The sequence below is a fragment of the Ursus arctos genome, unplaced genomic scaffold, assembly GCF_023065955.2.
Source record: "Ursus arctos isolate Adak ecotype North America unplaced genomic scaffold, UrsArc2.0 scaffold_1, whole genome shotgun sequence".
NCBI classification, from domain to species: domain Eukaryota; kingdom Metazoa; phylum Chordata; class Mammalia; order Carnivora; family Ursidae; genus Ursus; species Ursus arctos.
The window spans coordinates 89,281,496-89,423,412 of record NW_026622763.1 but is presented as its reverse complement, the minus strand read 5'-3'; the positions used below and the strand labels follow the sequence as shown (position 1 = coordinate 89,423,412).

The 141,917-nt window shown below is 51.2% G+C and overlaps 2 protein-coding genes, 2 long non-coding RNA genes and 1 pseudogene across 5 annotated transcripts; 3 read left to right on the top strand and 2 right to left on the bottom strand.

Moving 5' to 3' along the window:
• Window positions 1-22,159: 22,159 nt before the first annotated feature.
• On the top strand, window positions 22,160-22,525 carry LOC113248018 (40S ribosomal protein S26-like; annotated as a pseudogene).
• Window positions 22,526-46,519: 23,994 nt separating this feature from the next.
• Window positions 46,520-66,927, top strand: IGFBP5 (insulin like growth factor binding protein 5). Its single transcript, XM_026491988.4, has 4 exons — window positions 46,520-47,639; window positions 60,601-60,830; window positions 61,037-61,156; window positions 62,266-66,927. Exons 1-4 carry the CDS (start codon window positions 47,306-47,308, stop codon window positions 62,395-62,397), a joined length of 816 nt encoding a protein of 271 aa, XP_026347773.1. The 5' UTR covers window positions 46,520-47,305; the 3' UTR covers window positions 62,398-66,927.
• Window positions 66,928-73,080: 6,153 nt separating this feature from the next.
• IGFBP2 (insulin like growth factor binding protein 2) lies at window positions 73,081-96,479 on the bottom strand. The gene is made up of 4 exons (XM_026491989.3): window positions 95,940-96,479; window positions 75,869-76,098; window positions 74,981-75,121; window positions 73,081-73,584 (listed from the first exon to the last, which is right to left on the bottom strand). The coding sequence occupies exons 1-4, from the start codon at window positions 96,382-96,384 to the stop codon at window positions 73,420-73,422; spliced, it is 981 nt and encodes a 326-aa protein (XP_026347774.1). The 5' UTR covers window positions 96,385-96,479; the 3' UTR covers window positions 73,081-73,419.
• A 1,852-nt stretch (window positions 96,480-98,331) lies between these two features.
• Window positions 98,332-102,440, bottom strand: LOC123000676 (uncharacterized). Of its 2 annotated transcripts, XR_006408820.3 has the most exons (3): window positions 102,222-102,432; window positions 101,401-101,525; window positions 98,332-101,117 (listed from the first exon to the last, which is right to left on the bottom strand). It is a non-coding gene; the product is annotated as an uncharacterized LOC123000676 (long non-coding RNA). The 2 variants fall into 2 exon arrangements; XR_008956508.1 differs by lacking the exon at window positions 101,401-101,525 and having other exon boundaries at window positions 102,222-102,440.
• A 31,559-nt stretch (window positions 102,441-133,999) lies between these two features.
• Window positions 134,000-141,621, top strand: LOC130544532 (uncharacterized). Its single transcript, XR_008960884.1, has 2 exons — window positions 134,000-134,219; window positions 138,438-141,621. It is a non-coding gene; the product is annotated as an uncharacterized LOC130544532 (long non-coding RNA).
• The last annotated feature ends 296 nt before the right edge of the window (window positions 141,622-141,917 follow it).

Sequence of the window (141,917 nt, the reverse complement as noted above, 5' to 3'; positions counted from 1 at the left end):
TGATTCTTTCAACTCATTTTTCAGAAATCATAAAATATCAATAGCTGTAAAAAGGACCTCAAAGTTCATCTCGAAAGTTTCTCCTTTCGCAGATGAAGGCATGCAAGCTCAGTCGGCCAAAGTCATGGCAAGTTAGGGCCAGAGCCAGGGCTCGCAGCCACGGTGTTTTGAATCCAGCCCTAGGTTTTTCTGCATTGCTCCGGGTTCACATTCACACCGCCAGCATGTAAGCCCTCCCAGCCTCCCCAGGACATTCCCCTCCCCACATAGCCCCCAGAGGCATCCCGCTTTGGAGTGAGGATTAGTTCCCCTCGGGGCTGTCCTGCCTGTGATTGTACAGTCTGATGCCACGTGGCAGGTGGAGAAGCATGTGTGGGGAAGGACACCAAGCACAGAGGTCTCTAGGGTAAATCTTAGGAAAGGGCAAATGGGTGGGAAATAGGGAAAGAGGAAAGATCTGAAAGCATCTGGCATGGGTAGGGTTAAAAACCTATAGCGATACTGGAGGGGAGTTAGGAACTTCCGCTCTGCTCTATGCAGAGCCACAAAATGCAAGGCTTTGCACTCTCAACCTTCCTTTTCTCTGCCTCTGCCTCTCTCAGACAAGACCCTTCTTCATAACATTTTCTTTCCGGAAAGAAGTTAACGAGCACATCCACATGGAAGCAGAACTGACTGCAAATTCTCTCCAGCACATTCCATAAGATGTCAGAGCTGGAAGGGGCCAAGACATCATGTTGCCAACCTAGCCTGCAAAAAATGTTTTTCAATCTAGAAGCTAAATAATAAGTATCCTCATTCTCTGCACTGTGGGCCAACAATGTAAATCGGGGCACTTCGCAGCCTGCCTGGCATGTAGCAAGCCCTCAGCAGAAGATGATACCTCAGGAGCTGCCCTCACAGGGCATCCCTTCTTAAGACCCCAGTATTTGCAGGATCCAGCATTACTTCTGACATATGTCCTTTCGAGATAATCCGCCACGGGCTTCACCTGGGGCCACCCTCTGATCACTCCAAGTATTTGAGACCAGATCCCCTCCAAGAGGTCATTAGAACTTTTCTACTAGAACGCAGGATGAGTCAGGATGGGACAATACTCCCCTTCCCTTTTCCTTGGCCACCGCAAGACCGCACACCAAACTGCAGGTACATGCAAATTTCTTTGTTGAAGAAATAAAGAAAACTCAAAAGGGAGTGATCCCTTAGGCTGAACAAACCTCAGGTGACCAGTGAGCACGGACGCTCGTTCAGCTCCCAAGGGAAGTCATCTAACGTTTAGGCTTTCACAAGGAAGAGGTCATCTATGCAGGGCCACCATATTGCACGATGTCTGAGAGCACCATTCACATGAGCGTCTACGTAATGGCTCCCCTGGAGTTGTGCGGGGCCTGGCCTGCTCATCTATAAAAGCAGCCTTGACTCACCCTGAGCTTGACCCACCTGCATTCAGATTATTCACGTGGCTTCAAGCACCCGCTTTTAGGACACCCAAGTCTCTGTGTCCTTAATGTTACTCTCCTTCAAGAACCTTCTCTCCTTTCCATACAAGGAAGTCTCAGCTCCCTAAATCATCTGTCTTTTACTGCCCCATGTAGAGCTCTAGATATAGCCATTTGGTCAACGTTGGCCTGCTGGCCATCACTGAGTCCCAAAGATACCAGTGGAAGAACGGGCTCTGGTCCCATGAGCAAGAGTGAATATGGATCGTCTAGTCCTCCCACCAGGGAGAGCTCTCCCAAGACAAACATGAAATGGGGGAGAGGAGAAAAAAGATACAATTTAAACTGCAATGAGTTTAAACCCTGGCACCATCCTTGTGGCCAATGGGTGCCCAATACTGTATGACAAGCATTTGGTTTCTTCAGGGCTCTCTTTTGTGGACAGTCACCCCTCATGGAAAAGCTACAATAGGGTCTACTCACTTCTCCATCAAATCAAAAGACTTTAATAAAAACCCTCATGATGCCCCAGATAGCAGAGCCCATCTCTGATACACGCATCCTCAAGCTAAGTGATATTGTTGTGAAAATTTGTTTGGGGGGCAGGGGGGATAAAAAAAAATCTCAGATATTACAATGATTTGGACCACCAAAAGTCACAGTTTGAACAGACATCGAGGATATAAAGGAGGAGGGAAATGATAAGGAAATCATAACACATAAATGTCTAAAAAAGCTCCTTAGCAGTGGAGATGCGCTGCTCTAATACCGGAGGGGGACAGGGACGGGGAAAGTGGCCAATTTTCACTGCTGCTGTAGTTGTTGTCCTTAGTAATAGCAGCAGAAGTAGTATCATCGTATTTAAAAACATGTTGTATGCATACTCTAACTAATCCTCCTAACAATGCTAAGGGGTAAGTACTGGGGTGCCGGGTGGCTCGGTCAGTTAAGCATCCAACTCCAGATTTCAACTCAGGTCATGATCTCAGGGTGGTGAGATCAAGCCCCCCGTCAGGCTCCACACTTAGTGTGGAGTCTGCTTAAGATTCTCCCTCTCCCTCTGCCCCTTCCCCATTCACTCTTTCCCTCTCCCTCTCTCTCTCAAAAATAAATAAGTAAATCTTTTTAAAAGGGGAGAGGGGTAAGTACTATTATACTCATTTAAGAGGATGAAAGTGAGCTTTAGGGGTCTTGTCCAAGGCCACACAGCTAGTAACTGGAAAAGGCACGATTCCAACCCCCTTCCGCCTGACTCTGAAGTCTATGGGCTCAACCATCTTAGAACACCGACTGCATCCTCAGTCCAGTAGAAGGAGGGCTGGCCACAGAGAAGCCCATCTCCAAATTCTACCATCTCCTCCACCATCCCAAGACCACCCCTAAGACGATGGAAGATAGTTAAGTTCTAAGAACAGAGAAATCCTGAGAAAACCCAGGTTTAGGTGGAGGATGAAGAGGGAGGAAGACGGCCCCAGGGTCCCCTGAGTCTGCCTCCTCCTCCCCTTCTGGGAGGCACCGAGAAGGGTGCCTCTGGGAGGGACCGAGCCTTTGGGATCAGGATCTTGGAACCTGGGGCAGAGAGAGAGGTGAGAAGAGGGAGGGCAGCCCCCACTGTGGCTCAGCTAACTGCAGCCAAGCCGCAGAGATGGGGTGACCTCTATGCAAACAGATCTTCCCCAGGCGGTGATTCTGCAAATATAAACATGGACTCACCACGTGACGGGTTCAACCAGTTCATGTAAACACTGAAGAGAGAAAAAAATTCAAGGGAAAAAATATGCTCTGAGGGACAGAGCAGAGTCTGTAGCTTTGTGACTCAAAGGGAGGAAGTTCAAGAGCTAAAGGGGCTCAGGCGCCACGGGGTCTGCAGTAGGGTCCCAGGGGCTGCTCTCTACCTGGGCACAGGGAGCCTCGATGCCCTCACAGGGTGGGAAATCCTTTGTCAGGGACAATGATCCGTGCGTGGTTGGCTCTTGCCCTGTATCTGAGGTATATCGGGTTAGATGTCACGGAAAATGGAGAGGGCAGTCCTGAAGCAGGAGGACCCCCCGCTAGAGATCGGAGGGCCTTCCCCACTGGCTAGTGCCTTCGCGGAAGAAAGGCACCTCAAGAGAACGTCTAAGCTTGGGAACAGCCGACCGGTGTGGAAGCCGGGGGATGGACGGATTGATTCTGAGCGGCACACCCTTCCTCCGCGGCCCCCCCAGCCACGCCCCTGCTGTTTGTGCTGGCAAAAAGGACGCTTTCCCCCCCGCAGCCCTGCGTTATCTGCCAGAGTGCCAGCAGACTCTCTGTTGTTTTTGCAAATGCACCCATGCTGCCCCTGTGAAAAAAGGCCGCTCTCCAGAGCATTCGCAAATAGCACGCTGTCCTGCGGGAGACTTCTGACAGCGCTCCATCTCCATCTGGCCCAGGCACCCATTACCCTAAAATAAACCAGCCAAGGAGTAGGTCGGCAGCCGGCCCTGGCGGCCGGTGGGAGACAGGATGCTCTGTGTCGCCCTGGTGGTCTCCCCAGCATGTCCCAGAGAAACCACGGCACTAGAACACCCCACAGCCGGGCAGTCAGGGTCTCTGACTTTGGATGGCATGAAGAGGACCATGGGTGCCACCCCAGGCCCCACCAGTGTGTCGGGGTTTTTCCAGGGAGGTATGGCCTCCTGGCGGCTCAGCAGGCACCCAAGGGGCTCCCCTGGTCCCGCTGGGAACTAAAATTGCACCAAAACCCAGTCCAGCAGAGGGATGGGAGAGGGACAAAGAGAAGGAGCCATGAGCAGGCCTGGCCTGGAGGGGCCCGGAAGAGACTAGAAGGGCGTATAAAGAGAGAGAAGGACCAGTAGGTTCCAGTATATTAACCACCACAAACCCTACATACTTTATTACACACATTGACTTTCACACTATCCGGTGCGCACGGAGGACCGCCTATCTGGGACAAATCAGTAACAGCCAAGTCCTATAAGCAACAGGAGAGTCCAGGGGCCCCCTAGCCTCCCCTCTGCCCACTTCCTACCCGTGCGCCCTTGGGCGAGTAACAGAGCTTCTCTGTAGCTGGGTGTATAATGGGATTGACAATAGTACATATCTCATAGAGTAATTATGAGAATTAAGTGAGTTAATATTTGGAGAGCCTAGCACATATGGAACATTACTAGCATTCGTTAAACCCTCATAGGCTCTGAGGATTTTGCCCCCTATTTCATGCCAAAGGGCTCCTCACCCTATCCTTTCTCTCATTCGCTTGTTTATTCGATAAATATTTATTGGGTGCCTACTCCATGTGAAGCCCCGTGTTGATATTGCAGCTGTAAAAATGAGCAAAGACAACCACGGCCTGCCCACTCCCGGGGCTTAGAGGCTCAACGTCAGCTCTTTTGATGAGCTTTTCCTCTGAGCACCTCCAAATCCCTGTCAGGTTAAACCGGCCCAACCTAGATCAAATCTTGCCTAGGGGCACACGCCCCTGAATGCAGGATCTGAAAAGGAAAATTGCTTGTGGTTTTTACAGCCGTCCCAGCCTTGGTATTCCGGAGAGTGGACTGCGGCGGTCCCTGAGCCCCGGCGTCAGAAGGCAGATGGCAGAGGCCCAGGCTTGGCTGCGGTGGGAGGGTCGGTCGATTGCCTTGCTCAGCACCCATTCCAGCTACCAGCAGGCTTTTCTCCAACCGCAGAAGCTAGAACCCCAAAACCTACGTTCCTCCGATGCCCACGCAGTTAAGGTTTTGAGTGTGACTTGGGACCTATAATTTGATTTGAGGTCAAGGTATTAGGGAAAAGAGAACTGGTATGGGATGTCCGTTTAACTGGCGCAGACTGGAGTCGGGGCAGGCGGTGGCAGAGCCAGCTGTGGCTGTGGCCTCCTGATTCAGCAGGGCCGCTTTCCAGCACGGCCAAGGCAGCAGCTCCCACTGGCGCCCAGTTCTGCTGCGTGGTTTTGGGAGACATTCCTGGAAACTCAGCCTGGAACCTTTTTTTCCTCCGCCCTCCCCGTTGGTCCATGATATATCTACACCTCTTAATAAACCCCTTTCAGCCTACACTAGCTGGAGCGGGTTCCGTTAGCAGTAACTCAAAGCAGGACAACTCGTCCCGAGCCTAGCACCTGTAACAATACAATTATGATCGAAGCAAGGCCGAAACCTAATGAGAAAACTCTATTTCCTAAGGTGCCAGGAGGGAGAAGACACCAGTTTCCTTGTCACTTGGCCAGCAACAACAGCAGAACGAGCGTGAGATTCCACGAATCCCTCCTGGGCATTCTGGCTTTATAGTAAGCGTTCCAGGATCACCAGGCAGAGAAAAAGGTTAGAAGATTTGGGCTGTAAGGTCACAATGGAGTAAAGGAGAGGAGATGGTACAGCCCTACATCCTTCCCTCCCATAGCCCTCAGTCACATAGGACTTCTCTCTCTCCCTGGAACACACCAAGTGTGTCCCTGCCCCAGGGCCTTTGCCCTTACTGTTCTAGCTGCTGGGAAGTGACTTTCTTTCTTTAAAAAAAAAAAAAAAAAAAAGATTGTATTTATTTATTAGAGAGAAAGAGAGCACGAGCAGGGGAAGGGCCAGAGGGAGAGGGACAAGCAGACTCCCCTCTGAGCGGGGAGCCCAATGCAGGGGCCCCAGGACCCCGGGATCATGACCTGAGCTGAGTCGGATGCTTAACCGACTGAGCCACCCAGGCACTCCGGGAAGTGATGTTCTATCCCATTTCCCTGGTCTATCTTCTTTGCAGCATTTATCAATTATTTTATTGACTTTGTTTATGTGTAGATTATCTGTTTTCTGCCATTAGAGCCTAGGCCTTTAGAGCCCGGGAGATATGACTTGCTCACACTGACCTCCCAGACCACAGAACATGCCTGGCCCATAGCAGGGGCTACAAGCAAATCCGGCCACTGACGACTTCGCTGACTCTCATTCCTCAAAACCTGCTTCCGAAGGTCAGAGGCTTCTGAGGCAACCAAAGAGGCCCAGCCTTTTGAGTATGAATTAAATCCCAAGTACACTTTGAGAACAGAAGGGGCTCATGGGTTAAAACCTGGAGGTCAACGACAGGGAAATCCTTCTCCCCTGAGAAATTAATAAGTTAAATCAGATGGAAATAAATTTAATCTTCTCCTTCTTCCCCTTATTACCCTAATTGGTTTAATTTTGTGGCAAACTTTTCAGCATTCTCACAATAGAAAGCAACTCATGTTGCATTGGTAGCCCAGAAAGTAATTATCCAGTGGTTTTATTCTAATTCACTAACAGACATTCTCTGGCTTTGAGGACCCCTCAGAGTGAAGAAGTAAATAAAGAAGATCAGAAAATGCTTTTTCCATGTCTTAGGCTTTTTTTAAAATTAAAAACTACGATAAAATGATTAGGCGTGACGGTTCTCTCTTTTTTTTTTTTTTTTTTTGAAATTAAAAAAGAAGGTGCATGATTCAGAGCCCAATGTAAGACACAAATAAATGGAAGCAAAAATCTAATCAGACGCACTGTGCGTCTCATTCACTAACCTTTAACTGGTTTCAAATATTGCTGAATGCAGCCTGGTTTTATTCCAGAACTGAGTAAATTAAACTCTTTTTGATTATCCTAACTTGGACATAAACTTTCCCCGGGGCTTATCCCAAGTCTAGTATGCTTTGTGTCTTTGTAGCAGTGTTTTGTTTAAAAAAAAAAAAAAAAATGCAAGGAGCTTCTATCCAGCTTTGATCTTTTTCTAATAAGAAAGACCTTTAATGTCTTACTTGCAATTTATTAGCGAAAAGTCCAGTTTGTCCTTTTATGTCCCCAAGCTCTTTTCACCCGCTTCCTCTCCCACTTTGCTGCCCACCAAAAACAAAGTAAAAATCAAAGGTTTTCAGCCTTTATACAACCTCACTGTGAGATTTCCAACACAAGAGGTATCTGCAAATTTGCATAGAATCATGCCAGCACTCCCGGGAAATGTCTGCCAAGGAGACAGACTATCCCGTTAAGAAAGGAATCAATTATTGCCCCTTGACACCAGACTTATTTTAAACAGGCGAAAATGCTATTTTCAGAAGGTATGGAAGTGATTTCTCTACTGTGTTTGTAACCCACACATTACACCCAAATTTATGTGCAAAATCTTCTGAAAGTCCTGAACAAAGTGACAAAATAGAAACGAACATGATTGTCAACAGAAGAACAAGGTACTGGGGACAGTCATCCCGGGGACACAGGTGCCTATGGCCCATCCCCAACCCCTTTGTTCTCGACTTGGTGGCACAGATCTGAAGTAAAAGCTTCTCTGTCCCCGGGCTCTGAGGTTTAATCCACCACTTGTCAGGCAGTGGAGCAAACTTTCCCAGCTGTCACCATGAGTCAGCTCACCCGACCAGATGTTGGCAGTTTGGTTTACAAAGAGAGCCCTGGAGAAAGATGGGGGGGGGGGGGGGGGACAGGAACGGGACAGTGAGGTTGCTCAGGGAGCTAGCTTTCAAGGACACACGGTCTCCAAATTCCCCAGGCATCCCTGTTTCTGCTCTTTCTCTTTCTCCCTGCACTAGAATATCTGTAGGTGGCAAACCTTTGTCACATCGCCTCGACTCTCTGCCCTTCCTCCTTCTTGGATCCTTGGAGAAACCTCGCAGGATCATCTTATGTGGCGGTTACTACAGAACAGTAAAATGTCCTCCAAAGTGTGGGGCCAGCGTGAGAACGACAACGCCTCATTTTCCAAGAGTGTTATTGTGATTTATGAGAAATATTGATATTTGATCTTTGTGGGGGTTTTTGTTTTTCTGTTTTTTGTAGTGTTGTCGTTTAGATACTTGATCTTTGTCGCCATTTCTGGCACAGAGCTTGTAAACCTTCGGAATTTCCTAAGTAATGAGAGCGCTAAAGGTGGCCTGTGTCATGTTAACGAAGTAAATTTCAGAAAGCACCTAAGGTTGAGAGTTGGTTGCCAGGAGAACCAACCTTGTGTGTAGTGGGTTGGAACTTGTAGTCCCACCCCTTGACCTCTGGTGAGGGGAAAAGGGTGAAGGGCTAGAGACTGAGTTTAAACACCAATGGCCAGTGACTTAATCAACCATGCCTACTTCACGAAGCTTCCAGAACACCCTGAAAGGATGATGTTCAGAGAACTCTGAGGTCAGTGAACGTGTGTTGAAGCAGGGAGAGCCGCAGGCCTGGAGAGGCCGTGGAAGCTCTGAGCCCGTTTCGCCTAACCTTGCCCTATGCATTTCTCCCACCTGGCTGTTGCTGTCTTACGTCCTTTCATCACACACAAGTAATCTAATGAGTAAAATGTTGTTCTGAGTTCTGTGAGCAGCTCTAGCTAATTAATTGAACCCAAGGTTGGGGGGGGGGGTGTTGGAACCTACAAGCTTAGGTAGGTCAGAAGCACGGGTGATGACTTGGGCTTACAAGTGGCATTTGGAGTGTCGGGGAGGACAGACTTGTGGCCCTGAGCTCTGATCTGCGGGATCGGAAACTACCGTCAGTTAGTGTTGGGTGAGTCAGTTGCTTGGTAGTGCTGGAAAACCCACGTGCTCCTGGAGTTGGGCGTACAAGTCTACCAAGGAAGTGTTAACATCAGCGAAGGGAGCTTTCAGAGACAAGCAACAGAGAACCCAACCAAAGAGTAAGGAGACTTAAGGGCTGAGAGTGGCTTCGGATAGGGTCACCTCAGCAGCCTAACGGCATCCTCCATGCCCTGAGGTCCTTCCCTCTCCCCAACTACTATCCACAGCATCCATATTTTCCCACATGGTTACAAGAGGCTACCAGTGGCAATGGAGCCTACAAGTTTTCACATCCAATGAGAGAAAGCAGAGAAATCTCTGCCCCAGACTTGGAATACAAATCTTTCCATGATCTAATCTGATTGGGTTCATTTGGGTCACTGACGTAACCAATAGCTGTCACCAGATTAAACCGGTGGTTCTCAAACTTTTCCAACTTGGGATCCTTTTAAATTTCCAGAAATTACTGGGGGCCCCAGAGAGCTTTTGCTTAGGTGGGTTATCCACTGATGTGTACTTTATAATAAATTAGTAATGGGAAATTTTAAAAATATGTATTTATCGATTCATTTTACAATAACAATAAACTCATTACATGTTAACATAAATAACATGTAATGAAAAATGACTATTTTTTTAGTTTAGTGAGAAGTATGGCATTGTTCCACATTTTTGCAACTCTCTTTAATTTCTAGTTTAATAGAAGACAGCTGGGTTCTCATATCTGCTTCTGCATTCAATCTGTTGCAAGATCACATGACAGCCTCTGGAAAAATCCAGTGTATACTCATAAAAGAAGTGAAAAAAGCAAATAATGGCTTAGTCTAAAAATAGTTTTGACCTCCCAGATGCCCTGGAAGGGTCTCACGGCCACACTTTGAGAACTGCTGTGCTTAGACTAATCAGAATTGCCTTCTGAAGAAGGCCATGGCGTGGACCTCTGAACAAAACTGGATCTCGATGGAAAAGGGGTCTGGGTTTCAGTGGCAATCAACCGTATCACCTTCATTGATACTAAAAGCAGACAAACAGACAAAAACAACTGCTATCCACCATCGCCTACATGTCGTTATTTTATGAGCATTCTGATATGAAAGACGTCGGATGAACACAATGTCAAGATAAGGGTAGTTTTGATTGAATACATAAAATTTTATGAAAAACTTACTGTGCTGATTGGACATGGAAGGAGGGAGTAAAGAAATGGATGGTCTGCAGCTTGAGAAGCAGGAAGAAGAGGATGGCATTTACTGAATCAAACAGAGAACCAGATTGGAAGGCAGGTTTGGGGCAAAAATGATGAATTCCACTCTGGACACGTTGAACGTGACGGGCCCTGGGAGACAACAAGTGGACAGGTCAAGACCGAGCGCAGAGATCTGGAGCCAAGGGAAGGGTCAAGGTTAGAAGAAAAGCTTTGGGAAGCCTATGTATGTGAGTGACAGCTGAAGGCCCTGCAGGAGAGGAGGTGGCCCTAGGGGACGGGACAGACAGGAGGGGAGAGACAGCATAGGGGGAGCCCTGAGTGGAACCCAGCTTTAAAAAGAGCGGGTAGGAAAGGAAAGACAGGTAGAGGATAATGAAGAGGAGTTGCCAGAGAGCTAGGAAGTCATGTTCCAATCGACGATCTCGAGAGTGTTCCAGAAGAGAATAGGATGGTGTAGTGAACGTGTGTGAGCTGGGTTCTGGAAGGCTGTGTGTGGGCATGGATCTGACTTGCTGGCAGCCTTCATGGCTAGCCTCTCGCCTCCAGTGCCTGCAGCCTCAAGCTTCCTCCTTATTTAAAAACAAAAACAAAAAACAAGAAAACTGCATTCAGAAAAGAATCTCTAGGGGCACCTGGGTGGCTCAGTTAAGCATCGGACTCCATTTCTGCTCAGGCCATGACCTCAGGGATATGAGATCCAACCGTGTGACCGGCTCCGTGCCGAGTGTGGAGCCTGCTTGGGGTTCTCTCTCTCCCTCTCCCTCTGCCCCCACCCCCTCCTCATGCTCACATGCTCCCTCTCTCTCAAAAAGAAAAAAAGGAATCTCTAAAAAAATATTTTTAAGATGTTATTTATTTATTTGACAGAGAGAGAGCATAAGTAGGCAGAGCAGTAGACAGAGGGAGAAGGAGAAGCAGGCTCCCCCCGCTGAGCAGAGAGCCTGATGTGGGGCTCGATCCGAAGACCCTGGGATCATGACCTGAGCTGAAGGCAGATGCTCAACTGACTGAGCCACCCAGGCACCCCTCTAAAAATTATTATTATTATTTTTAAATATTTTGTTTATTTATTTGACGGAGAGAGCAAGAGAGGGAATACAAGCAGGGGAAGTGTGAGAGGGAGAAGCAGGCTTCCCGCTGAGCAGGGAGCCCAATGCCGGGCTCGATCCCAGGACCCTGGGATCATGACCTGAGCCGAAGGCAGACGCTTAACGGCTGAGCCACCCAGGTGCCCCTAAAAATTATTTTTAATAAATGTATGGTATTCTGCCATTTGGATATGTCATGCATAAGTCTAAGTACTCATAGTAGGTATACTGGCAAAAAAAAAAAAAAAAAAAAGCAAGACACCAAAGAGTATATGAAGCATGATGCCAGTTTGGGGGGTCCACCTAGATCCATCAGTATGAGTTTGTACATGTGTGTAAATCGACCCACACATGGTTAAGTAAGATGAGGTGCCTGGGGTATGCTTGCTCTGGATTTGGCTTTCAGTTCTACGTGCAGCTGCTAGCTCCATAAGCTGATGAGACTTCGAGGAGGTGGGAGGGTTTCAGTGCCAGGTGGCTGGAGAGGCCGAGGAAGAGTTTCTTGGGAAAGAGAGAAGAGACAATGAGACAATTTCCACCAGGATTAAAGTTTTGGAGAAAACACACAGATGTTTAAAGTGTATGGGAGAAAGGCACAATTTGCTGCATAGTGTGATATAAACATCTCCATCATCTCCCAAGAAATTCTAGAACAATCTACATTACCCGGCAATGATTTAGAAACTGGAAGGGGTAAGATTAGGGGGCCCGGGGAGACTTGGTTACTCGTGAGTTACAGCACAACACCAACAGCAATAATAACACGGACAGCTCTCAGTTCTTGAACTGGGCAGTGCCCACTAAATCTTCAAAACAGCCTTAGAGCATAAGCACTGAGATTATCCCCATTTCATAGATGAAGATGCTGAGGCACAGAGGAGCCCATCACCTGTAGAAGGTCACAGAGTTAGTAACTGGCTTTGCACCTGTTTAGAGATCCTGCTTTTAGCCTCCGCGCACCGCTGTGCCTCCAGTAAACTAAGCAATACGCCTGCAGAACTGGAACGAAAGCTCTGCAGTTGTCTCTGAGTTATATGGACGAATTGGGTTTCCTTGTTTATGCATTTTCCATATATTTCGTTTTTTTCTACAGTGATCAGGTGTTACTTTTACGATCGTATGAAAATACAAAAAGATCTTATTATATCATCAATTACAAAAACATCAGTTACAACTGATCAGAGCATAAATGCGACCTTTCTTAGAAGAATTTTGTTTTAAGAAGAAGCAAACTCCTAACCAGAAGGAAGGAGATTTCTCATCAACAAGCAGGCTGGGAAATGTTAGAAGGGAGGGGAAATCTCTCAGACTCTGAAGTCACCCCACTGTTCACCACCAATGCCTGGCCGCAACGGTGCTCCCTAGGGCAGCCCCTTGGAAAGAACAGAATTGGAGGGCTAGTGACCCCTCCCCAACAGAAGTCAGAGCTTAAGAATGTGTGAGCCCCTGACTTGTTCTTTGAGGTGCCCCGTTAAGTTAGCATATTATACAGTAAGTACTCAGTAAATGCTTATTAATTCATGTGATTTCCATGTTCACAGATGACCTATAAAGAAGGAAAGAAGGCATACTTTCCCCAAGGAGGAAGTTTAAGAGGGCTTCTAAAACCAAGGCACGGGGCCCCAGAGAGACCAAATCCGGTACCCTGAAGATATTTCCCAACATGACCGACCTCGGCCAGCCTAGGAGCAGTGAAGAGGCAGAGAGATGGCCACCGGGACTTTTGAGGACTCTAAAGACCCAAGCACAGGCAGCGGGCCCCAACTGAAAAACAGACAAACAACCAAAAATAACAAAATACCTGCAGGCCTGGGTTCAAGTCCCAGCTCACAGAGGTTTGTAGAATTCGGGGTTTGATGGGACCTCATGGATCTTCCCATCCCTATTCCCAGTCCACGTGCAAACCCCTCCCACCATCTTGCCACCTGGTGACCCTCCAACCTCCCTCTGACCACTGCTCCCTGGGTCCCCAAAGAGCCCATTCTATGAGCAATCCTCAGAAAGATGCAAAGGTCTCTAGAAGTGTCGATCACGAGAGGCAGGTGCTCTGAATTCCCTGGGACGTGAAGCCTGGTCGACAGGCAAGCCACAACGTTCATGAGACTCACCTCTACCCTCTCCCACACCCTCTAGGCCACAGTCTGTCATCAGAGCAACCCAACCCCACCCCCACCATCCCCCCTGCCCCGCCAATGCCCTCTAGAACCCCGAATTTGTTTCTTCAAGCCTTATTTCCAGATAAGACAAGTCACCTGTGAACCTGATCAAATCTCCAACCGTTCTTAGACCTTCATTTGCTCATCTGGAGAATGAGAAAGTTAGATTAGACAATCTGTTGCTGAAATCTAAGGCTAACACTGTGATCCAGTGATTACCCTTGAGGGGAGGGTAACGTGGCGGGTGGGGAGAGAGGAAGGACTCGGGATTCATGTGGGAGTCACACCTGAGCTCCATGTGGAAACGGCCTTGGTACTTAGCAAAGGCTCAATCATGGAAAGTGGGTGTATCAGCACTTGAGAGCTGAATGGCTCCCAAGGTCCAGGTACACACAGCAAGGCCAGGATCTCAGGTCAGCTGAGGGGGGGCCGCACCTGCCCAGCATCTGTCAGGTTGCAGGGGAGGGTACTTAAGGCTCCCACTTACACCAGACCTCCAAGAGCACACCCACCCAGTATGGCTCTGGGCCCACAAGGGCATGGGGAGATGGGGTCTTTTCCAGGGGAAGCTCCCAAAACTTGCTTACGGGGCTGAGGAAACCACTGAGGTAAGGGATAAGGGGTAAGCCAGCAGGGAAAGCAGGCAAAAATAAGAATCTGGATATCCAGGGGCACCTGGGTGACTCAGTCGTTAAGCGTCTGCCTTCAGCTCGGGGCATGATCCCAGAGTCCTGGGATCAAGCCCCGCATCGGGCTCCTCCACTGGGAGCCTGCTTCTTCCTCTCCCACTCCCCCTGCTTGTGTTCCCTCTCTTGCTGGCTGTCTCTATCTATCACTGTCAAATAAATAAATAAAATCTTTAAAAAAAAAAAAAAAAGAATGTGGATATCCAGAGGCGCTGCTCAGAAAGGCTCGCCCGTTGCACAGACAGGATGGGGTGGCACCAAGATGCTCCCACCGTGTTCCTTGGCCCCATCCTGGCACAGAGCCGGGCTGGCGGGCTGGCAGGGGGAAGGCACGAGCTCCAGCTGAGATTGCCTGGCTCTCAGCCCCACTCCATCCCCTGCTTCCCAGCTGGACTACTTGGATCCAGCAATTAACCTTTCAAAACTCGGTTTCCTCATCTGTATAATGGGGATGCCATTAACCTACTCATAAGGTTCTGATGGGGCTGAAGCTGGATGATTTTAGCAAGCACTTAATGAAGTGTCCAGAACCTAAGACACAATAGGGTTACTCAGCAGCAGTGGTCATGTCTGTCCATCCTCAGACCTACCCTCATCCAGCCCCATCCCAACAGCCGAGCTACTGCCCGTTCCCGAAGCTCCTGGGTATGGGGGAGCTGATGAAAGGAAGGGGGCAGGAGGGAAACCCATCCCCAGGGATCAACCAGAGGAAAGAGTCTTTTCCTTCCCTGCGCTCCACACCAGTGTGCCCCCGTAGCTCCTGGTGGTGGGGGATGGGCGGGAGGGCTGCAGAGATGGCAGCTGTACTCAGAGCTGACTCGAATTCCGGCCCAGTTCTGCTGGGTGGCCTAGAAGCACGGGTGGCAGAGAGGGGTTAAGGGTGAGCAAGTGGGTCATGGCACGTGGTGGAGAGAAGGGAGAAGAAATGTTTTGGAGTGATGGGAACGGGGAGAAAAAAGAAAATCAGTGGCCAGAACCCAAGCAGAAAGTGGAACAAGGAATAATTTTATACGATAAGTAGGTGCAAATACCGCAGGGGGCACACGTACACTAAAAAAAAATTGTTGTTTATTTGAAATTCAGATTTAGCCAGACATCCTATATTTTTATTTGCTAGATCTGGCAGTGTTGGCAGGAAGCACGAGGACAGCAGGCCAGAGAGGGTCCTGTGGACGGGAAGAGGGGAGCTAGGCTCAGCCTAGGAGGGAAGGAGGGGGAACAAGGGCCAGCAAGGCGGGCGGGAATCGAGGGAGACCCCCCAGCGCTTAGGCTATGAAAGGTGACAAGCCGGTTGGGCAGAAGAGAGAAGAGAGAGCACTCAGGCCTCATGTGCAAAGGCCCAGAGTTGGAAACAGTACGTGCTCGAAGAACAGCTGGCGTCCAGGGTGGCCGGAGCAGCTGGAGCACAGGGCACGAGGCAGGGAGAGCAGGGTGCGGGGACACCACGGAAGGCGATGCTCATTCGGTACACGTTCACGCAAAACTCTGTGAGCGACGACAGTGTGCCAGGTTCTCTTCCCGGGACAGGGAGTGAGCAGACAAGCTCCCGGCTGCCATGGTGTGGTTTACATCCTCGCAGGAAGCAAGGGCACCTCCGACAATAAATAAGCCAAGGGGGCGATGAGAGCCAGCGACAGCCAGGACGAACCCCTCTCCCATATTCACCTTGGCTAACTCCAAGTCATCTTTAGGTTTTACCAAGAGATTAGTGCCTGGAGAAAGCCTCTCCCAAAGCCTGTGACGGGGGCTGGGAGCCCCCCGAGTTTTCCCTGGGCGCCGCACTTAGCACCCGGGATTGAAGGGAGTGCTCCCTTCTCTGTGCCCCACGCTAGCCCGGAGCTCCCTAAGGAAGGGGAATTCTCCAGTACCCAGCACGGCGACTGGCTCCTAGCACACGCTGAAGCATCATCTGTTGAAGAAATGTATGGGTTTCGGATCTAAGAGCTGGCTAAGTACATCCTGGTGGAGAAGCCAAGTCCAGTTGGAATTAGGGATCTGGAAATAGGGAAAGGATCAATTCTAGTATAGGGATGGTATGTTGGGAGTCACGGGAATACTCTTGTGTAGGGAAAGTACAAAGCATCGTAAAGTTAAATAAGGTTCCTTGGTTGGCCACAAATAGGACTAACCCTGGCCAACTTGAAGAAAAAAACAAGCCATACCACACAAACAGTAACAAAACCCACTTGGAGGTAGGGATTATGTGGGGGGCTCACACAGGTGCTCACAGGAGCAACAACAGCAACAAAGCTAGGAGTCGAGTTTAGAAAGGCCAGATCCAGAGTGGGTCGGGGCATCTGGACGGAGCAGGAAACAAACCCTGTGCGCTCAGGACCGTGGGGCACACCAGCGTGGCTCTACGTCCCAGGAGAGAGGATCCGGCTGGCAGAGCTCGGGGCATGGACCCACCTCGGGGTAGAACCAGGACAGGACACCTCTTGGTTAACCAAGGACAGGACTTTATGGAGACCAGAAAGCACCCAGGAATAATTTTACCACAGGAAATGAGGGTGGTGTCATCAGAGGCAAGAGAAAATGGACGCCCAACAGCCAATACACAAGCGTCCTTATAATTAAGAAACTGCCAAACCGTCAGAATGCAAAGTACTTGCATGAGTGAGCCAAGAACAGCACGAAGCCTCCTTCTATGGTCATTTCTAAGGAAAATCATATACAAATCGCTTCCTGAGATTATTTGAATGGAACTTGACTGGAAATAGGAGAATAAATGAGGTAATATCTTCAGCTGTTTCTAGAGCTACAAGAACCAATGTTTCAGGATGGCCAAGGGAGCCTGGAAGGTTTGATACCCTCTATTATGTGTCTTTTCTAAGTGAGACAGTATGAAGCCATGCGGTTTCGTTTTTGGTGTGGTGGTGATGGGGGTGACGGGGGCACGATGGAGGGAGCTGTTGGAATAACCAAGTTCAGGGGGACAGGTGATGTCTCATGTATGCAGTTGTGCCTACAGTGGCGGGGGTGCAGGTGCCAAGATAGACATCCGGATGTTTTGCTCCGCTGCGGACAGACTGCCCTCCGTGTCGGAGCACCTGGGATTTACAGATCTGGAGGAGCCTCCCCGTGCAAGCAACTGTCAGGAAGGACGGATGCCGAGATCTCAGGGAGGAGGAGGGCGCACACCAGAAGCCTGAGCTCTGGGAACCTACTGGAACCGAGTTCCATTCTCCTCGTCCTTGACTATCAAGGACTGATGATTGGCGATTCTGTCCAGGTTGCCCAGAGGACATGGGAGCCGAGGCACCAGAGGAGCGATTGGAGAGGTAGTGGGAACAGCGTGAGAGTTATCTGAGCAGAGTGGAGAGAGAGAAGGAGGGAGAGGGGAGCAGAGTGGTAATGAGGGGAGGCGGATAATGGGGCAGAGAGCCAATGGGGGAGACCAAGAGGTGATTTCCCATGTCAGTAAGAAACTGGGATGATTTTCCTCTGAACCTATTATTTTGGACAAAGAATCCTACTCTCCAGCTGTAATACCAATCCCCTTTCTCCTCATTTTTAAAGCTCAAGGGTCTTTCCTGCCCCTCCTACATTGCCCTACTTAGTTTGGGTGCCCCTACACCTCCCATTTCCCTGCTTCCTACTCACAATCTCAAAAAGACCTCATATAACAAGCAGTCGCGATGGTAAAACCCACAGACGCTCTTCCCCAGTTTTAAAATAAACAACAGCAGTCCTGTTCATGGATCTCGTCCTGCCCCGACTGAAAAGCACGCTCACTTACACAATCCCATCGGGGGTCACGTCAGCCCTGTGACACGGGTAGAGTTGGCATTATTTTTCTTCAAAGCTAAGAAAACAGTACTGAAGAAGTAAAGCTACGTGTTCGAGATAATGTAGCTGGTAAGGAGCAAAGTGGAGAGCTTAATCCGGACTGCTTTTTTTCTTACTCTCAGAAACATCTTTTCTACGTGTGTTTTTAACGCTGTTGACAGGCTCCACAGTGCGGCAGTCACATCCATTCCCTAAAATGACACTCATCTGAAATCTGTACACAAGCAGTTCGCGTCAAATCAACTTTTCCCCCCCAGCCTGATTGAGGAATGGGTGACAAATAAAAATTGTATATATTCGAGGTGTACAATGTGCTGGTCTGACACAGGTATACATCGTGTAATGACCACAATCAAGCCACTTCACGTATCCATCCCTTCTTAATCATTGCCGAACAAGACGTTCACATTTTCCCTCACATTGGGCCCCACACATTCTGTTGCTGGCCCTGCACAGGACTTGAGTTTGTTGGTTGAGGGTGGACGAGAACAAGGAAGCACACAGCCATGGTTGCCATAGGCTGTTCTCTTGCAGCCATGAGAAAAACCAGCCTGAGGACCAAGCCAACACGTAGAGGAGGGCTGACCTGAGAGAATCACAGAGAGCCGGGGCCCTGATGGAGCCATGCCTGAAGTCCATCACTCAGTGGGACTTCTGGATCATATAGGGAAAACATCCCCTTCTTGGTATAAGCAGATTTCAGGGAAATGTTCTATTACTTGCAACAAGCAGACCCTAACTGATACAGTAATACAGTAGCTAACGACAGCTGTCAATGCATTCACTCAGACACTTAGAGCCACATCTACGGGACAGGAATGGTGACCTCAGCTACCTCCCCTACATATTCTGCACTCCGGTCCCATCTTCCCCATGCAGTCTGTCCTGTCCACTCACTCCAAGCCCTGGGGTCACTCGCTCGTCGGAACTCTCCCTCCCGGTATTGCTCACGGTTATCTTGTATTGACATTTAACTCTTAAGCTGATGGTTAGTTTTTTGTGGACACATGCCTTACCACCTTCCAAAAGCTCCTTCAGGGCAGGGACCATGTCATAACTGGGTAACATCTGCCACAACACCTCGGGCAGGGCTCTGCACTCCATGAGTACTCAACAAAGAACTGTTGACTCACTGGCCCACCCCCTCTGGATGGTGCCATGCAAGAATTTCCCCTTTGTCAAGCTTTGGAGAAGCCTAGCTTTCTGGTTTGCAAGAGGGAGGATCCAACCAAATAATGTTAAAAATTGGCCAGTTAAGGGAAGGTTCCAGGGACTTCTTGAAGTGGCGGGGACAAGATACCTGTTCTTTGTGCCAACTATAGACAAGAGCCAAAAGAATGGGGCTCTACCACAGCTGGAGATATTTTAGTGAGGTACTGAGAAGTTCCTCTCCCTTCTGGGGCTCTGATACACTTTCAAAGGTCATGGTATTTTCTAGACACATCTAGAAAAGGGGGACACTGATTTCTAGTATGGTTGGCATGAGGTGTTCACTGTGGATGAGTGGACAGATGCCTGCTGTTCTTTTGCAGGCCTGGGGTGGAACGAGAGCAAAGACAACAGAGCCTTGGGACCCGAGTGCCAGGGGTCAAGCCTAAACATCCAGCAGTCCCACCGCTGTGCCATGCAAGCCCCAGAAGCTGTCCCCAGGGCCCCACCTTTCTCTCCAGGGTGCGCCGGGAGGGAGTGGTCTGGTGGCAAACCAGTGTGAGGCAGGGATGCGGCTGTGAGGAATGAGGGGCATAATTCCCCTCCAGCAATCTGAGCTCTTGGGAGAAAGGTATAGACGTAAATACCAGGCCTTATTATTATGAATCAGAATTTTTTCTTTTTAAATCCCTTCTTAATACTCTTCATGATGAACCATTTCTACGAAAAGGGAATCGGAGACAGGAGAGGTGGTTTTCCAACCGAGCAGAGGGTTTTGGATGCTTTAAACCAGGTTTTCCAGATGGGTTTTTTTTTTTTCCTCTTGGGATCAGATGTCACCAACTGACCAGAATCATCCTATCTAAACAGAGAATTCCGTATCCCCGACCCCTCCCTGACCCCAGCCTGCTCCCCCCACTTCTCCCTCTCTTTTATTTACCCTTTGACCTGAACATAATATAAATATTTAATCTCCTTTATTACCTGAAAATTATCTGTATTTATTCTGTTTATTTAGTGACGGTTACTTAAAAACAAAACGAAAACTATAGGATCGGGTCAAACAACCAGTTTGTCTGATTTTTCCACTGAGGTAATCCCTGCCGGTATTTAATTTCAATAATTGACTGGTTGCTCCCCAAACACAGCTCAGGTTTTCCCAATCCCCCTGCTTTCGGCCTCCCCCTCCACGGCGCCACACCCCTTCTCTGCCTGGCAAAATCCCCCTCACCTCTCAAAAACCTATTTCCAGTACCCCCTCGTCTGTGAAGATGCCCCTGACCGTCTGGCCGCCTCTGCAGCTGGACCACGCTGCCCTCTCTGCGTTCCCAGTGCCTTGGCTGTCATCACAGCCAGCCGCTCCCTGGGACCCACTGGGAGGCAACAAAATGGAGTTGTCTCAATGGGACCCCAGAGCACACTTCCTGACTTCAGATACAAACCCTACAACTTTCTAGTTCTGAGACCCAACGCAAGTGTCCTCATTTTCTATGGACCAGGGAGCCCATCTTAACTAGGTTTTGCTTGATACGCTCCAGGATTCTAAGAGATGGGCGTGGTCCTGGGGTGGGGGGGGTGGATAGATAGGGAAGAAAAGGGAACTAACCAGAGGAATAAAGATGGGGACAGGGAAAGTTAGAAGGAAGAGGTGGGAAAAGAGGAGGGTTTTTCTAGAAAGGAAAGAGCAGATCATTTGGAAGTGGCTGAGACACGCAACATCTAAGCCTCAGTGTCCACACCTCAACCTGGCGGCCGCTGCGGCGCACGGCTTGGGAGGCGTGGGTTAATTTGTCAGCTCGCTCTCTGTTGCCGCACACCCGTAAGGTCTGGGGCTGAGGCTCAGGTGCAGCGACAGGATGAGACCTGAGCAGGCAGGTCCCAGCAGCCTGTCCTGGCACCGCTCACAAAGTCTGCCCCCGGGCATGACCTAGCTTCGGGACGATCCCAGCCTGCCCCTGCCAAGCCGGATCTGCTTAGCCTAGGGCTAGGAGAAGCCCTTGGATGTAAAACTCAGGAATCGATGTACCCTTTTAACATGCAAGTCAGCCCACGCCAGTCTCTTGCTCTCAGTGCCCTGCTGGCTTCCCCAATCACTCGGGCTATCGTCCCGGGACGTACCGTGGTCTGGCCCCCCGGCTACTTCTCCCCACTTGGTCCCCACTTGGCCTCCTTGCGGTTTCTTAAATACACCAAACCGGTTCCTTTCTAAAGACCTTCGCACTCGCTGTTCCTTTTCTGCGGATCCGCTCCTCCAGGCACATGCATGGGTTGCCCCCGCCTTCTGTCCGGGTCTCTGCTCAGATGGCAGCTCTTGGGGGATGGCTGCCACACTGACCTTATCTAAGGGAGTCCCCATCATTCGCTCCCCACTTACCTGCTGGCCTCACCTGCATCACGCTCCCCTCCCCCACATTACATCTGCTGCCTGCGGGCTTGCTGCTTTACTCGGTTTGGGTGAGCCCCTCTCCCTGCATATGCTCCGTGATGGCAGGGACTGTATTTTGTCCACTGCTGTATCCCTGACGTGCCTGGCACATCACAGATGGTCAAGAACAGTGGTGAAGTGGATAACAGAATCCAGGACTCCAGCCCTCTCGTTCACGGGGAGGAACCCAGGGCCCAGAGCAGGAAGATGCTGTCGGAGGTCACACTCACCGGCTGGCATGTCACAGATCCTGAATTCAGTGCCTGTCTCCTGGATCCCAGATGGAGGCTTTGGCGCCACTCCACGCTGTGACCTGAGGACTGGTCCTCGCACCCTCACTGTTCATAAACACACGTGGCAGGCTGGACTCTGACAGGCGGGCTGAGCGTGCAAGACATCAGGTTGCTTGCTCTGCTCTGCTTGAGTCTCTTTGCATCTCTTACTCCAACGAAGTTCTGAACCTGAACGAAAAGGTGTTTCAAAAATCCAGGTCAATGGGGTGCCTGGGTGGCACAGCGGTTAAGCTTCTGCCTTCGGCTCAGGGCGTGATCCCGGCGTTATGGGATCGAGCCCCACATCAGGCTCCTCCGCTATGAGCCTGCTTCTTCCTCTCCCACTCCCCCTGCTTGTGTTCCCTCTCTCGCTGGCTGTCTCTATCTCTGTCGAATAAATAAATTAAAAAAATCTTAAAAAAAAAAAAAATCCAGGTCAAGCTCTCTTGGGTCCTCCCGTCCAAGATGACCAAGAAAAGAAGGAGTAACAGTCATGCCACAGAGGGACGAGCCACGGGCGGCTTCTTCGCTATACCTGCTGGGCCCATCGCACACCCAAAGACAAGGCCATGAAGAAGTTCATCATTCAGAACATAGGAGAGGCCATCACAGTCAGGGACATTTCCGAGGTGAGTGTCTTTGACCCCTGTGCCCTTCCCAAGCTGTATGTGAAACTCCATTTCTGTGTACGCCGTGCCATTCGCAGCAATGTACTCTCGTGAGGCACAGAACGACCAAACACCCCCACCCCAATTTAGACCAGCGGGTGCTGAAGAAAAACTGTTCTCTGGGGGAAAAAAAAGAAAAAAGAAAAAAGAACCCAGGGGTTGAGATGAGCATAAGGCTCGGGGAGCCAGTCACGAACTATGTCCATGGGGGGCAGGACAAGAGTCTACTGGATTTGGTTGGGTTGGAGTTTGGTTGGGTTTGGTTCCCAACAAGGTCAGGTGGAGCTGGAGCGGGCCTCCAAGACAGAGTGAAATGGAGTCGGAGCCCTGCAGAGACAGGAGAAAGTCACAGCTACCCTTTCAGTCAGTTAGCAAATATTTTTTGAGCACTTACTAGAGTATTTTGGCATATCTAAGGACAGGGGCATGGACGGGATGGCCTGGGAGGCCTCATAGCCCCCGGAACCTGATCCTGTATGACTTTGTCTTCAAAGGACCTCTTTGTAGACAGCTTCTTCACTAACTGAAGCCCTGAGTACCGGGGACAAGAAGTATCCGACGACGAAGGAGACACAAGCTTCTTTCTCCTCTCTGCTCTGCTTCAGCAACTTGGACACCAATGACACCCATTTCATGGAGGCGCGGATGCTGGGCTACCCGGACCCTCCGTGGCTCATTTTGTCCATCCACCTGTCCCTAAGAATGAACTGCACTTTCTTGGACCCAGGCAAGGGTGGGTCACTTTTAGAGATTCCCATCACAGTTAATTCCATAGCGTCCCTTGGTCCACTTTCCTTGACTATTGGCCTTTCCCACCATGAAGTTCCTTCTGAAGTCCACCCTCATAGTCTCTGCTATGTCTGTTTAAGTTCTTTTGTAAAGTTAGTCTCAGTTATCATAGGTAATTCCATAGACACCAGACGCCCTTTTGTACCACTTACCAAAGACTATATTAAAATTTTAATCAATCAGCAGCCAGCAAATAAGCCCTAGGCATCAATTATACACAAAAAATCTGTGGTAGGTTTAGGCAGAGGCATAAAAAGAAGGCAGAAGAAAGAGCGGTGGATCTGGAGACAGATATTAAGTTGGAATCCCAGCTCTACCCCTTGTCCCCATGAGGACAAATCCTCTTCCTCAAGTCAGGTTTATCATCTGTGAAATGGGGTGACCAGTTCTTACTCCATCTAACACACTGGGTTGTTGTGAAGCTTAATAAAAAAAAAAAAAAAAACAATAAGCAGGGGCTTTATAAACTGTAGAATTCCATGGAAATATGAGTCAGATCTAAGATGGTGCAGTGGAAAAACACTGAACTTCCAGTCGCAGGGCTGAGTGGGCCTGACTGTGTCACTTACTTCCCTGGGGACTTTGGGCAGGTCCTATCCTCTGTAAAAAATGGCTTGTTGTGCAGATTGAGACACTGAACATAGACGCACCCATCATTAGCCCCTGGTACCTAGCGGATTCCCATCTGTATTTGCCCATTCATTTGCAGGTGACAAGGGGCGAGAAATACATGCATACTGACTGAGAAGAGACTGCAATAGTGGTGAACACCTCGGTCCCACCAGGCTTGAAGGGTCTGCCCAGCAGGAATGGGAAACGAGACCATAAAGGCCATGAAGGGGAGAGGGAGGGTGAATGCCAACCTAAGGAGTCTGGGGTGGAGAGAGCCATTTATAGGCATTAAGGAGCCGCTGATGGTTTTAGGACAGCAGGGTGATAGATGAAAGGTATTTCTGTTCTTTGTGGAAAGTGGCTTAGAAAGGGGGAATATTCTGGAACTGTTGGGTTCTCCTCTCCAGGGCTGGGTTGCTAACCTGCTGGAATAGAACATGGGCTTCAGAGGGGCAAAGCTTGACCAGCACCTCTTCTGACATGGCTAGAGCTCAGAGCAAAACTGCCCAGATTGCTAGAACTTGGGCCTCGTATTCATCACACACAGCTGTGTAACAAATTACTTCAAGGAGTAGTGGTTAAAACCAGTAAGAAATGTTTAGGGGCGCCTGGGTGACTCAGCCATTAAGCGTCTGCCTTCGGCTCAGGTCATGATCCCAGGGTCCTGGGATCGAGCCCCGCATCGGGCTCCCTGCTCGGCGGAAAGCCTGCTTCTCCCTCTCACACTCCCCTTGCTTGTGTTCCCTCTCTTGCTGTCTCTCTCTGTCAAATAAATAAATAAAATCTTAAAAAGAGAGGAAGGAAGGAAGGAAGGAAGGAAGGAAGGAAGGAAGGAAGGAAAAGAAAGAAAGGAAAGAAAGAAAGAAGGAAGGAAGGAAGGAAGGAAGGAAGGAAGGAAGGAAGGAAGGAAGGAAAAAGAAAGAAAGAAAGAAAGAAAGAAAGAAAGAAAGAAAGAAAGAAGGAAAGAAAGAAAGAAATGCTTATCATCTCACAGTTTCTGTGGGTTAGAAATTTGAGAGTGTGCCAGTTGAGTGGTATAGACTCTGGGTTTCACATGAAGCTGTAGTCAAGATGTCAGCCCAGCCCGCCGCCATCTGAGGGCCTGACTGGGACTGGGCCATCCACTTCCAAGATGGCACACTCGCATGGCTGACAAGCTGGTGCTGGTCGTTGGCAGGAGTCTCCGTTACTCAATCCATGAACCTCTTTACAGGGCTGCTTGAAAGGGGTCATGACGGGGTGACTAGCTCCCCAGAGCAAGTGTCCAAGACAGAGCAAGGCAATGGCTACCATGTCTTTGATGCATTAGCCTCAGAAGACACACGCACTCACTTTCACGGTACTCTGTTGGTCACACTGGCTAATTCTGGTACAGTGTGGGAGGGGGCCTACATTGGGAGTGATCAAGGATCACTGGGGCCTTGTCAGCGGCTGGCTACAATGGCAGGGAGAGTGGGATGTCAGAGACAACGGTCTTAGAATCGAATAGAGCTGGGTTCAAATTTCAGGTCCTTGACTTACTCCCTGTGTAACTTCAAGCAAGTTGCTTAAACCTCAGGCTTGAGTTGCTTCTCTGTAAAATGAGAATAAAATTAAGAGTCGCAGCATCATAAAGGATCACGAGGAGTCAGCAAGGTCAAGTGCACAGGGCGCTTGGTCTGGCTCCAAGCCCAGAGTCCGCATTTGGTAAATGGTAGTTTAATTTACTCGCATAACGTGCAGGCAGGTAGGTAGAGAGCTGTTCTAAAAGCATAAACCGTCCCTGTGGTAGGCTGAATAATGCCCTCTCAGGGTGTCCATGTCCTAAGCCCCAGAATCTAGGAATATGTTACCATAGATGGCAAAAGGAATTTTACAGATGGAAGCCAGCAATCTCGGGATGGGGAGATGGTCCCAGGTTAGCTGAGTGGAGACGATGATGCCATCACGTGGGTCCTGAGAGAGGCAGGTAGTGACAGAAGTGAGAGGGGGAAGGCATGACAGAAGCAGAAAGTGGAGTGAGGCGGCCACAGGCCAGGAGGCCAAAGTATGCTGGCAGCTGGAAACTGCCCCCTGGAGCTCCCAGAAGGAACCAGCCCGGTTGTCACCCTAATCTGAGCCCCCTTAAGGTCCATTTCTGCCTTCTGACCACCAGAACTAGAAGAGAAGAAATGTGTGTGGTTTGAATCCACTCATTTTCAGTCTCTTGTTACAGCAGCAACGGTGAGCTCTTAGGGGCCTTCGAGGGCCTGGGGAGGAGGACAGACCGGGGGGGTGGAGAAAGGGAGACGGAAGGAAGGGTGCATCTTAGGAAACCATCGCTCCCTCACGAGACCCGGTGACGGCCCTGATCCTGGGGGCTCTGCAGCTGTGTGAGCAAAGGCATGGAGTCAGGACCCGAACAGGGGCGGTGGCAACAGGGAGCAAGCAAGAGTAATAGAGCAGTTCTGAAGATGACTGGCCTGGCGACTGAAAGTGCCTTTTGCTTAATGGCATATCTGAGAAAGGGTTAGTATCCATGATATATAAAGAACTGACACAACTCAACACCCCCCCCCCAAATAATCCAATTTAAAAATGGGCAGAGGACACGAACAGACATTTCTCCAAAGAGGACATCCAGACGGCCAACAGACACGTGAAAAGGTGCTCACTCACAGACCATCAGGGAAATGCACATCAAACCGCAATGAGATCGTACCTCACACCCGTCAGAGTGGCTCAAATCAAAAACACAAGGAACAAGTGTTGGCGAAGATGTGGAGACAAAGGAACCCTCGTGCACTGTGGGTGGGAATGCCAACTGGTGCAGCCCCTGTGGAAAACAGTACGGAAGTTCCTCAAAGAGTTAAAAATAGAAGTACCCTATGACCCAGTAATCGCACTACTGGGTATTTACCCGAAGAATACAAGAACACTAATTCAAAGGGAACAGGCACCCGATGTTCCCTGCAGCGTTATTCACGATGGCCAAGATACAGACGCAGCCCAGGCGGCCATGGACAGATGAACAGATAAAGAACAGGAGGCACATAGGGACTATCACTGAGCCGTTGAAAGAATGAAATCTTGGCCATTTGCAGCGACATGGATGGTGCTAGAGGGTATCATGCTAAGTGAAAGAATTCAGTCAGAGAAAGACAACTGTACAACCTCACTCATACGTGGAATTTAAGAAACAAAACAAATGAACAAAGGGAAAAAAGAAAGAGGGGGCAAACCGAGAAACAGACGTAACTCTAGAGAGCAAACTGCCGGTCGCCAGAGGGGAGGCGCGCGGGGGGATGGGGGACACGGCGTGGGGAGTAAGGATACACTTGTCACAGTGAACTCGGAGCCACGCATGGAAGTGTTGAATCACACCTGACACTAACATAACCCCGTATGTTTACTGGCATTAAAATCAAAAACTTAATCCTAAAAATAAGTAAACAAATACAGCGCCTTTCGCTTGACAAGAAGTAAAATTGTGTGGGCCAGATGGTTCCTGATGCCCTCCGAGGGCCTGCTCCGAGATGGGCATTCCACAAACTTCTGTCTCCCCTGAGAAAGCAGACAGAGAAAGGGACTAGGAAAAACCATCTCCTGAAACCTTGGGGAGCTGAGAGGAAGGGGAAAAGAAGGAACACTACATCAAAAACTAATGAGGCACTGTATGGTGACTAACATCACATAATAAAAAATATTTTTTTAATTAAAAAAGAAGGAGCCCTAATGAGGGGCTTGCCACGGGCAGCTCACCAGGAAAAGCAAGCACAGGCCCTGGAGCCCCAAGCTCTTCCACTACTGCTTAGTGACACCGCGAACGTCAGTGTCACTTCCCCGAGCCTCACTCGCGTCATCCGTCCTATGAGATTGTTATGACGATCGCACCGTTTTAGTCTACACAACAGGCACACAGTAAGTGATGAATACACGCCGGCTAGTATTAGAGGCCCATCCCATTTAGAAAGGATTTATTAAGTTTTACTATGTATCAGGCGGACAAGGAGCAGCTGGGGCTCTTAATGAGCTTGCGGTCTGCTGGGGGTCCCCAGGCCCGAGCTGTGGGGCATGTGGGGCAGGCCAGAGAGTCGTGGGCCTCCCTGGGCTCCCGGAGCGATAAACAAAGAGTTTCTGGGGAGCAGGCTTGTCCGGCAGGCCACTTGGAAGGGGCTAGTCAGTGCTAAGGAAGGCGATCAAAAAAGTCTGCTCTGACCTCCCCAGCCACAAGGACGCCATCTAGAAGGGACACACTGCCCCGTGGCTGGTGTAAAACCATCAGTAAAATAACCCATATAGCAGCGGCCCCACTAACATCAGTTACTCTTACTATTATTAAGAGCCCAAGCTTTGGAATCCTACAATCCACTCCAGCCCTTACCGGGCACGCCCAAGCAGTCTGACTTTGGGTGTGTAGCTTAAATTCACTCAGGATCGGCTGCTCACCCTGCCATAGGAATGACTATCCCTCTTTGCAGCAGGGTAGCTGTGACGACAAGGGACATCCATCGATGGCAGTGCCCGGGGCGCGGTGCAGACTCTCACTCAAGGGCAGCCAAGGCTCTGCTCATTGGCCAGGCCTCTCACATCCAGTGCAAATCAGATGACACCGAAGAATCTTCCTGCTTCCCCGTGACCCCTGCCGCTCACCTGGCTGCCCTGCTCAGGAGCGACGGTGAAGGCGCTGAGCTCTTGCTGGCATCAGACATGGCCAACGGGGTAAGCAGGAGAGCAGCAATTACCCCGGCAGGAGCCCCGCCTGCCCCAATACCCGCAGGGCCCTCTGCTTCCCGTGCAGCCGCCTCCAGGCAGCCTCGTGAGCTTTGCCTCCACCTCCGGGGGCCACACCGTGGGTTCCAGCTGCAAGTTCTCACTGGCACGGAGCCTCAGTCCTTGCTCTGGGTGGGGCCGGAAGGCAGGTGTGCCCTGTCCATCAGCAAAACCCATGTGGTCTCCTGCAGGAACAGTAATAATAGAAGCTTCTATCCCTGCTCCTCATACGCCAGGGGCTGTCCTGGGCAACCTCCTGAGGCAGTGTATTACCTTATACCCATCTGCCAGAGGAGGAAACGGAGACACAGACTAATGAAGTGACAGGCTGCAAGTTACTCAAGGGGGAAGCAGACCATCAGGATTGACACCCAGCCGTCTGACGGCGGAGGCCCTGCTCTCCCCGTCAGGCCACTCGTGCACACTACCCTGTGGACCCAGAGTCCCAGAAGTCACCCTCCTTGATGGCCAGGGACCCTGCAACGTGGCGAGGAGGCAGAGGCTGGCACGGCGCTCCCTGAGACCACGAGAGGATCCCTGCCTGGGAAGAACCAACACGACTGCACTTGCCCTACTGGGGTCCGGCCCCCACCCTCCTCCCTCAGGACCCTCTGCACCGGTCCCCCAAGACCTCTGCCAAATTGGCTCCCAGATCACTGGCGGAGGGAATCCTGCTTCAACCAGGTCCTCCCAGGCACCTCCAGGCCAGCCCGAGGCAGAAGGCTTCTCGGCCAGCACACCAGCAAGTTTCCAACCCTTCACAAATGCCCTCTGGGTGGGGAGTTGAAATACAAAGACAGACAGAGGGGGGAGGAGGAGCCACCTGAGCAATGAGCTTTCCCCAAACACTGAGCCAGCCCTACACATCCTGAGGACTGGATTCCAACAAGTTGCAACTCACCAAAACGTCTTCCCCTCCAGCTGCACCGGCTAATTACAAGAGAAAGGTTGAAAGGGAAGGTTCAAGCTTTCCATGACAGTGTGGTTCCCTCTCTTGCTCTCCTTTCTCCCCCTGCTCCCTTCCTCCTTCCCTGCTCTCTCTCCTCTTCTTCCCCTGGCTCAGGCTCCTGGCCACATGTTCCTGCAGAGAGGTATGACTGGGCTGGGTGCACTGAGCACAGACTCTTCCGCTGGAAGGGCCTTCCAGAGGTCATCGAATCGAATCCCTGCCTCCTTACCAAAAAATCTGCTCACCTGTCAGCATCGTTCAGAAAAGGGGTAACAAAGGGGAGCCTGTACTGCTCCCTCTCAAGACAGCCTTCAAAAGTAACGTTTATTTCTCTCTGTACAAGTCAATAAATCCTCATGCAAAAGATACAAACACTTAAGATCATCCATTATCCCAGCAACTAGAGATAACACTTCATCCATACTTTGCTGTGCAGTAAACCCTTGCCATTCCCAAGAATTGTATCTCAAGGTCTTCATGAATCTCAAGATTTAAGAAAATGGATATGTGAAGGGCAATCCCAGGAGCCTTTGCAAATAGACTCTTACTCTACATCTCAACTCCATCATCGTAGGCTTCAAGAAGGGAGGCCCTAGTTTGAGACTAGGGAATGGATGAGGTCCCACCCACTTTACAGATGACGAAACTGAGGCCAAAGGGATGTCTCAGTTTTTCTCTGGTCCTCGGTTAAATGGGAGTCAAAGATGTGATGAAGAGAAGGGAACTTCTTGGCAGGGTCTGCAGAAAACTGACTGGTGCCTGCTTTGGCCGGGAACTCGGAGGCGCAGGGAAGCCCTCAGGGATCCTGTCCTCCACCTGCACTAACAGGTTGAGTCTCCAGCTTGACCAAACCCAAGTTTTCCAGGATCTGCAACCAGGTGTGTTGGTCTGGGTCTGGGAAGTGAGACGCCGGTGGGGCCGAACAGCCACCCAGTGGCCTCGGTGGCCCTATGCTGAGACAGGGTGTGTGCTCCCAGGTAGTAGAGCTGGGACCAGCGTATCCCCAGAGAAGGTCACCAAGGAGAGGGCCAGATGCCCCCATTGGCTGTCACAGGAGCAACTGGTTCCAGAGAGCATGTCCTACCCAGGCATTGAGGGAGAGCTTGTCAGGACTAGAAACCTGGGACCAGCCCGCCCCCGCACCCCTGTCCCGCACTTAACACTACTTAACTCTGGCCAAGTCCTCTGACAACCAGCATCAAACACTGGCAAATCTCTCTTGAACAGAAAGATCCAGACACCCCAGCCTGGTGATTGGGCTTACCCCTCCATTCCAGGGCAACCAAAAAGCTCTGGGCAATGCTTTGGAGTTGGTTGCAACCTGTAATGCTGCCCGTTCCTCCCCTTCCTCCTCCAGGATCGAGCCTGGAGCTAAAAGCCCTCACTTGCCACTCCCTGTGCACAGCCCAGAGCCAGCTGTGTATAGTCTTCCGTTCCTAGACCTGCCGCAGACTGACTCATCCCCTGCCAGCTTTCCCTGAGTCCTAGCCCAGAGTCTGTTCTCACCGCACCCACAAAGCCCTTGCTGGATGCCCCTCTTCCTTGTGCTGGAACCTCTAAGAAGAGTCCATTTATTTTTCCCCAACTGTGCCTGAGCTCCTACAGCTTCTGTCTTCATACTTCATCTCCCCAGTGGCTCATCAAGGAGAAGAAAGAGGAGTTTAATGAGAACAATTCTAAATAATGATAAAATGAGGAAGGAAAGATCCACACACAACTCTAAGAATCCCAGCTAGCTCGTTCTTCCAAATGACCTAGTGTGGAAATTCAGTGTAGGAGACCAATTTCCCAAGTTTCACGAGGACCTTCGGAACGCTCCAAGGATCTCCAAGTTCTTGGGAAATGTTTGGAAATAGAAAATTAATAATTTTGGACTCATTCAAAAGCTAAAAACTAAAACCACTGAGATGACTCCTGCCCTAGATATCGTTTCCTCCTGAGATACAGACACACTCTTCTATTTGCTTTGATACCCATGCTTCTACATGCAAACATGTATGTGTACCACCTCCACTCAAACCTGGAGATGCCATGGGTTTGCCCCCCCCCCCAGGCAGAGTGATCAGGTAAAAATAAAAACATAGGTCATCCAATTAAATTTGAATTTCAGAGAAACAACAAATTTTAGTACAAAGATGTCTCAAATATTGCGTGGGACATACTTATACTAAAATCTTTTCATTGTTTATCTGAAACTCTAATTGAACTGGCCATCCTATATTTTAGCTAACACCCCTAACCCTAAGGCACCTACCTTAGGTCCCCCACAGAAACCCTCTCACCTAGCCCCACACAGACCCTCTACCATAAACATCAAATTTGATCTCTTGTGACTTCTCCTTATTTTCATATAATCACCTGAAAATTACCAAGATTGAGGATCCAGGGAGGAGCAGGTTATCTGAAGACCTTTTACCATCTACTTTCCCCCTGATCTCACTCAGGAATACGGTCAGTGACTCAAAGATTAGAGATGTAGGGGTGCTCAAGCTCGTCAAATGTGAGTTTGGTATCCCAAAAGGTTAGGATCTCTCTCATTCTAAACTTTCCCTCCATGACAATACTGGTTTGGATTAAGAAAAGGCTGACAGTCTTGGTTCATGTGAAGAGTTTAATTCCTAAGTGCTAGAGAAAATCAAAGAAGTGGCTTAGCTGCTTTCTAAGGTCACATCACAGAGATGTCCAGGACGGCAGTGGAGCTGTCCTAACAGATCTATTGTTAAAGGACTAGATGAGTTCTGTGCCTATTTTGAAGGGCCCCTAACCCTGTACTCCATAAACGTGACCATGGCAATGGAGATAGTCCATCTCTAAGTCCTTCCCTTGTTCATCACCTGGAAAGCTATGCCCTGTCCAATTTGATGAGCTCTCTCTCTTTGTGGAGAAGAGTAAAGATCTCCCAAATCCCTGATAGGGCTCCTTGAAACTTCTCTGTTGGGGGCCTTTCTCTTGCTGGGCACGTGTGGACAAGACTCCCTCATGTTTTTGACTCACCCTGCAATGAGCTCTGCCCGAGGCTCAGGTCTCTAGCTGGCAGCTTGGCAGTGAGCCTGTGATCGTTGGGGAAGGAGGTATTCTACTCGGGTTTCTAATGATGACTTGCCTCAGAGGTCCATACTGCCAACCAGTCTTCCTCTGAGCTTCTACCTCCAGTAGAATGGGTTTACTTAGCTAGCTAGATATTGTCAGAAGGACCAAAGAGATGATGTCTGTGAATATATGGTGAATTCCCAGAAGGATAGGGTCAAGTTCTAAAACATAATTCATCTTCCAAGGATAAGATATGGTTTAAAGCTTTCAAACAGATTTTCTATCTCCAGGACATATCCCCTGAGAAAGTCAGAGTCTTTAGGATGCAGACAGAAGATCTCAGATCTCCAAGAACCCACACAATTTGTAGGAAAAAGAAAGAGCTACAATGCCGCCAGAGGGAATAAAAAGAATGATGGAAGAGGGGTTCCACCTTCAGGAAGAGGACCCATGTTGGACTCTTCAGGAGCTTGCTAAGAGTGGAAGATTTCTGCTCATGAGAACTGACGAAATAATGAACCCTTATCATGGAGCATCTTGCGGAATCAACATGCCATAAAAATACACAATCCCAACACTGTCCAAGGTGGCAGAAGAGCACTTCTGTGACAGCACAGCACCCCCAGAGTCAGAAAATCGATGGAGATGTTTCAGTGAAAGCTCTTTTGATTGCAAAGAATGGAAACCTTCTCTGACTCGTTCAAGGGGAGAGAGGGACTATTGACAGGGTATTAGGATTGTCACGGATTCATGGGGAAGACATCATAGCATCCTGGAACAAGAAAGCCAAAAGGCTTTGTGACCGGGGCCGTTCTCGTGTGTCTCCTTGCCTATTGGTCGCAGAGCCTCCTCACTGGTGCTGAGTATTTCTTCATCTCGTTGCCCCAATATCCTAGTCTCCTAAGATTTCTCGGCTCCCATGACCACGACCAACTGGTTCTTCCTTCTGTGCCTTTCACGCACATTAATGAGAGAGGATCTAATGGGCCCGTCAGGTGAATGAGTCCTGACGGGGTCGGGCGTCCCTCCCTGCGTCAGTCTCTGTGATGGGGCAGGGAGGGTTCAAGGCAGTGAGCCTCACTACCCATGAGCAGAGGCAGAACAGTCATCAGGATACCTGGTAAGAAGGGAAAGAAGAATACATTGACAGGGGGAGCTAAGCCTATCTTTAAAAGAGGACATACTCTCCCTTATCCACAATGAGTATGATAAACTGGGACTTCAGATCAGTAAGCCATCAATTTAGTGGGCAGTATGCTAAGAATTTTGCGTATGTTACCCTGGTTAGTATTCCCATCAACTCTGCACAGCGGACTAATACTAATTATTCCCATTTTACAGGCAAGGAAAACTGAAGCTCAGAGAGGTCACTCACCAGGCCCCTCAGCTAATGGGTGGAGATGCTGTGGTCCGACCCAGGCCTGCAGGACTCCTGACTAGTGCATTCGTAGACACCATGAACCACAGAACAAGGTTCTTCCTCTGTAAGTGGACTCAAATTAAATGTAGACAATGCAAGGGATTCTCCACCCAAATCACCCCAAGTGAGGAAGAATGGGAAGGGACAGAAAGACCAAGAGAAAAAATGGATGTGTTTTTCCTGAGTAAATAAGGACAAAAGAGTGGAAGAAGGCTGGCCTATCTGAGGATCTTAGGACTGAGGCAAAGGGCAGCAGAGAAAAATGAAATCCAAGGCCATAGAAAAGTACTTACTTTAAAGGAGTGATTTTTTGTTGTTGTTGTTCTTTGTTCCTCTACCAGAAGTGCTTATTAAAAAAAAAAACAAAAAAAACCCTGCCGTTGCTCCAGCAACCGACAGAACCAGAGCCCTGCAAGGCCTTTGCCAGGTCGAGAGCTTTGTCTATTCCCCCGACCCCCAACATTTCCATTGTCAAGATGAGGGGCAGAGGCTTGCCGAGACACAGCACTCAGAAGGTGCGCCAGAAACCCAGACCTCACTTGAACTGGAAAGGAAGCTAAAGAGGCCGGGGGGAGGGGGCAGGGGGCCACACAATGGGCTCTGCCCAATCCTACCTGAAGACAGTAACAGAGTTTGAGGCCAAAATCAAGTCCTGAAGCTGATCCACACAGAAAGTAAGAGGAAGGGGAACAAAGAGAAATGACCGAAGCTGAAGCACATACCTCTTTAGAGAAACAAACACAGAGACATTCTTACAGAAACAGGGAAACAGAGACAAGAGAGAGAGAAGAGGACTGCCCTGTTTATCCTCCTGAAAGGCATCTGGATTTCTCAGTGAGATCCCGATTTGGGTCTTTTCCTCATTTTCCATCTGGACTGAATGGTGAAATGCCTGGCACGAGAGGTGCCATGAGTCAGCTGCAGATTCAGGCTTGGTCCCTCTGCCCCTCTGCTCTGCTCTTTGCCAGACCACACAGCCTCCCTCCCCTCCTGCCAAGCATGGCTTAGCTCACCATCCAGGTAGCACACTTCAAAGACTTGGGGGTGAGGTGGGCTGGGCTGGGCCAGCCTCGGGATGGGAGCAGATTCCACTCCCAGCCAAAACACTTCTCGTCAGTTCTCTTGAACGCCTTCCGCTCCTCTCACACCCTTGACACTTTGAATAACCCCTGGAAGTTAAGAGCTGGAAAACCCAACTGTTCACTGGAGCGGTCTGTCTCTCCTGCATTGCAGGTCTGTGCAGCTTTGACTGTGGGGTTGACCAGATGTCAGCCAATGCCCAAGCACAGCCTGGCATTAATGGAGTTTTTGTGGGTTCTTCCCTGGAGTTGGGCATACTCCCCAGGGCAATCAGAGAGACAGGCGGTGCTTACGTGACCAGAAACCACAGGACCTCTATCGGGGTGTGTGGGTTATGGTCACCATTATCAAGGTGTGGTCTGCTTCCTACATCTCCTAAGATATGGCCTTTAGGCCACTTTGTATCAATTACATGTGTCTGATCTCCCATAGAAAACTATAAAGATCTCTGCAATCAAGAAACACACTCATCTTTGTGTCCCTTGCAACACAGTGAAGGACAGCGCCTCGTGCTAGAGTGTTCTCATTAAATGTTTGCTGACTTGAGTTCCCTGGCCGGTAGCCTCCTTTGACTTTTTTTTTTTTTTTTTTTTGAAACAATACAGAACTTGAGAAGCAGGAAAACATCGTGTCTCTTCCTTTCTCAAATCTTTTCTCTCCTGACAATTGGGTTTATGCAAGAGATTGAGCACTGGTACAAGGACTCAGAGTCCTATTACTTTACTGGTGGACAACCTGAGGACAAAAATGTCATTGACCTAAAAAATAAAATAAAGTGAAAGTTTTTAAAACTGTCATGGACCTGTCAAGCATCATGGTGGGAAGAATTCTAAAATGACCCCCAATGACTCATGTTCTTGTATAAAATCCACCCCCCAACCCCAAGTGTTGGTGGGATATGTAATTTGCTTTTAACCACTAGAATATGGCCAAGGTGATGGGATATCACTTCTGTGATTGTGGTACCTTATATGGCGAAGCTGAAGTGACTTCCCAGATGTAATTAATTTGCAGTCGACTGAGTCAATTCAAAGACAGATTATTCCAGGGCGAGCCTGAAGTAATCAGGTGAGCTTTCTTTAAGAAAGGGTTTAGGTAATCCCTAGAGTTAGAAATTCAAACCTGCAGAGATGCTTCCCCATACATACCCTGTCTCTCTCTCTCTCTCTCTCTCTCTCTCTCTCAGAGCTGGAATAGATACTTTTCCATGTGGGTAGAGCGACTTGGTTTCTGGGTAGGCAAGCAGCCATGCGCCCACCCTGCCCCGTCTGTCTCCCAGCAGTCCTCTCTCCCCTCCAGCCCATCCCAGCTGTCTCAAATGTTCATTTCTCGCCACACATCCCAACCTCTTCCTACTTTGACATAATGACCAGCTCTTGACCTCCTTCAGCAAGATCAAATCAAACAGGTGTCCTCCGCCCGCCCTCCCTCCCCCCAGCACCACAGCAGCAGAGGCTTTCCTGCAAAACGGAGTCGACTGCAGATAGATCTTGACTTCTCCCCCTAAGCCCAGACCGTAGTGCTCTTTTCTGCACAGAGCCTTCCTTCTGGGAGTTCATACCTTTATTATCACATTTGTGTGGATGGTCCCCAGATCTCTCCCAGCAGCCCCGCTCTTCCCAGCCCTGCTGTATTGTCCGTGCTCAGGCTAGATCCCCCTGGACGTACCCTATCCATCTTCTTCTCCCTACTTTTCTTCAGTGCTTCCTCTGCTCAGATCATCTGCCTCCCACCCCATCCTCTCAAATGTCCAGACTCTAGAACCTCAAAGTCATGTATCTTCTACACGCCCACTTTCCTCAAATATTCCCTTATCGGTCACCAAATTCTTGCTCCATAATATAGAAAAAAATCATCTATCTTCCTACTCAATCACTTGAGAATGTTTGGGTGAATTTTCAGGGTGTGAGAAAGCAGCTCCATCAATACGATAGTCTACCCGAAACCGAAGAGTTACATTTTGCTGTAGGTTAAAATTCAGTCAGAAATGGAGGCAGTGCGTAGAGCCACGTATCTGGGGCAGGATGGCTGTGGAATAATGGTTGTGTGGGCTGAGGAATGGGCTCAGGGGATTATTACATTCCTCTGTCTGCTTTTGTGTATGGTTGAGATTCTCCACAATAAAAGTGCTTTTAAATAAAGTTAAATAACTAGTTAAATCTTTAATAGGAAAAAAAAAAGTCCGGGAGGGTGAGCCCACACTGCTTTAGTTGGCCCCAAATGCTACCCATAGGCTGAAACTGAATTGCTACTTTTGCTATTGCCCCTCTTGAACCCATGATTCTCTCCAGCCCCCAGGCGGCCTGGATCCTTCCTGCTTCTGGCCAAGGGCTGTGTGCATTTGCGACACAGGTCCTACAGCCGTGAGGAAACAGCTGAGTAGACAGACAGATACATAGGGACCTCCATGATGCCAGTACTTTATTAGTGTGTTTTCACTCATTTCTCCCCCTTCAGGCAGGGGGAGTGGGGGATTGAGTCTGGACACCACCTCAGAGCTCCTTAGCCTATGACAGTTCGTCTCTGGGTCTCTAGAATATAGCATTTTCTGTCTACGTTTCACACTCCAGTTCCTGCCTGAGCTCAGGACTCAACACAACTCCTGACATGTTTTCAGAAGAGGAGCCAGCTGATACAGGGGCCACACCTTTGGGGCCTGCACTGGTGGTCTGTGGACACAGAGTCATTGCATCAGGTGAAGGGGGCATCCTTCACACCTTTCTGAGGACCTGATAAAGCCCCTGTACCTTTCCAGGCCTGTGGCTCCTCATTTTGACTTTGACCCAACAGAGCCAATACTGACCTCATTGGCTTCTTCCCAGACACTCAGTGTTGGGTCTTATGAATCCCAAACCCCCAGCCCTGGCCAAAGCCAAGCCCCAGAAAGGGTCCAGAGTGGGCTCTGGCTGTCTCCAACACAGGCACCTCCAACCCCTACCCCCACCAACACCCCCACTGCCCTCTGCCATCTGGCTGGGTTTCTCACTGGCTGCATGGAGCAAGTGATTATGGAGGATTTAATAATTATCAACAAAGGAAACTAAAATGTGTTTGGTTTCACGTCTTTTGCCTTTAATACCTCGGCAGTCTAGAAAAGGTAACTGAGGAGAGAGGCTGGCTACTAAGAAATTAAAAAAATCAATAAATAGAAAGGAAGAGAGAAACAGACCTCATTCATTTACCCACAAGCCCCTGGGTCTGCTAGGTGCCTACTGCAGCCCTAGACCCTGGACAGCACAGTACTGAGCCCCACAGACAAATCACCCGCTCTCGGGGCACGTTCTTTCTAGACATAATCAAGGCCTGGAAAGACAACGAGAACAGAGATGCAGCCCTGGCTTTAAGAAATACCCCATGAAAAGGTGTTCGGAGAAGGTATTGTGACTAATAACTACCACTTGAGTGTTTCTATGTGGTAAAGGTCGAATAATGCCCCCCCCAATTCGTATGTTGAAGGGCTAACCCCAAGTCCCTCACAACGTGAATGTGTTTGCAGAGAGGGCCATCCATCGCAGGTGTAATCAGTTAAGACGAGGTCATCCTGGAGTAGAGCGGCCCCGAATCCAGTATGACTGGGGTCCTTTTAAAAAGGGAAATTTGGACACAGACACACACACGGGGGTATGTCGTGTGCAGACTGCAGTCAGGCTGCCACAAGCCGAGGAACTACCAGCAGCTGCCAGAGAGGCCTGGAACAGATCCTTCCCTGGCACCTTCCGAGGGGGTCGGGCCCTGCTAACACCTTGATCTTGAGCTCCGGGCCTCCTGAACGGTGAGACCATCAACGTCTGTCATTTTGGGACTTTGTCACAGCAGCCCTAGCAAATTAATACACCACAGAATAGTGCTGTGCTAAGTGATTTAGAGATGACCTCATTTAACCGTCGTGCCAACCCACTGGTAGGTCCCTGGCCCATTTTACAGAGGAATAAATTGAGCCCGGAGAGGGTTAAGTAACTTGCTCGAGGTTGAGCTGCTTTAATCTGAAGGGACAGTGGTATTCAAGGCTTGGGGCTCAGGCTGCATGATGTATGGAAGTGTTGAATCATTATATCGTACACCTGAAACTAATACAACGCTGCATGTTAACTATACTGGAATTTTTAAAAAATTTAAAAATTTGTAAAAATAAAGTCATCATCAAAACAAAAATGAGAACAAAGCATGGGGCTCAGGGAAACCTGTCCTCCATACTCAGTGTCCCCTAACTGGGTAAACTCCACATCTCTCCCCTTAGCCTCTTAATCCTTGTTCCAAATAGATGTCGTCTCTTTGGTTGGCGTATGGTGAAGATGCTTCCCTGCCCTGCTTGGCGGCCGCATTGGTGCCTTCACCTGCTCTAAGTGTATACAAATGGAAAAGTCTAGTGAGTCGTGATATTCATGCTGTATGGGTTTACCAGCACCTGCGTTTACCAGCAAAACGGTAACCCCCTCTCTTGGCCTCATGTCATCTCTGCATGCGACTCCCACACACACCTCCCCACCATCATATCACAGCCTGTTCACCTATTCTTTTTTTTTTTTTTTGAGAAAGAGAGAGAGTGAGCGAGCATGAGGGGGAGGGAGGGAGGAGGGAGGGGAAGAGGGAGAGGTAGAGAGAATCCCAACCAGACTCCCTGCAAATGCGGGGCTGGATCCCAGGCCCCTGAGATCATGACTTGAGCCAAAACCAAGAGCCAATGCTTACCTAACTGAGCCACCCAGGCGCCCCTATTCCTGTTCTTTATATTTGCTTGATACGTGTTTTTGTCCAAGGCTGGTCATTCAGCTATGCGCAGACTCCTCACCTCGGCCAGCCATGCACGCGCAGCTCTAGAACGCATGCCCCATCTTCAAAGGCATGAGAGCCAAGTGGCACCATGTCACTGTCACTGGGCTCAAGAGTGGATGTGGGCCTGACCCTGAGACAACCCCCTGGAGCCAAGTCGGGGGACCCGATGTCGTGTCATGAAAGTCAAGACGTCACGGGGCCATTTTGTTTTGCAAGTGATTGAAGGGGTTCTCACAGGGAATTTTGATTATACTCGATTTTTGTATTTCAAGCTGACTTTAACCACTACATAAGCCATGACTCCATTGTAGTTTTTAAAAAAATAGTGAGAGAGGGGCGCCTGGGTGGCACAGTGGTTAAGCGCCTGCCTTCGGCTCAGGGCGTGATCCCCGCGTTATGGGATTGAGCCCCACATCAGGCTCCTCCACTATGAGCCTGCTTCTTCCTCTCCCACTCCCCCTGCTTGTGTTCCCTCTCTCGCTGGCTATCTCTGTTAAAAAAATAAATAAAATCTTTAAAAAAATAAAATAAAATAAAAAATAAAAAAATAGAGAATTAAATCGTCAAACAGGACATCAAATGTGTACATGCCAAGCTCAAAAAACTTGCACTGTAATAGTTAAACCATAATCATGACATGAGTGATTTCTTCTCAGCAAAACATCAACTAAACATCCACACACTAAATTCATGGTATCATTTTGTGTTTTGCCGGGTTTGCAGTTTTGATTGTGTTCGTTTACGTATCTGTCGGATTTTACAGAAAGAAAAGCTTATGGAGTTTATGCCTTAATATGTACATATTTGGCTTACACTATAATTAACATATTTTAAGTCCAACAAAAGGAGTATATTGGAATTTACTGTTATTTTAGAAGATTTTAAAATACTGTTATTTAAATGATTCATATTTGAGACACAAAGTGTTGACCAGCTTCGTATATAAAGGGACAAAATAGAAACACATCAACATGGACGTTACCAACAGTCAGAATGATGCAGAAATAGAACTAGAAATAGAACTAGGTGATTAGAAAAATGTTGGAATAATTAGAGGTCAGTAAATGTTTTTCATTCAAGAGTAAGTTAGTAAGGGCCTTCTGTGCTAGGAGCTGTCTTGGGGGCTCCTGGCCAAGCCGGAGGGAAAGAAGGGAAAGTGGAAATAAGATAAAGATGACTACGACCTTAGGTCCTTCAAAGCATTCTGTCTAAAGGGAAAGATTCGGTCTCATAGGCCATACTGAGTAAGCACTAACGAGGCTCTCAGAGACGGCCTCGTTCAAGGCTCAAAACAACCCTACAGGGTAGGAAACAAGTCTCCCCACCCCCCCTCCCCATTTTACTGGTGAGGACACAGAGGACCACATATGATAAATGCTGCTACGAAGCTAGCTAGGTGTCTTTAGGAAATCATACATGTGAGTCGCAGAGATCTGTCAAAGTGGATGTGATTTAATTTGGATCTTTAGGAATGACTAGTTCACTAGTCAGAACAGAGGGCAAAAGCATTCTCGTCAGCACAAACAGTTTGTGCAAAGACATGGGAGCACGGAAAGGCATGGTGTCTCTAAGGAATGGCACAAAGGTGTAGATCGGCCCAGCTGAGAACAGTCAGCCAGAGTTTGCTGCTTTGAAGGGGCTCAAGCCCATTCCTCAACTCTGGCAATGGATCAAACCATGTTACTGGACCAATCCTTTCCACACTAGTAGAAAAACAGTCTTTCCTAATGGTTTGGAAACCAGGCTCAACTCTTCCAACCAGTGCCACCCCATATAGTTGCTCAGGTTGTGTACTGCACAATAAGAGTCCCATCTAAGTGGCACTAGTTACAGCAGACATCATAGATAGGCACATTTATTATGACAATTTCCTGGAAGGGGGAGTAAAAGTGTCTTGCTCTAACAAAGTCTGTATTTCATAACAATTTTCTGACAAATAAAGGCAAAGTGCCTTGAGGAGGGGTATCTTTTTCTAAATCACACAAATCTGCCCTATGGGCTAGTGGTGGTAAGCTAGCTCTTATGGTTTCTTTTCCTTGAATTGTAATGGAACCTAGATTCCAGCCATGCACTGTGGTTTCATTTGGCCTTTTCACGGCTCAACTGCATCTGCTTCAAGCAGTTAACATACTCCCTCTCTCCCCCATCCCATGTGATTCCATCTTTCCCTGCGTAGCCCAACCCCCTCCCTCCCAGATCTGAATCTACCAACACTGTTTCTTTTTAAATCACAACAGATCACTTTTTCTGGTTAATCTCATTTTTCCAAAATTCAAACACAGCTCTAGGGCTGTCCATTGTACAAACATGTCAGATCCCGTGATCCAAGAAGGCCTCCAACCAGAAACTGTATTTATGGAGCCGTCCCTATTCTGCCATATCTCTCTGGAATGGTTCCAGAAGCCTTCTCAACATCAATTCTTAAAACTATTAACTTGTATATTGCTCACATAGAAATATAAGTCACTCTGAGTCACACTTGGCACCAGCTCCATCAGAAGTCAGCCCCGGGGTCAGTGGGGACTGTAGTTAAACTGCCACCATAACAAGCACCACTACAAAATTACGTCCAAGTAGCTCGTGGTTTCACCCTCAAAATCGTTCTAATTCTGTTCTGTAAGAAACCTCGTGCAAAACCTAGAAAAACACTGTGCAAAAAGGATACAAAGCTCCTTCAAAAGAGTGGTTACCCCTGCAGAGAAAAGAGGCAGGGGCTGAAGGGGCGGGGGCGCAGGGGCGGAGGGGGTGGGGGTGGGGGAGGGGGAGCTGTTCTCTGCAGCACTGTAAATCTGTATACCAAAATCTCAAGCAAGCATGGCAGCATGGTAACCGTTAAACGTGCCGGTGAGTAGAGGCTATCTGTTATACTACCTTCTGCTCTTTGAAGGGTTGAAATATACCATAATTAACATTTAAAAATTTTTAGAGGACGTTTTTTATGCACTTTGGCTGAAGGTCATATTTTAATTATTCTTCAGAGAAGCTTTCGGGCATTCTTTGATGAACCCAAAGTAATCGAGTTCTGACCTGGCCATACCTGTCTCCAAGGTACAGTGATCACGAATATAGCTGCTGGTGGGTCTTGGAAGGTGTCCCACCTGCACTGGATCAGTGCTGTCATGGCAAAGGGAGTGCCAAGGCTGGGGTGATGTACAGGGGACCCACAGGGCATTGATGTGGCCCTCCATCAGTGCCTTTGCTCCCCCGCAGCCCCCACCCCCGTTGCTAAAGACTTCACCAGCTCAGCTTCTTTCCCTTGGAGAGAGGAGGCGTGTTTGAAACGATGTATCTATTCTGCCACCTAGCCTTCAGCCCCGTCACTACAACAGAGCTGCCTTGAGCCATTCTGCAGAGACCTCAGTCTTGCTGAACTTCCCTGATCTGGGGAGGGACTGGAGTGACCAGGTGCTTCATTTCTTAAAGGTGACCATACCTTAGTTTCAGACTAAGATGAAGTGGCAGCATCAGTATGCGTGACGTCTGCTGGGAAAGGGACTGATGTCAATCTCATAAGATATTTAACACACAGTAATTACTCACTGTAAAGAATGGTTTCAGCAAGTCTGTCTAAGGCAGTGAGGACAGTAATGCAAAGGAAAAGAATGAAGACAAGACCCTTAACTGACATTGTTCCCTTCCAACCAGAGGAACCCATGATACTTTATGTCCTATTAAAAGTGCAGCTTTCCCAAACCATGTTATCAGGAGTCACCCTCACCTTGAAAATCACTTAGAAACTCAACAGAAAATGATCAAGCTTTATAAAACAAAGACGTTAGTCACCCTTGGAAAAGCTGTCCACATAAAAGCATAAATCTTTTACCCAGTTGCATTTCTTGAAACTTGGTCTTGATATGCAGTTAGTTTTTTAAAGGAATGGGGAGGAGCGCTCTCAACGGGATGAGACACAAGTGGATGATAGTTAACTTCTTACTTCTCCAAGAAAAATGTGGTTGAAAGGCATCAAAACTCGGACATGCCAGGGTGGGAAGCAGAGTTGGGAAGCTCAGGGCAGGGAAAGCAAGTCAGTAATAAAGGAGGGAAGGGAACCTGGCCTCTGACATTTGCATCTGGCAGGAATAAATGAGCCCCTCCTAACTAAATTCATTGATGCAAACTATTTTTTTTTTTCCCCAGAAGCAATCTTCTAAAGGTGGCTGTGAACAGATCTCGGTCTACAGAGTGGAGGAGAGGAGGGAAACAGAATCAAGAGAGGCCCATAGGCACACCCCATAATCCTACTTCTCGTACCAGAACTTCTCCACTATCTTATGTTACCTATGGACTCTTGCAAGCAAGCCCATCTGGCCAGCCCTATCTTTGGACCAAACCACTGTAGACAGCCCCAGGCTACTGAGAATTCTTTCTCTTGTGTTTTCAGAAGCCTACCTGAGGTCCCTGGAAGAGCAGCTCTGTCCTACCAGCCCTCACTCCCTCCTGACTTAAGCTCATTTCTAAGCAGACACGCAGGAATGTTCACTTAACATTTACAGAGCTGCAGAGTATGGGCTCTCCACAGCCCCCTACACCCTACCCCAAGGCCCGGCCCCGGCCACCACCTCCTCCTCCTTCTCTCCACAGGCTTTTCGTCTTCTCCATGAATCATCCCCTCTTCCTTCTACCTGTCCTCACACATTTTATTTTCCAGCCACTGGAAGTCGGCTAGACAAAAAGACGTGTCACTGGAGGCCGTCTCTCTCAGAATAGAGGGTGGCTGGAACTAGCAACTCATGTTTCTCTGGAAGGAGCACCACAATTTCCCCATTCATCTGAAATGCTACCATGTGCTTGGAGTCAGCTTTGCTGCTGGGCTGGTGCCGGAATACGAGCAGGGGTAAGAACACACACCGCACACTGTTGGGCCGCTCTTCTAGTCTCAACTTGACACAAAAGGGAAAATAACATGATCTCCCTGGTTCCTGAAATATTTCAGCTGAATTTTTGAACGTTAATTCTCCCCCTACCTTTCTAAGCCCCCAGATGGAGGGGAGAGGCGATGCAAACAGGTCCTGCAGTTTGGGTGGGGGGAATTGTTCGGGGTTGGTTTGCTTTTATCACTACACACAACCCCTCCCCCCTCTCCCAGCCAACGCCTAAAAACCCCTCCGGCAATCCAAACACAAGCACAACTTTCAGCTTTAGCCTTCTTTTAAAATGTGCCTTTCAGCAAATAGATAAGCAAGTCGAAAGATCAGGATCTGGGAATGTTAACAGCCTACAGTGAGGAGCTCCGGAGCCAAACCCGCAGGAGAAATCGTTTCTCAAAAGCAGTCCTATGGAAAGAATTCTTATCATAGATAAGGGTGCAGTCTAGTGGCAAACTTCATGAAATGCAGCCCCTTTTTCCAAAGGAAAGTGAGAGCACTTCTAAAGAGAGGAAGGAAATGTAAAAGGGCTGAATCCCACCCCGGGTCTTCCCAAACTGGGCAGCAAGGACGACTCATTTCTCTCTGATCCCGCTGTGAAGTCCTCAGCCCAGCCGTGTGCATTTCAGAAACAAAGGGAAATCGCCACCTTCCCTCCTTCAAGACTTTAGCTTTCTTTCATTTTACTAAGGGAAGAAGGGATCCAACAGTGTTTGAAGAGGTTGCCTGAGGTTTCAAATGAAATAAGAACGTCCCTGGTCGGGATCTCTTCAGAGCAAGTCCTATGGCCCCGTCAGCTCTCAGTCCTGAGCTACCTGTGCCTGCCAGTGAACCCCGTAACAAGGTGCTCCTCTGGTCTGGCACCCACTCCCTCCGGAGATGTGGCCCTATCCAACAGAACTGCTCCAGGAAAAGAATGTGAGGGGAGAGTATCACTCCAATCTGCCTGCCTTGCATCCAAACACCACACCAGGCCACGTTTGGTCAGCAGGCAAGATTTTCAGACTTAGCATCTCCTGGAAAGTGCTAGTCTCCATAACTCACTGGCCCTACGATGCTGTTGAAAGGCTACCACTTCCCACAAGTACACACAACACAGATACCCACAAGCTTGAGCAAGCACTCAGGCGTGTATGCATACACACACACACACACACACACACACACACACACAGAGCTTCCCTGGGCCAACAATGGAGCTGAAGGAAAGTGGCCACCTCTTGATCATATGACCAAAGACAGTCACTCCACACTCCACAGGCAAGAGAAATGCTCTTAATTAAATTCCCTTCCCTGGACTTTTAAGGGGGAAAATCCAGTTTTGCTTTTTTTTTTTTCTCTTTCTTTCTTTTTAATTTAGTTCACTACCCTCAGCTAGCCATCCCACACTAACACTCCCCTTCAAACAACACACACACACACACACACACACACACACCCCTCACATAGTCACTTAGACACTAGCAGACAGCCGTTTCCCAAAGCTCTGGAAGAATTTCTTGGGCACTGTATATATCCACTTAGCTAATAAGAAAATGCTTCTCCCTGCAGCCTGGGCCTTGGCTAGTGAAGGGGTGGGAGGGAGGGGGAGACCGAGTTACTCTTCATTGTGTCCATCAGCTCCTCGATTCTCCCTTCCACTCGCCCCCCTACCCCCCCCCCCGTTGTGGGCAGCCCAGCCCTGTCCCCCAAGCCCCTTTCTTACATTCCGGGGGGAGGGGGGCACTGTTCCGGGAGCGCAGGGGAGCCCCCGTGTGTCTAGAAGGCCTCTCCCCACCCCCACCCCGTGTGAGTTTGTACTGCAAAGCTCCTTGGCATCCTCGCCTGGGCTGGGTGTTGGGGAGCTCAAATAGCAGCTACAAACTGGCTGGCGGCCAGGGGCCGTCTATTTAAAAGCGCCTGCTCCACCGGAGCCCGTAGTCTCTTTGGAAACTTCTGCCGGGGAAAAGAGCTAGGAAAGAGGGGCAAATCGGTGTGGGTTTTTTCTCTTTTTTTGCTCCTTTTAATTACCCCCTCTTCCGTTTGCACCCTCTTCGAGCTTCACGCAGAACCTGCGAATTTCGAAGAGGTGGTGGCAGAGTGGGAGCAAAGAGGTGTTAGGGTTTGGGATTTGGGGCTTTTTTTTTTTTTTTTAATTTCTTGATTTCAACATTTTCCCCCACTCTCGCGGCCACAACTGCCGCCTCTTACCTGTTCCTGGGCAGCCGCGCGCTGCAGGCAGCTGAAGGTTAGAAAGGAACAGGGTGCATTTTAGATTTTAAACAAAAATTTTTGAAGACAGACCCATTTTTCTCCCCCCACCCCCACCCCCTTCTCCTCCACAGCCTCCGAGCTCATTATTCCGGTGGTTGCTTTGGGGTGAACAATTTTTTGGCTTTTTCCTCCCTGTAATTCTGAGCAGGTCTGCCCGGGGGGGGGTTGTTCCTCAGGCTTCCACTCCCTCCGCGTGCACCTGGCGCTGCTCTTTTCCCCCCAACCTGTTGCAAGTCCCTTAATCCTTGCAGTTGGGACTTGCTTGCACGCACCTCAGCCCTCCATCTCTCCCTACGTTTTGCAATTGTCTGGGGGAGGGCACCTGCTCTACCTGCCAGAAAAAAAATTTTTTTAATTTCTCCGGGCGCCCTCTTGGCCCCTTTCTCCCTACACTCTCGCTCTCGTGCCCCGCCCCAAGGTAAAGGGGAAGACTCGGAGAAGATGGTGCTCACCGCGGTCCTCCTGCTGCTGGCCGCCTGTGCGGGGCCGGCCCAGGGCCTGGGCTCCTTCGTGCACTGCGAGCCCTGCGACGAGAAAGCCCTCTCCATGTGCCCCCCCAGCCCCCTGGGCTGCGAGCTGGTCAAAGAGCCGGGCTGCGGTTGCTGCATGACTTGCGCCCTGGCCGAGGGGCAGTCATGCGGCGTCTACACTGAGCGCTGCGCCCAGGGGCTGCGCTGCCTCCCCCGACAGGACGAGGAGAAGCCGCTGCACGCCCTGCTGCACGGCCGCGGGGTTTGCCTCAACGAAAAGAGCTACCGCGAGCAAGCCAAAATCGGTGAGCGCGCTCTGTGTGCCAGTCAGTTACACGGCGCACGGCCGGGGGACACGGGACGGTCTAGCCCTGTGCGCCTGGCCCAGCAAGTGGCTTGGAGCCGGGGTGTAGCCCGGGAGGAGGGCGGGGAGGGTCCTTGCACCTCGGAATTGGAGGCTGGCGGATCCAGCTACCCCGGGCTGCTTTCTTAGCCGAGCCTCTCGCGGCTTTCGCTCCTTCTCCTCGCCCCTACACCCACCCTTCCTCACCCTCCCCATCCCCCTCCGTCTGAACACGGACTCTGAGCTGTTCTTCGGTCTCCAGATCCAAACCCCAGGTACTCAATTTCCAGTCTGAGAAGGTGCATGTTACATTATCAACTCCCTCCTCCACCCCCCCACCACCCACCCAATACGGTTTTTTCTGAACTTGAAAAAAAAATCTCTTTGTTAAAATACTGCTTTAACTGGGGACCTGGAGGGAGAGGCGTTACCGGTTTTCTGCGGCAATTCCACCTTTGTCCCTCCCAGCCCCTGCCCCGACCCCCCTACGAGCCTGTCCTGGCGTTTTTTCCCCGCTACCCCTACACGCACTCGCGAGCGCACACACACGCACCAACGCTTGAAAGGTAACGCCTTTAGGCTGGGGGCTTAGATGCCCCTCCCACGTGCACACCCATCGCTCTTGACTCGGTGTGATTGTTTGTGGCACATGGTAAAACATACTAAAATGCAAAATACCTTTTTTCTTTCCGGGAAGGGAAAAACTACTTTAGCACGCTCGGCGGCGGCGGGCAGGTGGGGGCGGTGGGGGCGGGGAGGAATGGGAAAGCAGGGTTTCTGTTCCCAGGTTGAGTGTTCGTCCCTGAATCTAATTCCTTTTTCTCCGCCCCAGTTCGGATTTTACCTAGGAAGAAAGGTGGATACGGGGGCAAGAAGGGATGTAGAACTCAGACATCACAACTTCCCCGCCAGTGCTAATCTCCCCACCAGCACCACCACCACCACCTCAGTCTTTCAAACAGGATCACAAGTGGGTGTGGTGTAAATGAAAGAGGGGCCCTGGAAACACAGAATGCAAAATCAACTGGGCGGAGACGGAAAAGGAGTGCTCCAGGAGCCTCCCCTCCGCCTCCAAGTAGCCCCGCCCCCTGGTGGCCCCGCCCCCAAACCCTCTGCGTCTTGAGTCTAAGGTTTAAAAGGTTGACAGAGCTCGTTGTTCAACCAGAACAGTTCTGCCCCCCCTTTAGAATGTGTTTCCTTTTGGACTTACCTGGTCTTACTTTTTTTTTTTTTAAGTCTAATGAGCTGTACACAAAAATCTGGATTCTGAAACGTCAACCTGGTTATTAATTCTCTCCGAAAAGCGTTAAGACTTAGCTAAATCATGTTTTGTGGGGTTTTTTTTTTTTTTTTTTTCTGTGTGGTTTCTTGCTGGGGCAATGCCCTTCTTCCTCCCATCCTGTCCATTAGGGCACCCCAGTGTGAGTTTTCGAACTACAAACTACACACTATCACCTAAGATAAGAGTGCGTCAGTGCTTGAGAAGCGGCAGGAGAACTTTCCTGGGTTTGATCTGGATCCCAGCAAACCTTACAGGGTTTGCCTGTCGCCCGCGGCCGCCCCCCACTTTGCGAGAGGCAGTGGTCTTCCGGATCGCAGCCTGCAAAAAAGGAACAGAGTGCAACGCGCAGGCCCCAGAGGCCCTAGAGGCCGGTTTGTGGAGTTACTTTTATTAAGAGCCACTTTTCAAAGGCGGTCCTGGCCGCCCTCATCTTCGGGGATGTGGATTTGGAAAAGCTTAGCACAGGCGGAGGGATGGGGGGCGGTGGGGAGGAAGGCGGGGGGAGGAGTGGAGAAAAGGTATGAATCGGTTTCCTGGTTTGGAAGTGAGCGCTCTGGGTAATAATCCGGTCACATCGAAAGTATGCAAGGTATCACTCAGCCGCATTCTGGCCCCGCTTTTATTTGCCCAACCGTGTGGTTGGTGTGATGTGGTTGGTGTGGAGGGTGTGCGCGCACGGTGCGCGCGCAATTGCTTGGAAGAGTAAATTGGCTCATCATCCAACTTTTCAGTTCAACGTAATACACACACACACACACACACACACACACACACACACACACACACACACACCGGCTTTTGTCCCAAGCAAGATGCCCTTTAGACTTCCCTGCAGCCCATTCCTCAACCCCCACCTTCAAGGTGCCTCCTGGCGAACACGTAGCTGCCTCCCCGCCACACCCCTCGCTTCTTTGGCGACTCCACCCGGCCTTTGGCAGGTGCCTGACCGACCACGGTTGCAGGATGGCTGCGGGGGCTGACCCCTTCCTCCCGGAAGATAGTACAGTAGTGGGCGCTCCTGGCCCACTCGAAAACCGTTGAGTGGGTCCCCAAAAAGTTGGAGATGGCGCAGAGACGGTTCATAAAGACAGGGACATGAACAGAGAGAGGGAGGAGCGTGTCTGCTCCCTTGACCAAAAATCCTGCTCCCCAACGCCCGTCCACCATGTCCCCCTACCAAAGCCAGCGGTGAGAAGTTGCATTTGCCTCTCCCTCCTGCGGTTGCCATACAGATACAGATACAGATACAGGTAGAGATGATACATGCATGTATATATACGCACACATAAGTCAAAAGATATATGCGTATATAAAGAAAGATATAGACACGTATCTTTTTTTAACCAAAAGAAAAAGTGCACTTCCAGAATCCGAAACGGGGAGCGAGGTGGCAGGCAGCCAAAGCTGCTGGGAGGCAGAGCGGAGGGCGGGCGGGCGGAGACTGGTGTTTTGCTGGGCGCGTTGCTGAGCAACCGGAGAGCGAGTCCGCCCGCGCACTGGGTGCTGGGAGCGCGCCGGGCCCCGCATTTTATTTTGGCCCGTTCCGGGGCAAAGATAGATACAGAAACAGAGGGCAGTGTGTGTGAGGCTGGAGGGAAGCGGGCGACAGGAGTTATTTATTGAACCAAGCTCAATAAATACGGGTGAGCTGGGTCCAGTAAAGGAAGCCCTGGGCTCTGCCTGGGCATTGTTTGGAGAAGGACCTGGTGGCTTTCTGGGCAGGAGGGCGAAGTACATACTTGCCTGGTTCTGGGAGATCTCTCCTGAGCCGGTGAGACATTAAGCTCGGAATACAGGGAGAAATGGGCTTCTGAGTTTCAGTTCTGTCATTGAGACATAAGAGAGAGAGGACAGAAAGTATGCTCTGGGAACGAAAAAATATTACCTAAATAAAAATGAATTCGGCCTTTGCTTCTTTGAGGGGTTGGCATCCATCACCCTAGTGTCCACTCCAAGCCTGGTCCAAATGCCATGTTGAAGTCAAGTGCCAGAGTTAGGTTTATTGGCCAAATTTGTGTCTGGGTTGAACAAGATCATGGAAAACCAAAGGAGCCAGATTCCTTTCCCACCCGCACCCCCTCCCTTTGAAATAAGTCTTTGAGAGCCTGGCTGTGCCCTGAGCCAACCAAAGTGGGAGCCAGGAAGACGAGAGACGGTGCTTTTAACTTGACTTTTCTTGCCTCCTGCCCCTCTTTCTGCTGTGTCAGCTCAGACTGGAAGGGAAAGGACAGTTGGCCACAGTGAGAGCTCATTTTCTTTCCATATTTCTCTTCTTCTCCCTCCCCCTCCCCCCCTTCTCCATCCCCTAGTTCCCCGGAATTCCCTGAGGGCTTGAGCTTTAAGTCAGTGCAGCTGCCAGTGAGTGCTGGGGCTTGGGTTGGATTTGAGCAGGCAGGTGGGTTTGCAGCTGCAGAGGGAGGACCGGGCTGACCTAGGAGGCAGAGGTCACCGTGAGGGTTACAGCAAAGGGCATGGGAGCAGGAGTCCCAACAGAAGCCTTGGGTGGGGGTGGGGGTGGGGGGAGTGGCTAGCAGGAAAAGAAGGTGATTTTTGTCTGGTTTTTACTTTGTACCTGAGCAATGCCTTTGAAACTTTGGGTTCTTTAATGCATAGAACATAGAACTTCGGAGAAGGGATTCACACACCCCAAGCCCACTGCACGCGGAAACTGGGAGAACTCCATAAACAGACCAGACACCAGTGAGGGACCAAAAGGGAGCAGAAGTGAAGAGGGTGGGAGAATGGATGTGGTGAGAGACGAGGAGGGGTTTTCCTTGAGTTTTTGTTTTGCATTTTTACTGTAGTTGGTCCAAAATTTGCAATCCCCAGAGAGCACCCTTAAATGACAATCTGGATATGCATTCCGAAACAATAATATTTATTACATATTTGCAAAAATAAATAAGCAAACAAACAAGGAAGCTAGTTCTAAGCTTCTACTCCCCACTGCCCATGTCCAGAGGATCTCCCACTTTTTTTCCAGTTCCATTTCTTTCCATGATTTCTGTTATGATGCCTTTTTTAAAATATAAATACAGAGGAGCGACTGTGAACCTGTATGAGAGACAAAGTGGCTTTTCCTGCCTGGCCACTTGGCTCAGCTCAGTCCTACTGTCTCCCCAGAAATGGTCTAGGTATTGACCGAAGAGTGTTAATGCTGGAAAGAACCCACAGATCACAGCACTCAGAGCAATGGTTTTACAGATGAGAACACTGAGGCAGAGAGCGCAGAGTCACTTGTCCGGCATCAGGTGAAGGATTAACAGCAGAGTCAGGGCTAGAACTCAGTCCTACGGTCCTATTGATTCTGTACCCATGCCGCTGTCCGGGGCTTTCTTCACTAGTCACTAGGGCTCTCGCCGGCGCCTGGCCTAACTTGCCACAAGGACTTCAGCAAATACGGCCCAATGCTGTCTTCCCTTAGTGGGGGTTGTGAAGATGAACTGGGGGCTCAGAACTTGGGAGGGCTGTCTTTTAAGGGAAGAAGTGACATCGCCCCAAAGTGGAGAATGCAACACCCTTTTTATTTTCAATCACACTCTCTTGCATCCCTTTTCTACACAGTCTTGGAAGCAAGACTGGCTTAGGCCAGTGGTTTAGTAAGGGATGGGGGCAAGGAGGGTGGAAAGGGATGGTGCTGAGCCCAGGCTTCGGGTCCATGTACTAAACCTTCTTTCCTGAACTGTAGGGAGCTCTGCTGATGTGGGAAGGCAGGCAGGCCCTCACTGGCCCACAGATTGGAAGGAGAACATGGCCCGGAAGCAGCCAGCTTCCCATGGCAACCAGCCTCCACCAGCACAGGCCTTTCATGGAGTCAGGCAAGAAGGATGAGGAGACCCGAGCTCTGGTGGGGCAGGGTAGGAGAGGGAGAGAAAACCACAGGCTCCAAGAGTCGACAATGAAGAGAGCAAGAAAGTCACCAGGTTTGGAACCATAGACAGGTATGTCAGCCATCTTGCCAAAGGAGAAGGGAGACAGCCTCCTGATGACAGCTGGGGGCCTCAGATGGACCTGAGGAGTTGCAAGGAGCCATATGCTAATATATCCTGCAGCTGGGGCTGCTCCTGGCTTGGGGGATTCTTAAGGAGGAGGCAGATAAGTTAAGGCCCTCTACCCAGTAGATTAGACCTGCCAGGTTGCACCCTGGGGGAGTTTTAATATAAATAGGTTAGTTACCTCATTTTTCATCCCTCAACTTTAACCATCAGACATGGGCCTTCCCTTGCCAAAACCCAGACTGAATTTGCACTCAGAACCTGGTGTCCTTTGACCTTTGCTCATTCACACAGATGATTAAGTGGGCTCTAGTTCTCCTGAACCATTCCCGTTGTACCGTCCAGCTGAATTGCGTACCCTGTGCCATCTCTTTATCACCCACTGGAGACAACGTTCGTCCCAGACCCTTTAGAACAGCACTGGCCAGTTGAAATCCAATACAAGCCACACATGTAATTTCAAATTTTCTAGTCGCCACATTTTTTAAAAAGGCAAAAAGAAACAAGTGAAATTCATTTTAACCATATTATTTGAATTCAATATATCCAAGACATTATCTTTTCTACATACACTCCAGCAGTTTTAATGAGATGTTTAACGTTCTTTCTTCCATAGGAAGCCTTTGAAATCTGAGGTATAGTTTGCATTTACAGCACATCTCAATTTGGACACTACATTTTCATTAAAAAATATTTGTTCTGTATATTTAGGCTTCATATAATTTACAGTTCAAAAACTAGATTCATATACCCGAATTGTTACAAACACACCCAGAAAGTTTCCGATAACCACATTGAGTATTAGTTTTTAAATTTAAATTAATTTCAGTGAGATAATTTTTTTTAGAGTGGGGGACACAGGGAGAAGGAAAGAGAGAATCTTAAGCAGGATCCACACCCAGCATGAGCCCGACACGGGGCTTGGTCCCAGGACCCCGAGATCATGACCTGAGCCAAAATCAAGAGTTGGACACTTAACGAACTGAGCCACCCAGGCGCCCCTAAATGAAATAAATTTTTAAATTCAGCCCCACTAGCCACGTTTCAAGCTTTAATGGCCACATGTGGCTAGTAGCAACCCAACTGGAAAGTGTAGACACCACCAGCAAGCCCCCCAAATCTGAGATGGGAAGTAATGTCTCTGTTCTCTCCTCCTGCCCCCAAGAGTCCAAAACAAAGAGTCTTAGTCTGGATTGCCAGACACCACAGGACTCTTGTTTGACCCCCCAGCAACTCTCTTTTCTTAGGGGGACTAGGGAGAGTTCTGGCTGCCTGTTCCCTTTCACCCCCTTCTGGTCATCTAGGACCGTTCTCAGGGAGGGTGGCTGCCTAATTCTAATATTCTGAATGGACTGTGATGAGTCATGAGTGGAAGTGTAGCCAGGTCAGAGAAATGGCCAAGTGCTTCTCCCTCTCCCCCTTCTCCTTTCAGAGGCTGCTTTCCACCTAGCCCCTCCATTCCCTTCTGGTTTGGGGTGTATATGAGGATCAGTTAGAGACCAAGCATGTTCTGTCCTTCCCAATTCTAGAGACACCCAGCCAGAGACATTCATCTTGGGAGTTGTACGTAAGTGTGTATGTCTCATGTGTAAATGTATCACCAGCTGTCCCTCAGAGATCAAGAAATGTATACTGGAGTCGCAGCCCTCAATCCTACTTTGGCTCTAGGGGAGATAAATGAAGGGGATCCTTCCTTTACCCCTGTTCCCAGGACAGTGGGAGATGTGTGAGCGAGACCCCAGCCTTTTGTTCTGGGGGAGTGTCACCAACTTGACAGCAGCCATATCTATGGCATCAAGGGCAGTTGGTCACCTTTTGTCTCTCCGTCTTTTGGAAGGAAACCTAGTGTCTTAATGCAGCAGGAAGGAATGCCATCCGATGGGGGATACTTCCAGAGGGAGTTCTCTAGGTGGAGACTGCTTCCTCTCACCTGGGGTTGGCAATCAGACCTTCTGATAGTCTGACTCTTATTCTGACTGTTTGCCCTCCATGGTGTCTCTATTTCTCTGCTTAGGATAGAGATGTAATGTACCACCTTGGCCAACCTGGCTGTTGGTTTAGAGCACCTAAACACATTAGTTTTCTTGGCCTGAAATGGCATGGGGGCCGTAAAGGAGGTCAGCAGGGTAAGCCTGTTGTCATCATCGTCCGGTCACTGAGGCTCCGAACCTGCCCCCCGCCTCTGCCGTTCGCCCCCAAGTCAGACTTCCCCTCCAGTGTCTTCTCGCAACTGTGCCTTAGGATGACGGTGGTTTGTTTTGCTCTTGAAAAGACAGCGCTCCTTTCCTTCCCGGCCCATAATTCTTGTCAAAAAGAGCCCAGAACATGCACGTCTGTTACCACAGAGAAAAAGAAAACAGTGTCTTCCAAGAGAGACTGGGGCAAGGCAGACACTGGCCAGGGATGGAATGGCTAGGACGAGGCGCACTGCAGTCCCCACGGAAGGCTCAGCAGGCCCTCCCTACCACCCTGTGCCCGCTGTCTTTATGCAGAGGCATGCACACACAGTGTCATTGATTCATCTGGCATCCACCTCTGGGACATGGTCAGACTTCAGGAGACTGAAACAGGCCTCACGGTTTTTTCAACAGTGAGCAGCCGCTCCATCATTTCCCCATAAGCTGCATGTCCGAGCAAAAAGCAGGAGGATGCAGGTTGTTGGGGAAACAGGGCAAAGTGGGGAGGGGCTGCAAAGCATCCAGCCGCAGCCCTGCGCGGCGCGGACCAGAGCCCTCAGACCAGCTGTCCAGCAGGACTTTCTGCCGTGATGAAAATGCTCTCTATCTGCGCTGTCCAACGCGGCAGCCGCTCACCACTGTGCTATGGGGCCTTGAAAAGTGGATAGAGCAACTGAGAAGCTGCATTTGTAATTTGATTTCATATTTATTCATTTAAGTGGCCACATGTGGCTAGTGAGTACTGTAATGGATAGCACGGCCTTAGATCAAAGAAGCCCAGTAAACCCAGGGGAGCCCTACTGGTTCCTGTCCCCCTGAGACTCGTATCTCTGCTTCCCGGCTCCCTCTGCAGCAGCTACAGGCTTACAGGCAGGGGCACGAGCGAGGTGCCTCTCAAGGCATCTATGGAACTGCGACCTGCCCAAGTTTATGTTACAAACAGGCTTCTAGACCCACTTCTCTTTATCTCTCGAGGAAATCGGTGCCTTTCTCCATGTAAAGATTATATACTGAATACCATACAATGGAGAGAAAAAGATAATGACAAAGCTCCTCCCTTAAGACTTAAAACTGTTTAAATTCCACTGAATTTAAACCCAGCTCCCCTTTTCATTCCTTGTAGAGAGATTCTGGGCAAACCCATCTTGTCTCCTGGCTAGAAAAAGAGACTTTCCTCTCCCCAGGTCCAGGTGGCCTGCCAAAGGCCTACATTCTTCTTGAGCTGTGAATTCCGAGTACGCCTCGGTTTCTTCAATTTCCCTAAGCAACGTCGCAACATCTGGGCCACCCCATGTTCTCTGAAGTTTGAGGATGAGGTTAAGATAGAGTGGGAAACTACCACCAGCCCGGGACCAGGGTGTTAATGGTACCAGGGCATGACTAAGAGCCCCAGGACAGAGGGTTAGATGGCAGGGGGCAGCAGGTCCCCGACACCTCCATCACTGGTCTGGGGAACAGGGTGGGATCAGAAGGCTTCTTGAGAGGATGTGCCTGGGTCTGCTGGTGCACATTGGAGCCCCTGCAAGAGAGCAGCGACAGCCAGAGGGTGGGCGTGGACAGCATGGTGGCGTGGACAACAGGGTGGGAGGCGTGCATTGTAGGCTCTGCTGGGAGTGGTGCTGCCCACCTTAGGATGCCTCCGGGTCCACAGCAGCTGGGCCTACAGCCAGACGCCCTCTGTGTTTGCGGGGACAGGAAAGTGCGTGATCCTCAAGCAGGTGTTCATGTTGCCCGAGGAAGGACCGTGTACCTGTGTGAGCTTCCGTGGAGGCTGGCGCGGCAGTGTGACCCGGGAGCGCCTTGTGAGAGAAGGAGGAACTGAGTTGGCCACCCCAATGTGGCAGGGGCCACCAGAGAGCTGGTTGGAAGGCAGACCAGACTCAGAACCCACCTTAAAGGCAATCATCGGGACACTATGGTAGCCCTCGCTTCCTTGGTCTTTGGATGAGATCGCGGAATTCATGGGTCCTGCCTCCACCGCCCCTTGGAGGGAACAATACTGAGCGTTCCGCGTTGTCCATCTACTGCAGACTCCTTTCAAAATGACACCTAGAGATGGGAAGGGAGGCCTGGACAGGTCTCTCTTCTACCCCAGATCACTTTTCAGCTGCAGATTAGAGAAGCAGCAGGGGCCTATGCACAGGTCTGCCTTGTCCCCCCATGAGCCTCCAGCTCTCACACCTGCTTTCACCCTCCCTGTATATGGGTTTTTTCCAGTCCTCACCCATCCATCCCCATTACTCCTGAAATGCATGCTGCAGACACCGAGAAGGAGAGGATTTGGGTAGCTGTCAGAGAAGCTGGGGAGGGCAGCACCTAAGTCCCCGATCTTAAAATTGCCTACTGTCCCTAGAAATAAGCACTGGGGACATGTTGCGTGGCCATCGGTCTACTCCGCCATCTACCGGCCATGGGAGGTATTGACCTGTTTGTGGACCCGCTTCCAGAACCTCCTGCACTTTGAAGTTCCTTTGCTGTTCACGTGCAGGGCAACTTCACCAGGAAGTCCTCCCTTTCATCCCACCTATATTCCCTCTGCAACCTTGGCCCATTTCCTCTCGATGAAAGAGTACAGGAGCCGCCTGTCTACACGGGCCTGGTTGTCTTATCCAAAACGCAAACCCTGCCCAAACTGAAAGCGGATTTATGACTTGTCCAGGAAGCGGCCAAGCAGGGCTAGCTGGCTCTGGCATACCAGCTCTGGTCTTCTCTCCAGCCTTTTCATCTTTGTAGCTCTGCACTGGCTTTTGCTACCTTTCCACTGTCTCTGGAGCCTGCAGGTGACCACAGGACCCTGGTGAGTGTCTTGGATACTCCACAGTCCTGCTGCCTACGTAACAGGTCCCATGGGGCCAAGTGGCAGCAAAAAACAGGAGGTACATCAAAACTTCAAGCCCTTCAGAAGCAGCCAAAAGCCTATGAACTGGGGGAGGGTATGCGGGAACCCCACCTCGGTGAGGCTGGGGAAGGAGAGAGGGTTTGCAGAAGTGCTTTGAGTTCCTTATGGAACGTGCTGGAATCTACATCTTTTTCCAGTATGAACATGTACTTAGCCCCAAAGCCATACTTGAACACTTGCAGAGAAAAGACTGAGGTCAAAGAAAATTTGCTCCCAAGTTTACTGAACCACTGTTAACAGCCCCATCCTCCTCCCAGGAAGAGTGAGTCAAGGTTAAGGGCAGCCCACCGCATTCCTTAGAAAAGGTCCTAAAAGATGGAGGGTCTTGAGAAGAGCTGTCGGTATGTGGAGTGCTGTGAGCCAGCCTGCCTCCCTCCGTGTCCACCGAGGCCAGAGCCTGGAGCCCCATGAGAGGTGATGCCACATCTGATGGTGGAGGGGATGACATCTCTGGCTAGAGGAGGAAGGGTGGCACTCCCCATGCCAGATGTCCTTAAGAACTAGAAAGAGCACCTGAGATACATTCATGTCCTTGTTCCTGCTTGGACACAGGGACATGGGCCCGACGGTCTGTTGGAAGGATTTCAGGAGCAGGTGCAGCGGAAGAGGCAGTGCCTGGAGACCAGCCGCGCAGGTGCCCCCAAGGACAGTTTGCTGGCCCTGCAGCCCTGGCTGGAGCAGCCTCTAGAGGAGGCTCGCTGGTCCCACAACCAAGAAAAGTGGCTTTACCCCAAACGTCACGCCTTAGGCTAAGCCTAGAAGGCTCTCCTCCACCTATCAGGCACATCACCGTGCAGATCAGCGATCACAGCAGGTTTCAAAGAGTCAGAGCCCTGAGTCAAGGCAAGGTGGGAAGAGGGAGGGAAAGGCCGAAAGTGGGGGATGGGGACCTGGCACTGAATTTTGCTCAGAGAAAGCCTGCCCGTTGCTTTGCCATTTGCTCTCTCCCTGTCATTTCCCTCTCCGGTGACTACTTCCCTTCCTCTCTGTGGATAAATATCCAAGTCAGCTAACCCACCCAAAACACCGCGGACCTGCAGAGGCTTCTTCAGGGTGGGGAACTCCCCTGCCAGGGCCTTAAAGACCGGATACCCATTCGATTAAGTTTGACAAATCCGAAGCCAAGAGACAAACAGGTGCTCGGGTGCTTCCTGCCACCTGCCGTCCTGACCGGGTTAGCCAGGTCCCCAAACGCCTCTCTTAACCCACACCTGGAACTTCCCTTGGAGAGAGGGTTCCTGCCCCTGGGGACAATCTTCTCACCAAGATTCCCCTTCCCTGTGCCTCCCCTCATCCCCACTCCTTGGGTCCCTCTCCTTCCATTCCCTGTCCCAGGGTCTTGTCATCGTGGCTCCTGGAGAGCCCAGTGACTGTGGAATGGGTGGAGAACAGGATTTTCCTTCAGCTCATTTGAGTTACTTGGGGTCAATCCAGAGCCCTATTCTTCTCTTTCTAAAACTTGAAAAGAGGCAATGAAGACAGGCTGCCCCGCCCCTGCCCACCCCACCGTGCACCTGGTCTCACTGTGGGCATCCTGGTCACGTCCTGCCCACCTGGGAGGAGCGGTGGAGCCCTCCCCACTCTGGGTCTGCCAAGGCCGGCGGGGTCCAGGAGCTGAGAGGAGAGAGGGGGGCCCGGGAGATAAGAATGTACTGGAAGTCTGTGGATGGAGAAAAGGCCAGGCTGTGGAATTATCAGATCAACAAATAAATGAACAAAGTCCTACTTCTTTAAAGGTCATAAGTCAGCTAAGTATAGACTGTCACCAAGTCTCCTATATATAACTGCTCCAGCCCCAGCCAGCTGTCGGCCTCTCTTGGCCTACAGCTGAGTTATGTTCCAGCCTCCCAGGGCCCAGAGCACAGAGCCAGCCCTGAGCCAGAGCAGGGCTTTGGGGTTCCAAGTCCACCCACCCACCCACACGGTGCCCCTCCAGGCCCCACGTGTCTGGCTTTCTCAGGTCCCCTCCTCTCCATGATACTCCCCGCCACCCTGCTAGTCTAGATCCCCAGGACCCTCCTGCCCCTGGTTTCCAGAGGCAGAATCTATGTCCGCTCCAGCAGTCCTGGAAGCACGAAGACCCCACTTGGGGATAGACTTGGCCTCTCCTGTCCATGCTGGGCTGTTGCCTATCTTCATCAGCCTGCATCTCCAGCTCGTGCTCTTCTTGGCAGCCCCACCCTAGCCGCTGCTCCAGCTACCTAGCCAGCCCCATGGCAAGCAAGCCCCTCACCAGCGCCTGAGCGCCCCCAGAGGCCACTTCCCTCCCACTCTCCCCTTCCTGCCCCCAGAACGTCCTCTCCCTCCTCTCACACTGGCCCTCATTTATCAGCCTGAACTTTTCAACCCCGTGCCACTCTGCAAAGTCTTCCTAGACTTGTTCCATTGGACTCCAGTCATGCCAGCAACTTCCCAGCACCTGTACGAGTACTGACTCCTACGTCCTCCTCCTTCTTTCCGTGCCTTCCCCAGGCTGGGAAGCTCCAAGGAGGACAGCGACCCTCCGAGCCTGGGACCCCGCTTTTGTGGCTCGGCCCCAGAGGCTGACCCTCTGTCTCCTTCTCCTGCAGAGAGAGACTCCCGTGAGCACGAGGAGCCAACCACCTCCGAGATGACAGAGGAGACGTACCCGCCCAAGATCTTCCGGCCCAAGCACACCCGCATCTCCGAGCTGAAGGCCGAGGCCGTGAAGAAGGACCGCAGAAAGAAGCTGACCCAGTCCAAGTTTGTGGGGGGCGCTGAGAACACTGCCCATCCCCGGGTCATCTCTGCCCCTGAGGTCAGACAGGAGTCTGAGCAGGTGAGTCTCACGGACTTGCAGGCTTTGCACACTTATACCAAGTGCATGACAGGTACAAAGGGGGAGAGATCTTTGGGAGCGACTAGTTGGAACGAAATTCTCCGTCGACCCTCTGGCCCCCAGCGCCCTGGGCCACACATTCTGCACGTGGAGGTGCTTTCCCCTCGGGTCCTGCCACGTGTCTCACCCCTGCCGTCCTCACACAGGGCCCCTGCCGCAGACACATGGAGGCTTCCCTTCAGGAGCTCAAAGCCAGCCCACGCATGGTGCCTCGTGCCGTGTACCTTCCCAACTGTGACCGCAAAGGGTTCTACAAGAGAAAGCAGGTAGGCCCACCCCGCGCCCAAGTTCACAGGGCTCCTGAGAGTGGCACTTGCCAGAAAACCTTCACCTGTAAATGCTTCCGGTTTCTGTCATCAACAGTAGTGTTTCCTGAAGCTCCGGTGTCCACACCAGTGCCCCAATCAGGATTTTCCCCGTCCCCTCCTGTACTATAATCCGCTTCCGTTTTAACGGCCCACCGTACTTCGGGGATTCATCTAAATTTGCATCACCGTGTCCTATCACGTGTTGCATATACTATTTGCTGATAAACACACACATGCATATACACACAGAGAGAATGACTTCCAAACAAATTTTTAGCAGATACCATCCGAAATCATTTCTCTCCCATTCGCAGCCAGGCCGCCCTTCGGGCAACACACTGTTGGTTAAACTAGTAATACTTAGCCTATTCAAGTGGTACCCGTTACCGTAGGCCAGTGGTTCTGCCAGTTCCGGGGCATCAGAATCACCTGGAAGACTTGTTAAAACGCTGATTGCCGAGGCCCACCCCAGAGTCTCAGGGATGTCCTCCGAGAACTTTGCATTTCTAACAAGTTCCCTCCCAGGTGGCCCTGATGCTCCATCAGGGTACCCCTCGTCTAAGTTAGGGGTCAAGAGCCAGATGGCCTTGAGTCAGTTGTTGGCTCTCCTTACGAGCTGCGTCCTCCTTACCTAGTTATTTACTGTCTCTGCCTCCAGTCTCTCATGCAAAATGATAATTGTACCTATTGTCCTTATGCAATTGTGAGGGATTATGGAATAGTGTCTGTAAAGCACTTAGAACAGCACCTGCTCTGTAGGAAGTACTAAGCCGCGGCTGGTACCTGATAAGGCTGTAGAAATGATGCAGCAGCAGGAGATCACGTAGCTGTATGGAGAATACCAAGTTGGAGGACCGTGAATGGGTGACGTAAAAGAGAGGTTGTAAGAGTGAGCCGTGGGCAGACTGTCTAAATGAGCGTTTCCCACCGGGGCCATCCCCCATGCAGGGGGCATACCAGAACCCCATGGTTGGGGCAGGGTAGACAAGGAGCAGGGCCAGAACAAGGCAGGAGCAGAGCTCCTGGGGAACTGCCATCCTCACGGCCTGTCGCTCTCCCCACCCCAGTGCAAGCCTTCCCGTGGCCGCAAACGTGGCATCTGCTGGTGCGTGGACAAGTACGGCATGAAGCTGCCAGGCATGGAGTATGTCGATGGGGACTTTCAATGCCACACCTTCGACAGCAGCAACGTTGAGTGACGCGTCCCCTCCCCGTCCTTCCCTTGCCCCTTCCCATCCCCAGCCCCGACTCCAGCCAGCACCTCCCTCCACCCCAGGACGCCACTCATTTCATCTCATTTAAGGGAAAAAACATACATATATCTATCTATTTGAGGAAACTGAGGACCTCGGAATCTCTAGCAAGGTCTCAACTTTCAAACCGGCAACAGCGGAGATGCAAACAGCTAAGGAGACCCCCCCCCCTTGAAAATGGTTTTCTTTTTGAGGCAAGTTGAATGGACAGGGAGGGGAAGGGAGGAGGAACACGGAGAGAGAGAAGGGAAGAAAGTGCACGTGTAGAGGAGAGGGGGAGACAAACCGAGTTTTGAAGAAGGAAAAGAATGTGGGCAGGAAGGAAAGACCCCCCCGGGACCATGGCTGGACCCACCTGTCGTGTCCAGCCCTGGCCTGAGTTGGGAGACGTTTGGGCACTGGAAGGTATGGCCCAAGGCGTGGCATTCGATGACACCCTTGGGGTTTCCCGTCTGGATCGGTCGTAGGGGGAGAAAGGAAAGGACAGAAGGGGTCAGTGCCTCTCCTGGACCTGACTCCACCTCCAGCCAGCAAGCTGCAGGGCTTGACCCCGCCCCTCCTCCCCTCTCACCGGCCAAGGGTTCTCCCTCCCCAAAACTTGCGAAAACTAAAATGCATTCCATTCCTCTCAGAACAGAGCAAATGAGTCACCGAGTGCTATTAGATAGATAGGTTTTCCAAAGCAGATACACAGAAATGACATATGTGTGTGTACTAAAGTCCCCGCACGGACTTTAGACGGCAGTACACGCCCCCCGAGCGGAGAGACTTGCTCTTCCAAGGTGACGAGATCACGCGGACATGGGTGGTTTCAGCCCCCCCGTGGCCCTCCGTTAGCTACTAGCTGGGCCTCTCTGGGGGAGGATAGGCTGAAATCATCGCGGCCTCATACGGACTTCTCCACGAGGCTCCATATAATCTTCTATAAGGCATATACATCTATGGTCTTTCTTTTTTGCTTTCTTTCTTCCTTTCTTTCGAAGGTTTGCATTAACTTTTCAGAGTAGTTCCCCTGGGGGCAATGAGGCGCTTCCTCATTCTGGGAAAACCAAGAAAACCCGTATTCTTCTAACACACCCCGTAACTGCCTTCCGCCAGCCTCCCAGGAGTGGCAGACGCAAGCCCCCAGCGGCCGCGGTGTTGGACTCTTGCAGGTGCGTCCGCAGGAACCCCCCAGCCAGGTAGATGAGGGCTCTCCGTGGGGCGCCCCCCACGGCCCCAGCACCTCTCATGTTAGCCTTTAGACCCTCGAGAAGTCACTGGCTCGGGGCCCTGCACCAAAGGAGCACAACAGGTCCAAGTGTGACCCACAGGTCCTGCCTAGCCTTTTCCTTTCAACCCGGCAGAACCCGCATTTTGAAAGTCTGTCTCGGCCTTCAGGCTGGCAGAGCAGGGGAGAGACTGAAAGGAGAGAAGGCAGCGAGCGAGCGGGATAGAGGTGAACAGGTTTCAATACAGGGAAATGGTAAAAAGCGATTGCGCAGGCCGGAGGAGAGGGAGTGGAGGGGACGGGGCTGGAGGGACACGGAAGGGACTGCCCCATTGTAGCTTTGGAGAAAAGCAACAGAAAGGGGGACAAAGCCAAGAGCAACTTCCTGGCTCCCCACCCTCTATGCCCTTTGGGATTCAGGGGGACAGAAAGAGGAGAATAGGGGTGCCATTTCTCAGAAATGAGCTGACTCCAGGCCTGGCAGCCAGGGAAGGTGGGTAATGTAAGGTGGGTTCTAGAACCTTGCCGCTGGCCAGGGGCAAGGATCAGCAAAGTCTGGCTGTGCCTTTGGAGGGACAAGACCATGCGAGCAGGTGACCGTCTTCACCGTGCGGTGAGACGGAGGCTAGAGCCTCTCAAGCTCTTCGGTCCCCTGGGGCCAGTGCAGGCTTTCTCCCTGGGGTGGAGGATAGAAGAAAGGCCCAGGACAAACGGATCCCTCGAGGGTGCTGTCATTTGGCAGCCAGATTCTGAAGCAAGAAACTTCCCATCCCCGCTGACTTCCTCAACAAATCGGCAGCCGCAGGGCTGTCCTCAGAGGCCGGAGATAGCCTGCCAGGGAAGGGGGTTTGGACACTGGCAAAGAAGACCCCTCCTCGCTGTGCACACAGCTCTCTCCGCTCTTTCCTGATGGCGTGACACCATGGAGACCACTCCAACACCGAACTTGGGGCCATGAGGAGGGACCATGGAGAAGCAAATAGATTTCAGCTGGTGGGAAGCTTGCAGCTACGGAACTTGGGGGGGTCTCCTGCCCCCCGACAGGACAGTTGGCTGGGTCAGGAGAGATGGCCGATTGTCATAGGACAAAGGGCCCGATGGGGATGGCAACTGTGAGGACTTACTCGACCTGCTGCAGCCGTGTGCCCCATCTCTCCGCACGACTGTCCCCAAACCCCCGACTCACATTTCTGTGTCTTAGGCCAGTATTGTAAACCTTTCCCACTTCACTCTTCTGTTTGCCCATTCTCTCTGTGGAACCTGAGCACTCATCTAACTGGGCTCTGCCAAATGGATACTGGGGTGCCATTCCCCCTAAGAAAAGACTGAGCCAGGAATTGCATACCCCACCCCACACCCCTCCCAAGACCTGGACCTGTTCCTGAGAGGGGCTCTCTTTTTTTCCCCTGCTGTTTACTGGACTCTGGGTGGGTGTCTGCCCCTCCCTTCGGCTCTTTGCGATCAGCCCAGAGGTGGGGAAGAGCATGGCCTGGTTTAACTCCACCAGTGTCTTCGGGTTTCCAGAGTTCACGCTGACTTCCCCCAACCTGGGTCCAGTACTTGAGTGACTCTGCTCACCTGGCCACTCCCTAGAGGATGCTGGACCTTCATGACGGATGAGCCTAACCTCCCAAAAGGGAGGCCTGGCCCGGGGAGGGAGCCATGGAGGAAGGTGGAGCATCCCCGGGGCAGGGCAGGGGGGAAGGCTGGTGGGAAGCACTGCCAGCTGGGATCCTGAGCAAGGATCTTCTTGACTCCAGGCCTTAGGCTCTGGAGTTTTCTGTGGCCTCAAGACTACATGTTGCCCCCCACCCACCCAACACTAGGCCTCTTCCCATCCCCCTTTGACTCATGCCTCACTCTAGCAGGGAGACGATTCCTTGTCATTCCCACTGCTGCCAGGTGATCGAGGGAGGCCTCGCCAGGACTGACCCTCCTTCCCCCAGAGCTTCTCTACCCACCGGGGCAAAGCAGAGCATCTGGGACGGAAGAGACTCTAAAGTTTCTCGGACAGCCAGGCCTGGTCAGACAGGCCCGGAGACATTCAAACCTCCCCCCCCCCGCCCCCGGGGGGAGGACGGGAGGCCCAGGAGGCCCCGTGTGGTCTACCTCCTGTCTCCTCACCCATTTTCCCATCACCGTCTCAGTGGTCTCCACGGTAATCCTGCAGGGTCAGCCTCCCCTGGGGAGGTGGGCCTGACCGGGACTCTCCCACCACCTAGCTTGCTGGCAGCCATGCGGCTACCAGGCCCCTCTCTGGGGGGCCGGGGCTGCCCCCCTCCATCTGTTCAGCCCCACCCCCGCCCCCAGAGGGCTGCAGTGCAGGTGGGAACTTCAGAGGGTCATGGGCCAAGGAGAAGCAAGCTTTGGGCTCAAAGAGGACGTTTTTTGGAGAAAGGAGGCTGAGTTTTGAGAAGTGGTGGCAAAGGGGATGGGGACTTGCCAGCCAGGCACCTGGGCGTTGTACTGTCTTTATTTTTAAAACCACTAAAGTGCAAGACTGACTTTTGCACTTTTCTCCACTTTTTTTTTCTCCTAGGTTTTTGTTTCTTTTTATAAACATACTTTCTTGGTTTTCTAATGGAATATATCCTTTAGGCTTTTTCACAGACTCTGGCTCCTCTCTAACTCCTCTCTCTGGATGGGGAAGGGGAAGGTGGGGAGCGTCAGTCAGCCGCCTGCACTTCCCCCCCCAGCTTCTCTGGTCCCCCCACCACCACCAGCCTGAGTCCTGAATCTCCCACCACCACTGCCACCACCACACAGTAGCCCACACGGATAGACAGTTGTCAGACAAGATTCCTTCAGATTCCGAGTTGCCTACCGGTTTTTTTTTTTTCTTTTTTGAAGACAGCAATAACCACAGCACATATTACCGTAGCTCTCCGCAGTCTTACGTACATACGTATCATAGCTCTATTCTCTCTCCCTTTGTTTTGTTTGTGACTTTTTTTTTAAATAAATGCTCATAATCTTTACTGGTGAAAAGGATGAAAAAATAAATCGACAAATAAAACCAGTTTGTGGGGAAAAAAAAAAGCGGAAAAAAAAATCACCTGAATACAGAGGGGCTCGCCTCTTGTCTAGCATTTTGTACCTGAGGAAATAAAAAAAAAAAACAAAAAAAAGCCAGAGGATCTCACGTTTTATTAAAAAAAGTGAAGATTGCTGTATACTATTTATTCAACTTATAATTTATGTTACTCCTTGATCTTTGTCTTTTGTCATGACAAAGCATTTATTTAATAAAGTTATGCATTCAGTTAGCCTGCGTCAGCGTCCTCCGAGGGCCCAGGGAAGGCAGGTGAAGGGTGAGAGGCACACGGGGGTCCACTCAGGCCACGCTCCCGTGGGCAAGGAGAACGGACCAGGCAGAGGCAAAGCCGAGGGGAGCCCCAGACCCAGCCTCCCATCCAACCCTAGGTGCCCCCTTCTCCATCCGCTCAAAATACTCGAATGAGTTAATATACACACGTGCTTAGAGCGGTAAGTGGTCAGTGCTCGCTGGGCGACTGCTTTCACTATCATCATCATCCCTGAATCCCAGCCCCTGCTCTCAAGTAAGGTGGCCTTATTCAACCCTTCAGCCCATGATGGGTCTCTTTTCCTTGGAAAGGAATTTCAGGAGGGCATTTCTAGAATGTTCCTCAGTTGCTTATTCTAGTGCCTCATAAGCTCTTAACTCCTGGGAACCTCTGGCCCGTGTGAATCCTACCTCCTGCTCCTACCCAGCCCCCAGCTGTCTGTCTCTGCCCAGTGAGGAAGGAAACTATAAAACAGCTAGTGACTCTGTCTTTAACCTTCCAGCCATCGTCCTACTTTCTGCCTTTCCTTCCTCCTGGGCGCCTTCTTCCCAATATCCACGTGCCCCCTTCATGGTGGAGTGCACGGCAGCACACTGCCGTTCATGCAGCCCTCTGACAGCACCCTACAGGGCCTCCCGGTCCTCGGGCACGTAGACAGAGTTGATGGCAGCCCCACTCTGCCCAGCCCAAACCCCAGTACCCCACCCCATCCAAGGCACGTGGCTGGTGGAGTAATCGGGAGCTTCCCAGCCTGGCAAGGGATTGGCCTGTTACTGGGCATGTATCCTCCTGAAGGGTCACTGAAACTCTCTTCCCTGAGACCCTTCAGCTGTGCATTCAGCCAGCGCCCAGCGGCAAAGGCAAAGATGGTGCGGACCCCTTGGCCTTGCCTCTGCCTCGCTGCACTAGGAGGTACAGAGAAGGATCCGGAGTCTTCCCATTTCCCTTTGCACGGGGGGTCATGGAGGGGGCTCAGGAGGAGTAACATTTGGGAAGGCTATGTCGGTCCAGCCCCCTGGCATCACCTGCCCCAGGACTGTCTCCTGGCCCCTCCATTGGCAGCTGCTCGCCCTACCGTCACCCACATGCTACTGGGGGGAGGGGTGTAGGTGGGGGTGACCCAGGTGTCTTCTCCCCACGGCTCCTCCCTAAGGGCCCACCTCAGCCAGGCCCACTGTACCATGCTCCTCTGGCTTGGGCCTTCTCTCTGCCCCGACAGCCCTCATCTGCAAACTCCCTGCTCACACATGAGGTTGTCTAGGATTCCAGCTCCTGGCTGCTCCGCCCCTTGCCCCACCCTACCCCACACAACTTAGGGGTCATCAGAGCAACCCACCCAGCACCCCAGTGATCAGACACTCACGGGGTCTTTGTGACCCAGTAGGACTGGGCTGGCACCTACAGCCTGCTCAGTGCCACGCCCCCGCCCCGCCCCCGGTATGCCAAGCTGGTCCAAGGCCAAATTCCAGAGACGCTGCTCATTACGCTCTTGACTTCACCAGTCTCGCCTCCATCCACCCAAAGCTCAGAAGCCACACAAGGAGCCTCAGCGCTCCACATGGGGAGTCCGAACACGGCACTCTCCCGCTCTGGTCGTAGTCCATATTACGGCGAGAAACCCGATGGGGGCCGCAACGTCAGCATTGTACCGATGGGAGATTGTCCCCATTCTATTTTCCAACCCACCAAGCCTCTCTGGCTTTGCCTCCTTCCCTAAGGAGATGAGACCCATGGCCCCACTGTTACCTCCCCCTGTCTGGGTCTCTCCTACCCTGCAGCCCCTCAACCCTGGAGAAGCCTCAACAGCCAACGTTGGCACGCCCGCGCATCCCTGCCGAGCCCTGATGGAGAAAGTCCCACCGCCGCGTGGGCTGACATCATCACAGAATCCTCAAGCTCCAAAGCCTGCCTGGGGAACCTGCTAGAGTGGTCTCACTCCCACATCCCCTCGTGTCTACAACACCCTTTCATGCTTCTCCCCATACTGCCTTCTCCCCATCAGAGAAAAGCAAGACCTGCCTGTGAGAATGTCCTTCCTTCCCATCCAAACCCTGTGGAGTTAGCCAGAAAACCACGACCCTGTTGCCCTCTGCTGAACCCATCTTCCTGTTTCCAAAGGACAGCCCTTCCCACCCGCTGCTCCTGCCCTTCTCCAACAACTCCCCTCTCCTGCTGTGTGGGTAGAGAAGGAGTGAAGGGGGCACATAGGAACAGCATCTTTTGGCTAGAACCAATGAATCTTGTTCATGAACCTGAATGTCAGCATGAGGGGGACGGGAAAGTCAAGTGTGTCTTTACCCAGTGTCCCCCGGGCAACTCCAACTCAGCGTACCCAAAACGGAACTCATCCTGTATTCCCACGTACCTTGCCTATCTTATCTTACACCTTACAAATCACAAGTTCAAAAACAAGAGCAACATTTGAGCTCTTCCCTCCTAAACTCTCCCCTCCTTCTCCCCACATCCCTCCTCCCCTTCTAGTTGCAATCCCAGACAATGGTACCGCATCCTCCCAGCTGCTAGCCAGACCCCTAGTGTCATTGCTGACCCCTCCTTTACCTCCTACGTCCAGCAAGGCCCCAGGTCCCAGGAATCAGCTACCTCGTCGAAAACTCTCCAATCTGACCTTGCTCCCCACTTCCCCTGCCTAGTCCAAATCACACTCCCTTCTCACCTGGATCACTGCCATTCCTTCCTGCCAGGACCTCCCGCCCACTGCCAGGTCCTCCTTGCCAGATATCACAGTAGGGGGTTCACTTTCTAGAACACAGATCCAGTCTTGCCCATCCTCTGCTTAAATGCTTTCTTTTCAGTCCAAAGCCGAACTCCCTCAGCAAGACCCCCTTCCTGGTGAGCCCTCCTCTGGCTTCCTCTCCAGTTGCTCTTCTACCTACACCCTCCCTCTGTCACAGGGAGACGCAAGCCCACGTGTGGCTCATGCTCTCTCTGCCTGAACCCCACCTCCCCCCAACACACACCCAAATCTTCCTCTGCATTCCTGCTTCCTCCCTACAATTGTCTTTACGCCCCCTGTGGCACAATATCTATGCAGATATTCCTCCCGAGGGCCCCTGGGCACACCTCTGTGCCCTGGTCAGGGAGGACTTCCGTCCACCACAGTGTCAGCCCTTCAGGATGGGGACCACACTCTATTTGATCTTCACACCCTAAAACCCGAACATGGACCCTAGGATTCAGCACTAACTGAATGGAGGCCGCACTTACTATATCACAGAAGTGATTTTATATTCTCCCAGCAATTATTTGAAATAGAAATTATCCCAATACTTAAAGACGAAGTAAACAGGGCTCAGAGGCCAGGAATGTGTCCAAAGTCGCGGAAGTCATAAGTAGCAGAGTCCAAGTTCTGTTCAAAGACTGCCCCACCTCCACGCGCATGCTCTCGCCTAGCCCTGGAGCCAGTACTCAGGACACTTCTAGCACCCATGGTCCCTGCAAGTGGTGGCCCCCCACGGGCAGAGGGCTTAAGAACACGTCGGGCTTCCCAAGCACGCAGCCCATGTGGTCACACAGGGCCTGTGCTTGGCTTAATGCTCTGCTGTCCCTGTCTTGAAATTGTTAATAATTTCTGAACAAGGGGCTCTGAAGGTGCCCTGAATTCTACAAATTGGGTCACCGAGAAATTGGGTGATTCTACGCATTAGAATTGCCCAGAGGACATGCTTCAATGCAGATTCCCAGATGCCTTCCCAAGCTTCTAGCTCAGGCATTCTGCGACAATGGGGCCCCTGCTTCTGCAAGTTTAACAAGCACCCACCATGGACTCCTGGGACCAGCGCTTGAGCAAAAGGACCCTCCGAGGTCCAGCGTAAACCCAGATGCAGTTTCCCATGCTGCCCCACGGTGGCAGTATAGCCCCAGTGTTTGTCAACAGCCCGGCCCTTGCAGAAGGCCCCCAACTGGCTTGACATCTTCATGACCCTGCCCAGCCATCTTCCCACTTGGATGCAATATTTTCCCTCAGCAAAGGTTTCTAGGGCATAGTATCCATCAGTCGGGAGGGGGGTTCCTGTAGCTAGAGCCACAGCGGAGCTACTGCTCGCCCACTCCTAAACTCCTTTACAGAGGGTTTAGAGGACAGGGAGGCTGTGGGCAAGTGACATGGAAACGGGCAGGGAGATTGTGCCGTGCTCAGAAGCTCTCTGCAAAAACATCACAGCGATGACCCGAGTCAGCAACCTTGGGGCACGGGGGTTGGCTTGGTGCTTACTCCGGCAACGGCCCCAGGTAGTCCCTCCCGTTTTATAAGGTCCTCTAGTTTTCAAAGCACATCCACATCCACGGTCTCCCACTGATATCACCTGTTATTTGAGGCTGACATCATCCCCATTAGACAGATAAGGAAAACTGAGTCTCAGATAAGGCGAGTCATGTAGCTCCAGGGCAATAAAACAGCAAGTGGTGGGGCAGGACTCAAAGCCAGGTATCCTGACTCCGGCATTTCTTCTTGCCCAGCTTTGCGTGAGACTCACCTGGAAACCTTAAACCAAACAAACCAAAAACCTACCTGGGCTCCACTCCAAGCCAATCCGCCCAGGCTCTCCAATGGTGGGGCACTGACATGAGTATTTTAAGTGCTCCCGTCCACTCCAATGTTAGCCAACGTTGAGAACGCTGCCCCGTCCAGGGACAGCAGCCACCAGCTCCTGGCTACAGCTGAGGGGCACGGAGAGGGGTGGCAGGAGCACCCTCACCCACGGATGAAAGAGAATCTGACCCCGGGGAAGGACGGCTAACCCACAGGGTGCGGATCCAACCCATGTCCAGAGTGCCCTAGGCTCTGTCCAGGCAGCCCACCCTGCTTCGGCCCAGAGAGGGCAGCATCACTCAGGGTTGTGCAGCACCCACACTCTGGAGTTAGGGGCCCCAGCCTGGGCCATGGAGGTTGGGTATCTCTGTGGATTTTCTTCTTCATCTGTGAAGTAGGGCTAATAGTGCCTCTTTATGGATTCATGAGGATTAACTGAATTAACTCGCTTCCAGAGCAACAGACCAAATGGCCTAGCTAAATGACCAAATGGCCTGCTCGCCTTGGCCTTGGCCTTGGCCTGCTGCAACCTAGAGCACTCTGGCTGGACTAGGTCTGCTTTGGGGGACCTTGTCTTCTTCTAAGGGGAGAAGCTCATTGCCCCCCCCACCACCACCACCCGTGAGGGCCCCAAGTGTCCCTCTGCCTCTCCTGAGTTGCTAGAAGGAAGGTCAGGAGGGATATGGGATATGAGCAGAACCACCGTCCTTCACCCCCCCCCCCCCGCAGGAAAGGATCAGACTCCAGACACAGAAGAGGGGCTACCGTGAAAGGTGGGGCTCAGTGCCCTGTGCTAGGGAGGGGAGGGAGCAGAGCACTCCCTTCCCTGTGGCCCACTGCAAAGTTGGGGAGTCCCTTGCAACTCGCCAGGGGTTAGGGGCCCCCAGAACACAGTGGGTAGAGCTCACATAGAATTTTGCTTCAGAAATAGGGTCCATATCTGCGTGTGTGTCGTCCCTGTCTTTGTTAACATTGCTATTCCAGAAGCCGAACGGTTACTTGGGCCCCTTGGAGAACAGCACCTGAATCCTCAGAGGCAACACTTTCGTGACCACGCTGGTGCTCACCAGCCCCGCTCCCTTTCCTTGACGACCTGGGGGCTCTCCCCCCGCCCCAGCACAGAAGGGAGAGCTCCTTATTTTAGGAACCAGAGGACCACAGTTCCAGTGTCTCCCTGTTCTGTCTCCCTTTGTGATGCATCTGAAAGTGGGAGAGAGAAAGGCACTGGCTCCACCTCTCCTTCCTCACTGCCCACCCAGGGGCAGCCGAGGGGCCCAAGCTTCATTCAGCTGGGAGTCCAGAGGGAGACAGCCGGTTTTACTGGAGGATTCCACCTGGACTACGGGCTTTAAGTTTCCCTAGGCCAAGGCCACTTGAGAGAGGACATTCCCCTTCCTCCTGACCCATCCTTCTCATTCCCAACCCAACCAAAGCCGTGCCTGTCCCCTTCCCAGGCCCTGTTCCCAGGAGTCAGGAGTCAGGGACAGAGCTGCACAGACGAAACGGGCAGGCCCCGGGAGCTCTTTCCCAGGGAAGGCCCAAGCACTCAGGCAAAAGACACACACTGTTATTTTTCCTTCCTTTAATCTTAAGCAAAAGAAACATGGGGGTTCAAAAATAAAAATTTCTTTTTCCCCCCTCCCAAACCTTTCCCCCAGCTCGGCCACTGCAAGCACTCTTCCTTCCCAGCAGGGACAGGAGAAGGCGAGGGCGCAGGCAGCTCCCGCTGGGGAGGGGGAAGGCGGGGGTGTGCCGAGCTCGGTGCTGGTCTCTTTCCAAATATAAATACACGTGTCAACACTCCTGGAAAACCCTCCCCACCCACCACACAAGACTCTCCTCTCTCTGCCAGTGTTTGGAGAGGGGGTGGGGGCAGGGGGTGCCCGGCACCGGCTGGCTGGGGGTTACTGCATCCGCTGGCTGTGTACCCCACGGGCCTCCTGCTGCTCATTGTAGAAGAGATGACACTCAGGGTCACCCCGGATGGTGGGGGCTCCCTGGATCAGCTTCCCAGTGTTGGGGTTCACACACCAGCACTCCCCACGCTGCCCATTCAGAGACATCTTGCACTGAGGAGAGAGAAGAGAAGGATGTGGAGGAGGGCCCTGAAGCCAGCAGCTCTCCTCCCCTTCTCTCAGCCTGAGGTCTGCTGAGCAGCTCCAGGGCTAGCGAGCTAGCACTGCACGGTGGCGTTTTGCAACCTTGAACGTGCACCAGGGAGCTTACTAAAATGCAGATTCCCCTTCAGCAGGGCTGCAGCAGGGCTGAAACTCTGCTTGGCTAACAAGCCCCCATGTGACGCTCCCCGCTGCTGGCCCACGGACCACGCTCCAGTTAGCAAGATGTTGGGGGACGCCCCAAGTTGAAAAGACTCAGTCCCCACCCGCAGGGAGGTCCCATCCAGTGAGGGACCCAGCAGACCGGGGTTTAGTTATAGTGTGAAGTGAAAAACAGGTGTGATGGTAGAAGTCAACACTAGCCCAGGCCCTAGGGTGGGCCGTGCCCTGCGAGAGCCATCTACACGCTGCTCATTTACAGTTTCTAGCTTTATTTATTTATGTATTGCTCTATGCCCAAGGTGGGGCTCGAACTCACAACCCTGAGATCAAGAGTCACAGGCTCTTCTGACTGAGCCAGCCGGGGCCCCCTACTGTTTTTATCTAGCATACACGTTCCTTTAATCCAGACCACCACCCTGGGAATCAGGTACCATTATTTCACCACTTTACAGTGGATCCGAAGGAAGCACAGACAGGTTAAGTAACTTGCCCAACGTCACACAGCTAGTAAGAGGCATAGCTGAGATACAACCCAGCCATTCCTGTCCCAGGGTCCCTGCTCTTACCCACAAACTAGTTAATTACCATGGAAAATCCCTTTAGTTACCGGTAAGGGACAGAACACAGCCTGTTTTTCATTAGAAAAGACCACTATTTCTTCTTTCGGGCTCCAAATGCAGCAGTCGGCTTACAGTAGAGGGCACGTGTACACACAGCTTTGAACACTAGACTGGTATTTCCAGGGGCAAGATGCCTGCCTGGGCTGAGGGAGGTAGGGAAGTGAGATGCCCCCCAGCTTGTCGATGGTTTAAATCCATGATTCTGGAAGCGTGGTCCACGGATCATCAGCGATCCCTGGGAGTTTGTTAGAAATGCGAACTCTTGGTTGCCACCCAACCTTCTGGAATGCTAAGTCCCAGCAATCACTGCCAGGCTATTCTAATGCTCAATAAAATGTTGAGAAGCATTAGAGGAACCCCACATCGCTTCTCCCAGGGGCTCCCGCCCACCCTGGACACCAAGGGCTGATGGCAGGTAGCCAGGTAAGTAGAGTCAGCCTCTGACAGGCCTGGCAGCTGGCATCCCCACACCCCCTCAGCTCTCAGACCCCAGGGGATGACAGGTGGGGGAGGGGGGCAGGAGCAAGGCACCGCCAGGGCTCAGGGCCAAGGACATCCTCTCTCACCTGTTTGAGGTTATACAGGCCGTGCTTGTCACAGTTGGGGATGTGTAAGGAGTACAGGTGCTCCAGAGGGCCCCGCTCATCTGGAAGGTGCATGGTGGAGATCCGCTCCAGGACCTGGTCCAATTCCTGCTGGCAGGGGGTCTGTGGGCACAGATGGGCAAAGAGGAGGCTCAGAGGGAGACTGAGCTCACGGAACACTGGCCCTGGGAACAACCTCAGAAGGCAGCTCACGCACAGGGAAGGGATGTTCCCACGGCCACAGAGCTAGTTGGTGGAACCAGGGACTTCTGACAGTGATCTCACGAATATGTCATCATGCCCCACCCCAGCCTCTAAAGACAGTCAGCATGGATAGGCGTTTTCACCCGTCTTTCATTCCATGTCAATGGCTTTCGGGGGTCAAAATGGGATCTACTGGCAAAAGGGAATTCAAGTGGCTTTCTCTAGAGGATCTCTACCCCGACCCAGTGGGCCAACCTCCAACCCTTTCCATCAACCCAACCAGGACCAAGACCCAAGACAACGGAGCTGAGCTGGAGAGAGGAGAGGGGGCAGCTGACTGAGAGGAACACATCCCAGCAAGCTTGAATAAGGTCGGGCAGATCCACCTCCAACGACAGCATCCGTGTCGGTGCCTATGTCCTGAAGCCAAGAAGAAATGTGGAGCTTTCAGAAGGATGGGACTGCCAGAAACCATATACCCGGTCTCTTACACGGCCGCAGATACTGAGGTCCCCAAAAGAGACACTGATCGGCCTGAAGGTCCCTGAATATGCCAGTGGCAGAACCAGAAAGGAAAGTGCTTTGCCTTCAGGACACGGATGTTGTTGGGGGCCCTCCCCCACCGAGAGCCCTCCCACCCCTCCAGGCGGACTCAGCCTCTCTGACCCTGGCAGGTGGCGGCCGCAGCTTCTTGGGCTCGTCCAGACCAAGGTGATGCTTGCCACCCTTGCCCATCTGCCGGTGCTGCTCGGTGACCTTCTCCCGGAACACAGCCAGCTCCTTCATGCCTGACTTGAGGGGCTTCCGACCAGCACTGCCTCCACCGCCCAACAGGTTCATGGTCCCGTCCACGTGGTTCTCAACCAGACCTCCTTCAGAGTGCTCATCGCCATTGTCTGCAGAGAGGAGAAGGGAAGGAGAACTCCAGGTGCTGTTTCCAGAGCGATGGGCCCCCCAGGGACAGTCCGAACCCCTGAAGATGGAGAGGACTGATATCCACACGATTGTGCTAAGCAATTTACATAGACTATCAATTTCAGTTTTGCGGCCACCCATAGGGAGGCGCTACCCCAACTTCGACAGATGCACGAGTCAAGGCACACAGAGACGGAGACCACGAATCTGGCATTGGAACACAGGCCCTCTGACTCCCGCAAAACACCTGGGAGGCTTAGTCGGTTCTGCCTCCATCCAGAGCGGAGCAGAGTATGGAAGGAGGAACATGTCTGCAAGGCTCTCACCATGGAATGGGATAAAGTCCTTCCGGAGCCATCATCCTCCCCTAGAAAGACCTCCCACCAGAACCTCCAGGTTAAGGTCTTCATCCTCTGTGGCCTAAAAGGGCACAGATTGGGTCTGTTTTTAAAACTAATGCCAGAGATCACTGGGCCAGACCATGTCTGGTGAGGGAGTGAGAAGGGGGGAGAGCCGCCACCAGAACCCGCAGTTTTTGACACCCCTGCGATGACTCTTCATTTGCCCACCTGCCCCCTTCTCGTGTGCGCTAACGACTCAGGCCCAAGGCCACTCCAGCACCGCCCCCCCCCCCCCAGCGGCCCTGACTCATCCCCGTGTCTGGTGTCTGTACACGCACACCACCGCCAGCCACGGTCCAGAGAGCCCAGAGAACAGGACTGGGTTGACTCTGTCCTTTCCACTTACTGCAAAGCTCAGAGCTTCACCCGGATGCTTGTCCCAGGAGCACCTGCTAAGTCTCTTTCAACTTTCTTAAACCACCAGTCCCTCAACAACTGGGAGGACTCCTGCTGAGTGCACAGCTCAGGTGGAGGGGGCCTGAGAGCAGCCCCCCGCTACCATGGGCTCACGCGGGCTCCAGTCGGTCCAGCCAGGGGCAGGCCCGAGGGACACAACAGCGTGGAAGAGTTGTAACCAGGGAGACAGGTCCCCACGGGCTCTAGGAGGGCCAGGGCTCAAACAGACCCTGCGGACGCAGCAGAGCCAACAGGGCCTCAGCCCATGGCACCTGGAGCCCTCCCCTGCAGGTACCAACGAGACCTAGAGGGGTGTGTGTGGGGGGGGGGGGAGTTCTAAACAAATTTTGCACATTTTCTCTTCCCTTTTTTGTGCCTTCAAAAACATATGGCCCCGATAACATAACTGAACGGCTCTTACGATACTTCTACACAAGGGTTTCAGGTGAGGCACTTAGAGACCTGGTGATCCCCTCCAAATTCCGGCACAGTGTGGTGGGCTCAGAGGGCCACCGTCTAGGGCAGTGTTTCATGGTACAAAGAGCTGACCTGTCAAAGGGGGGCCATGATGCCCACTCTGGGTTGTTGCAAGCTGTGGCATTCACTCACCATCTCGCCGACTAGGGGATGGGGACACTCTTGCGCGCCCTGGGGACCTGACACCTGCTTTCACGTTGTCCCAGAAGACCCAGGAGGAGTCTGGCCACCTGACCTCTGGGGCCAGTCCTCACCAGCTACAGCCTCATTCCTTTAGAAACTGCTCGTGATCTCCAGACTAGTGAGCCCCAGTTGGGAGGACATTCTCAGGTTAAATCCCAGCTACCAGCTGTAGTAGCACCGACCTCACAGGACTGCTGAGAGCACGTTACAGGTAAAGCCGTTAAGATAAGGCCTGGAACACAGAAACTCTGTGTCCTGTTAGTGATAGTCCTTTGACGATGGCGAGATAGCAACTGCCTCAGTTATCCGTTATCTGCTCCCTCGGCAATGCGGGACCCAACCAAGAACCAGGAAGCAGAGGAAGAGAAACCTCTGACCATCAGAACAGCTGTCTATCTATGCGTCGTCGAGTTCAAGTGCTCGGCTCATGAGGCGCGGGGACCCTCAGCACAGGAAGAACACGGCCCGTTCACACGAGCATGGCTCCAGAAAGCCAGGGCCCTGGATGTCCGGTTTCCAAGGCCACCGCAGAAGAAAATGAACAAAATTAAAAGGAGAGAGAAGGAAAGCCTGTGGACAGTGGTGAGAAGTATCAAATGGCAGGGAGAAAAGAGGACACTAAAAAACCAAACAGAAGAACTGGGGGGATATTTAGTGCATCACAGACAACTCCACACCCATGCATGATCCCTGAGGACTTCCGTATCGTGTAGCCCAAAACAAGAGCTGTGTGGATAATGACGACGACCTTGGGACATCCAGAAAGGGGAGGGGGTTAACATGACAAGCATTCAGCATTAAAAAAAAGAGAGACTTCTACCCAAAATTATTTAACTTTAGAAAAATAAAATTGAAATATTTAAACGAGTAAGCCCTCTGAAACCTGGAAAATTCTCTCTAGAATGGCTATTTCCCTAGGGGGGCTCTGGGTAGCCTGGGTTTTACCATAAATAACCAACCACAGATTAAATCCCATTCCAGAAGGCCCAGCACCACCCGCAGGGGATGGCCCATTTGAAGCATCTGCCACCAAGCTGGATGGGAGTTCTGTCCCCCCATGTTCGAAGAGACCCATCCACCCACCCCAAACTTTCTCCCAACCCCAGCACTATGGACACTGGGACCAGAGGATTCTTCACTGGGGAACGGTCCTTTGCACTGCGGGATGCCAAGCAGAATCCTGGCCCTCAACCCGCCAGATGCCAGTAGCCCCCCTGAAGTTGTGACAAGCAAAGATATGGCCGCTGGGAGGTGAATGTGTCCCCCACTGAAAACCACCCTTCAGAAGTCAGGCTTTATCCGGAGGCCTGGAAGTTCCCCAGCCCCGTGCTGAAGACCCCAGACCCTGCATAAGGCAGATCCGAGCTCTATTATACTTGCCTCCCTCAGCTAAGACCCTCCCCACCACTGTTCCATCCCAGCACACTCATGGAACTCACGAGTTCACCTTCCGGCTGGGGGGAAGAGGCGGGTCTTCCTGAGACACCCAGAGGATTCCCTATTTTAAAATCGAAAGGAAAAATATGCTTTTAGGTGAATTTTTTTTTAAAGCCTTCATCTATGATACTGATACATACACAATTATAAGACGCAGTTATCAAATATGATTTAACATCTTTTCAGAGAGGAAGGACCACAAACGCCCAGGCGTCCAGGGTCCTCAGTCCCCACAAGATGGGGGCCAACGGGGCAGCGGGCTCCCAGGAGGACAGAGTGGGCTTCCTATCCTGAGTTACCCCCAATCTCTCTGAAGTAAAGGTCAGTCTGTCCGCCCTCACAGAGGCCACCTGGATTCCAGGCTCGGTTTCGTCCATTCCGTTATTGATCCCAACGCTGCCAACGAACATGCCAGTAAGATGAAGAAATCCATGGGTCCGGTGTGCTGACGCACATGTTGACGCCCCGCACCTTGACATCAAAGCCCAGGGAAGGGAATGAGAGGTGGGCTGGGTAGAGATCGGACAAGCTTGCAGACTGAGGAAAGCCCCACTTCCTGGACTGTTCTATTCGCAGCCAGAGGGGCTCAAGAATTCAGGCTCCAAAGTCTAATCGCCTGACTGGATCCCAGGTCTCCACTTAGCTGTGCAACGGCCCGAGACACGTTGCTTAAGCCGTGTCTCCACCGCTCATCTAGAAATCACGGACAAAGAGCACCCACTTCCAGTGGGCAGCCAGATTCCCAGAGATGCTGCACGCAGACACAGGGCCAGGCGCACGGTAGGAGCACACGGAGCTGGTCCTCAATGGCTCCCATCTCCCCCTACACTCGGGGAAGTACCCACACGGCACCCCGACACTCAGGGGCACAAGGGCATTCTCACGTTATTACCCAGTGCTTCCCATACATTCTCTCATAGGTGACAGGAGCGGTCCGCAGGAAAACATTCCAAATGTAGAACTCCAACTAGAGATGGAATTTGCCCTCGGAACAAAAATACCAAGTTGCATTTTTTTTTTCCTGCCCAAGAGTGAGGTTCAGAATAATATTTATTATGCAATCGCTTATGTATGCAGCTCCGTGGGCTGCAGTGCAAAGGTCAGTCTAAGAAATGGTTCTTAGCAGCCCAGATCACACAACTGGAAAAGGCTTCAGGCTTCGAGATGACCAATAGGGACCTCCCAGGCCTCCAGAGATCTTCCCCTAAGGATTAGCTGTTCTCTACATAGCGCCCCAGGAAATGGTTCAACACGGAACCAGGGAGTTTGCCGACTATATATGGAAGGTGAAGCTTTTCCAAAGACAAGTGGGGGAGACCCCAGAGGGCCTGGAGCATGAGAACTCCCGTCCTACATCCTGCGTGTACCGCCACACCTCTCACCCTCACGCACCTGCAGGGGAGCTCCGCGGAGAAAGGCAAGGAGAAGGAGGCAAGGGACGAGTTGCCCCATTTTACAGACAGCAACCCCGAGGCCCAGAAGGGCTACTGCCTGGTCTAGCGGAGCACCTCCGCCACCTCTGTGCCGTCAGCAGAGGTCCTTCACGATGGGCATGGGGTCCCCACGTTGTCCCCTGACCCAGCCTTACAAGATAGCCCAGGAGGGCAGCTGCAAGCTGCCGCGCCGGAAGGAGCTTTGCACCTCCATTCTGCATTCCGGACTACGCATTAATACCCTGGCTTTAACATTTAATTTTGGCATAGCCTTTTTCCCCTGACGTAATCTTGCCAGACTGGAGCACTGACGACCTGACTCAATGCAAGAAAACCCTTGTGTTCGACGGACTCTTACTGTTGTGAAACCACATTTTCTTCTAGCGCGATGCTCTGAGCTCCGTGCTCCTACGGACAGTTGGCGTTTCCTGATCTCCGGAAGACCTTAAAGCCCTCTTAGGAAAATAGGCCCCCCGAATCTAAAAGCAACCCCCTGCCCCTTCTTGATTAGAGTGTGAGACTCTGTCCTTACACAGGCCTGGCGAGTAAAGGGAACTTTCGCCCAGAACATGCCACGTCTTCCCAACAGATAACTGCCTTCCCTGCTTTCTTCTTGTCTTTATTCTGAGGAAAACCTCGCCATTTCCCACCTTCTCCTTAGTCTACCTCCTGACTCTCTAGAAATCTAAGAGCGGGGGCCCCCACAGAGAGGATCTACTCCGACCCCAAATCTATCACTCCCTCCTGTGGATTCACCTCCTTCCCAGGCCCTGTGAGAATGGATTCCGAGTAATGGGCCAGGGGAAGGCTGGATGCGTTCCCAGCTGCACTCTCGCTGGGCACAGAACTCACGTGGCTCCTGCTTTGTTGGTTTCTCCCCAAATGCACTTAATCTTGACATATGTTGGGCAAAAGAATTAATACTAACGCCCACCTTCCTCTTCCCTCTCGGACAACTTCCCCATTAACATCCACGGCAGTGGACAATTCATTAACAAAGTCGAATGGGCAAAGAACTCCAGGAGTCAAGAGGCCTCCTGGCTTTGCCGCTTCTGCTTCACGGAACCATGACGTCGGCCAAACCCCCTCTAACCTTTCTGAGCTCTCACATCTCCAGTGTGAAAAATGTGAATAATAATCCCACTCAAGCAAAGGTTGTGACTTACCATTACCATTTTCCAGTGCGGGCAAAACCAAGCTCCAGAAGAAATGTGCAGACAGGTCATCTATTTTTTACATGAGTAAATGGAAGATACACGTACCACGCAGAGGGGAAGGGTGGGTGAGATCCAATCTGCAGGATGGCCATACGCATGCGGGAAAAAACGAGTTACGAGAAAAGTTCTGCAATACTGTCTATGTGCGTGTTCCTTCCAAAGCCTGATTTCGTGGATCGTATGACTTCTGTATGTCGCTAAACATCGTAGTTCTCTGCCACCTGATGGAAGTCCCTGGGCAAGCGTGGATTTGCCTCCATTACTTTAACTTCACAGGATTTATGGGAAGCAAGGAGAGGAAGGGAGGGAGGGAAAGAGAGAGGGAGGAAGGAGGACCATGGGGAGGAGCGGAGGGAAGGAAGGGGCTCACAAGGACCACGCAAGCACAGGGGAGACACGGCTCATCGGTAAACTCACCAATATGCAGGGGAACCAGCTCTCGTTGAAGAGAATTTGAAGCCAGCGCCTTTGGATGGCTGACTGTGGCCCCCGTGTGCAGTAACACGGGCCCCCGGGGCCGGAGTGGATAATTCAGGCCATGCTGGGAGGTGGGGGGAGGGAGGCAGGCAGAAGTGAACAGTGGGTGGAGAAGAAAGGGGAGCTTCTTTGCTATTTTTCAGCCGAGGCCCTTTGTCTCTCTGGGTAAGTGGCCTTGTTTATGTGGTTCCCTCCGCCCTTTCTTCTAAAGGTCAGAGGCAGCTGGCCTCCGTGGCCTCTCTCGGGGGAGTTCTGAAGACTGCGTAAACGGCCGTCTGCTGCGGTGGAAGCTGGCACCCGGGGCACATTCCAGCTTCGTGAATGACGTTCTCCTGGTCAGCCCATCGACCCCCTGCTGACACCCAGCTTCCTTCCAAACTCCCTTCCCATTCTCTTCCACCCTCGGTGCCATCAGAGCAAACGTGATGTCTCTCAGATGCCACCACATTCTGCGGAAAACCCTTCTGGCAACAGAAACCCTTCTCAGCATGGCTTTCGCACAAAAGGAATCCCCGCGTGGTAGGAAATAGCTGCGAGCAGCCTCTTCAGATGTTCCCGATCCACGGGTCATCCAGGTTGTAACCCACAAGGGCAGGCACTGGTCACTCTCACCGGGGGACTGTCATCCTGCACTCAGAGGTGCCGCGGGGCTAGCGCCCAGCGAGGTATGGCTGAGCCCTGAAACCCCGGGGACGGGAACGGCCAGTCCCCGCACTCGTGCAGGGAAAGGACGGATTCTACTAGAGATGATGGACGAAAGCAGGGCATTGAGCCCACTGCTGGCCAAGCCACCCTAAACTCTTTCTGGGTTCCCTTCGGAACGCCAGCTCTTGGGTTCAAAGCTTTGGCCAACGGTTCTGGCACAGCAGGAAGAGAAGCGCGGGTCTGATCTGAAAGCGAGTCCAAGGTTCTGATCCCGAAGCTAGCGCCAGGCCCCGGACTCTGAGTGATGCCCGACAGGGGTTTAAGACATGTAGGCGTCAATATATGAGGGCGCCTGTCTGGCTCAGTTGGTAGAGCACATGACTCTTGATCTCTGGGGCATGAGTTCGAGCCCCACGCTGGAGGTAGAGATTACTTATTTAAAAAAACAAAACAAAAAGAGCTTACATGGTCAAGATGTGTAGGGTCCAACATGCTCATCTATAAATTCAGGGAGTTCAATTAGGGAAACGGTGCCCCGTCAGGATTGTTCATTAGAAATCATCTGAAGAGCTTGCTACAAATGGTCCTGGACCCCAGCCCCCTGGGGTTCACAGCAAGCCTGGGCAAAGGTCAAGGGCACTGTATTTTTAACAACCCCCTTCAAGCTCTGGCATTTCTGAGGCCCCATTCCTCTGCGTTTCTTGCTTTCCTGCCTCAGTTTGCTGAAGAACTTCTTGGTGATGGGAGAAAGATGCCTCTTCTTTTCAAGAGCTAGGAATTCACATACACACTCTGGGAAGACACAGCCTCGCAAGCTTTTTCCATCCGTAGACTCGTGGGTTCATAAGCAGAAACGTATGTGTGCTTGGATGCACACAGGGGGCCCTTCTTGGCCAGGCATCATGGAGATTTCTAGAACATGCCCTCACGACCCCGTCTCCTCTTGGGCTCCCCCCCCCCCCCCCCAGTGAGCAGAAACAGCACAGCCTCTACACAGCCTCCTTGCCTATGCGCTCTCTAATGGGCTGCTTTACAAACACCAGGGTCATTCCTGGAATCCCAAAGACCTGGGGAGGGTCAGCGCTGAGGCACACCGTTTGAGAAAACAAAAACATGCTCAAATTCAGCCAAGGTCCCCTGGGACTCCGTGAGCCAGGTTGTCCTTGAAGAGCCAGAGAAATTGAAAGCAAGATGACAAACAACACTATCAGCTTTCTCCCCTTTCCACGGGTCCCAAACATGTCTCCTCGGGCTCAACTAAAGCCATGCAAGAGCCTGACAAGGTGACCTAGATGCCGAAAGCCCAAGGGAGCAGCGTGTGCGCTCCAGGGCAAAGTTGGAGCAGGGCTACCAGGAAGAATGTGCCTGACCCAGCAAGTCTACACCAGCCCCCCCCCCCCCCCGAACATGGCACAGGAATGTGCATCACAGCATTACCTGTAGTGGCAAAACACGACCGGCAACATGACCCAAAAGCCTTTCAGCAGGTGAACGGAGAAGGGAACTCAGTAGAGTAAATACAATGGAATAATACACAGCCGTTGACAAGAATCGCTCGGACCTGAGATCACTCCTGGGATCTACCCAACATGAACAGATCTCAGCACCTAACGCGGACAGAGGGGAAAAGCTGCAGAATGAAACCTTTTGGCTCATGTCACTTATTTTCAGAGAACAACTCTAGATGTTGGCCATCTATTAGCAGGTCTGTTTAGCCAGGGAACAGAAACACGAAGGAATGCCTGCTGGTGGCTGCCTCTGGGGACAAGGGACAGCAACAAGAGGCTGGTGGGGAAGGCCATCGGGAAACGTTTTTTTAAGAGGCGTGAAGCCAACAGGACTAAATGTCTACCACTCCCAGTTCCCGGTGGCAGACCGGTGTTATTGCAGGATTCCTATTACTTGTCTGCATTTTTACTATTTTTTTTAAGATTTTATTTTTAAGTAATCCATAATCTCTATAGCCAATGTGGGGCTCAAACCCACAACCCTGAGATCAAGAGCTTCACACTCCACTGAGCCAGCAGGTACCCTGCAACCATTTTTTTTTAAAAGTCACTTCCCTCATCACATTCATTCCTCCCTCTCCTTTGCCAAGCGGGGTATCAGTAAACTTGGGGTGCCTCTGAAAGCCACTGGGTGCCAGAGGGCCGAACATGAGTGACATGGCCAACTTCACTACCACTAAGGCCAGCACAGTGTCACCAGGGTCACCTGCCTGCCAGAGACTGACCATGGGCTCCTGGCCAGGTGTCTGTTGCATGAAGAACTGGGAAATGAGTCAGAGGAAAGACCCAAAGAGAGTGGAGGACAGTCACAAGGTCAAGGAGAGGACGACAAAGGAATCAAGATGGTACAGGCTTGAGAATGGAAAGCCAAGGGGACGAGCTCATCCCAGTGCAGCCCACAGGGCACCAGGGGTACCCACAAGTGTGGAGTGGTGGAGATGCCCAATGGCCAGTCATGCCCAGGGGAAGGGAGGCACCTGTTCCAGCTCCCTGAGGCCCAGAGAGGTAAGAGCCTTAAACTGAGAGAGGAAAGATCCAGGACAAAAGCCACTGAAGAGCTCCACGGGAGGTACGAAAACAGGTAACCCATTGCAGAGGGGACAAAAATTGCAGACTTGCTCTGGTAGTTTAGGAGGAATCTTTCAAGGAGGAAGGACAATATGGCTTCTATATTGTGTCCAAAGGCCACTGGACTGAGACTATGAAGGGCATCCCTGGGCAAAGCACTCTTTTATTTGACTCGGCTTCCCTCGCAGCTCCCTAAACGGAGTGCACTGGCAAAAAGCCTGGGTCCCTGCTTTCCCTTCCTCCTCCAAAGGATGGAGCTTCTTGAAGATGCAAATTTGGACTTCACTTCCATGGTGCTTTAAAGAAAAGTATGAAAAAAGGAAAGGAGGGCAGGAAGGACATTTGGTGTGCTCGATTTACTTTGGAAGAATGAGATGGTGCCTTCTTCTTCTAAGACGGAAGGTGATACCTGTCAAACTTGATTTTTCCTGGTGTGACTCTATTCCAGAAAGGGCTCTCATTATTTCGAGAACTTCCCAAAAGCCTTGGGCAAAAGGCTAAAAGAGCTGCCTGTTTATGTGCATTCAATTTATATACACCTCTACTGACTTAGTCTCTTCATGGTTCATATTCAACTTTTCAAAATACTTCTCTCGGGGCACCTGGCTGGCTCAGTTGGTGGAGTGCGTGACGCATAGTCTTGGAGTCGAAAGTTCGAGCTCCATGCTGGATACAGAGATTACTTAAAAGCATAAAATAAAATCTTAAAAAAAATGGTTTTACATAAAATGAAATGCCTCCCTGGCTCCCCTCCAGGATATAAAAGCATGGTTACAAAGAGCGTGACGACTGCATTTTTACATTCTCGCAACCTGCACAGGGTATGTGCCCAATCACCGTGTAAACATCAGGAGAGCTGACTTCTGGAAGCCCATCCCACCCTCTCTGGCCTGGAGTATCGTGTTGTATTTCATTCTCACTTCTCTGGCCTCACCATCCAGGCCCCATAGCAGCAAGAGTGGTCAGGAGTTGGAAAAAGAAAGGGGGGGCTTGGAGGGGGGTGGTCAGCAAAGGAGGTAAGGAGGTGGGAGAGAAAAGACGCTTCCCTCTCCCAGGACCCACATTCAAACAACTGTCCCTACACTCGGTTCTGAGGATATGACCCCACGGACCGGCTCCCAGAGTGATAAAGACTGCGTCCTACCCACCTGTCTCGTCCCACCCTCCCCTTCCACCCGCCTCTTCTCCATCCCCGTCAGGACTGTTCCCAAAGACTGTGGGCCTGACAAACGGAACCCGGAGGGCGCAAAAAGAAACCAAAAACCTGTAAAGATGTCCAGGATTGCCTGCCACACTCTCAAAACCAGCACAAGAAGTGTCCTGAATATAAATGAGTGTCTTTAAATAGGTCACCATGCTTTTCTTTTTCTTCAACGAAAAGTTCACTAATTGTGTCTGATAGAAAACGGCATCACATCTGGGCTCTTCCTCGGTTGGGCTCTCTTGGCGCAGAGGCAGCGAACGGAACCAGAGACGACCAGCAGAGCTTCAAGGGAGAAGCCTCACCTCTGGGGACAAACCGGCCATGCTCTCAACCACTGGCACAACCATAATGAGTGACCATGGCCTCAAAGGCCATGACCGCCCACTGGAAAACCCTCCACCGCTAACCCCATTCTGGACTTTCCAAAGCCAAGGGCAGCCCTCCAGGGAAGCCACACCCCACGGAAGAAGCTATGCCTCTGAACTGGGTTCTTCAGTCCCCGTTCTTCACACACTTGGCAAATGAGAAGACATGGAAACACAGGCCTTCTCCTTCTGTTCTGTGTGCTGAGATGAGAGGAAGAAGGAACGAGAACCCGTCTGACATCATCCAATTATCTGAGTGTCTGTGCTAAGCGCTTTGTGTACACAACTTCGTTTTATCGTCAAGCAATCACATGAGGTTGATAATTTCTTATCCCCTCTCACCTTGACCAAAAACAAAACAAAAGAAAAAGCCACAGTGTTTGAGGCCAATTGCACAGTCATGTCATCAATGGCAAAGCCAACACCAAACCCGGGTTGTTAGGCTTCATAGCTCTTAATCAGCCAGGAAGGGGACCTGGGAGGGAAGTCGTCAGTCCCATGCCGGCCCGCCCCACCCCACCTGGGAAGCCTTTCGGATCTGGCACACCACCCCGTCCCAACTGGGCTCCCCCTTCATCTGCCTGACACACCGCCTGCCGCTGTTGCCATAGAAACCAGTAGCCTTATCAGGCAGCTGCAGAGACAGGGCCCGAGGGCACTGCCATTTTCATCTTATCTTGGCCTCAGGCACTTCGGAAAGCACCTGCTCCGTCCAGAGGCAACTTGGCACCCCCACCCCGAAGTCAAGACAATAGACCTGAAAGAAACTTCCTGGGGAGTCACATAAAGGAACATTTTTGAGAAGTTCTGCCTTAATTACCACCTCCCAGGGAGAAGGAGCCTTTCCAAGCAGCAATATATAATTCACTGCTTCTTTGCCTGCGTGTGAGTCTCAGGGACTGCGGCCCGGGATGCGCGCATGCGCATCTGGAGACCCAGACTCCAGTCTGGTCTGCACTTGCCTCGGCACTGGAACCTGAAGGCAGCCTCGATTTCTTCATCTGTCAAGTGGGGAGAATCCTGAGGCTAAAACAGAGCTGGAAAAAAACAAAACAAAAAAACCCTACGGGCACTTTGGTCAAAGTGGACAATGTCTAGAAGAAAGCAATTTCAATGACCATTATGTTGTCCTTTACCCTTTGGGGTAGACCCTTTGCTCACTGCACCCCACAGTCCAGCTCAGATCCCTCCACCTAGAAGGCCCTACCTCCCTGACTCCTTTCAGGGGTTCGACACGCTAGGCCTCCCCCAGTCCCATCTCCCCAGCTTGCTGAGGCCTTCCTGGGCTCTGAGCCCCTCCTTCCGTGTGACTTCCTGCCTCCCAGGACTCAGCTCCTTCAATGAAACTCAGGCTGACACACCTATACCCATCCACGAATTAGAAACCCCAGGCTCTGTTCCGCTCAGGCCAACTGAACGGGGGCCCATGAGCCAATTCTGCCCCACAGCTGGCAGCCTGCCAGCCCCTGCCCCTTCTCCCCAATCTCCACTCCTGCCCTGCCTCCCAACAGCCAGGAAGAGATGTGGGGCTGGCAGCCAGAAGGGGCCCCACGGGTTGCCAAGTGTCCCCTCCCCCCACTAAAAAAAAAGGGGGGAAAGAAACAATTCCCGACTACAGTCGACTCCTCTGTATTTCTTTCCGGGGGGAGCCGGCTTTCTGAGCAAGGTCTCCCTCTGCGCCCTGATTGACACCCAGGAGCTGAGCCAGAGCACATCTTCCCTGGCTTTGTTAAAGGACAGGAGTGGCCGAGGAGGGGGAGGGGCACAGGGGGATGATCCCTTTTCCAGGAGGAAAAGAAAACCCATAGGCCAGACACTCTACTCATGGTGGAGGTGGGGGTGGGGGTGGGGGGCAGTTACCCTGGAACCTGAAAACCAACAAGTTTCTCTGAACAGACCACCCCATCTGTAAAGGGGGCTTCTCCTCTCCATGCCCCCCTCCCCAAGGCCCTCAGAGTCTAATTCCCAGCGGCAAATGCTGTGCTTTGTCCCAATCGTCCTGGGTTTCACCACAAGCCTCTGCTGACCCCTGAAGACTCAAGCATCCCCCTTCTCTGCTTCCTGGGGCCTCCCCTCCACCAGAGGCTCCAAACACAGTCGTCGTTATCATTATGCCCAGACAGGCAGTCACTCGGAGGGCTTTCTGGAACCACAGACGGAATCAGACATTAGGAAGAAACTCAATGCCCAGAGAACACTCTCCCCAATGCCCCCCCCCACCAGCACTCTGGTGGAGAACCCATCAACTCCCTTGAAATGAGATGGTGCTCCCCAACTCAGGAGTGAGGTCCACTCTGCAGACGGCGTAGTGAGGGCACGTCACTTTTTGGATAGAACGTCCAATGTCTTTGCCAGGATCACGTTCAACTTTCTGGCACCCTAGGCTCAGACAGGATAGATGTGAAAGCCCATTTTCCTGGAGCAGGAAACGGTGCCAGAGGGCCTTCTCTGGCTTGGACAGCACCACTGCGTATCCTCGCCCATGCTCTAGATACTAGGTGTGCTAAGACCAGGCCGGCCCCTACCTGACCCTATTGTTCTGAAGCCTGGGTCCCAGCAGGGCTCCTGTTAGAGGGCTGTCCCTAGAGGAAGGAGCTTCCCACCCCTGAACTGTGGCCTCAGGGATCCTCTGGTCCTCTGAATACCTGAGGGCTGGGTCCTAAAGGTTGGCTGGCCAGGCGACGGCAGAACTCAGCCCTGTTGCCAGCTCCTGAGCAGCAAGCCCGCACAAGTACCCAGGGTCCCAACTCTGGGGCCACTTCTGTCCCTGCAGTCCTTCCACCCCCAACTGAGGTGTTACAGAGTGAAGCTCCCAGACCAAGAATGGTCAGCCCCAGACATCAGGACATGGGCCCCAAAGAGCACTGCCTAACTCACTCCTAAGAAATGGAAGCCTGCTAACCTCAAACCACTTGTTTGACATAAATCCATTGATACTGTATTAAAAGTACAGTTTCTTTACCCTTTCTGGAAACAGCTCAACGACGGTCCATGAAAGTAGGCCACAGGTATGGATATGTCCATTTTATAAATGAAGAGATGAAAAGCAAGTGATTCATTTAAAAAAAAAAAAAAAAAAAAGCAAAGTGCTAAACTTTGTATTATCTAGCTTTCCACACACATGCACACGCACACACACACACACACACACACACAAGCACACACGTGTGCAGGTGCCGCCCCACGGAGTGGGCGCTGTCACAGATACAGAGACGGAGGCTCGTGGAGAGCACATCTGTGGCCGCGGGTGGCTCACACGTGCTTGGAAACTGGGCAACTTCACACCACGATGAGGCCGTGAAGCATCCCACTAAAACCCCCGGGCGACGAGCGGCCTGCCCAGCCCGGCCCAGCGTGGCCTCCGCTTGGAAGGCCGGCTCGCCAGGCGTCAGACAAGAGATGCGGCCTGCTGAGATGAAGGCGGCTACCGTGGGCGAGCACCTAGTCCGTGCCAGATGCTGGCCAGCACCACCGCTGTCCTCACACGCGCCCCAAGGAAGAGATACAATCATCCCCATTCCACCCACAGGTCAACTGGTATTTGAGGAAGGCCCATGCGCCTCAGCACTCAGGTTCTCAAAGTCAGGTCTGCAACAGAACCCGGTCCCTAGGACGGCACAGGCCAGGCTGCTGTCCCCCGGCTCTGCTCACCCCACCCTGGGACCATTTTGTCTCCCCCCTACTGCTGCACACTGGTCACCTCCCTCTCGGAAGTCCCCAGGCCTTGGGCCTCCCGTCGGAGTTAAGGGAATGCAAATGGCCAAACCTGGCCCGTCCATGGCAGGTGTCCAGGAACAAACTTTCTGGCTGACAGGGTCAAAGGCTTTTGCTGCCAACAGCACCCGTCCCTTGCTTGACCATGGGGGCAGAGGGGAACAGAAGAAAAGTCAGCCCCTCGACTCCTGACTTACCTGCTAAGGCGTCCCCTGACTGGGCCTCAGAGCCCACACCTGCGAAATGGAGGTAAAAAGCCTCCCTCTCTCCCTCACAGGGGTCTTGGAAGACAGGAGACAAAGCAAGGCTAGGAAGCCAGTTCATGATAGGACGAAGACAGATGGGAAGGCGACCAAACCCCTGGCAGCTGCCTGCCACCTCAGCAAAATGCTGGCCAGAGACAGCAAGGAGTAGAGAGGCCCAGAACATCTGCCAAGCAGAACACCAGCTCCCCTGGTGACTTAAAAGCATAACCTTGCTCCTCCCTGCCTCGGTTGCAGGGGGAGCAGCCCTAGCACAAACCCCCTTGGGAAAATGGCCACTTCCCCCCCACCTCCCCCACCCCCACAAAGCCCAGCCCCCGTACTGCTGCCAAGCACCCTCCTCATTTCAGGATTAGATTTGTCCCCATCACCTATGGGGGCTCCACCTACCTGGCTTCCTGGGGAAGGCTGGGGTAGATCTACCTTCTGTGCCCTTTCTCAAGGCTTACCCACCTACTTAGCGTCCAGCCAGGTGTTCAAGACCCAGCCACAGTGGGAGAGGCATGGGGGAGCCAAGGGGGCCAGGGGAGGGGGCTGAGGAAAGCAGCATGGAGAAAGCAGGGGAGGAAAGAGGGGCTGGGAACACTAAGCAGTGACAGACTGAAATGAAATGCAGTCCCTGGTGATGGAGGCTTTTAAAAAATAATAATAATAATAATAACCAAGCCCTTTGTTGTTGTTGTTGGTACCATGATGTAACATGTGAAGAGGGTCAACAACAAAACCAAATGTGGGGAGAGCCTGCGTATTTTCTGCTTCTCCTTCGTTCCCTTCAGCAGCCCCTGCTGTACCCCCCACCCCCCCAAACCAGATACTGTTGTCCTATTTTGCATTTCACTGGAACCAAGAATTTTTGGAACTTCCTCATATCAAAATTTAGCAACTGTGCATCCAGTTTTCTACGGCAGAGAATAGCTAATGTGAGACCCAACTAGAAGCTAACCTGATAAATGGGCTACAGTACAAGGATTCTCTCCAAGTAAGCCCTCGAATGCTGGGCAATGGGGACCAAGTATGTTTCTGCTCCCAAGGAACCTGCAGGCATCTTTCTAGGATTGACTTCCATATAGTCCCCTAACCCAAAGGAATGATTTGCCTAAAAATTTCAGTTTAAAGCTCAGTGCTAAGGTAAGCTAAATCTTAGAACCATCTAAGCTTCCCTCTTCCCTCTGCCTGCCAGGAAACTCAACAGTCCAACTTGGCCAGGAACCACTGCTTGGATAGATGCTCACGGTGGTCTTGAACACATAGACTCTCCTTCCCCCTAGACACCACCACCTATGCTAATTCAGAGATTCCTTAGCCCTGTTTTTGTTTCTATAAGATCCTTTGACCTTGTTATATAGGATTTTTCTTTCCCTCAAAGCGTCTTCAAATACCTTGCTCAAAGGAATGGATGGGCTCCTTATTACCACACAAAGGGAACCCTCATGGTGAACAGTGTGGTCGCGGTGGAAGGTGAGGAAGGAGGAGACTGCAGACAAAAAACCCTGATTCTGGGACTTGCTCAAATTCCAGCCCTCCGAGCACAATGGCAGACGGAGGAGGCAGCCGGCCTCGCTGGGAACCTGGCGAGCCACACCCTCCAGCCCAGACCTGCCTCCAAGACCAGAGTGCACACAGCCACACCCTGCTCGGTCTCGAGGCCCGGGAACTCCGCGTCTGTCTCCCTCCCGGAGACCGAGGAGCCGCAGCCCTCAGCTCCCCCCATCTCCTCCTTCCAGCGCACGGCGGTGACTCAGGCGGAGCAGCTTAGCGGCGAGAGTTCTGGGTGTTCTGTCCAGAAGGGGGGAGGGTGGCGGAAGGTAGTGGTGTTAGCAATCAGTGACAGTGGGTCCCACTCATTCCCCAAGTCTATTTTACGACTTTGAACTCAGTATGCAAATTTATGCAAGACAAGATGCAAAGCAGCGCTTTGAGCCAGAAGTCCCATTGCTTTTCTCCCCTTTTTTGAAGCCGCACTGAACCACTGTAAATCAGCGCTCGCCTCTGCCCCCCTTTCGCCCCCCTTTCTGCTCCCCCAGCAACTGCAGATGCGAAGCCTCCTCGGACCCGCCCGCCTGCCCGCCTGCCGCCCTGGGACTTTGAATGACTGCACATTTCTATAGCACCTTTATATGTGCAGCCAGACGGCCACTCAGGCGGCTCCGCCCCTCGGCATAATCCCAGGCATTGTACACGGCAGGGAAGGAGGCAGGGGAGATCGGAGGGAGCCAGTCCGCCCAGCCGGCCCTGAATTCTGAAAGGGAGCCCACTTCCTCGTCTTACCCTGACATTTCTAGGCACTTCTGCCCACTCCGCCAGCAAACACGCCCACACACTGTTAAGATCCAGACCTCAGCACCCCCCACTCCCATTTTTCGTCCAGGCTCGCTCACCTACTCCAACCTGTAGTCTGACTTCTGAGTTTCTCTGAACCAACCAGTCCTGACCCATCATCCCCAAGGGATGGAGGCTCAGCACCCGCAGATGTGCCCACCCCCACCCCCTGCATCCCAGCCGTCCCCAGGAAGTCAGCGACACAGCCCCTGAGTCCTGGGAACAAAGACAAAAGAGCTAACAGCAAAGCCGGAACTGCTGGGGTTTGCAGCCTCAAAATAAGAGGGTATGTTTAAAATTCTCAAAAGCAACCTGCTCAAAGAGGAATGCAGTCTGGGATGGGAGCGAGCGCCTTCTTCAGAGAGGGGAGAAAAGGGGATGGGAGATGGAGGGGGGAGGCTGCAGCTTTCAGGGCTATGGTCTCCTCTGGGCCAGTCTGTGCATCCCCCCACCCAACCCAGACCCCAGGGCTCTCCAGGCAGCGCCACATCCCTGCCTCAGCCCAAGACCCTCTCTCCTGCACAGAAGCCTCAAAACTTGCCCCTCTCTTCCCTGCACCCCTGCCAGCCCATGCTTCTCCCTGCAGTGCCCCCTTTCGCCCAGCCCTCCTCACACCTCAGCACCCTGCTCTGGGGTCACTTCTTTCCAGGGTGCCCACCTGGCTTCCACATCTAGCTCCCACCCCCCACCCCCAGTGTCCCCTCTTCCCAGTCTGGAGCACAAGAGAAAAATGCGGAAGGCGTCTGTCTGGGCACTGGGAGGAGAAGGCTGAGGACGCAGCTGGGGCTAGCTGGCGGAAAGGAGTCCCATAACCAGGCAGAAAATCCAGAGTGACATTCTTCCCATGAACTCACCCCATTGTCCCTGGGCTCCCCTGACAACTCCCCACTTGGGGCTCTAGGGAGGAGTGAATGGGGAGAATCTCCCGCATCTGTTCTAGGGCTTGGGAGCAGGAGAGCTTGTTTTCAGACTGCCAGTGAGAAGGATGAAGGGTGAAATAAGCACAACGTTTAGGGAGGACCTGTACCACGCACTTTATTAAGACGCTCAAAATCCAAACGAGTCTATGAACTTGGAGGCCTTTGGAAAAGTTCACCCTGCTGAGAAAGATGTTTAGTTTGTCAGAGTTCAGCTCAAAAACCACAGTACCTCCCTGGGGGGGGGGCGGGGGGGGCAGGCATGAGGGGGCCACGGAAGAGGAAGGTAGAGCCAAGTCTTTTCCTTTTATTATTACTTTTTAAGAGAAGCAGGAGGAAAGGGTTAACTTGGAGGCCAGGCGGGCGGGGAGGGAAGCAAGCGGAGGGAGAAGAAAGGGACTCCGGGTTTCTGCTAGCTCCCTCCGAGGAAGCCCTAACTTGCTCTGCACTCAAGGTCAAAATGTGCCAAAGAAACAGAAGAAAGATTTCAACTCTGACCCCCAATTCCATTCCCAAGGAGAACATGGGAAAAACAATAGCTGGGTAGAGGAAGGGTGGGGAGGGCCGGAGGGTCTTGGGGGCGGGGGAGCATGGCTATGACCACAGAAGCTTACTAGCAAACAAGAATGCTTTCACATATCCCTTTTCTTCCTTTCTTTTTATTTTTTAAAGCTTGGGGAACTTGGTCAGACTCGCTTGCTTTTTAAAACAGCAGTAGGCAGTGGACACATTTCCCAACTGTCTCCAAGAAGAAAGAAAATAATTACAGTTTCCCTCAGATCACTGGAACAGGAGGCTTTTGTAATTTTAAAAACAAAATCCAAAACAAAAGTGAGATTCTGACTGTCTGGTCGTGTCCCTCAAAAACCTTACAAAGACTTCCAGGGCCCCCATTCCACCGGACAGGAAGAATCCCCCCGGATTAGGACGGGGGTAACACCTCCCCCGCGGTCCGAGCAGCCAGGTCTGGCACCCCGGCATCGTCCTGCCTTCCGCCCTGGGGCCCAGATGCTCAAGCGAGCGGCACGGCTGCCCCCGCCCCGGGACTGCAGCCGGCGACCCGGCTTAAGTTACACTGACTCAACTGCTGCGCTGAGGCTCCCAAATGCCCCTCTTTTATTGTCCCACCCAACGGAGAAGCACGAGCCTTCTTCGCTCTCCACGTAACAGAGCAGCGCTCGTTTGCATTTCTCCCCTAAGCAACCCACCCTACGAAGTACCAAGTCCTTTCTTTCCACCTCACCATCCCAGACGGAAGGGTCCCTCGATGAGCTGCCGCCTTCCCCTAGCGCCCCGCTCTCACCAGACGTCCCCGAAGTCACCGGCACCCGCCAGCCTCCGCCCCCCAGCAGCGTCCTCCACCGGGACCTTTCCAGGAACCTTCGGTCGGCGGTCACCGACTCCAGCTGTGCCCCACATAAGCCTCAAATTCCTATTCCCCCGGGTCTAGCCAACACCCTCCTCCCCAGTAAATCCCCCCTCCAAAATAGAAGTCGAGGTACGTTCCACCCGGGGAAGACTACGGTAACCGGGATGCCTTTCCTCTGCCCATTTATCCCGACCAAATCAGTAAGCAGCCAGGGCTGCTCGCACGCTCCAACTCCAGCTCCCCTCCCCGGGCCTGATTTTCGGCTGCCCCTCCCAAGCAGTCGCCCACAACCGGTCGAGGACTCCGCTGTCCCTCCGCTAAAGCGGTCGCGGAGCTCCCGTCGCACGCCTCTCCCCTACGCAACGGCCCCCCGCCCGCGCTCCACTACCCTCCAAGTTTCTCCGAACTAGTTGTCCCAGTCGGCGTTACCTGCAACCTGCTCGGGGCTGGCGCCGTACTCGGCGTCGCGGCGCTTTTCGCAAGTGCCCTCGCCCAGGACCAGCGCCTGCAGGGGCAGCTCGGAGCCCGGGTGGGGATAGCAGCGCAGCCCCTGGGCGCAGCGCGGGGTGTAGACGCCGCACGCCTCGCCCTCCAGTCGCGCGCACACGGAGCAGCAGCCGCAACCCGGCTCGCGGACCAGCTCGGCGCAGGGCGCGCGGGCGTCGCCGGCCACCCCGGACGCGGCGGCGGAGGCGGGCGGCGCGGCAGGCGGGGGCCCGCAGGCGGCCAGGCGCTCGGGCGTGCAGGGCGGGCAGCGGAACAGCACCTCGGCGTGCACGCCGCGGCCGCCGCCGGCGCCCAGCAGCAGCGGCAGCAGCAGCAGCGAGGACGGCAGGAGCAGCGGCAGCGCGGGGCCGCCCAGTCTCGGCAGCATGTTGGCGGTGGTGAGCGCGACGGCGACGAGCGAGCGGGCAGGTGGCACGGCCCTGCGAGCGCGGGAGCCGCCTCCTCCGCTTCTTCCTCCTCCCCCGCAGCCGCAGCCGGGTCCTAAAGGGCCCTGCTTCTCCCCGCCCCCTGCCTTCTCCCCTCCCCCTTTTGGAGACCACCCCCTTCCCCCGGCACTCCCGCGCGCCGGCCTGTGAGTGCGCGCACGCCCACTCGCCCACCCCCGCCCCCCCGCGCTTCCCCGCTCTGTGGGTCCCCTGCACAACCACCCCCCTTCCGTCCCTCCACACCCTTCTACCCCAGGCTCCCTGACTCCCGGGGAATGCGAATGACTTGGGGGTTTGGATAGGATCCGCGCGGGAGTGGAGAAAAGTGGGTGCTTTTGTCTCCTGTTTTCAGTTCCGTTCGGAAGGACTTAGTTTGCGTGCTTCCGATGTGGCTGGCACTGGGCTAACGGAGCGCAAGGCAAAAGACATAAGACGTAGTCTTGACCCTCAAGTAGATTTCAGTCCACTGCCACCATCTCCCTCTACCCTCGGGGTTCCACGCAGTGTTGACACGTTGCTTGGGGCAATGGCTCTGGTGGTGTTCAGTGAGTTCGTCCGAAGAAGAAGCAGGTTCCCATTCACCAGACCAGCCTCGCCTGAACAGCCCCTCTTAGTGACCACTGCAGTTTCCCAACCTGCATCCGGTAACATATCATTAGCAGAAATGCAATTTCTGGGCACTGAGAAACCTGCTCCCTTCCTCTCTGCTTGACCTCCCCCAAAGTAATCCCTTAGTTGCCCCCTCTCCCCGATCTAGAGGCATTTGCTGAAGGAGAGATCCCCAAACACCCTGCTTCAGGGGTCTTGGAGAGGTCAGATCAGACCTCCAGGTGTGACAGGAGGCCCGGGGGAAGGGCATTTATAGCTGTCTCGGCTAATGCAGATGCGCAAGGATGGCCTCCCTTCGTGGTTCTGTTTGATTTGAACTGAGTCATCTCTCCTTGCTGCCCCTAACTCCCAGCATTCCAAGCTGGACCAGGCCTTAATTATCACCCATGTCCCTGGGTTGTGACCCTAACAAAGACCCTTGTCAGAGAGATTCTCTTGACCAGGGATGCACCCTTAAGCTGACTCCAGCCCAGGTTTAATTTCCCAGCGCCTTTGCCACCCTTCCCCCTGCCGGAGCCCTCCATGCCAGCTCTAACGTTAGGACCCAGAGCCATGTGACGGAACTGAACAGCTGCTGCCCAAGCGGCCACCTGGTGCGGGAGGTGAGTGAGACGCCCCAGGGAAGGCAAGTTCTGGCTTAAGGAATTAACAGTGTTCGGGGTGAAGATTTTGGTAGGATGAACAAACAATGAGTTAGTCAGAAGCTTGGAGGGGGAGAAATATTTAGATGGAGAGAGGGGGGATGAAGGTTGGGAGGTGGGGGTCATGGGTGAATCAGAATTGAAATTGAAACTTAGAAATGCAGAGATAGCAAGAACACTGGGAACAGAGGAACCAGCCAAAGCAAGGACAGTGAAGTGGGAAAGGATGGTTGGAGAAAGGAAGTCCACTTTGGCCTGCAGAGTGCTTGGGGGTGGGGGGCACTGACTTGTGAGGAGATGTGGCTCCATTCAGCGGGCAGGGGCTGCAGCGACCATGCTTGAGCAGAGGAGTGAAATAGACGGAGCTCAACTTCTGGAAGTCCGCAGAGCTGTGTCTAGTACAGATCTGACACAAGGAAAAAGAGACAGTCATCTCTCCTCCTGGGTGTGCTCTGGCTCCTTGTGCCTGCCTGGTAACATTTGTTCCTATCGTCCTCACTCACTAGGGTCTGAGTGCCTTCAAGCATAGGGACAGTGCCTAGCGTGGAAATCTAACGCAAAGCACCAATGTGAGCCACCCGTGCAATTTTCAAATTTCTAGTAGCCACATGAAAATATAGTAAAAAGAGATAGGTGAAACCCATTTTAATACTTTATTTAACTCAATATATTCAAAATATCGTTTTAATAGGTAATCAATATTAAAAATTATTAATGAAGGATTTAGCATTCTTTTTCTCATACGAAATCCTCAAGCTCTGGGGTGTATTTTATGCTTAGAACACATTTCAATTTGAACTCCCCAAAAATTTAACTAATAGTGGCTAGCTGTTACCATGTGGGCAGGGCGCCGATCTAAAATACAGTGCCTGGCACCTAGTAGGCACGCAGCAAATACGTTGAATGAATAAATGAGCAAATGGATGAAAAGTACTGTCTCTAAAAATACTCTGCACAGTACTTCCCACTCTGGACTGCGATGTCCAGCAGAGGGGATAGGAGAGACCTTCATTCACTCATTCATTCAGCTACTCAGGGACCCTTGAGAATCATTCTCTTTCCAGCTCTGTTTAACGTTCTTGATCTCTCAGCCAAGAACCGTGGAGATGAACAGTGAGGCTAACTTGACAAATGCAAAATACTCGAAGAGATTTCTCCTGAATGAGTCTGATGGCCAGACCCCAATTCTTTTCTCCTAGTTCCCTAGGGAGGGAAGAGTCCGTTTTACCGCCGCTCCCCCCTGTACACAGGGCCACCACCACTAACCCCATCTTTTTTTTAAGTCCTAACCCCTGTGAAGTTCAGAGTTCTATTCCAGAAAGGCTGGCTGCTGCTACCAGATGGCTGTCTGCCATCGGAAGCCTGGAGAGGTGGAGGGACTTGACCCACCGTTTTGTTCCCTAAGGGCAGGCGCAGGGCTTCGCACAGTGCCTGGCACTCACAGGCTTGATAAATATTTGTTGAGTGAACCCAGGCTCTCTGTCCTCCTTGTCCCTGCTGTGCCCACTGTTTCTGGAGCATACCTTCCTTTAAATTGCTCATGAGTCCTCTGTCAAGGGTATGTGCTTAGGCCTGAGAGAAGATGCCAGGCGGTGGGGACTTGTTGAGAGATGGGGACAGGCTGAAACTGGTTTTCTCCCCTCCCCCTAATCCCTGCCTTTTTCCATTTGAAGTGTTTCACGAACCCCACCCTCACAGAAGTTTACCTTAACCAAGTACCCCCTGTACTATTATTTACATAATATTTTTTTAATGTTAAGTCGGTTCCCTTTTTTCTTTCTTGGCAACGGAAAGCTATTTTTAAAATAAACGTTATATCACTACCGTAAATGGAAACCCAGGATTGATGGCCATATATAGATGGCAACCGTAAAAATACACACGACGAAAACAAAACAATGCCATTCCATTCAAGCTGGATACTGTTGCCCACTGAAGTGTCTGCGTCTGGCACACTCCCCTGGTTCACAAACGATGAGCCAGTCTAAAGAGAAGTATTAACGGCAAGCCAGGCCCGAGGTGAGATTTATCTCCATTAAGTCATCAGATGGAGAAGTGTATTTTTTTAAACTGTATTGAAATGTACTATTCATGCAAAAAAGTACACATACCATGAACTTGATAAATGTTCACAAATTCCATAAAACCAGTACCCAAGTGAAGAAAGCGGACAGAAATAGCACCCAGAAGCCCCTTCATGCCTCTTTCCAGATATTACCCCCAGCACCCCATTATCCTGACTCCTACTACCAAGGATGAGTTGTGCTTCTTTTTGCGTCTCACAGAAACGAAAACATACAACGGGCCGTCTTTTTGTCTCTGGCTGACTTTCTCCCCATCACGCTGGTGAAATTCATCCACATTCTTGTATGTAGTTAGTTACTGGTTCCTTTTGTTGTGGGCGTCGTGCTCCACGCTGACTGTTCCACCATGGATTTATCCAGGGTGCCGTGGATGGCCGTCTGGATCCTTTGCAGCGTTTGACTCTTGTGAACACAGGGGCTGCGAACCTCCCAGAACATGCTGTTTGTTGAGCATGTGCACACAGTTCCGTTGCCGCTCTACTAGAGATGGCATTTCTGGCTCGTGGTGTGGGCATGGGTTCAGCTTAGGTAGGCAGAGGACAGGCAGAAAGTCTTGCAGAGTCCGTGTGCGCGTCCGTACTGCTGTCCGCGGTATATTGCTCCCTACCCTGGCCAGCGCTTGACCTATCCCATCTTTTCTCAGCCTACCCGTTCTGGTGGATACATAGTTGCACGGCATTGCCGTTTTATTTTGCAGTTCCTGGGTGACTGAGGAAGTTGAGCCCTTTTTAAATGATAGGATGGGATGAATTTTAAAAGAGGATCCTGTCGTGCGGTGTTATATAATGTCACGCACATGTGTCATGATTAAACACCGTGAGTAACACCTAAAATCATCTTGGCCACACCGGGTGCAGACATTTTTATTATGAAAGTCTTGTTTGAGTTTTATTTGTTTCAGGAGGAAGAAAAGCAGCAAAAAAAAAAGGGGGGGAGGTGAGAGTATCGCTTGAGCAGGGGAAGAGTCCTTTCCTCTCTGTCCACGCCCCTGGGATTTGCCACAGACCAGTGGACCTCTTGCTTGGCGAGTCCTGAAGGAAAATGAACAAGCCTGAGGACCTCTGGCTTCTCTGATCCGATGCCTTGCTTGGAAACTCCATAAGGAAAATCTGAGGAGCATCGCTGTGGAGAAGATGAAAAATGAAAAATGTCCTCGGAGGTAAGTAGGAGGCCAGGGCTGCATGCTTCATGGCGACTTCCTGAACCGGCCTACGCGCCAGGCCAGCAACTGGATCCCGTCACCATCATCACCTTTGTCCTCAGAGCATCTTAACCACATGCCTCTTCCCAGACGCTGGCTTAGGCTCCTGCCCTCTAGAAGGTATGGACTGGGCTGAGTGACTTTGAAGTAACCAAATGGAGAGAACACAAAAGAAAATCAGAATGGGAATGTGAGCACCAGTTAAGAGAAAGGGCTTGGCGCCAGACTGGATGCGTGTCCAACCTCTTCCCTCACTGGCTGTGTGGTTTGGGGCAAGTTACTTCACCTCTCTGAGCCTCGCTTTTCCCATCTCTACTAAGGAGAGGATAATAATAGCACCCATTTCAGAGGGGTGCTGCAAAGAGTAAATGAAACCCGGTGAGTGCAGCCCTCAGAGGTAGATAGTGGCCTTATTATGATTACCTTCTGCTCATGAGGAGGGGCCCATCTCCTTTGGCCCCGCATGGGAATGGAGCATGACGCTGACAGTTCCTCAGTGCGAGCCCAGGAAAGTGCTCCCTCTAATATAGCCGGGAAGATGGCGGCACCTGGGAGGCCCAATGGGTAAGCGTGAACTCTTGGTCTCGGCTCAGGTTGTGATCGCAGGGTCATGAGATCATGTCCCACGTCAGGCTCCATGCTCAGCATGGAGTCTGCTGAAGATTCTCTCTCTCCCTCTCCCTCTGCCCCTCCCCCCATGCATGCACATGCTCTCAATCTCTCTCTCTTTCTCTCAAATAAGTAAATCGTTAAAAAAATAATAACGCTAGGAAGATGTTTGCAGGAGGAGGAATTCACCCCAAGCTTGGGGGGAAGGGTGGGAGTAGATCCCTGGCCCTCAGTGAGGCAGGAAGGGGGTAACTAGATACACACAGCTTCCAGGAAATGCAATAAAGAGTAACAAGAAAGACCAAAAAGAAAAAAAAAAAAGAGGAACAAGAAAGAAATGGAAGTAGACATCAGAGCACAGCGGCCCCTCAGAAGCCTGGAAGAAGGCTTGGAATGGCCAGGGAATCCAGATCCTTCTCCCTACCATAAGCAGGAGATCCAGCTGACCTGCATAGCCACAGCCACGGGCAACAAAGGTCAGTGATCAGAGGAAGAAAGGAACAAAACTCAGAGCACTCTCACAGGTGTTATTACATTAAATTCTCTTAAGTGTCAGATGAGACCCAGAGAGGTTAAGTGACCTGTCCGTGGTCACCAATAGCACACAGTTCCTGACTCGTGATGGTTCAACTTACAATTTGTCGAATTGGTAACGGTGCCAAAGCCATATGCCTTCGGCAGAAACCGTACTTCGAATTTTGAATGTGGATCTTTTCCTGGGCTAGCAAAGAGTGGCATGGTCCTCAAACCTGGCGCTGGGCAATGGCAGGGAGCCGCGGCTTGGAGTCAGCCCTCGATCACAAGGGTAAACAGCCAATACGCTTACAACCAGTCCGAATCCGTACGGCCATCCTGGTTTTCGCTTTCAGTACAGTATTCAATAAATTATGGGAGATATTCCAACATTTTATTACAAAACAGGCTTTGCGCGAGATGGTTTTGCGCAACTGTAGGCTAACATGGTGTTCTGAGCACATCGAAGGTGGGCTAGGCTAAGCTGCGGTGTTCACTAGGTTAGGCGGATTACGGGCATTTTCAGTTTACAGTGTTTTCAATTTACAATGGGTTTATCAGGACATGACCCCATTGTAAATCAAGGCAGATCTATAGCGTATAAGAGAACCGGATGTCAGACCCTTACCTTTCCACTGCCCTGAGGGACCAACCCTCCAACTCCAGATTTGCTAACATCAAGGTGTGCGGCTGCAGCTGTCCCCTGTGCCGTCATGGCCCACACTGCCATTGCCCCGTTACCTCTCCCTGTGTAACAAACCGTCTGTATCATCTCTCACGGCGCCGTGGATTAACAGGGCTCCGCTGGGTAATTTGCACACAGGCCCTTTCACGTGGCTCTAAGAGAAGGTGTCTGGGACGTGGGTCATCTGGAGGCCTGACTGGGCTGGACATCCGAGAGTATAGCTCACTCACTTGGCCAGCACTTGACGCTGGCTCCTGGCTGGTAGCTGAGCTGGGAGGTCAGCCACGGCGCCCCCCACCCCCTTCTCCATGTGGTTTGGGATCCTCAGGGTGAGGAGGCTGGGTTCCAAGAGGGAGTGTCCCAAGAGGGAGTGTTCCAAGAAACCAGGTAGAAGTTGCAAGGTGTCTTGGCATCCAGAAGTCCTGCCACATCACGTCCCCCTCATTTGGCTGGTTGGACAGCCCCCGGCCGGCTCATTTGCAAGAGGCTGGAGAATGGGCAGGGGGACAGAAGAGGCTGTTCCGCCATCTCTGGGGAGCATCCCGAGCACGGCCCCCACCCACCCCTCTTTATTGACGAGGATGTCTGCATGTCGGTAAGCTGTCACTCCGGCCCACTGCGCTTCTCCCCGGAGAACGAGGGGCCCTGCGGCTCTCCAGAGGCGTGCCCACAGGAATAAAACAAATCAACACTTTCACCTCCATCACCGCCCCTACTCCTCCCCCGTGTGAAGCTCACAGTTTCACACAGAATACTGCAGAACTCCAGGCTTCAGGTTGGGGCCTACGGTTAAACAAATCAGATTTCCCCCCCTCTCCTTTTGTAAGGTGGTTGAGGTCAAAATGTTGTGGACATTCTGGATGGGTTCAACACCTTGGGATCCATTGCATTCGAAGGGTGCATTGCATCCAGACGTTGTTGAGCAAAACATCCCTCAGCCTGAATTCTCTAGATCAGGGGCCAGAAAAAGTAAAAGACCCTTCAGTGAATATTTTCGGCATTGCGGGCTTCATATGGTCTCTGTCACAACTACTCAACTCTACCATTACGGGCCCAACGCAGCCGACGGTGATACTCAAACAGAGAAGCATGGCTGTGTTCCAGTAAGATGTTATTTACAAGAGCATATGGGGGCCAGAACTGGCCTGAGGTCTGCATATGCCGACCCCTGCACTGGGGCCTCCTTAATTATAGAGAGCAGGCTTTCAAAGACTGTCAGGCCTAAGAGATAACACAGACCCTGCAGTCTTACTCCCAACCTGAATGCAATTGACCGCCCATGGTAGCCTCCCTACACGTGACCTTGAGGGAGCAACGGGATGCCTGTCAGAAAGGCCAGCTCCCTAACCATCATGTTCTTGATTCTTTACGTGGGTCCTGGCTCCCCCTGGCTCCCCTCTCCATTCCCATTCCAGCCCAGAATCCCACAGTGAGGTGTCCGGGGTTCCCAGCCTCACCAGCCAAGGGTCTGGATCTGGCATTCAGCCAGGCCCCAGCAGACCCTCCTGGTCATGAAGACAAGACTCAGAGAGGACACGGCACTTCCCGGTGCTTCTTGGAGAAGGAGGGCAGGACAGGCGGCACAAGGAGGCAAGGCAGGGGTCCTGGCTCAGAAGGGGAGAACTGGCAACTGGCTTCCCTGAAAAGATCTCAGGCAGGGTGAGCATCTATGGAAAATGTGAGCGGGGCTGCTGCCTCCATTAGATGGGCCTGCCCCCCTTCTCCCCACCGCAGCTCTTCTTTCGAGGAACAAGACTACATCTGTTTGGCGATACTCTATCTGGAATGGTTAAATAAACCTTTCAGGCCCTGGCAAACAACAGCCCATCTAATTCCAAAGGGGGAGCTTCTGAAACACAGCAGACTTCTTAATCCGAAATCTGTCTCCAGGCGCCCCCTCCCCTCTCGGTAAATCCCTGCTGCCCCCACCCCCTGGCCCTCAGCTGGGAGGAAGACGGCTCAGGCCCCTCCACTCTTAGTTCGGAGTCTTCACATTTACTCTCAGCATTGTGGCACTTGGTTTTCTCCCCCCACCCCCTTTCTTCTCAGGGGTCTCTCTCTCTCTTTCTCGCTTGGTGGATCTCAGCCATACAAAACCGGCGGAGCAAACTTGTTCAGGCCCCCACAATTATCTCATCTCCCCATTACCTCCACCCTCACCCCCTTGAGGCCACTGAGAAGCAAGCAAAGCTAAATAAATAAAGGCTGGGAGGGGCCCCAGCCAGCTTTTCGGAGCCCTGGCCGTATAAAATCACAAGCGCAGAGGCTCAGCTTGCCTTCTACCCCCCAAGGGCACCAGCTTCCCCCATAGTCAGAACAACAAAAAAAGCTGAACCCCTCCTACAGATGAAACCCAAGTCCTTGGCAAAGGCGTGTTGCAATGCAAGCTGTGGAGTCCGTGGGTCCAGCTGAGCACACAGACCTCCCCCTCCCCGGTCCTCTCTCACTCCCCGCTCCCTTCCCTCAACATCACACACACTTCGTGGCCCTAACTCCCCTTTCCAAGAAATCCGTTGCCTCAGCAGAGAGTCAGGGAAAGCAAGAAGTTGCTGTAGGCACGTTTGGTCCCTGACAAAATTGCTGCTGAGCGGTGGTGAGAAATGGGTTTGAACAGCACCCCTCTGCTCCCCCACCTCTTTCCCGCCTGCAAGAAGGCTGTAGAGAGTACACACTGCAATTTTACGGGCAGGCCTCGGTTCTCCTTTGCTCTGTAATTAAACTGCAGCCTCTTTCCTCCAATCGGGAGCCAGCTTGACGGCTCCGCTGGGATTGAGGGGGAAGTGAGGGAGATTTGAGTGTGGGAGGGAATGATGAAATCATCCAGTTTGGAAACCAAGCGATTGGGGGTGGGGGGTGAGGGGATGTGGCAAAGAATCATTCCCTAGGGGAAGTAGAAGACCCCCCCAACCAGGTCTGAGGTTCTTTAAGGCCAGTGTGAAGGTGAGAGAAGCTCCCCAAGCGAGGAAGACCCTCTTGAATAGGGTGCTTGCTTCACTCCTAGTAGTACACCTTCCTGAAGGTGAGGCAAACCTCATCGGTCCCTGTGCATTGCTCCTAACACCACCACTCAGGACTGCAGCCCCATCTGGGCTGTCCCAAGATCTGAGTTTGTATGACTTGGTGTTTCTTTTTGTGTCTTCCATCAATCTCCTCCATTTCCCAAGACACAGAAAGTTCAGTGAGGGCAGGGACTGGTCTGGGATTGCTGCACGCCCCTCTCTCCATCCCCCCCTGCCCCCTTCTGCCCCACAGTAGATGGAGGTTACCCCCTTCTCCCTAGTGGGCAGCCTCGGTGATGCCTGCCTAAATGGAAGAACTGCAGCCCAAAGAAACAAAGCTCCTCCTCACTCAAGGTCATTGGATGAACGTGGTTTCACTCCCCCACGCGCTGGTCACTCCACCAGGCACTCCTACCTCTTCATCCTGGCCATGGGCTGGCAATAAAACCCCACGGACTGAATGCCATTGTGTACAGAGCTGACGCCAAGCAGCATTCCCCAAGTATCATTTGGGAAACTGCTTCCGGTTGTGCCATATCTTGGAACCATCTCGACTATTGTTTACTTAATATTATCTTTAAATCAACTCATTTTATTCACATGAAATATTGTAAGCAATAATATGCCTAAAAACACAGGTTTAACATACTATTTTTCCTTTATACATGAAAACAAAATACATCCCTTGCCAAATAAAAGACATTTCTTGGAATACCACCGAAAAACAGCTTGTGTACCATATATTGGTACAAAATGTAGAAAGTACTTTAATCTTTTGGCCGGGTTAAGTATTTTAGGCAAGCCTCTGAGGATCAGTCCCCTCAACTATAAAATGAGAATAAAAATGTCTGCTCTGCTTTCATGAGATAATAAATATCCTATGAAGGGCAACAGGCAGGAACAAGAGCTATCAAGTAAGAAGGGAATTTTTAATAGAAGACATGGCCAGGAGAAAGGCATAAAATTTAATAAGCATGGGAATTTTTTAAAAGGTATAAATTGCTAAAAGAGGAAGGAATAGACAGTGTTGTACATACTCAAAAGAACAGGAGCCCTGCACCAGATACTGCAAAGAGATCTAACAGAAATAGTAGAGAAATGTACAGGCTATTAAAGGAAACAATACACACCCACAGGAAAAACACAAATAAAAGAACCTATAGGGAATTATAACCCTGATTATAATTCTCTTGAGCTATGAATGCAAATCAAGGGAACAATGAGCCTCTGGATATATCAGAGGGAGCTCTGCAGCCTAAACAGTGGACTGGGAAGGCTTCCTGGAGGTGGTGTTAGAAACAGAGCTCTGGCTCCTTGGTTGTGAGGGTGTTTCTGGAACCTTTTTTCTTCTCCCTTCATCTCAACTCCATGTTCCCCTGGGTTCCAGCCATGGACAGCAGGTGCCTGTTGGAAACTGCTTTTCTAGGGCCGCTGGTGGTTGGCAGGACATCAGGGCCCTCCAAGGCAGCACACGGAGCCTCCGTGGTCTCTCAGTGCCTAGCACCTGCTGCTACTCCAAAGGCCCCCACTCCTCTCCTCTCACCCGCAGCCTCTGGTGGGCACCTTACCTTCCTCACTGTCTGTGAAGTGTTTCTCTCTCCCCTCTGCACCTTGTCACAGTGCAACCGTTCCATCTCCTGTTTCGTCCTTCCTCTGTCACACCATAGCTTAGCTCGGGGGGATCTCTCTCTCTTTCTGCATTCTCGGCCTCTTTTTCTTCTTTGTTGTTATCCTCATTAAGGATATTATTTTTCATGCCCACGCCGCACCCAGCTAGAGGCCTCCTGAGACCCAGCCCTCTCCTTCTAGAGAAAAGAGTCTTAAGGACTCGGCTACATTGTAATGATAATCAGTGGCCAGGACTCAGAGGTAACATTGTCTGGGGTTTGGGAAGGAGGGATGGTTTAGAGTCACAATGAATCCTCTACCCCTTTACACACACACACACACACACACACACACACACACACACACACACCCTGCATTTGGGCACCTTGCCAATACTTTCCAAATTGTGCCTCCTGCCCATGAGCCAGAATGGAGAATCAATAATTATTTCCATCCACATCTTTACAAAATAGTAAACAACCCGGAGGCTCAGCCAAGTCCATGACCTCAGTTCCTGCTCTTTGTCCAGAATCTTGGTCTCTGGACCTTCGGTGTGTAAAGGGGCATTTGAGTTGTAACACCACGGGCTTCGTAGCTTGAAACAACCAGAATGAGCACAACCCACTTTAGAGGCTGGTATTTGGGGGTCCCCAGGCCAACTCTGCCAGGTAATCCCCAGGGTAATTCTTTGCAGGTCACCAAATTGCTGGGAGCCTCATTTTCCTCGTCTGCAGAATGGGGTAAGAACACCTAGCTCATGGCGCTTCTGTGAGGATCGGGCAGAATCACTGGCGAAAGCCCCAGGCAGGAGGTCTAGTCCCAGGAGCGGGCTCAACTCAATGCTGGCCAAACCCCAGCAGATCCTGACCGAGGGGCTCTTGCCTCTTGGAGCAATCCTCTACCCGTGAAAAAACCCCTCTGATCCAGGAGAGGGGGTGCCTGGCATTCTTCAGGACCACCTGTTGGGACTAAGTCCTATCTCTCATTCCCTGGCCTCTGTGATTCCGAAGGGACCCACCAGGCCAGAGGGAGACCTTCACCTTACAGCGTGCCACCTGCCACTGTCTGTCTGCCCCACTAGGTCCTGGTTGTCTGGAACAGCCTCTTCTCCCTGGAGGAAAATATTATTGTTTTTTTGGCCACTTGTTTGATCCTCCAGAGTCAATATTTGTGGAGATAAGCACAGTGACATGTAGCCAGTGGCATTGTTTACAATTCAGCCCCCATCCCCTCGGGTTCCGGGTTCCGGTCCCCTCGGGGCCACTGTGTGAGGTGAGAGGGTGCATTTCCACAGCAGTGGGTCCTGTCCCTCACCTGGCCCGCTTAGGCGAGGCCGTGGAAGAGGGGCTTGAGTCGGCCCGCTCCTGTTCCGGCAGGGGCGCGCTCAGCCTGCTCTGACAGTGCTAGGGACGAGTTCAACGGGGCCTGGACTCCTGTCCCTCCAGGCCTTTCCTCTAGCACACATCCCAGGCCGACCCCGGCCTTCTCTACCAGACCGTCAGGTCCTGGAGAGGTTTTTTCTATCAGATTTTCTCCTTCCACTTCACATACAAATGCCTAGAGGGATTTTCCACCAGGTCCGGAGGGCTTATCAAAGGATTTGACTTAAAATGTAGGGTCTGAAGGGTAATGCAGACGTCCCTTTGTAAGTGGCCTGGAGGGCAGGGCACCCCCAAGGCCTTGGGTGGGGGGCAGCTGCACACGGGATGCAACGGGAGGCCAGAGAGACATCTGATTAGGAGAGACCTGCTCATAGGAAGCCACTGAGGACAGAGAAAACAACTGTGGTTTCAAATAAAGCCCAAACCACGAGTCATGCGGTGGGCAGTCAGAGCTGCAGCGGGGCTGCTTCTCATGTGAGTGGCTTTATAAAATTCTAAGGTAGTAGAAGCACGGATTGAATTATTTAAGCCCGGTTCATGGTTTTCTGGAGAGACACCAGCGAGGCTGTCTAGCTATTAACAACAACAGCAACCAGAGAGGGGGAGGACGGGGCAGAAGAAGGAGAGCGGAAGGGGAGGAGAGCCTTAGCATGGCTGGGTTGTCGGCTACGTACCCATCTCTCAGCAAAGTGACTTCCAAAACTAATCTCGCTTAATTATCTTATTTAATTCTCACGATGACCATATGGGGCAGTTCTCAGTAGCCCCACTTTTCAGATAAGGAAAGTGAGGCTCTGAGAGATTAAAGTGATTTATTTGGGCCCAGGTCATACAGCTTGCCGAAAGTAGGTACCAAATGGGATTTTGCTGATCCTGGTCGAGGCTATTCCAGCAGATCCATTTTTGATAAACTCATCATTCTATACTGTAGACAGCCAGACCCTTTGTATCCTGTCTTAGCCATTTCCTTGATGACCGCTCTTTCTCTCCTTTGAGACAATGGAGCACAGGGTCCCCAGGCCCCGCCCAGTACGGGGACCTCTCTGCCGCACTTGTCATAGAGCTTCACCCTCCACGGCACACCCATCTACCGAACGTCCGTCTCCCACCCTGGACTGCCAGCCCCTGACACCCCAGGACTGACTGTCGCCTTCACCGCCGTGATCCCCAACTTGGCCCGGGGCGTGACTCTTTCACACCCTGGCATCCAGACTTCTACTGATCTTCTCATTGATCTGTGCAAACCTCCCTTTCCTGAAAAGTCGGAGGGATAAGCCACAGGCAGGGTGCCCAAGGCAGCTAGGCCTCAAATCAGGACCTGTGGTCTCACGGTGCAGGAGCGCATGACAGTGATGAGAGAACACAAGGTGCGCTGAGGGGAAAACACGGAGCTGACACCACCCCCCCAACCACAAACCCCCCCCCCCCCCGTTAAGGTGAAATGTGCACATATAACTTCCTCAGGCACCAGGCACAGCCTAAGAACACAGGCGGGGGGCGGCGGGGGGGGGGGGAACAAATGGTCAACTGATAAAGATCTCACTCATGTAGGACACGAAACTCCACTAGAGTTTGTCACTGTCTTCACGATTTACAGGAAAAACACAGTCTTAACAATAACCAGACCTCCAAGAACCTAGAGACTCAATTTCCTGGGGCCCTACCATCACCTTCGCCTCCAGAGGATGGAAAACCCTATGTAATCAGTCACTCCTCACAATCACAGTGCAGCTCTTTCTGCCCACGGGTCCTGTCCCGTGCTGTAATGAACACCTCTTCGCACCATTAACTGTCTCCAGAATTCTTTCTTGACCGTTGGGCTCACGATCCCGCATCCTATTTTGGTGGCCCCGGTACGGGGATTCTGCCTCTTCCTTCATCTGGACTTGGAGCTTTGGTGCAAGCTTGGTGAGTTCCTCTCCCTTCTGTTTTTTATTTTCATTTCAGGGGCTCTTCAAGGAGCTCGGTCTCATTGGCCTCACTGGTCTTGCACTCCCGTGTGGATCACTCAGGCTGCAATCCTCCAGCCCGTGGCTACGCTACGGAGGGAACACGAGCCTGCCTTTTGGTTGGGAGCTAGGACCTGGCCGGAATGGTAGTAAGACCCAGAAGCGTGATGCCCTCTCTTTATTTCTATTCTTATACAGAGTTGTCTTTCTTGGGCACAGAGCAGCCACTGAAGTCACTAGGACGGCCACCAATTGAAGACTCCCGTGTGAGGTTTCCCCCTCGTCAGTCTACTGTGATCACCTCCACACCTCTGGTCTAGCTGCTTCTGGCTGTGAGACCTCTGCTCCGAGCCGGCTGAAACCAGTACCCAACCGGATTAAAACCGGATTAAAAACTTCCTAGGGAAGTCCCTACGTGTTGAAATGTCTCTTAGAGCATCATGGATTTCTATCTTTACTATTCTTCATCCAAGAATATTTAAATTACAATATAAGGTCCTTTCCCCTTGTAAAACTTTTCTAGCATTTTCCATAGGTTAAGAATGGCAGGTTCTCCACAGCATTTCTGTCCATTCACTGATGCTCATCTGCAGTCTAGAATGCCGTGGGGAAGCAGGGGGATACCGGCATCCCTCCTACAAGGTGAGGCAGTGTTCACAGCAGCTTTTTAGAGGGATGCCTCTGGTCACTTTGACAACAGGAACCTCTGACGTATCCTGCGTGGGACGCCACCAGGGAGTTGAGGAGGATTTTTGGTAATGGACCTCCTCTACTTCTCTAGGAATGTGGGATCTTCTTCTTCAGTCCCCAAGTTTCCTCCCTTGGGATGCCTTTTAACTCACTGGAGTCAAGTTGGATGGCAAGATCTAAGAAAGAAAAAACTGACCTTCTTCTATGACGTTGCATGGACTCAGTACTCCTGAGGAGATCAGAAAAAATGGCCCATTGAGATGAGACATTAAGCTTCAGTGCAATCTACAGTTAGATCTCTTCTGCAGGAAACAGGCCAAATGGAGACTGAGGGGCCTACATCCAGGCCTTCATGGCTCTGAATCAGGACCCCGACCGAAGGGCCTCTTGCAGAATGTGTCTAACCACCAACCAGGTGAATAAAGCCCGTCCGGACATAGTGAATGATGATGGTCTAGACAGGCCCATTCCTCCTAACCGGCGTGGGCCACTGAGGGACTCACTGGCCGATCCAAACCGAAAGGACACTGGCTCTGTTATTATCCCTCCTTCTTGTAAGCCCCAAACCCCACCTGGTGCTTCAGGGGGTAAGCTACTGGAGTCTTTAATAACAGACATACGGCCTTAAGGCAAGAAAAGGACCAGAGAGCTCAAGTTAGAGGCTCGAGTATCAGCTGCCGCTACTGGGGATCCCCCCACAACACCAGACTAAGCAGGGGCCGAAGAAAAAGCCCGTATCAGACAAAGGAGCAGGAAGGACCCTCTGCTATGGGTGTGGCCAAATCGACCACTGGAGCAAAGAATGTCCAAACAAAGGCTCCCTCCCAGGGCCATGTCCTACCTGGAAGAAAGAAGGACTTCGGAAAAGAGACTGTCCTCATCTCCAGAGAGAGAGGAAGACAGGAACTCACTCCCCCCCTGCCCCCTCCCCACCAGGAACCAGAAGATCAGACATGACAGACATGACGGACATGAAGGGGCCCTGAGGCTTGTCTGCTCCCTATGTCCGAGATGACCGAGCCCCAATGCAGTATTACGCAGCCATCAAAAAAAAGAAATCTTGCCATTTGCAACGACATGGATGGAACTAGAGGGTATTATGCTAAGCGAATTATCATATGATCTCACTGATATGTGGAATTTAAGAAACAAGGCAGAGACTCGTAGGGGAAGAGAGGAAAAAATGAAACTAGACAAAACCAGAGAGGGAGACAAACCATAAGAGACTCTTAACTATAGGAAACAGACAGGGTCGCTGGAGGGGAGGGGGGCGGGGGGATGGGGTGGCTGGGTCATGGACATTGGGGAGGGAATGTGTCCTGGTGAGCGCTCGGTGTTGTGTAAGACCAATGAATCACAGACCTGTACCCCTGAAACAAATAATACATTATATGTTAATTTTTAAAAAATTATAAATATTTAAAAACCTTGTCAATCTCCGTATAACACTCCAATTTTACCAGTAAAAAAGCCAAATGGAGAATATCAGATGGGAGAAGATTTAAGAGCTGTAAATGAGGCAGTGGTGTCTATTGGTCCCATCGTGCCAAATCCACGTCCTCTTCTCACCCAGGGCCCTGGTGATGCCAACTGGTTTTCGGTACTTGATTTAAAAGATGCTTTCTTTTGCATCCCTCCAAGTGAAGAAACACAACCGCTATTTTCTTTTGAATGGGCCTCGCCTTCAAGCCCACGGGCTGCTCAATGAACTTGGACAGTCTTGCCACAGGGATTTAGACGCAGTCCTCACCTGTTCGGGGCTGCACTTAGTAAACGCCTCTGTGATATCTCTTTGCCTCAAGGGACTATAATTCAGTGTGTGGGTGACATTTTAATCTGTAGTCCCACAAAAGAAAAGTCTAATAGTAATTCTCTAACGTTACTTAATTTCTTGGCAGACAGAGGGTATCGTGTCTCCCCTAAAAATGTGCAAATATCTAAACAGAAAGTACAATATTCAGGTTATGAGCTAACACCAGGCCACCGTACCCTGTCTCCTGACAGGAAAGAGGCTATATTGGATCTTGGAACCCAGCTACAAAACTCCATACTTTCCCAGGGTCTGGAAGGTTTTTGCCACCTGTGGATTCCTGGGTTTGGGCTCTCAACCAAGCCATTGTATGATTCAGTTAAAGGCCCTGATGAAGAAACTTTACTCTGAACTAAAGCCCAGCAGATGACCTTTCAAACATTAAAGGCTAAACTTCTGTCAGCCTCGGCTTTGGCTTTACCAAATTTAGAAAAACCTTTCACTTTATAGGTAGCAGCTTTGAGAAATTAGGAAGTGAAACAAGACCGGGCTCTTTTTCAGTCACTTGGTAATGTGGCCCAAGAGTGGCCAAGGTGTCTTGGAGCGGTGGCTGCCACAGCCCTCCTGGTCAAAATTAAAATAAATAAACAAAAGTTTAAAAAGGAAGAAAGGAAGAAAGGAAGAAAGGAAGAAAGAAAGAAAGAAAGAAAGAAAGAAAGAAAGAAAGGGAAGGAAAAAAAAAAGCTTCAAAACTTACTATGGGACCGTCTTTGGCAGTGATGTCTCTAATCAGGTCCAAAGTGTCCTGGAGACCAAAGGCCACCAATGGATGATGGAAGGCCGACTTATTAAATACCAGGCTATACTTTTTGACACACCTGAAATAATACCTCAAGTCTGTCAGACTTTAAACCCAGCTATCCTTAGGCCTGGACCTGACCATCACACATCTCTGCTAGGACATGACTGCTCAGAAATCACCGGTCTTGTTTATTCTAGCAGCACAGACTTAAAAGATACCTTTATTAAAAATGCAGAGGAGGGGCGCCTGGGTGGCTCAGTCAGTTGAGCGTCTGACTCTTGGTTTTGGCTCAGGTTGTGGTCTCGGGGTTGTGGGATCCAGCCCCGCGTCGGACTCCGTGCTCTGCACGGAGTTGACTTGGGATTCTTTCCCCCTCTGTCCTTCTCCCTCTGCTCCTCCTCCCACTGCACGCTCTCTCTCTCTCTCTCTCTCTCTCTCTCTCATAAATAAATAAATAAATAAATAAATAAATAAATAAATAAACTTCTTTTAAAAAGAAAGAAAGAAAGAAAATGCAGACAACAGTTGGTTTACTGCTGGTAGTAGCTTCATGGATACGGGAGAAAGAAAAGCCGGATATGCTATAGTTTGACTAAGACCACTGCGGCAAAAGCCCTTCCAATAAATACTTCCAATTAATACTCTGCTCAAAAGGCTGAATTAATAGCACTTGCCAGTGCTCTTCAACTGGTAAAAGGCCTAAAAATTAATATTGATACTGACTCCAAATATACTTTCCTCGTGTTATCAGAAAGAAAGCAGTTTGGAAAGAAAGGAGATTGATCAAGCCATAACGCCCCAGTCAAATAGGGGCCTGAAATGATACCCTTTTTGAGGCTGTACTCCTACCTCAGGAGGTAGCTGGGACTCACCTCAGAGGACATCGAAGGGACGTAAGCTTAGAATCTAAGGGAAACAATTTGGCAGACCGCTCAGCCAAGCAGGCAGCACAAAATAAACAAATATGAAGTCTTAGACCAACCAGTCTTGACTCCAGCAAAGTCCATTCCTCTAGTCTATTCAGACCAAGAAATTCACAGAGCCCAGGAAGGGGGATATTCAAAAAATGCACAGTGGCTTGTGAATGATGAGAATATCCTTATGCCAAGAAATAACCAATGGAGGGTAGTACAGGGTTTATACCAGGCTACTCATTTGAGCAGAAAGGTTTTAAAACATTTAATTAAAAATATATTTGATGGAGGGAATTTAACAGCTACAATAAAACTGTTCTGCTGATTCTATATTGTTTGTGCACAAGAAAATCTAGGAGGCGCAGCCCCCCACCCTCCACCCCCACTTTTGAAACCAGTCCAAAGGCATGGAACATATCCAGGAGAGGACTGGCAGCTCGATTTCACACAAATGCCTCCTTGCAAAGGCTAGAAGTTCCTACTAGTATCTGTTGATACTTCCACTAGATGGATCGAGGCCTTTTCACATAAAACTGGAAAGCCACGGAAATAACCAAAGTCTTGTTGTGAGAAGTTCTTCCTAGATTTGGCCTTCCACGAGCCCTTCAAAGTGGCAATGGTCCTTCTTTTACTGCACTCAACAAAGAGCACAATATTTAAAAATTAAATATTTTCCACATTCGGCCTGGTACCCACAATCCTCTGGAAAGCTAGAGAAAGCCAATCACACTTTAAAAAGACACGTTACTAAACTGAGTCCTAGAGGCCCAGGAAAACCGGGTCACTCTCTTACCCATAGGGCTTCTCAGGGTGAGGACAGCTCCCACACAACCCCTAGGACTCAGCCCTTCGGAGTTATTATATGGAAAACCAGTTCTCACAGAGGACCTGTTATTGGATGAAGATTATAATACGTTATTAAATGATTCACTCGAGGCTGGTTTAATTCATGAGTCACTTATCGAATAGACTGATCACGTGCTCCCAAAACCCGACTCAACGAAAACTGAAAGTCCACCCCACGTGAGCGCCGAAGACACGGTTTATTTAAAAGACTGGAAATCCAGCACAGTGGGGGACTTCAATCCAAAATGGAAAGACCCATATCATGTCACATTATGTACGCCCTCTGCAGGAAAATTAGAGGGACCCTCTTCCTGGGCTCACATATCTAGAACAAAACCCGTACGTCCTTCACAGGAAACCCACGAGCGAACTAACCTGCCTTCTTACTCCTATGAACCTCTAGACGATCTCGACTCCCCTTCAAACGACGGTGAAGCCGGCCCCCACCACGCAGGGATACTTCTTGGCGGTCCACATCGGACTCGGTTCCCTCCACCTCCCGTCACTCCTGTAGGGGTTCCCAGACTGACCAATGTTGACTCACAGGTAGGGACATCTCCACACCTCTAGTCCGCAGGAAGAAGCCACAGAAGATGAAACCTTCTGTCTTCAACAACCTTAAAGATTTAAGGGTCAGGACTGTTCAGGGGAGGGAATGATGAAAGAGCAAAAGGTGCGCTGGGAGCAAAACACGGAGCTGACACCCCCCACATCACAACCCCCCATAAGGTGCAATGTGTACATATAACCTTCCTTGGGCACCAGTGACTCAAGAACAAAGGCGGGGGGGAGGGGAACAAATGGTCAACTGATAAAGATCGCACTCATGTAGGACACGAAACTCCACTAGAGTTTGTCACTGTCTTCAAGATTAACAAGAAAAACACAATCTTTTTTTTTTTTTAAAGATTTTATTTATCCATTCGATAGAGATAGAGACCGCCAGCGAGAGAGGGAACACAAGCAGGGGGAGTGGGAGAGAAAGAAGCAGGCCCACAGCGGAGGAGCCCGATGTGGGGCTCGATCCCCCAACGCCGGGATCACACCCTGAGCCGAAGGCAGACGCCCAACCGCTGTGCCACCCAGGCGCCCCAAGAAAAACACAATCTTAACAATAGTCAGACCTCCAGGAACCTAGAGACTCAATTTCCTGGAGCCCTAACATCACCTTCGCCTCCAGAGGATGAAAAACCCTATGTAATTAGTCACTCCTCACAATCACAGTGCAGCTCTTTCTGCCCCTGGATCCTGTCCCCGTCCTGTCCCCACTTTTCACACCATTAAATGCCTCCAGAATTCTTTCTTGACTGTTGGGCTCAATGATACCTCATCGTTAGGGACAAGACAGAATGTTTGACCTCAGACAGTACAGGTCATACGGTCACTGCATCTGTGATGAAAAATAAAAGCCACCACAATGCGAAGTCCCAGAGAAGAGATGGGCGAGGTGAGTCGCTAGCTATGGCCATCTCTAGAAAACCGCTGCACAGAAACCCTCCAGCCTCACAAAGCTGGGAGCCGCACACAGGAGGGCTCTGTCCCAGCTCACCTCCTCACCTTGTCTTTGGAAAAGCGCAGGACTGGGCTGCAGGAGTCACGTGCTAATTGAAGACATAAGAGGCATTCCTTCACTTAGTCACTTGCTCAGCGTGCACTGATTAGGCCCCAAAACTTGCTCTGGGCATATAAAAATGAACGGGACTCATGCAGTTCTTGTCCTCAAAAGTCCCGCGACACTAACAAAGCAGGCAGGCTTTGTGGGATGAGGGGGAGGGAGCAATGCTAACGATCTCCAGGGCAACGTGGCAGGGCACCTGTCTCAGCACTGGAAGGGCTTCTTGGAAGTGGTAAGACTCAGGAACCGAGTCTAGAAACAGGTAAGAGTCGGTTGGCTTGGGGAAAGCTTTTCAGACCATTGGTATGGTACGTGGAAAGGCGTGGACGTAGACACAGCTTGGGGTGCTGTAGGAATAGCTAGTGTTTGATGTTGCTGGAAAGTCAAGTGTAAGATCCCCAGCTCGCAGACCATCTCTGGTTGTTGACCCCCTGCTCAGATCTGACCCCCAAGCCCCAGGTTTCATGTGTCATCCTGTGATCTAAGATAGGGATGGAAATGTTCCCATATCTAGGAAGAAAACTCTAAGATCAGCAATTACCATTAGAGCAAACAAAGAGCGGGACTAAAGATAGGTCCTCAGAGGTCTCCAGAAAGGGGGTCAGTGACCGATGATCTTGGTGGTTTAGTCAACTCAAATCAAGAAGCATCCAAGAACGAGGAACAGCTACCACACATGCCAGACTACGCATGGGCCAGGCACCCCCAGGCGCTCCTATTGTGAACTCATAAAATTCTCCCAACAGTCCCATAAGGTAGGAGCAATTCTTGTGCCTATTTTACAGAGGAGAAGTTGAGATACATAGGAAGAGGTTAAGTCACATACCTTAGACCATGGGGTCCTTTTCCAACCCAGACTCTGCTCCAGAGTTTGTGCTTGGTAACAGTGCTTGTCAAGTTACATCTGGCAAAAGACCCGTTGTCCCCACTTCATCGCAGACTGACATTTTTGTAAAATACTAGTAATAAAATGAATTACTGGGAAAATGATCACGTGTCTGGAGAGCGCAGCCATGGCAAATTGCTCTACGAGTTTCTGATGCTTTCCCTGGGTTTCTACCTCTATCTCTTCGCAGTGCCGAGCAGCATGGGGCACACGCTTGGAGTAACACTAACCCACCTCACTATACACTTACTCGTGCACCGAGGAGGTGACGGACTGAGCCGGGCGCACACAAAAAATCACTTGTCTGGATTCCAAAGGCTGAACTGCGAACCTCCACCACTCACCCCAGCATTAAGGATTCATGAGGCACTTGGTTCTGGGTTCCTGGTTTGGGCGACGTAGGGAGAGGTCCCCTGCATTGTTCAGCAGTGATATTAGTTAGCTCCAAAGGTCTCTTCCCAAACCAAAATGCTAGGATTCCATCTCTTTTTGCAACACCCCAGCTCAGCAGAAATGTCTGCAAGGCCAGCTGTTTCTGTTCATGCATTCATTAATAAAAGTAGTGAATGCAACAAGAGCCACCCTTTTCTTTCCTTTGTCATGTCCTGAAAGGGGGCAGGGAGGGAGCAGGAGAGCCTGCAGACGCAGGGGACGTGCCAGACGTGCAACAGGAAGGGCTCAGCAGACGAGGACTGTGAGGAAGGAAGGCAGGTGGGCGGAAGGCGGGCTGACAGCAGGGGGGAGGGGTGGGGGGAAGGGCCCTGTGACAAAGGCAGACAGACACATGGAACCAATTACCCCCGGCAGTGGGGTGGGGGTGCACCTGGGAATTAAACACCTGGCCGTTTCTGGAACAGAGGAGGATTAAGAGCTGCTGAGGAAAATGGAGTTGATGGTAGAGAAGGGCTGGGTGAGATGGGAGGGCTCAAATCCCCGCCCCCCACCCTGGGGAACCTTACTTTGATCCCTGGGGGATTGGGCAGTGGCTATTTCTCATAGTCGATCAGTAGGACGCGGAGGAGGCCACTCTGGGTCTTCCATTCAGAGACTTGAAAGAAGGAAATTGGTTACAGAGGTGCTGGAAAGCCTCTTGGGGCCAGAGAGAGCATGGGGAGCGGAGGCGGGTTGGCCAGCGAGGGTTGCCGCACAAAATACAAGACACTAGTTCCATTCGAATTTCTGATAAATAAATAATTCAGAGTACAAAAAACGTGGTATATAATGTATGAAATGCCACAGAATCCTACACTTCAACGTGATTAAGGTGGTAAATTGTATATTACATGTAGTTTTCCATAATAAAAAAATTGAATATAGAATTATATTCAGTTTATTCCCTTTATCTGGAATTCAAATTTAACCAGTGCCCTTTATTTACTGAATCTGGCCACCCCACGCCCAGCAGGAGCTCCAATGACCCAGTGGGCTGCCCAGAAGGAGCGGGGGGGGGGGGGCACAGAAGAGACACAGCAGCTGCTGCTGGAGACGTGGCAGGAAGTGGAGGCGATGGAAGAGAAATGGTCTGGCTTGTCCCCACCTCCCACCCTCCAGTGACCCACCAGCTCCTCCCAACAGCCAAAACCCCTAGAAGCTGGTGGGTGAAGGAGCCTCAGAAATGCAAGGGCAAGGAAGGGATCCGAGAGCAAACATGCAGTGAGTTAAAATGCCCCAGGAAGGCTGGATTGGCCAGGCCCCACAACGCCAATCTCATTTTATCGGCAGGCTGCAAGGGGTTCCCACGCCTCAATCCCGTCATCCCTCTGAGGTCCTTGCTCGCACTCCCCTGATCCACGGGCCAGCCCCGGGCCCGGAGTCACAGCCTGCTGTTAAGGCAGCAGACAAGGGCACGTTTGTGAGTGTCTTGGAGCTGGGAATCAAGGCGGCGTGCTTCAGCTGGGAAGTGAAGGACACGGTTCCCGTCTTGCAGCTGGGTCCCCAATGTCTCTTCATTTCCTTTATCCCACGTCCGCTTGTGAGATCACAGTCCACAGCAACTGAGTGCTGGTAGTAAGTGAAAAGGCCACATCCCACATTCTTCAGGGGCTTACGGTGCTGGTGGGTCGGGGGATATAAAATGCAATGAGAAAGAGCTGAGGCACAAACGGCAAACTAGAGAAGACTGGCAGAGAAATGACGAGGCAGCACATGGCGAACAGGACGTGGGTGGTCTCGGTGACACCTACAGTGTATGGATAGTGTGCCCAGCCCGGTGCTTGATGCTGGGGGACAGCAGAGCAGAATGGGACACATGCCCCCTTCTCCAGGAACTCACTATGTCACTCACAAGAATCCCCAAAAGGCCATCACCAATATGCACGCTTCCACCTGCCTGGGCCTCGCATAACCGCGTTGGTGAAAGAGAACAGGGGTGAGGGCTCCGGGGTTCCCACCAAGCTCTGTCTCCCGTTCTGTGGCTCCCGGCGCCTCAGGCCTCCATGGTGGAGGGAGTGTCTGGCCTCCACGATATCCGCCTCTGCTCTGTGATTCCTCCTGTTCTGTCAAACGGACATTTCTCTGTTTATGTCTGGTGACCTCTGAACACGTTCTGACGTCTGGCTGCCAGGCTGGCGCAGTCGGGGACTCGCTTGCACTGTTATCTAAACGCTCCGAGTGTCTGTTCGTGTGTAAGATGGAAATCCTAACAGGACTTGCTAGATGTGCAGGCTGAAAGATTCTGCCGGTAAACATGCCTGTTAGCTATCGTTACCTACGATCCGTATTTACCAACCACACTTCACGGACTTAGAACCCAGGAATACATTCGTTCTCCCCCGTCTATCTTCAGGTCATTGCTTTTCAGCTTACAGTTTCCAAACCACTAGTGGTGGTGAGACCACTTGATGGATCTACTATTATACATTTAAAAGAAATATTTATGCTAATTACACCACAAAAGACAAGCACGTCTGCAAAAAGGAGGAAAATAATAGAAACTATTAGTGTATCGCGGGTGCTGAGGGTAAGTATTGTTTGGTGAAAGTAGAGTCTCAATTGTGGGGAGGGGGTGACTGGCCGGTGCTGTGCTGCCATGTAAAATGTACTTCGTACTGTGCGTCCTGGTCAAAAAATTTGAAACCGCTGTTTTAGATTAAATCATCATTCCTCGTAATTCTACCCTTCATGCTTTTCAACACCCTTGCTCTTTCCGACCTCCTTGTGAACACCATGCACTCCCCCCCCCCCCGCACACGCATTCACCCCTCCTTTCCCTTCCCTGCCTCCTCAGCATCCCAGAAAAATTTCTCTCTCTCCCTGATCCCTTAGTGTTCCCTGTCCTCCCCTCCCAGGCCCCTCCCACTGCAGGAGCCCAGAAAGGTGCTTTGGGTGAGGGATGGGGGGAAGACAGCCAAGTCTTCTCCAAGTATTGGCAGCCCCTGGGGTCGGAGGAGAGGAAGGGAAGTGAGGGCGGTTTGGTCTCTTTATAATCAGGGCCTGGAACTGACATCGAAGGACGCAGAGGGGAGTGAAGTTGTGGTCTGGGACCACATCTTAGGGACAGTGGGGTTCATCCGGAGGCTGGATCAAGAGGATGGAAAGAACTGTAAAGAAAATTCGGGAAGAAGGGTCCCTGAAACCGTCGGGAGTCAAAGAGGTGCTTTGCGTTTGCGGAGCCAAGCTCGAGGAAAGGAGGGACCTGTGGGGCAGGTCTGAGAAGGGCTGGAAAAGGCTGGAAACCTGGCCTCTGTGTGCCGGACCTCTGGGCCCACCAGACCCACCCAGAGTCTGCAGGAGGGGTTGCGCTGGAGGCCCTGGAGCCATCTCCAGCCTTGCTTGGTGAAGTACAGAACCCCGGTGTCTACAGCCCACCTGACCAGGGCCATGGCCCCCAGGCTTTGATCCTCCCCGCGTGCCCCGCCCCCTCCCCACCTGCACCCGGCAAGCCTCCGTGCAGGCTAAAACCTGGTGTGCAGAGGCAGGCGTCGGGCGCACAACCCCTTTGGCCTCCCTGCCTCTCCCACCCGCGCTGCCTCTGCTGGAGAGCAGAGAAAGTCCGCAGACCTGCTCCACAGCTCTCCCACTCTCTTCTCACACCCGAACCCCAGGGCAGAGGGAAGGGGTCTCTATCATCCAGAGTCTGCCCCTGGAAAGCATCCAAGGCTCGGACCTGCGGCCTGTCTGGGATGGGGGGTGCTCTCTGGCGCTGATCCCATCCTCCAGCCCCGAAAGCCCAGCGTCCTCTCACCTGCCCTCTGGACTTGGTCATGATGGGCACCCGTGCCACCTCCCTTCCAGGGTTCTGCTTCCTCGCCTCTACGAGGTGGGGCTTCTGTTGAAAGGCCTCCAACACCCTTTACAGAGAAGCGGTGCTGTCACGGGTGTTTGCCGGAGTCCAGACAGGTCAAGGCAGTGAGCGAAGCTCGCGGCGTGTAATATCACAAGGAGTAGGACGGGATGGGACAAGCGGGAGAAGCCTTGCTCTGTCTCCAAAGGCTGCTGCTACTCCGCTCCTGCCCACGGGGAAGCTGGAAATCTGAGCTCGTGCGTGAAATCTCTAAAATGTTAAATGCTGACACCTAATTTCAAAATATTCTACCATCACGCGGGCCAAGCACAAACCTCTGCGAGCCTGATTCAGCCTCCCTGATGCCGGTTTTCTGCCTCATCCGAGAGGCTCTCGGACTTCAGCCTGCTTCGGAGGCCCCCAAAGAGCTCTTGAAGACACACATTGCCCTGCTCCAGGCCAGTGTTGCTGAGTCTGTAAGGCTGGACTGTGGACTGAGGAACCTCATTTCTTTTTCTTTTTTCCAGGAAGCTCTAAGCCTAACGTGGGACTTGAACTCAGTACCCCAAGAGCAAGAGTCGCATGCTCCGTGCACTGAGCCGGCGGGGCGTCCCCAAGGAACTGCATTTCTGACCAGCTCCCAGGTGATGCGGATGCGGCTGACCCAGGGAACATAGTTTGAGAACCACTGTCCTACACACTAGGAATACCACCACTATCCCACATGATGCTTGGCATGATGCCAAAGCAGCTTCTCATGAGGCATTTTCGAGATTCTAGAACCTTCATTTGGCAAGTCGAGTGATGATGATGATGACAATGATGAGAAAGAAGCTTGGTTGGGGGCGCCTGGTGGTTCAGTCGGTTGAGCGTCTGCCTTCAGCTCAGTGCGTGATCCCAGGGGACGGAGCCCCGCATCTCTGTCAGGCTCCCCACTCGGTAGAGAGCCTCCTTCTCCCTCTCCCTCTGCCCCGCCTCCCCCGCTCATGCTTGCTCTCTCTCTCTCTCAAATAAATAAATAAAATCTTTTAAAAAAAGAAGAAGAAGAAGAAGCTAACAGCTGGGGCCCGTGGCGGACTCAATCAGAGGAGCACATGCCTCTTTATCTCCAGGTCACGAATTCAAGCCCCACATTGGGCCTAGAGCTTACTTAAAAATAAATAAATAAATACAGTTTAAAAAATGGTAACAGCTAACTTCTTAAAATGTGTCCTACATGTGGTATTTCACCTACGTTAGGGCCTTGAGTCCTCACAAAGCCCCAGAGATAGGCATTATTAATGGCCCCAAATTACAGATGAAAATAGCTAATAGGTGGTGGATTTGGAGCCAGACTATAAGATGCCAGAGACCACCTTCTCCCCACGAGGAGTCACGGTCTTCTTTGTACAGACTCCATCCCATATTCAGATCCTCTAGATCATGCTTTTTACAGGTATGTCTCCATAAGTCAAAGCAAACTGTGTGTTAGTTCATCATTCATTCATGCCATGGATCTTTGCTCTTAAACTAGAACTGTGAGTCTTGCTACTACAAAAAGGAACACCACAAGCAGGGTAAAACGGTAGGGAGTGATGGTAGGGAGAAGGGTAAGGCTATTTTAAGATAAAACAGGCAGAAAAGGCCTCTCAAAGGAGGTAGCATTTGACGAGGGACCAAATAAAATGAGAAAGGAAGGAAATGAGGAAGTGGGAGCAGCAAGTGCAAAGGCCCTGGGGTAGAAACAAGTATGGCATGTTCTAGGGCCAGCAAGACCAGTGTGGCTGAGAAGCACAATCAGAGAAGAAAGTGCTAGATGAGGTTGGATAACTGGGCAGGTGTCTTAAAGGCCAGGCCAAGAAGTCTGCATTTTATTCCAGGTGTGATGGAAAGCCATGGAGGGTTTTGAGCAGGGAAGTGACCAGCTCTGATTAGTTTTGAGATCCCTCTGGTTGCAGGGTGAAGACCAGACTGCAAGGAGGCAAGAGTGGAGAAAATGGAGCTGGTGTCTAAATGATAAGATGCTCAGAGATGCTGGATCGATAAGCAGCTGAAGCTGTCAGCCTCGGTGGAGGGGGGAGGGCAATGGTGAAGACAAGAAAGAGGAGCGGTGGAAGAAATGAATGTTAGATGCAAAAATTGGAGGTATCTGATAAATCGGGGCAGGGGAAGTTCTGCCTCCCTGATGGGGACCCTGGAAAATGAAGGAAGCAACCAGGGTTCCTGCCCCCCAGCCTGGACGCAGGCTGCCCTACCTTGCTGGGGGAGAAGAGGTGACTGTCTGTGGGGTTTGGATCTGCACAGAGATTATTCTAGTCCCCAGACCTCTCTTCTCTTAAGCTTATCGAAAGTGCTTACAATTTCCCACTAGGAGACATGAAACTATTTGAAAAGTGGGTTGTGGTGATGATTGCACAACTGTATACATTTACTAAAAGTCACCAAACTTAACTAGGGGGTGAGAAGCATGGTATGTAAATCCTACTTCAATGAAGTTGTTTAAAAAAGAAGAAAATGTTTGCCCATAGGGGAATCATCCTTTGAACCTTGAGCTTTTAAGCGCTTGCCTACCACTAAATAGCTTACAGCACTTAAAGAATGCGTATGGTAAACACCCACCCAATGGAATAGCAACCAGGGCAAGTCCTACTTCCGCAGAACACTGGAAAACACAAGAAAATAAATACTCACTGAATAAATGTGAGAGGTTTTTTCCCTAAACAAGCAGGATACAAAACTATGTATATAATTTCAATTTTGTGGTGTGCGTGTGCGTGTGAGAGAGACAGAGACAGAGAAAGAGCTCCAGACAGTCACTGGGTGCTGGGATTAAGTTTTATTCGTGTGTTTTTATTCCCAAGTTTTTAACTTTCCAAATTTTCTACAATGAATATTAATAGCCAAAATGCCCCATTACACAAGTGAGGGCAAAGTAAACCCATATAAAATCTAGTTAAGGGGAAAAACGGCCAGGAGATCGGTCCTGCGCGTTCATCGTGGCACGCAGGTTGTGCCCTCAGCGGTCGGCAGAGACAAAGCAAACAGGAGAAGCAGAAGGAAACAAATTAAAATGTTCATCGTGGAACCATAGGCGATGTCAACGTTGCTCTCTTAGCTTATCTACATTTTCTCATTTTTCCGCTGTGAACACGTATCATGTGCCTAATGAAAAGGAGGCGGAGCATCTCGTAAATCGCTGGCACTGCCACGGGACAGATTGCTTTCCGCTTTTCACGGGCTACTTCATTCTTGTTTTTCCACTGTGAAGATTGAATTTAGTTCAAAAAGCTCCACAACTATTTATGGAACGCTTCTTCCGTGCCAAGCACCGTCCTAGGCACGGCAGGAAATGGAAAGATTACTGAGACGCGATCCGGTCTCCTCTCCAGCAGCTCATCTGACCATGGGAGAGACAGAGACTGGTGCAAAAAACACGACCGCCCCGTAGCGCGGGTCACCGGCTGGAGGTAGGACGACGAGGTGCAAGGGGAGTTCAGTGAATTCATCAGCATAAAAGGAAATTTTATTATTACTGCAAACACTTCTGACAAAATTAATCTTTCTTGCCTTACTAGCTCGCCAAGTGCAGATCTCTGAGGGACTGAGCTACGTGAGTAGGTGGGACTTTCTGGAAGGAGCTAATAGTTTCCTGCCATCTGCTATGTGGGGGGCATTGGGCTTTTACATTCATTTAATCCTCACCCCTGCCTGAGGCTTGTCAGGAGGGAAGGGGAGAATAGTACAGGGGACAGCAGACCAGGCCCTATATGGCTCAACTGCCTGGATTCCAATCCTGGTTTTACTACTCATTACATGACCTCCAGTAAGTTTCTTGAGCTCTCTGTGCCTCCGTTTCTTCCTCCATAAAATGGGTATAACAGTACACACTTCATAGGATTTGTAACAAGCACTAAACCCATCATCGTGTGTTCAGAACAGTACCCAAAGACACAGAACACACTCCAGGATTTTATCATTTATATTTTGGTTCCACCAAGTAAATATTCACGCTACTTTGTATTACCTTCTTCTTCCATTTTTTTTCTTCCTAAGGAGCCAATTAATGACAATGATTCAGCAAACATTTTTGATCGCCTACTATGTACCCAATACTGTTTTCCAGCACTGGGAAAACAAGGATGAATAGACATGACCCCACGGAGGGGGGGGGGGGTGTCCCCTCGCAGGTTAGTGCAGGACAGAAACACAAACGCAATTAACGGCACAAGACTGGTAATTAGTAACAGTGGTTGCCTAGAATGTTCTAAAGTCCCAGAAAACATTTCTCTCTCTCTCTCTCTCTAATAGTTAAAATGTGGTTCCCATTATTGTGTTTACAGTATTTGCTTGTGAAGGAAAGAAGGAAACTAAGGATCCTTGGGTGTCTTGTGTGCCAGACAACGTGCTGAGTGCCATGTATGCATAGTCTCCTTTAATTCTATGAGAAGAGTACAGTTATTGTCCTTATTTTACATACAGGGAGATCAAGGTCTTTAGCAGGACAGGTAACCCCCGTAGGTTATACCACCGATCCTCACAGTCAGGACTCAAAATCAAGCCTGTGCTCTTGGCACAGCACTAGATCTGCTCCCAGTGTAATACTCTACATGGCATCTGATTTAATTCTCCAAGTCACTCTTTGAGGGAGACGTTATTATGCCTGTTTTTATACATGAGGAAACCGATGTTCAAGAAATTAAATTATTTGCCCAAGGTCAAAGAGTTCGGAAGTGACAGACCGAGCGCCTCCAAAACTGTGGTCTTTTTCTAGAGACTGTGGTCTTTCCCATTTCCTCCTGTGGGAGATAAAGTTGAATTTCCATCCAGGCCTGCAAGAAAGCTCCCTGGATTGAGACGCTGGAGATGTGAATTCTCATCCTTGACTCTGCCACTTATCAGCCCAGCAGCCTGGGACAAACGGCTTTCCCTCTTGGGGCCTTTCTGCCCTTATCTGTCCAAAGATAATAGAGCGCTCACCCTTCCCAAAGTCTCCAGAGGAATGTGATAGAAAATAGGCTGAGAGCAGACTCTGCTAGAATAAACCGAGGGTGGGAGCCTACAGGGATGCCCAAGGAGGGAAGAGGGAGGAGGCTCCAAGAATAAACAGTCCCCTCCATGGCCACCAACCATGTGCCAGTGATCTGTATGAGAAAGGGGCCTTCAATCTTCTACCTGCCAGAGAGGGAGGGGCAGAATGGCAAGTATATGACTGCTTCAGGACTGACTTGGACATCCTATCTCATCTTTAGCAACACCCCCAAATGTACATGGAATGCCGTATATCAGGCTCTGAGGTTATACACAATCCCTGCCTCATTGGAAAGACAAGGCAGACTCCTGAAAGAAAAAGCCCAGTATGGAAGGAGACCAAGGCCCACAGGAGTTTTGATTTGGAAGCAGGGCTGGGAGAAAATGGGAAAGACTATACATGAGGGATGGAAGGGCCCTGAATGGGGACTCAGAGAGCAGTAAGAAGAAGAGGAAAGAAGGGCATCTTGGACTGAGAGAGTTCTGGAAGGTAAGGATGGACATGAGTGAACGTATTTTGAGGCTCGTTAGTAGACCAGTTGTCTGTAGTGGAGGGCTGGCAAGATACGCTGGAAAGTTAGAGGGCAGTCGTGGGGGGTACTTGAAATGCAAGAATCAAAAACATGTTTTTATCTTTTTATCCTCAAAGAATTTTGAGCACGAGAGTAATGTGATCATAACAGGACTTTACAATATTACCTGGAGCCAAGTATGACAAACAGATTAAAGTTGGGAAAAGATGAACAGCCAAGAAAAGTATGGTAAGGAGGAGCAAAGATGAATGGATTTGAAAAACAAGGCACCATTGATGACCTTGCAGTGGCACTCCCCGGGTGACCTGGATGAAACCAGGTCACGAAAAAGGGAGGAAAGTGTAGGCTGTGCTGAGATGAAAACGAAGTGTATTACAGTTCTCAGGAGAAGCTTCAGCGCGAACAGAAAGTCCATAGGTTATGGGACAGGTTCAGGGAAAGTTGTATCCTTCCCCCAGCAGGTTAAAGACAAAAGAGGAAAATGTCCATAGGGAGAAGGAAGGAAGGCGGTGAGAAGGAGGAGAGCAGGGTGGGAAGGATGACAAGATGGGCGGGACTCCCAGGAAAAGGTAGACAGAGGCTGCCTGGTCCTTCCCCCCTCCTCCCTTCCAAAGCTAAGATACGTGCACGTATTTGAAAGGTTTACGGTTTGCCTGTAGAGGCGGCTGGATGAGGTTATCCAGCTGTCCCCGAAAACTCAGCTGGCCTCAGTGTTCTCCACAAAATGGGATATTGGGTTGTCAGCTGTGAGGGAGCTAGATGGAGGATAGCTGTTTTGGTTTGGGTATCCCCAGAAGCAGACTGAGACGAATCGTGTATTTGGGAGCTGGTTTCAGGAAAGCAGCAGTGCGGGAGCCGGTGGGTGGGACAGGGAATGGAAGGGAGGCGGTAAAAGGTCCTTTCAGCCCAGGGACCACTGTGGGGGCTTCACCCACTGGAGAACTCTAGGAACCAGCATGGAACACACTCCTCAGACTTCTCCTGCAAGAGGTGAGAGAGCCAGGGAATGTATCTACCAGCTCTCATCGGTCCTCGATGGAGGGCTGCTTCCAACGGAAACGTCCTGCAGACACACGGGTATACAGCACCACGCACGTTGGAAGACAGGGCACGGGCTCTGGCAGCCAGGGGCAGACAGTTGGAAGCACTCCTGGAAAGGATACCAGCTGCGAAGATACGGATCCAGCACTGAAAGCAGCTGCTAGAGACAGGAGCTCGGGGAAGAAAAAATGTTTGAAATAGAACCAGGTGAGGTGTGTAATAATGGTTCTTTGGGGATAGGTAAAGGAGCTCTAGCAACAGGAGAGTCAGCTCAGACGAAAGGGTCTAATGAGGCAAAACTTGGGACCCACTCAGATTCCAGAAATACTTCACCATCTGAGAGGTGAGGCCAGGGACGGCAGAGGGTCGGGATGAGCTCTGGCAAGAACAAAGGTCAGAGCAGAAAGTCAGGCAATGCTAACATTCCAAGTCCTGGAGACCCAGCAATGGGCTGATTGCTGCTGCATCTGGCCGTGATAGGAGGATAGAAAAGTAAACGCCACCATGAACCTGAAGAGCTGGAAATGGAAGATTATTGGTTCCCCTGCCCTCATTCAACTGAGAAGGAGCTGAAAGGGACAGAGGGGAATTTGGAGGACGGGAGGTGGCTAGTGAATTTCAGGGCCCCACTACTGCCTTGGGCTGTTTGCCCCTGGGCCAGATTCCAATGATGGTGAAGGGTTGAATCAGCAGATGGAGGGAAGCAAGAGGGTAAAGAAAGTGTAATCAGAGCATCGTTGAAGCTGGAGTGAGTGCCTGGAAGCGGGAGTGGCGCAAAACTATAGCCTGAAGCAGAAGCGGCTAGTGTGGCTTTGCGGGCAGGGTAGCAGAGGTTCTAGCACTTTCACAGAGGAGGGTGGGAACAGTCTGGTAGGAAGGGGGACCTTGTGACTGTATCTCACAACTGCCTTTGCAAAGAGAACTGTTTTCTCTTAGATTTGGGGGAGGTATTTTTTCTTTTTTAGGATTTTACTTTTAAGCAATCTCTTCACCCCATGTGGGGCTCAAACTCACAACCCCAAGATCAAAAGTTGCATGCTCTGCCGACTGAGCCAGCCAGGCGCCTCAGATTTGGGGGAGATATTGATGAAGATTACAGAGAACGAGCAAGAGCCCACACTCCCTGCTTTCTACACCCCACCCCTTGGTACTGCCCTGGATCAGAACGATAAATAGATCAAGAATGGGGCTGTTGCAGAGATGGTGTGTGGAGGAAATGTTTGCCCTAAGGGAATTCAGCCCTAAGGAATGAGGAGTTTGGTCAGACACAGTGAAGACGAAAGTCTTGCTTTTGAGAATAAGTCTTGAAAGCCGAGCGGCTCAGTGTCACGTGCCTTCTCTACGAGTTCCTGCACTTCATGTTAAGACAGGACAGGAAGATCCAAGTCTTACTCTCTAGAAGGTCTGCCCCTCCCTCAGGGTTGGGGGAGTCCTTAGGGATGGGGACAGAATGCGGAGTTAGCCACGGAGGATCACATGACCGTCATGCTTGGAAATGATACATCAACTTGCTCTGCACGCCGAGGGTGGAGAACCTCAGGCCTGGGTTGTACCCTGTTGGTCTCCTCCGTGGGTTCTGTGACATTTAGTGGTGTGAGCAAGCCCTTAACCCAGGTTGAAAGGAGATTTGCAGCTTAATGTCTGGGATCTTCGGAGGCCGCCTCTCGGTTCTGTGGGAAGGCACTGTCTGAGGTGACTGGAGTTGTCCGCACTGGCAAAGGTGCCCGGAGTGATGGGCAGAGAAACAGGAGGAGACCCCCAACAAAAGCGGGACCCCCAGCTGCCACCCTGGGTTGTCGCTGGTTATGTGATGGGAGCGCCAGGGTGGGAAAGGTGGCTGAGACAAGACTTCAAGAGAAGAGGTATTTGGTATGAACCTGTTGGTTTTCAAACAAGCATTCTAAGACCATTCCATGGGGACTGCACAGTCTTTTCGATAATTGGTGCTGGGAAAACTGGACAGCCGCACGTGAAAGAATGAAGTTGGACCCTGACTTTACACCATATACAAGCATGAACTCAAAACAAATCCAAGCCCTAAAACTGAGAGCTAAACCTATGAACCTCTTAGAAAGAATAGAGGGAAAATCTATATAACATTGGATTTGGTGATGATTTCTCGGGTTTGATACTAAAAGCACAGGAAACAAAAGAGAAACTAGAAAAAGTGGATTTCATGGAAATTAAAAGGAATTAATTAGAATGATGAATTGTGAGAAATAATTAGGAATTATTAATAAGGAATTAATATCTAGTTTTTATAAAGGACTATAACTCAACAAAAACAACTCAATTAAACATAGGCAGAGATCTTCAAAGCTCTCATCACACACACAAAAAAAGTTTTGTAACTGTGTATGGTGACAGATATTGACTAGACAGATTGGGGCGATCATTTCTCAATATATACAAATACCGTATCATGGGGCGCCTGGGCGGCTCGGTCGTCTGATGCGTCTGCCTTCAGCCTGGGTCACGGTCCCAGGGTCCTGGGGTCGAGACCCCCTCTCCCTATGCCTGCCACTCCCCCTGCTTATGTTCGCTCACTATCTGTCTCTCTCAAATAAATAAATAAAATCTTTTAAAAAATATCAAATCATTTTGTCGTATATCTGAAACTAATATAATGTTATACTTCGATTACCATTATACCTCCATTTAAAAAATAGGCCAGATGGTAAACTTTATGTTATATGTATTTTTACCACAATAAACAACAGCAAAGAGCAAAGGGTTCAGCTCGAGGCAGCAGAATAATCATACAGAACAGAAACCACAGAGGAGCCATAGCTACAAGCCAGCTGTGCCCCTGTCTCGGGAGAAGAAGGTGGAGTCATCAGGGAGGAAGAGCATCTGAGAGAAACTGGGCTCGGTGGTCATGTAGATGGGCCTGAGCATGCTTGGAAAAGGTACCAGATGCAGAAGAGTTCTTGCTTTGAAAAAAGAAAAAGCAAACCATCCCTGTGGTGTAACGGAAGGGATTAGAGAGGGGGGAGAACCAGCGAGGGAGCAGTGCAGGGCTGAGGCTGAGTCAGAGGGGATATGTGCTGGGGGGAGGGAGGGAGCTGGCATGGGAGATGTGATCAAGGCATTCTTTTTTTTTTTTTAAGATTTTATTTATTTATTTGACAGAGAGAGAGAGACAGCAAGAGAGGGAACACAAGCAGGGGGAGTGGGAGAGGGAGAAGCAGGCTTCCTGCTGACCAGGGAGCCCAACGTGGGCCTTGATACCAGGACCCTGGGACCCTGACCTGAGCCAAAGGCAGACGCTTAACGACTTAGCCACCCAGGCGTCCCCAATGCATTCTTTTTTTAAGCAAACAGTTGCAAGCTTGGAATGGGTGTCAAGACTTGGCAATTAAGCGTGGTCTTCTATGTGTTTATATGAAGCCCGCGGTGCCCTGGCATGGGACAGTCCTCATGTCTCACATGGACAGATGCTCTCCCCCTCCTCCGCATCTTCATAGTACTTCCCACAGCCCCTGTGAACTTCCCCATCTGGCTGTGACCAATGTCCGCAGGGCATGGCCGTGGTTCTCTCTCGGCTTTTCATGTTCCCAGCTCTGGCCCTGGAAGTCACCCAGAGGAAGGAGCAGGATTAAGGAGCAATGTGAATGCATCCTTCCTGTGTATTCTGTCCCCCCCCCCCCAGCGGTGACAGCCAGCACTCCGACATATTTTGAGCCGGGATTTAGAGTCTAAGTTAATTTGGGAGAAAGGAGCTTTTGTCCTTAAGGGGTTTGAGGCTCAAGGAGAGGGTGTCATATTCTATAGCTGTGACAAATTAAAGGGAAAAAAAGGCGGTCTTTTTCCAAGGATGGGGTTAATTTACACAGTAAGCAGAAAACTGAGCCGGGTCTCAGGAAAATGAAAATGAGGAAAGCCAGCAGTGGCCTAGGGCAGAAGCCAAATTAATCTCTAGAACGTGCTTTGGCCTGTCAAAAACTAAACATAGATGAGTTCCAACGTGAATGGAGGTAAAGGGAAGTGGGTAAAGTTCCTTCTCCTTCCAGGGTCGGGACATAAAATCCCCACGAGCCTATGAGCTTCCTGAGATGGAAAACATGGCATTTGATCCCCTGGTGACTTGCGGGATGTCTGGCCCTCCAGCAGGGTTTCCCCCAGCACGTGCAGAATGAATGATGGACCCAACAAAGGAAGAAAGAAGTGAACAAAATGGCAGAGAGAGCCCCATTCCGGCCCCCATTCACCGACAACGGGAATAAAAGGAAGGACAAAGCGGGCTGAGTTATTACAGCAGTTTGACTCTGTTTAACTTTGGGCAAACACTTTTTGTTTAGCTGGGATAATGGGAGCACTCGGATTGGTAACACACAGAGAAGTGAGCAGAGAAATAGCGTCTTACATTTGAAGCGATTTACAGTTGACAAAGCTATTATGCATACATTTTTTCCATAGAGCCCGTAAACCGCCCCGTGCGCAGGCATGCCAGACAGTACCTTGTCTTTTGATGAATAATCAAACTGCAATTTGAAGGACCCAAACGACAGCAATCACCGAGCCCAACGTGGCAGAGCCCAGAGTTTTGAGTTGTGGTTCTGGCTCTCAGGGGGCCTACGCCCGGGAACAAAACCCCCCCACCCACTTGTGTTCGGCCGGGTCGACTCCACGCACAGCCTTTTTTTGGACTCAGGTGTCCAGCAAGAACATTGGGTCTGATTTTGGGCATGTTGTTAATTTTTATTTTTATTTTTTTACAAATTTTACCAAAAGAAAAAAAAATTTTTAACAAGTCATGCAATGAAATTATGACATGTGTGACTCAAATATGCACATCCTCTCAGGCCCACGAACCCAGGCATCTCTCACGTCTCGCGGACATCACGAAGTCCCATTTGCACGTTGGTCCTTCCTGGGGTCGCCTCCTTCCTTCCCCCCACCTACCCCTGCCCTGCCCGAATCATTTCTCATTTCTCGGCTCTTCCCCGACTCTGCTCTTCCTCTTGGAACTTTGGCACTTTGGCCCTGCCCATTCGCTGCTGCTACACTCCCTTCAAATGCCTGCTCTCCTCCTCCCTCTTTACTTTTCCCCAAGGCCCTGGACTTGCTTTCTTTGGAGACAGTGACTACCCACTCTTTCTTTCCAGAGCTGGGGCCAGCTGGCCCCCGAAATCAATCAGTGGCCCATCAGAGACCGGCGAGCTGCTGTCACTCCCGCCGTGGAATTTAGGTAAGTTCCCCGGAGGCCCGTTAGCGCAAACATGCCGTGAGTCAGCACTGCCTCATGGAATTCTCCCATTTCCTGAAGTCTCCCGAAGCCTTGTCATGTCTTTATCTGCTCAGCCATCGAGTTTCTGCTCTAGGAGCGGGGACTCTTTGTCTCCCTTCCCTTTTTTCTTTTTTTAAAACACGTGGCCTGCTCTCCCAGGAGGCTGTCAGGGGCCTCACACGCTCTGCCCGTTGCCACGGCTCTCTCTTGCCCATTTCTAAAGTGTTCCTTTTCAGTCCCATTTGGGGCTTGAGCATTTCAGCCAGCCTCCCACGCCCTCAGCCTTCTTCCGCCGCGTGCCCTTTACTACCCGGTTTGGGTGCTGGAGGAGTGTAAGAGAACTTCTGGTCCAGGAATTGCAAACCTCTGTGGGTTTTCCTTGTGGTCCATCTGTGGTCCTATCGGGAAAGCTATGATGCTCTGAATTTTTCATGCGAAATGTCGAGGGTACCCACGAGGGGAGACACTCCTTAGATTTTCATTCTGTTCCTGGAACCCTCCCCAGGCCCAGCCCCCTCTGGTCACAGATACATAAGCAGAGTTCTATAGAGTTCCACGGGGCAGGGGGGGAAAGGCCCTCTCTCATTTGTGCTCTGCCATACCTGTGTGCTTTTTTCTGCCCCTCGAGGCTTCCCTCAACACTTTCCCTCCCTCCTGGGTTTTCCCTGTGGATTCTGGCTTCCCCACATGGGCACACACAGCAAGTACTCCCTTACACTCACACAGTGCTCGGGCCAGCTATATAACTTCTGGTGCCCAGAGCAAAATTTTTAGAAGATGTTGGACCCAGCATGGGGTGGGAAAGTCGATCTCCCCTTCTTTGGGTCAGCTGCCCCAGGGATTGTGAACTTGGTGCCAAGGTACCCTGGGTCCCTGCCTGGATGCTGGCTGAGAGGTCCACGTGCAAGTGTGCATTGAACAAGCCGTGGTACCAAGAGCCTGGGAGGGCAGCCACACCTCACCCCCCACGACACACTGAGGGACACACGCTGACTCTCACCCTCCCTGCGCCCAAACGCAGGCCGTGGTGAATTAACAGGGGAACATGGCCCACCATCATGGCGGGCAGAGGGCAGCAGCTGTTATGGGGTGGGGCTGGAGAGAGGAGGCCAGTCAGGGCCTGGGAAACAGGATTCAGAGAGCAGACTGTGGACATCTCATTCCAGAGAGGCAGCCAGAGGTGGACCCCAGAGGTTCCAGACCTCCTGTGCCTGCTCCATTGTCCCATTGGACTTCCCCTTCAGTCCGCACACGCAATCAAAGACGTGAGTGTTAAGAATCTCAAGATGGTGACAACAGGGCATCACACTAGGTGTGGATCCTTCTGCGCCCGTCACACGCCCATGAAGTGCCCTGCCAGCCTTTCACAGTTGGCAAAGCACATCCACAGCCTTATCTTTCTCCTGACTGCAGATGGCCCTTTGAATTAATCAGGCTGACTGTCTTAAGCCTTATTTTACAGGCAAAGGCAAGACTCCACTAGACATAGATTAAATGCGTGAGTTCTGGCGTCAGACAGCTCAAATAAGGGCTGGGCCTCAGAGGGGTGAGGGTTCTTCTGCAGGGTTGTTGCGAGATCACAACAAAGAATGCATAGAACACATTCCATCGCACCAGATGCAGGCAGAGCGCCCCATAAATGGAGCTACTCGCGTGCCCAGTGGGCGTAGCCAGCTTTTCCCAAAATTCTATTCATGAACAGTCACACCAATGTTCAGTTTCACGTTCTATTTGTACCCTTACTGGCTTAATATTTTTTATTTAAATCTCTCTACTTTTTTATGCTTCCAGTTTTATTTTGTAGGGTAACTTCATTTTGCTGTCATAAGTGAAAGACCAATATCCCTCATCTTAAATACAAGGTAACCATAAAAATAAACTCATGGAAAATGACAATGGTATGAGAATCTAGCCAGTTACCTTTCCGTGCTGAACACGTAGAGCCTGTCCCTTTTCTTGTGGAAGACGGAAATGAGCCAGTATTCAAAATTTAGCCCTACCCTGAGATTTCTCTTTGACTTAACTCACAAGGCATAATTTTGTTACTATTCCATCCAAAGTTGTCTTGTGTCTGGCTGGTCCCTGTACCAGTTATCATGAACTCTTTTGCATTGCTTTGCCTACTACACTTTGGGAAATCCTAAACACGAGGCTAGGAAGTAGTGGAGCTGAGGTTCACAAGACACGCAGCACGATTGCAAGAAACTAAGAACCCACACAAAGCAATTCCAAATGTTTCTCATGGACACACAGATCGAAAGAATTCACATCAGCTCCTTAACGGTGGTCACCTCTGAGGAGCAAGAGGAGAGGAAAGGGTTGTTGGCAAAGGGACTTCAACCATATTTGTAATGTTTTAATTATTTTATCAAAAACATTTGAAATGGAGAAATATTTTACAGTTGCTAATTCTGTGTAATGAGGGTGTGATTAGTTAGCATTCTTCAGACTTTTGTGTTTTTTTTTTTTATTTTCTTGAAATTTAAAAGAAAAAATAGGAGAAAAGGAAGAAAAAAAGTTTAATCAGGCAAAATGTTCCCAGGGAAGGTTGTAGGGAAGTACCAAAATGCTTTGGTAGATAAGGGGCTGTATTAGTCAGCTAGGGCTGCTGTAGCATACACACCGACTGGCGTCTTAACCAACAGAAATGTATTGTCTCCCAATTCCAGAGGCTGGAATTCCAAGATCAAGGTGCCAGCAGGCTTGGTTTCCTCTGAGGCCATGCTGCTTGGCTTGCAGATGGCTGCCACCTCCCTGTGTCCGCACGTGGTCCTCCCTCTGTACGTGCCTGTGTCTTCATTTCCTCTTCTTGCAAGGACACCAGTCAGATTGGATGAGGGTCCACCCACATGACCTCATTTTACCTTAACTACCTCTTTAAAGACCCTATCTCCAAATATAATCATATTCTGAAGTAATGGGGGGTTAAGACCTCAACATATGAATTTGAGGGACACAGTTCAGCTTATAACAGTGACCATAATTGATGACTCCTGCTGACCTACCTCATTATCCAGGAGTTTCTTGTCACCTCTCTTTACTGACTCTACTGTCCTCCGCTCTTCTTTCCAATGTCAAAGACATCAGGCAGGTTTTCCTGAGTGCCCACTGCCTGCCCCTTTTTGATCCTTCCTGGCGTTGACTCCTGCTTCCTCCAGCCAGCCTACTGAGTTCCCCCTGTCCTCCTCACCCCAACTTAGCCCTGCCCGCTGTCTTTGAGTCCACTCCTGTCTTTGGCTCCTCCACTCAGGAGCCCAGAGGCCCAGCCTCCACCCCGGTTGAAGCTCTGCTGCTTCATGAACCCAAACCACCTACTCACTGACAACACATGCCAGATGTTTCTCCCATCTCAGATCTAGGCGCTAAATGCCTACGCGCATCTAGCTTGTCTCCCTTCTTGAGATGTCTGCCATGGGGCGGGGAGTGTCCACGGCCTTCCCTTGTCCATTCTCCCCGTGGTTCTTAAAATTTTCAGGTCGCAGACTGTATCAGTCAGCATCCAATGGAGAGAGCAGGTACGTCCCTAGACACTTAGTCAACTTGGGGACGTATATTCTAGGGAATTGTTTACGTGACAGATGGAAGAGTGGAGAAGCCGGGCAGGGCACGGTGAGGGACGTGAACCTGGTGTCCCCTGTGAACAAGGGCAACACCCTAGTGATGAGGGAGCAGCAAGACAGAAGGAAATTGATCCCGCCACTCCATGGAGCTGCCCCCGAGCTGTGCACCATGAGCCCAGGCTAGTAAGTGGAAGAGAAATAACCTTCCATTATGTTCAAGCCACCGTTGCGTGGAGTCTCTGTTAGAGCAGCCAAGCTCAGATCCAGCAAATGCCTCTCTTTTAAATTGCCTGTTTGCCTATATTATCTCTGCAGAGACAGGCCCTCTCCCTTCCCCAAGGAGACAGAGCTGTGGCCTTGGTCTTGCCATCTGAAATACCTTTAGGGGCACTGGTAATGTTCAAACAAATGCTACAGCTTGGGTGACCAGCTGTCTCTGTCTGCCCAGGAATAAGGGGTTTCGTGGAGGTAGAACTTTCAGCGCTTAAATGGGGTGAGTCCCTGGCAAAGCAGGGTGAGCTGGTCTCCCTCCCTTCTTGTGCTTGTAGCAAGCATCTGCTTCCTCAGACAGAAAAGCACCTGCCAGAGTCCCAACCCCATCCTCTCTTCCCATATCCAGGGCCAAACCACAGCTGAGGCTGCCATTCTCGGTGAGTCTGACTGCCTCCCAGCGCCTCTTTGAACAAGACATGGCAAGTTCTTCCGTGACCACTGCTTCATTCCTGAAGAGAATAAACACCATCTCCAGCCTCGACCTGCCGAGCAGAATCACCACAGCGTTCTTCCAGCAGCCCCGGCCCTTTGCACTCGAGACATTTTCCAGTAAATGTAGTTTCTCTGGATCTGAGGCTCATATCACATTCCTTGCTTCTAGGAATCCGCCTGCCCACAAGCACGAGCCTCTGGTCTCATCCAGATCGAGGACAGCGGGCCTCTCCCACCACGTCCTTGCTGGTTGCTGTGCTCACCCTCTCTGAAGGGGAGCCTCTCAGTAAGGTTCCTTCTCTCATCCTGCTTTTGTCTGGGGACTGGAAGGAGCAGCGGACTGAGTTCAGACCCCTGTGTCTGGAAACATGCCTCTGCCTTGGTTCTGTCTATAATGTCACGCAAGTTGCTTCACCTTACAGAGCCTCAGTTTTCCCACCTGTATAATGGAGTGGTGTGGTAGGCTGAAAACGGCCCCCAAAAGATATCATCATCCTAAATCCTAGAACTTACAAAGGTGACTTTATTTGGAAAAAAGGGTCTTAGCAGATATGATTAAGGATCTTCAAATGAGGAGATTATCCTGGATCATTCAAGTGGGCCCTAAATGCAATTACAGATGTCCTTAAAAGATGGAGGTAGAGGGAAATTATACAGGCAGAAGAGGAGGGAGCCGTATGACCAAGGAGGTGAAGATTAGTGATGTGGCCATAAGCCCAGGAATGCTGGCAGCCACCAGAGTTTGGAAGAGACAAGGAGCACATTCTCCTTTAGGGCCTCTGAGGGAGCACATCCCTGCCATTGTGGGCTGAACTGTGCCCTCTCAAAATTCATTTGTTCACGTCCTAACCCCCAGTATCTCAGAATATAGCCATATTTAGAAATAAGGCTTGTAAAGAGGTGGCTGAGTTAAAATGAGGCTGTTAGGATGGAGCCCAGGTAGGACTCGTGTCCATCTAAGGGACACAGGCACGCACAGAGGGAGGATCACAGGAGGACATGGTGAGAAGGTGGCCATTTACCAGTCAAGGAGAGAGGCCTCAGCAGAAACCGGCACCTTGATCTTGAACTTCTAGCCTCCAGACTACGAGGAAATACATTTCTGTTGGCCAAGTCACCCAGAGTGTGGCACTTAATCGCAGCAGCCCCGGGAGTTAATACAGGGAGTGCAACTACCCTAACTTGGGCTTCCTCTAAGATCAAGAGTGCCGGCTTGGCTGTGGGCGAGGGCTTTCTACATTGTGGTGGTGTCCAAATTGTCCTTTCATGGACACTTTTCTACATGTTTATTCTTCTGCCCAAGCAGAAGTAAAATAACAACCACAACAAGAACAAAAGACGATACACCAGCCATAGGGATTTTTTTCCCTCTTGTCTTCTCTCCCTGTGTGTGTGTGTGTGTGTGTGTGCGCGCGCGCGCTCGCACAAGGGCATGCACACGGGCACACGCATGCCTGTCCCATCTTCCCTCAGTGAACTGCAACATCTATCAGGGCTCCATGAACAGTATCAGTTTCCTGTTTATAGATCTGTCTCATCACCACTCAACAGCCGTGACCATAACTAACGTTTATGAGCTACTCATTTTGCGTGTAACCTGGCATTGTGATAAATGCCTTTTCTAGATTGTATCATTTGATCCTCTGAGTATCCCTTTACCATGGGTACTATTGTTATTCCAACTTGACAGACAGAGAAACAGACAGGGGGAGGCTACCGAGTTTGACCGAGGAAGCAAAGCAGCAGAGCTGGGAGACAAGCCCGGGTAGCTGGTGCCCAGGCCCGCACGCTCAGCCCGTTAGATCCCACAAGGGCACGCACGATCCACCCTGCTTTAGTCAACTTCAACTCCCTGCCATGCGCTTGCCACAGAGTTTGGACTCAACGAAGTTTGGCTGGCTGAACGGGTGAATGACACGTTCCGCACACCAAAGAAAAGTCAAGAAGATGCTCTCCAGGACTCTGCTCGGTAAGCTTCTCTTTATCTTGACTCTGCTGCCGTTGCTGCTCCATTGACAGGCCTACATGGCCCACGCCCATCACTTTCTCTGCTCTCAGCCTTTCTGACCCTGGAGTGGAGAGATCGTGGGTCGGAGCAGCAGCCCCTCCTCTCCTCACCCCTCCATCCACTCAACAGTGGCCTTTTCTCCTCCCACAACCGCTCCTCGCCTGTGTGGACAGGAAAGACTGGAATTCTCAAAAGCCTGGTGAGAGAGGTCTGATCAAACAAGATTATGGAAACTGCAAGGGGCCGTGGACACACCAGACATTATTGCTATCCCAACTTACAGAAGAGAAAACTGAGGTCGAGTGGTATTAAACACTTGCCCAAAGCCACAGAAAACTGGGTGCCATTTTTGACTTCTACTCAGTCCTCTTTCCAACATACTAAGTCGGTACAAAAGTGACCCAGTCTAGAAGAGAGACGATGGGGCTGAGAGCCTGGTTTCAATTCTTACCAACTGTGTGTTGTGAGGTACATTATGTAAATTCCCTAAGCTTGAGTCTCTTGGCCCACACCACGGAGATAAGAGCATTCCCTTGCTGCCATCACAGTTAGTGCTGGCCCCAGAGATCACCTACCAGGCTCTCCTGGGCCTCGACCACGGACAGAATCCCGGCAGCGAGGACTTGACTCCAGAACTACATGATTCCGTAACCGACCAGTCCAGACCTTGACCTGTCCCACTCCGCCTGCCGGTCCAGGCCCCTTTGGGGAACACGCTAGTGTCCTATGAATAGTGGGGAAGGGACTCAAAAACCTTCATTCTGTCTCCGTGGCCCCTGCATCTGCCTCCAGATCAGAATCAGAAAAATGAAGGAAAAGTAGCAGCTCACCTGAACAATCCCATCCGTGAGGAAGCTCATAACATCTCTTGGGAGCCAGGAAAATATTTACCTGGCAATTATGTTCTAACTTATTCAGTTGTCCCTCCTTTGTGATGAATGCCTCATCACTATGGAAAATAATCTCTTCTAAACTATGTATTTCATAACATAACCCATACCAGAAATGTGCTCCCATGTCTCTTTTCTTCTAAATATTTTAAAACACATTTGAATGAGAAAAAAAAAAAAAACAACCCAACAACAATGCCTTAAATAGAAATCTGCAATACTGTTTTCATTGAACATAAAACAGGCCAGCCCTGATGTCATCGTTGTAAACTCCCCGAGCAGGGTTTCTCAACAGCAGCACTATTGACATTTGGATCAGAAAATTCTTTGTTGTGGGCTGTCCTGTGCTTGGTGGCATGTTTCGCAGCATCCCTGGCTTCTGCTCAGTAGATGCCGATACATCTCTCCTCCATCATGACAACACAAAATGCTATGGACGTTGACAAATGTCCCCTGGTGGGGGGAAGTTTGTCCCCAGTTGAGAACCACTGTCCTA

Bases quoted from the DNA above. Each gene is read 5' to 3' on its own strand.
- IGFBP5 (XM_026491988.4), top strand. From the start codon at position 47,306: ATGGTGCTCACCGCGGTCCTCCTGCTGCTGGCCGCCTGTGCGGGGCCG. The intron at 60,831-61,036 runs GTGAGTCTCACG...GTCCTCACACAG, and splicing joins TCAGACAGGAGTCTGAGCAG to GGCCCCTGCCGCAGACACAT. The intron at 61,157-62,265 runs GTAGGCCCACCC...TCCCCACCCCAG, and splicing joins GGTTCTACAAGAGAAAGCAG to TGCAAGCCTTCCCGTGGCCG.
- IGFBP2 (XM_026491989.3), bottom strand. From the start codon at position 96,384: ATGCTGCCGAGACTGGGCGGCCCCGCGCTGCCGCTGCTCCTGCCGTCC. The intron at 75,122-75,868 runs GTCAGAGAGGCT...CTGTGCCCACAG, and splicing joins TGCGGCCGCCACCTGCCAGG to ACCCCCTGCCAGCAGGAATT. The intron at 73,585-74,980 runs GTGAGAGAGGAT...CTCTCTCCTCAG, and splicing joins GCCTGTATAACCTCAAACAG to TGCAAGATGTCTCTGAATGG.